The sequence below is a fragment of the Perissodus microlepis genome, chromosome 3 (assembly GCF_051167445.1).
Source record: "Perissodus microlepis isolate ML-2025 ecotype Zambia chromosome 3, ASM5116744v1, whole genome shotgun sequence".
Lineage (NCBI taxonomy): Eukaryota > Metazoa > Chordata > Actinopteri > Cichliformes > Cichlidae > Perissodus > Perissodus microlepis.
In genome coordinates this window covers 3,428,118-3,568,618 of record NC_140463.1, presented here as the reverse complement: position 1 = coordinate 3,568,618, position 140,501 = coordinate 3,428,118, and the positions used below count along the sequence as shown (strand labels likewise).

General features: G+C 40.8%; 6 protein-coding genes and 2 pseudogenes across 6 annotated transcripts; 6 read left to right on the top strand and 2 right to left on the bottom strand.

The window, feature by feature from the left end:
• Window positions 1-9,142: 9,142 nt before the first annotated feature.
• On the top strand, window positions 9,143-21,102 carry LOC146389475 (protein NLRC3-like). Its single transcript, XM_084912196.1, has 7 exons — window positions 9,143-9,233; window positions 15,816-15,937; window positions 16,022-16,123; window positions 16,639-16,740; window positions 18,010-18,088; window positions 18,827-19,031; window positions 19,301-21,102. The coding sequence occupies exons 2-7, from the start codon at window positions 15,849-15,851 to the stop codon at window positions 21,100-21,102; spliced, it is 2,379 nt and encodes a 792-aa protein (XP_084768322.1). The 5' UTR covers window positions 9,143-9,233; window positions 15,816-15,848.
• Window positions 21,103-28,744: 7,642 nt separating this feature from the next.
• Window positions 28,745-40,482, top strand: LOC146389474 (stonustoxin subunit alpha-like). The gene is made up of 3 exons (XM_084912057.1): window positions 28,745-28,931; window positions 36,132-36,178; window positions 36,353-40,482. The coding sequence occupies exons 1-3, from the start codon at window positions 28,876-28,878 to the stop codon at window positions 36,889-36,891; spliced, it is 642 nt and encodes a 213-aa protein (XP_084768183.1). The 5' UTR covers window positions 28,745-28,875; the 3' UTR covers window positions 36,892-40,482.
• Window positions 40,483-48,778: 8,296 nt separating this feature from the next.
• On the bottom strand, window positions 48,779-54,442 carry LOC146389473 (uncharacterized). Its single transcript, XM_084914598.1, has 6 exons — window positions 54,379-54,442; window positions 52,304-52,645; window positions 52,083-52,211; window positions 51,397-51,723; window positions 49,769-50,095; window positions 48,779-49,688 (listed from the first exon to the last, which is right to left on the bottom strand). The coding sequence occupies exons 1-6, from the start codon at window positions 54,440-54,442 to the stop codon at window positions 49,624-49,626; spliced, it is 1,254 nt and encodes a 417-aa protein (XP_084770724.1). The 3' UTR covers window positions 48,779-49,623.
• Window positions 54,443-59,356: 4,914 nt separating this feature from the next.
• Window positions 59,357-66,758, bottom strand: LOC146389472 (uncharacterized). Its single transcript, XM_084914587.1, has 7 exons — window positions 66,598-66,758; window positions 65,232-65,242; window positions 64,600-64,941; window positions 64,379-64,507; window positions 62,507-62,833; window positions 61,116-61,442; window positions 59,357-59,819 (listed from the first exon to the last, which is right to left on the bottom strand). The coding sequence occupies exons 1-7, from the start codon at window positions 66,756-66,758 to the stop codon at window positions 59,755-59,757; spliced, it is 1,362 nt and encodes a 453-aa protein (XP_084770713.1). The 3' UTR covers window positions 59,357-59,754.
• A 9,188-nt stretch (window positions 66,759-75,946) lies between these two features.
• Window positions 75,947-77,521, top strand: LOC146389471 (putative C-type lectin domain family 20 member A; annotated as a pseudogene).
• A 9,083-nt stretch (window positions 77,522-86,604) lies between these two features.
• On the top strand, window positions 86,605-91,505 carry LOC146389470 (putative C-type lectin domain family 20 member A). Its single transcript, XM_084911345.1, has 4 exons — window positions 86,605-86,743; window positions 86,932-87,309; window positions 90,338-90,694; window positions 90,988-91,505. Exons 1-4 carry the CDS (start codon window positions 86,674-86,676, stop codon window positions 91,332-91,334), a joined length of 1,152 nt encoding a protein of 383 aa, XP_084767471.1. The 5' UTR covers window positions 86,605-86,673; the 3' UTR covers window positions 91,335-91,505.
• An 18,832-nt stretch (window positions 91,506-110,337) lies between these two features.
• LOC146389469 (uncharacterized) lies at window positions 110,338-117,138 on the top strand. Its single transcript, XM_084911595.1, has 6 exons — window positions 110,338-110,438; window positions 114,424-114,465; window positions 114,554-114,826; window positions 114,915-115,154; window positions 116,198-116,439; window positions 116,546-117,138. The coding sequence occupies exons 1-5, from the start codon at window positions 110,402-110,404 to the stop codon at window positions 116,410-116,412; spliced, it is 807 nt and encodes a 268-aa protein (XP_084767721.1). The 5' UTR covers window positions 110,338-110,401; the 3' UTR covers window positions 116,413-116,439; window positions 116,546-117,138.
• Window positions 117,139-128,647: 11,509 nt separating this feature from the next.
• LOC146389468 (uncharacterized) lies at window positions 128,648-132,742 on the top strand (annotated as a pseudogene).
• Window positions 132,743-140,501: the final 7,759 nt, after the last annotated feature.

The following is a 140,501-nucleotide window of genomic DNA, read 5'->3' as shown; positions in this document are numbered from 1 at the left end:
ACACAAAAAAATATCTTTCTCTCACCACTCACACTATTTTCTATCTGAAATTGTTGTGTCACATTTTTGTATCAATATAGAGACTTTCTCAACTTTCCAGGAGTACCTCCAGTTCGATGGACATGTCAGTAGTAGCCACACAGTACTGATATGGACCTGGGCCCTGTCCTTCTCTTTTGTCTGTCGATACAGGACAAGTAATTATTTAGCCTTATAAGCGTTACTTTTTTCATCCACAAACAAGAAGAATATGTTAATCACGTTTTCCCACAATCACCTGGTCACAAATATGAAGACATTACATTATGTTATGTTATGTGTGTGTAACATTATATAATATATACAATATCATGACATATTGTCACCTACAGTAACACAGCATCTATTTACATTTCAAATCATACAATTCTAAATATTTAGTTAATCTCACATTTCTATTGCAGGTTGGCACCAACCAATGTTCCCTCTAATTTTTCATGTGTCTGAGTGAACACACAAACTCTCTGAGCGGTCCCTTGGACCACGGTGAGCAACAGCAGAGGTGTGCACTGTGGTCAGGCCAGCATCGAATCCATCCAAGTTACATGTTTATTAAAATAATCAAATTACAACATCTACATTTATGTTAGACTACTTTTAATTTAGTGCTTTAGCCCACTTACAATGAAAAAAAATATGTAAACACTATTGGAAGTAAAAATAATTTAAATTCCAATTTTGAAAACACAACTTTCTTTTTTTTTTTTTTTTTATTTATAAAGCTCTGACTTGTATTATGAGTCTGTGGTCTGGGAGAGAGTCCTGTAACTCTGTCTGCAAAATACAGTATATAATGACCAGTGTTGGGCAATTAATTATATAGTTACTTCTTCAGGGCAGCTGTGGCTACAACTGTAGCTTGCCTCCACCAGTGTGTGAATGTGAGAGTGAATGGGTGGATGACTGGGTGCGTAAAGCGCTTTGGGGTCCCTAGGGGGGACTAGTAAAAAGCGCTACACAAATACAGGCAGTGTACCATTTACCATTCTTCCACACAGACCTGGACCAGTACGTCTAATCTGTACTAGATTACATCCCCAAAACTACAGACAGTGTCACCACCCAGAAACGGATCACCATATACCCCAACCAGAAGCCTTGGATGAACCGGGATGTTCGTCTCCTCCTGAAGGCCCGCAACACGGCCTTTAGGTCAGGAGATGCACACGCCTACAGTACAGCCAGGGCTAAGCTAAAGAAGGGTATCAAAACGCATGTGGCAAGGACTCCAGACCATTACAGACTACAGGACCACCAAACCCTCCCCCGCATCCTCTGATGTCTCCTTCCTCAACGAGCTCAACAACTTTTCTGCTCGTTTTGAGCGAGGGAACCCCACAACCAAAACAGACATGACGCCAGACCACCAACCTCTGACTCTCTCCCCCACCGATGTAGGAGCGGTGCTGAGCAGGATTAATGTCCATAAGGCCGCAGGTCCTGACGGCATCCCCGGGCATGTTCTCAGAGCGCGTTCTGGGGGCTTGCAGGAGTGCTGACATACATATTTATCCTGTCCTTGGCCCACGCTGTGGTACCGGCCTGCTTCAAATCCACCTCCATCGTCCCAATACCCAAAAACTCCAACCCATCTAGCCTCAATGACTACTGCCCAGTAGCACTCACCCCCATCATCACAAAGTGCTTGGAGCAGCTGGTCCTAGCACACTTCAAATCCTGTCTCCCCCCCCACCCTGGACCCTGCCCTCTGGGAGGTGCTACCACCAAGACCACCAGGTACCGGAACAGCTTCTTCCCCACAGCTGTCAGACTCCTGAACTCTGCCTCCTGATATCTGACCCACGTTAAACACATGGACTGGACATACACACACCCACACACAATGGCCAACTATACCCTCATACACACAATAATAACATGGACTGAACCACCACTCAAACCACTAGCACTTTATATAGCCTCTGTAGAAATTATCCACATATCTCACTTATCTTAACTGCACTACTGTATAGTTCTGTGTAAATAATCATTCTGTACATACGATAATTTTTAATCCCACAACTGTTTATAACTTGCATAGTTCACGTTTCTGTATAACTGTATATCTCAGATTTCTCTATAGTTTTTTTAAATTCTTTTTATTTTTATATTTTTATATATTTATATCCTGTTCGTAGCCTGTACATAGCTTGTAGTCACTACAGCCTGTACATACTTATAGTTATAGCATATTCATAACATACCTTCATACCTTGTACATATTACATATCGTAATAGACTAGTGATGGGATTTCCGGCTCTTTTTAGAGAACCGGCTCTTTCGGCTCGGCTCACTAAAAAAGGGGCCGGGTCTTTAAGCTCCGAACCGGCTCTTCAGGTTGTTTTGTTGCTTTAATTAAGTTATTATTAACAATAATATAAAATTATGCACAAAAGGAATTACTAATGTAAAAAAAAGTGGTTTTATTTATATATGTTTATATATAAATATGCGGTCGCCCCTAGAGACAAAACACGTACAAACTCCAAAACATATTTCTAGCATGAACTGAACTTCCAAAACAGAGCTACTAGATCACTTAAATTACACAATTGAAAGCATGAAAGCATATCTGTATTGTTTGTGTATTTATACACAAGCATTCATATATAGTCAAATAATTAAAAAAAAAAAAGTTCATTTACCTGTTACTACCACACACCAAATCCGGTCGTTGGTACTTGTTGGCTTGTGTAGCCACTAGGTAACAAAGCTCAACACTGCGCCTAGCATCCTGGAGCACTTCTGTTGTCTTTTGTACGTGTTTTGAGTTTTTATGTGCTTCTGAGTTTTTACGTGTTTTGAAGTTTGTATGTGCTTTGTCTGTAGGGGCCACCGTAAATATACTTTTATTTATTCACTCCACATAAAATGTAATAAATAAATCATATAATACAAAAACCAACTATTCACATTTCAACTTTTAACTATTTAAATTTTCCGCTTTTTCCTTTTACAAATTTAAAGTGAAACAACACAAAACACTGCAAACCACAACGCAATTAAATATAAATTATAATATGAAAACAAAAAGAAGATGCACATCCTCTGTCATATGGACCTGCATGAATGAACTTTCTGAATCCTTTATCATCTGCAACTGAAAATAGTTGTGGATGATTACTATACCTTTCTAATGTGACGTTGTTGTCCCTGGCTGTCTTTCTCTCCCCCCCCCCTCCGCTCTGTTCCTGTGCTACTGACTGTAACTTCCGCCCCTCCCCCTGCTGCCCAGCGCAAAGCACAAGGCTTGCATGCTGAGTGAAGCGGGAAAAAAGTGCGAGAGAGGGTGAGAGAAAGAAAAAAAACAAAACAAAAAAAAAAACAACACGGCTCGCGATAAGGAGCCGTCTCGCGTCGTTCACGTCAAAGATCCGGCTCTAAGAGCCATTTCGTTCGCGACCGACACATCACTATAATAGACCCATTTCTGTAATATACTTACATATCTATATTATTGATTATATATTATATATTTGTAATATATCTATATAATGACTAAAGTACTTCTGGATGGATGCAAACTGCATTTCATTGCCTTGTACCTGTGACATGTGCAATGACAATAAAGTTGAATTCTATTCTATTTCTATTCTATTCTATTCAAAAAAAGTTACTGAGTAAACTAAACTTCTCCCCATTTCTTAACAACTAAATGCCATGTTGCCATATAATTTTTTGGTTGACATGGTACATTTTTCGACCAATAGGAAAGAGTGGGTCTTTTTTTCACAGACAGAGAGTGCTTTCAAGTGTTTTCCTTATAAAACACTGTTTTTACCATTTCTTCCCACAGTAAATAGAAACAAGAATAATATTCAGGAAGAAAACCAAACATTGCAGATATTTTTATCACAACTCTGGTTTTACGTGGCCTATCAAGACAATTTAAAAACTGGCATAGAGTCCACACTTTTCCCGTCAATTGTTGTGTCTGTCCTGCTCACATCTCCATAGTTGTACACGTTGTCATTAACGTAGCTTCACTCCACATCAGCCACACCGCTTTGCTAGCTAAAACAGCGGTGTCAGGACATAAGGACGCTGTCATAATGACGTTGATTATTAATCAATGTCGTTGACAGGGTATATACGAATGTGAATCACATTATTGGCTGGACTATGGGATAAGGTGACATCGTTCTAAGTGGCTTCTTTATACCTCGATCTTTGTGAATGATGTCATGTGCAGCTGTAAGAAGAGTGATTCAGCTTCACATGGGAGACCTTTATGTGGTCTTCCATGTGAAAGTGGTGAATAGCTGCCTCCCTCCACAGGGACACTGCCATGGTTTAATGATCCCGAAATCACAAACATGACAGAATGAAAGATATTTTCATCAAGTAAAGCCACTCAATACCAAAATAATGCCCAGAACCTAATGCAATCTGCACCTCTACCACCAAACTTTAAATATACAAATGAATTTTTACCACTTTCAGTATCCTACTACAGTTGCACCATTTCCTGCATTAGCTGCAGATTTCTTATGGAAACTTCTTGTTTCCTTGACATCCCCTTCCTGACTGCTGAACACCAAAAACTCCATTAAAATATAAGGGGATTGTATACATCTGTTACAGGTCTTTCTTTCTTCACTCTTTTTTATATTCTGTAGTTATTTTTTTATGTATAATATCTATATCAGAATCTAGAGCTTGTATCAAAAATCTTTGACCTAGGTCCTTCCATTTGAGAATTATCACAGGTTTACTCATATGCTCACTGATCTACTAGGTGTGGAAGGATATTGGCAGTAGCAATCTCTGTATGAGTAAACAAGACCTTCGACCCACACAACACAAAAGACCACAGATTTAAGAAACAGAAAATTTGCTTTATGTAAATATTTTGTTCAGTACCATTTCTTTCTTTGTTTAAGTTAGGAGTACCTTAAAGTAAAATCAATATCTCAAGTATACCACAAAAATAACTGAAACTACCAAAATGGATATAAACAACGAAAAACAAAATATTTCAACACCCCCAAAGAAAAGGAAAAATAAGGAAATGTGGTACGCCAGCAAAGAAGACTACGATGACCTGGATGACTGAGAACCTTCACAGACATAAACATCCACATGTTGATGTCCTGACATGCAGAAGGCATCCACAACAGCGATGGCATCCTGGCACACGATGAGGCAGTTCCTCACATGGTACAGACAGAATTGAACCTCAACACACCCCACCCTGGAAAAAAAACAAACAAACCAGTATAAAAAAACTCCCAGTCTGCACACAAGTATCGTGGCTCAAGAGTTGGGCGTTCGTCTTGTAATCGGAAGGTTGCCGGTTCAAGCCCCGGCTCCGACAGTCTCGGTCGTTGTGTCCTTGGGCAAGACACTTCACCCGTTGCCTACTGGTGGTGGTCAGAGGGCCCGGTGGCGCCAGTGTCCGGCAGCCTCGCCTCTGTCAGTGCGCCCCAGGGTGGCTGTGGCTACACTGTAGCTTGCTATCACCAGTGTGTGAATGGGTGGATGATTGTGTATAGTGTAAAACGCTTTGGGGTCCTTAGGACCAAGTAAAGCGCTATACAAATACAGACCATTTACCATTTACAAGTATGTAGAACATTAGACTTCCACACCTCTTAAATGTATTTTTTTCTTAATGCCCTTGTTTCTCTTTAAATAATATAAAGTAGTATAATATAAACTAGTTGGCCGCATCACTCGCAGTTGCAGTTACAGGAACAGCCACTTAGTTGCCCTTAGCCGAATTAGCAGGCCGGGAAGAAAGAACAAAGGGCTAAACACTCATAACAGCCAATATAAAATAGTGACATCATTACATTAGTATGAAAACAAATCACAAGCATTATCAACATTTTCAGACTATTCTGACTGGTTGTTTATTTTTCCAGTGCATCAAACTGCAGTGATAGTGCTAATTGAGCTAAGCTAACTCACTAAAATAGTTGGAAAAGTTCGAGGAACCACTCCGACTCCTTCGAGGAAGGTACTCTTTTCTGGTTCACCGTTAACGGTGCTAACGTCTCTCACAAATATTTGTGGGAAAACTAGTGATGTGACGTTCTGTATCGAGGCTTCAAAGCTTGTGTCGAGTAATTGAGGGAGCGTTTCCACGATGCGTGTATGGAGGCTTGCTTCATTTATGGGAGGAGCTGAAAATGATGACGTCCGAAGCCTTGCTGCCCGGCTGTACCACGTGACTGTATGAATAAACTTTCTGAATCCTTTATCATCCGTAACTGAAAATAGTTGTGGATGACTCAGGCCGTATTATTTACCCAGGGAATTCTCTCACGTCATCTTGGTGGCTGTTTATGTCCCTCCCTCTGCTAACCCCACAGCTGCATGTGACACTATCCACTCTGCCATAGCCCGGTTACAGACTCAGCACCCGAGTGCCTTTATTGTGATCTCGGGTGACTTCAACCATGTTTCACTGGACAATACACTACCAACATTCAGACAATATGTGGACTGTCCCACCAGGGGAGGGAAAACTTTAAACCTATTGTATGCTAATGTCAAGGATGCATACAGCTCCTTCTCTCTCCCCCACTTGGAAGACCAGATCATAACCTGATTCACCTCACCCCCCCGCTATGTGCCAATTGCGAGGAGGGAACCCGTGACCACGAGGAGCGTTAGGAGGTGGTCAGAGGAGGCCTTAGCGGAACTACAGGGCTGTTTCGAGGTGACCGACTGGGAACACTCTGTGAGCCTCACGCCGAGGACATCGATGGGCTTACTGAGTGTATCACAGACTACATAACTTTCTGCACCGACTCCATTGTTCCAACTCAGACTGTTCATTGTTACCCAAATAACAAGCCGTGGGTGATGTTGCAAAAGCAGTTTCACCCCGGTTCGTATATTCGTCAGGACTCCAGAAAGAACACCGGGACTCAGTAGTCAATTAACAACACTTTTATTAATACACACTTATTGATTACACCTTCTAGAAGGGAGATGTACAGGACCCCGGACTTTCTCTGCAGATCTCAACTCCTTTGTCTGTTACATGCAGTTTTGTGTAAGTGACCCCCCTTCTAAACCCTCTACAAGGTGTCATAAAACTAAGTGCTATGTTTACATACTTTTACTTGTGTGTGTGCGAGCACGTGAGTGCCTACATGTGCGCGTTCCCGCGTGTCTATGTGAGTGCTTGTGAGTGACTGTGTACGCATACCTGTGTGTATGTGTGTGCACGTGAGTGAGTGTGCATGTGGGTGTGGGTGCATAACAGTTAAAGCACTGTGGGTGTAGGTGACTCCCTAGAGGTCATAAGAACCCATCTCCCTTCCAGACCACAGTTATCCAGTTACAAATGTTCAGACCTCCACCCAGCTATCCTCTGGGGAATTTCCACTCAGCATTAACTCCTTTTTTTCTTAGTTTCACAGTCCAACTGGGGGAGGGTCTCCTAAAATCTACTCCTAAGTTCATGACACACTCAGGCCTTTATTACATTGAGGGCAGTGTCAGTGTCTTTACAATAGTTCTACATTCTATCTTAACACATTTCTAAACTCTAAAATAAGCTAAACATTCCTACAGTGACTTAGGAAATCAAAGCCCTCCTCAATGACAAGAAGAGGGCTTTCAGAGGGGACAATAAAGAGGAGGTGAGAAGTGTCCAGGTGTTGCTAAAGGACAAGATAAGAGAGGCTAAGGACAATTACAGGAGGAAGCTGGAGTGGAAACTCCAGCAGAACAGCATGAGAGAGGGGTGGAGGGGCATGAAGACCATCACTGGATTCAGGACAACCAACAGCAGGGGAGGTGAGGGAAGTGAGGATAGAGCTAATGAGTTTTTCAACAGATTTAACATGGCAGCGACTGCTTTGATTTGTGGCCACGCCCCCTCCCGCCATGACAATAGGCCAAACGAAGCACACGGAAGCATCAGCGATGATTCGTACGTACTGTGTTTTCGGTTGCAACGTTAGATCACACGATAGGGAAGGCAAGAAGCTGGAAATGGGCTCTCTTTTCATCGTTTCCCCTCCTGGAGGCAACGGAAGGGATCTCATATATCCGATATTACTAAACGAAGACGTCAGGCTTGGATTGCAGCAGTCAGACTCGGACTGGCACGCAAGGCGATTGCAACGAAAGCAAAAAAGAGCACCCATCGGAGGTAACCCCCGCCCCGAAAACATACAAAATTGCGCTCATTGTACGCTAATCTGCACATAACCTTCAGATGAATCACGCACCTGGAATACTGGTGTACATTTACCTTATGTGTATGCACTAATTTTATTTTACATGATTTCATTATGCAGCTGCAGAGTATGAAGGTGTGCCCTGTGCAGAAGTAATAGATGAAGATCTGACAGAAGACCAACAACAAAATCACCATGTCACGGAGGCTGTGGACAGGAGTTACTCATATCATGTGAGGGTGAAGACACAACACTGCTTGATAAAAATGTTAAGGTGTGCTGTGTTTTGGTGAATATGTGCCCCAGTGTGGTTGTCAAACCAGGGCCAAATGAAACTTGCTCTTGTTGAATATTCATAAAACTGCTGTGTTGCATGTACAGTTCATTGTAAATATTTGTACTTTCTGTAAGGTGGTTTCAATAAAACAGAAATGAAAAGTATGTTTATTATTATTTTTTTATTCACATGTACTTAGTGAGTACATGTGCAGATACACATGAAATGCAAACTATTTACATGGCAACGCACAGCTGGCATCAATTGTGAATTGTTCATCTAGAGCAGCTGCTGAGGAGAAGTCAATGTTATGTGCAACCTCTGGCTGTATCTTGGTCATATGGTCAATGTACTCACAACGTGGAGGCTTAAAAACGGACAAATCTTGTACCCAACCTTTTGTGAATTAGATGTGCGCCTCCAGGAATTTATAATTTATTTATTCGCCGTGAATGCGCTGACTCCATATATTGTTTAAGATTGTTTAGTCAGAGTGTAAGAAAAAAAAAATACAAAATTCATTTTCTACATGTCATTTTCAAGCGGGAAGCTCAGAAAGCCCAGTTTTACAGGTTTTAAACAGGTAAACAGGTTTTAAACTCAGTCTGAGCAGTCAGATGACATATTTGTAAACCAGCACATGAAGGTGTGACCCTCTCACACTCTTTAGGCATTAAGTCCCGCCTCCTTCCAGTAAGCAGCTCACCTGTGTGTCCGTGTTTAGTGTCCAGGTGTGGAGTAGAGCTTGTTGTTGGTGTGTGTACTTGAAGAAACTGTAAGTTTGCTTTGTTTCCTAGTTCAACAGGTTGACTGTTTGTTTGTGCTCTGTGATGTTTGGATCAGTTGTTCAGTTCCAATTCCAGGACAAACTTTGATCACTGTTTGTCTTCAAACTTGATTATCGGTTGTTGATTGACTGGAATCAAACGGTTTTATGAACATTCATTCAGACAGTTTCTGCTGCTGCTCACAAATCTGATAACAGGAGAAGTTGGTCCCATGCTGACGGGCACAGACAAGGAAGACACTTGGCATGGCCTGTTCTCCTTGTAAATCATATGACCACTATTATTTACGGTCAAACTCACATGAGCAGTTTAGCTGCAGGGCAGGTGTGACACAACCTCATTGTTCAGGTGTGAGTCACACAGTGTGAGAGAGACAATGATGTTTTTCTGTATTTGGGTTGAGCTTTGAGAAGCTATATTTAAAATAAAGATTGGTTTGTACACAGACAGTAAAAAAGCTGCTTTTCGATAAAGGAAAAGTTGTTAGTGGAGCTCTGCTTTGTTTCATCAAAGAGACATTTTTTTCTGCTTTAGCGAGAGACACTTTTTCTTAAAGTGTTTGGAGTATTTGTTGTTTCTGAAAAGTGAGTTGGAGTAAATATGATCAGGGATGCTTATATTCTATACTAGAAATGGCACGATACCACTTTTTTATGGCCGATACCAATACCGATATCATAAATTTGGATATCTGCCGATACCGATATGAATCCGATATAGTGTGTTTATTTAATCAATAAAATTTTTTTTAATATCTTGCTGCATTTTGTATAAGTTCATACTCAAGTTTAAATAAACAACAACGCTAAAGCTATTCTGTTATACCTGAATGTAAAAAATACACTGCGCCCAAAATATTTCATAGTTCAACAACACTGATCAATCTAATAAACTTAAACCTGCTCCATCCTCCCTATTCTGGTATTTTAAAGAGTACTTAGCAGAAATATTAAGCAACCTAACTAATAGGGTTGCAAAAAAAAAAAAAAAAAAATAGGGAACCACCCCCCACCCTCCACCTCATGATGCCTAATCGATGTAATTAACTTTAATTTGATGCAGGGTGAAAAAAAAAATGTACAGAAATAAATTATTTTTCAAGAATAATTAAATAGATTCAACATCGTTCTTCAACAGAATTGCAGAATTCACAGATGGTGCTTTCCAAAAGGAAAAAGTACTAGCTTACTAGGGTATATTACAGTTAACAGTTACTATATACAGTAATGGACTTCTATACATTTTACATCAGATTAAAACTTTGGGTGTAAGATTCAGATAATTATTTATTAACCCTCTGGGGTCGCCGGACGCGCCGGCGCATCAAAATCACATGACCAATTTAAGACGACACAGCTACAAGATGCAGCACGACAGAGTCGCCATTTCAACTTGGGTCGAAAGTGAAGACTTCAAACTATATACCAGTTTTTGAATTGTGTCAATGGGCCACGTAAAACCAGAGTTATGATAAAACATACACACAATGTTTTTTTCTGAACAAAACAGTGGTGTTTAGGAAGCGGGAAGGACGGTAAAAACGGGGTTTTCTACAGACAGCGCTAGCAAACACTCTCCGCTTGCGAGTGAAAAAAGAAAAAGAAAGGACACCCCTTCCCTATTGGTGTTAGAGTTTACCATGTCAGCCAATCAAAACAATGATAAGGCAACATGTGACATTTGGTTGTTTAGGGAGACGGGGAAGTTTTTAGGAGTGACACCCGTGAAGGAAAGCGGGCGAGCGAAAGAAAGAGAGAGAGCGAGTTTTCATATGTGAGACATTAGTGACGTTTAGTGTGTTTGGAGGCTGTAGTTAGTGTGTTGTGTAGTTATTGTCTTGTATTGTGTGTCAGTTATACTGCTGAATTTCATATTTGCTCTAAAAAAGCCGTCAAAGGCAGATTCCAGTGTAAACGCTGTTCCCACATGGAAAACTGGACTGATGCACCTCCTGCTGTCAGACCTGCAGGGTTTAGGCCTTTGGTGTTCTCCTCTGTCTTATACTGAACACAAACTACATTTTTTGGACTGGCACAAATAATTTGTGTGCCTTCTTATTTGATGCAGCACACCTGATTGTTCTGTAAATAGATATAAATGATTATATAAAAAACGCCTGAGGCCTTGGGTGCATTTTTAGGTAAATAGTACCATATAACGTTGTTGTTTGCAAAACTTGTGCATAATTTTTTAGAAACGTACAATTTCTATTTGCATTTCAAGTTATGAAAATGAGTCGTTAAACATGTTTGTGGGTTTTACAGTAAAAAATATAACTTTTTTCTACTCGGATTTTGAATTTTTTGTCTGAATTTAGATCAACTGTGCTAATATAGTATACCAAAATGAAAAAAAAATCAGATATTTGAGGTTGTGCTGAAAATAATGATACCAAACAAGGCAAGAAAAACACATTTTAAAGGTGAAATATAGAGGTAAAATCAAAAGTAGTCAAAAACGGCCAATTATACCCTGGACCCCAGAGGGTTAAAAGCTAGACATTTAAAATGAGAATAAGAAAGAAAAGTATGTCTTTGTGCCCCCTTTTCCCTGTTCATCCCCTATCGGCCCCCCTGGCTAAACTTTGCTAGATCCGCCCCTGCACAGTTACCAGCGTCAGCTACGTAGAAAAAGATCCTGGTGTAGAAAGTAATATTAAATAAATTCTAACAACAGCTTATCAAGCTTAAACGTGCTGCTGTTGTTCAGCCGCTGGTTTCCTGTTTCTGGTGCAAAGTGGGCAAAAAACAAACAAGAGAGACGGACTCGCGACAGAAAAGCCGATCAGCTGATCATTAAGCAGTTTCACGATTGAAGTATCAGCAGGACACGGAGAGAGGGGCAGTCGCTCCATATATCGGTTGTTAAGCTTAACATGGGAACGCTTTACAAACACTCAGAGATGAACTTACACACTTGCTTTACTTCTCTCTGGGATAACTTTCTCGGAGATGAAATACTGGTTTGGTAGCGAGGCTCCAAATACACGCAGGTGCTCTATCACGTGACCACACTGCTCCGACGTGCTATGGTTATGAGCTGCGTTACGCTGTGTTGCAAGTTTTGTGATTTTTTTTTTTTTTTTTTTTATATTTAATGGATCGGATTACATTTTTTATTTCTCACCGATATCGGATCCAGTAATCCGATACATATCGGATCGGTCCATCTCTATTCTATACTCTCTTTGTCAAAATCCCCCTCCTCTGCATCACCCATTTTTTCATCACCCCTTTTTCCATCAGAAGCAGAGCACTGACTCGTTCCAGATAGCAGCTTGTTTCTTTTCTAAATACAACATACAGAGTTTTATAATCAATGTCATGTTGGTAGAGGTTTGATCCTTATAGGCTGCAAAGACTTTGTGTGCATTCCAGAGTGCTCTGGCATTCACACCCACATCCAGGGAGCATGGGAGAGGCAGTACCTTGTTTTATTATTTTATGGCAGGATAAACATATCTATGTCAGTTTTAGTCTAAGTGCCTTTTGTTTAGATGGACCGCTAGACTCCTGGCACCAGCTTTGGGGAGTCTTCACGGGGTCACATCTTGACCCCCCCCCCGCACACACACACTCACACACACAGAGAGACAAGGTATTCTTTGTTCTCATGCCTACCTATGTAAGATGTTATATGTTAATGAACCTATGCATATTCATGTAACCACAACAAAAGGAGTGCTATGGGGAACCTGGCTGAGAGCCCAACGGAGGCCACGTGGGCGGAACAACATCTGGCTCCTGTCTCCCTCATGCATGAGTAACACAACAAACTTTGCCTACTTGGTGTTCAATGCTTTTGTGCAGTTAAATTGTCTCGTTCCAGCGGTGAGCCTGTGCTAGACAGACCCAACATTAATGTCTTCATTCCACCTACTTCACATACAAGGGTCAGTTCTAAAGGGCGCAGAAACATGGGTGTGCCATGGGCTCCCCAGTTTCACCCATCATGGCCAATTTGTACATGGAAGAAGTGAAAAAGAGGGCTTTGCTATCCTCCCCTGGAACACCACCAAGTCATTGGTTCAGATATGTGGATGACACCTGGGTGAAAATCAAATCTCAAGACGTACCACGTTTCAAGGATCACATTAACTCAGTGGACCGACACATCAAATTCACCAGGGAGGATATGAAAAGTGGCAGGTTAGCCTTCTTAGACTGTGATATTTCCATCAAAAATGGGGGACATCTAAAAGCTGACGTGTACCGTAAACCTACACATACGGATCAGTATCTAAGGTTTGACTCTCATCATCCAGTGGAGCACAAACTGGGTGTCATCAGGATGCTACAACACAGAGCGAACACCATCCCCACTGACACAGCAGCCAGGGAGGCAGGAGAACAGCACATCAAGAAGGCCCTGAGTAAATGTGGTTATCCCAGCTGGACTTTCGTCAAAGCAGGGAAGGCACCTAAAGAAAGCTCCAGGCGATCCAGGAGAGAAGGACGACCGCTGCCCAAGCGAAAACCTGTAGTGATCCCATATGTGTCAGGAGTATCGGAGCAGTTGAGATGCATTTTTCCTCTGTGGCTTTTAAACCCCAAAACACGCTGCGCAAAAAACTGCTCCACCCCAAGGATCGGGTCCCCCGACACAAACAGAGCAACATAGTGTACGCTGTTAAGTGCAGGAGGATTGCCAGGATTTATACATCGGGGAAACCAAACAACCTCTGGCAAAGCGGATGGCACAACACAGAAGAGCTACCTCGTCAGGCCAGGACTCTGCAGTCTATTCACAGCTACAGGCCAGTGGACACGCTTTCAAATGATGAGGATGTACACATCCTGGACAGGGAGGAACTCTGGTTTGAGGGCGGAGTCAAGGAGGCCTTTTACATGAAAAGGGAAAGACCATCTCTGAATCGAGGAGGGGGCCTAAGGGTACATCTGTCGCCATCTTACAATGCTGTGATTGCAGCCATTCCCCAACTCTCTGTGAACTCATGGCCATTGATCAGTGGTCGTTGATCAGTGGGTTTTGGTCAGTGGTTGTTGATCAATGGTCATGAGAATTTGCATAATTACGATTAAAGAACTGACCTCCCAGCCCATTGTTCCTTCAGTGGGCTGGTTTCAGTCATTATGCAAATGTACTGTTTATAAGATTGAAACCTGCAGTCAGCTGAGACTGAAGACGTCACCTGGATGAGTGACGAAATGTTTCTCCCACAAAATGCTACGTCCAGATGAACCGAATCAACTTTTGGAGACAGCAGCATAGCATCATGTTTAAGATCTACCTCATGGTACTTTATGTGGCAGTGATACCTGCAGTAAGCAGGGCTTAGTCTACGGGGGGCATGGGGTGTTCTCGATATATTTATTTCAAGTGTTTGGTTATATTATTTGGCTGGTTACATTCATGTGTAATATAAATAAAATATGATATTAATTAAACTGTATTCATGTATAAAGGATTTGGTGTACCCAAGTGCTTTGGGGTCCTTAGGGAGTAGTAAAGTGCTATACAAATACAGACCATTTACAATTTGTACCATTTGTACTCATTTTGTTCCACAGGCCATTAAAATATAAAACTAAAACTTAGGCTAAGAGACTTTTTTTTTTTTAAAAAAAAGGGAAGAAAAGAGGACTTTTAGCTTTAAAACATTTATTATGAATTAAACACTTTTTGTACATTTAAATTATTAAAATAGTTAATAGAAAGTATTAAGCAGTTCATTTTATTTCTTTAGAATATTTATTATTGCCCTATAATAAGACAACCATATTTCTTATGGTATTACTCAATCAGTGAATAGAATAATGAGTAAAATAATCAAGTAAGTCAAAAAGGTGGAACCATTTAGAGATTCATGCATGTCTGTTCCTTGTTCATTGTGTATTAAAGGCATAATGCAGAATAGTTTGTTTTTCTCTACATTTGATTTAAATAATGTATTGATTTTTCAAAATAATATTGGCTTGTAGCTGTAGTAAGTGTTGATGGCTACAGTGACTGTTTAGCTTTTATGGCATCAAATAGTTTTACTTATATTTTTATTATATTAATGCTATTATAATTGACATGTTTTATTTATTATTCTTTTTATTCAAAGAGGTTGAACACTTTGAAAGCCTGATTCTTTAGTTATTAAACTATTTAATAACTGATCAACATATTGATTACTCTGCCTTACAAATACTTGGGTACACCATTTGAAAGCTTGACTTTTTGCATTTTTCACCCTGACTATGTAACTCAACAAATAATTTTTTTTTTAATCTATTGTCCACCCGGCTGTTCCTCAGTTTTTAATCTGATTCAGTGCTGAGTTCAGATAAAATAATCATACTAGGTAATTTTATCATCAGTGTAGATGCTATAAATGAAAGTCTAAACTCTGCATTTAATTCATTAATGAAATATTATATATTCTGTCAAAATGAGCCCACCCACCACTTTAATTTAACTTTGAGTTTTACACCCAATGCCTTTCCTTACACTAAATCCCAAGGTAAGTTTTCAAACACATCAAATGAATGACTTACTGCACTTTGAAGTCACCTGATCTTAGTAGTTGATGTGCACATGAATGATTTGTGTTTTCTCTGCAGGTGAAGGAAGAAAGTGTGTGTGAGCTGAGCAGCATGGATCAGTGTGAGGACAGAGAGGAGGGAGTCCCTCCCTCTAAAACCACTCTGTGTGGAGAACATGAGAGCCAGACCAAAGCTCAGAGGTGAGATGACCATCTCTAACTGTCCATGACTCTTCTCCATGTCACAGCTCAGCACTCACATCACTGCTCCATCATTATTCACAGGAACCAGCCTGGACCTCCACCCAGCTGTGTGTCCTTACAGAGTGACTCATCTAATGATCGCTACATTCATTTTAAAGTCAAGCAGGCGTCTCCTGCAGAGAGGTGAGCTGTTATAAACATAAAGTCTTTGATGTCTGACTTAAATGAACTGCTTGATGTTGTTTCCTGGTCAAAGGAAGTCACTGAGCAAGGAATTCCTTTATTCTATAAAACATGTCCAACATTCAAACTCCTGCTGCTCACACAGTAGTCAATCAGTCGTCATGCACAGTCTTAATGACTGTGTTTACCTCTGAGTGGAGCTCTGTTCTTAATTTAGTTTGGAGTTTCCTTCTGCTCATGCTCAGCTGCAAAGCAGTTTCTCTTTGGGATGATGAAGGTATTCTAAGTCTTCGTGAGCTTCTGTGGCTGCAAATGAAAAACACATTCTTCTCTCACAGGATCGACAGGAGACCTACTGAACTTGAACCTGGACCCAGCTGTGTAAACACTATGTTGAATCATGTCATTAATAGATTTCAACAAAAATAGTCACCAAGAAAGATGCAAGTTAAAGTCAGTATTATAATGTCTAAAATGACAAGTCCTTGATTGAATATTTGAACTTTAATTATCAGGATCCAAACTGAACCTGGACGCAGCTGTGTGACCTTTAGGAGTGAACGGTCTATGAGTGAACTCATTAATTTTAAAGATCAGCCTTTGTCTGCTGCAGAGAGGTGAGCTGTTATAAACATGAAATCTTTGATTTAACTGCTTGATGTTGTTTGATATAAACTGCAGTGCAAACACGTCATTCCCTCAATCCCCTTCAAACTGTCTCTTTAAAACAAGCCTTTGGTTTCTAAACAACTGAAAATCCGCTTCAGCAAACAGGAACTGATGCTCGTGCGAATGTTTTCTTCCATCAGTCATGTTGTGCTGTATGTTGTTGGAAGTTAGAAGAGGGAACACTAACTTTGTGGCACAAATTTTCCTCATAAAACTCAGAGCATCAAAAATGACTCAAACACTGTCAGTCAGACAGGAAACTTTCCTTTCTACATTTTAACAGATTAGAGTTTTATTTTTTTTAATGAATTTTCTGAAAAGTGGAGAGTGACTTTAGTTTCTAGAAGTTAAATAGACCAGCATCACTCTGTTATTTTGTGTACTGACACTGGTTTGGCCTTTGGTCTGATGATGAAGTCCACTGCAGATAAACAAGTCAAAGTTAGCCAGACTTTTAAGGTGTACAGCAAACTGAGAAGTCCTAGAGTAAGATGGCCGACGTGTCAAACAGCTGTCAAAGGCAGCATGTGGTAGTCATGATGACCTCTGTAAAGCTGCTTTGTGTATGTGACCTTTAGATAAAAGAATTTGTGGATTTAGTGTTATGCATTCAGATCAGAGTCATGTTCACTTGTCATCTCTTGTAACTCTTAGTGAGGCTAGTCAACAGCCAATGTAGCTCATACTTACTGTTGTTGGTGTGAGTCTGTGAATGTGCAGCTCTGCTTCAGCAGCCTGCAGGTTGTGTAGCACTTGAAGGATACAGTTGTACTCATTGTGTTTTGGTTTGTGAGTAAGGCTTGAATTCTAGTTTTTGTTGTTTGGTGTAGTTGTTTTGAGGCCTACTCCTGCTACAACTGCAGCTCCACATTATTCAGCGTAACACAGTTTTGTACTGACTGTAGATAAGACACTGCTTTATCATTTAGGATCATATACAACCAGCTGCAATATGAATATGATTAAGAATGGTAGAACACTTCAGTATAATTTGTATATTTGATTTCCTATTCATCATTTTATTATCTGAAAGGAAAACTCAGGCCAATGAGGTCAGTAGCAAAAGTGACTATGCCTACATCTTTTAGCTGCTAAAATCACCTAAAATTTCAACAACCAACAGATGCTGTCATTCACGTCGAGATGTGTGTGTGTGTGTGTGTTTATGGCGAGTAAAAATGTCTCAGTGTGAACTACTTCCCACAATTCCTCCACAGAGTTGATCAGGAGAGCTCAGAGGTTCCCAGTGGTCAGTCTGCCGAGCAGCATCAAACACAGCTGGACTCCATATTTATGGTCTGTACATGTACAACAACTACTTTTACATCTATTGTGTTCACAGTCATCTCCATGCTGCTCTTTGTAGACCAGTGGATTGCCAGTGTGTCCAACATGGATCTGATGTTTGGCTGCATGATTTCTGTGTCTAAGTGGGGTAACGTCTACAGCAATCTGGATGAATTAAAAATGCTCCACGTCCACACTATCATTTTCATTTATTTACAAAAAGTTTTTTATCCATACTGAAATGACTGAAAACACTTACGTTCTGTACTGCGCATGCATTAAAAAATAAGGTCATTCGACCTGCGTCATTTCTGTCTGCTGTTTATTTACTTTCCGGCTCTTTGAAACATTGTGGCAAAATGTCGAAGAAAATCAACACGTTTTTTAAATGAACTGACAATGAGTTGAAGTTGTTGCTGTGAGTAGCACAAAAGTACAAAGATGCAAAAGTGAGCGCAAAAATAGACTACAATGCCTTCTGCCATCCTCGTTGAATTGGTCACATGAATGAATCATATGAGTAAAATGTGTCATCGTTTTTAAAAGCCTCTGTTTTTGCACACACTGCGACACAAAAAGGGCGTTTTCAAATGTATCCACTTTGGAGAGCGTTTTTAAAAAGCTCAGTTTTCCTTGACCAGAAACACCATCTCAGTGTAGACAGAAGGCCAAAACGGAGAGAAAAAGAAAATTAAAACGTATTAGTGTGATCATGGAATGGATCATTCATAACATATTCTGTTCCAGCTGCTGGAGGACAACATCATCACTTTTGTGAAGAATGAGCTGAAGAAGATCCAGAAGGTTCTGAGTCCAGATTACCCAGAATGCTTAGAGAGACAGAGAGAGGATGATAAGCAGGGGAGGAGCAGCAGAGAGGCATTTGTGAAGATCACACTGGACTTCCTGAGGAGAATAAAACAGGAGGAGCTGGCTGATCGGCTGCAGAACAGTAAGAGGATTTCTATCAAGATTTAAGCAGTTGGGTGAATAAGAATTTGCTAATATCTCAAGGAAGATTTAATTTAATTTAATTTAATTTAATTATTTCTTTATATGGTCAAATCTATCATGAGCACTTTGTAAAACATGACCATTTTAAAAAAATATATCATATTTCAGAACTTTCAGCTTCAGTTTGTTGGCAAGAACATAAAACTAAACTAAAAAGTAATATTGACTTTTTAAAAATGAACCAATATTATTTTTTTTTTAATTTAGAACTCTGTGGTGCAGTTTGTCATCGTAACCTTAAATCTGCACTGAAGAAGAAGTTCCAGTGTGTGTTTGAGGGGATCGCTAAAGCAGGAAACCCAACCCTTCTGAATCAGATCTACACAGAGCTCTACATCACAGAGGGAGGGACTGCAGAGGTCAATGATGAACATGAGGTCAGACAGATTGAAACAGCATCCTGGAACCTAGACAGATCAGAAACAACAGTCAGACAAGAAGACATCTTTAAAGCCTCACCTGGAAGAGATGAACCAATCAGAACAGTGCTTACAAAGGGAGTGGCTGGCATTGGGAAAACAGTCTTAACACAGAAATACACCCTGGACTGGGCTGAAGACAAAGCCAACCAGGACATCCAGTTCATATTTCCATTCACTTTCAGAGAGCTGAATGTGCTGAAAGAGGAAAAGTTCAGCTTGGTGGAACTTGTTCATCACTTTTTTACTGAAACCAAAGAAGCAGGAATCTCCAGGTTTGAAGACTTCCAGGTTGTGTTCATCTTTGATGGTCTGGATGAGTGTCGACTTCCTCTGGACTTCCACAAAACTACAATTATAACTGACCCTAGAAAGTACACCTCAGTGGATGTGCTGCTGATAAACCTCATCAGGGGGAAACTGCTTCCCTCTGCTCGCCTCTGGATAACCACACGACCTGCAGCAGCCAATCAGATCCCTCCTGATTGTGTTGGCATGGTGACAGAGGTCAGAGGGTTCACTGACCCACAAAAGGAGGAGTACTTCAGGAAGAGATTCAGAGATGAGGAGGAGGCCAGCAGGATCATCTCCCACATCAAGACATCACGAAGCCTCCACATCATGTGCCACATCCCAGTCTTCTGCTGGATCACTGCTACAGTTCTGGAGGATGTGCTGAAAACAAGAGAGGGAGGACAGCTGCCCAAGACCCTGACTGAGATGTACATCCACTTCCTCGTGGTACAGGCCAAGGTGAAGAAGGTCAAGTATGATGGAGGAGCTGAGACAGATCCACACTGGAGTCCAGAGAGCAGGGAGATGATTGAGTCTCTGGGAAAACTGGCCTTTGATCAGCTGCAGAAAGGAAACCTGATCTTCTATGAATCAGACCTGACAGAGTGTGGCATCGATATCAGAGCAGCCTCAGTGTACTCAGGAGTGTTCACACAGATCTTTAAAGAGGAGAGAGGACTGTACCAGGACAAGGTGTTCTGCTTCATCCATCTGAGTGTTCAGGAGTTTCTGGCTGCTCTTCATGTCCACCTGACCTTCATCAACTCTGGACTCAATCTGCTGGAAGAACAAAAAACAACCTTCCATAAATCTGAAAGAAGTGAATCTGTAGAGAAACACTTCTACCAGTGTGCTGTGGACAAGGCCTTACAGAGTCCAAATGGACACCTGGACTTGTTCCTCCGCTTCCTCCTGGGTCTTTCACTGCAGACCAGTCAGACTCTCCTACGAGGTCTGCTGACACAGATAGGAAGTAGCTCACAGACCAATCAGGAAACAGTTCAGTACATCAAGAAGAAGCTCAGTGAGAATTTATATGCAGAGAAAAGCATCAATCTGATCCACTGTCTGAATGAACTGAATAATCGTTCTCTAGTGGAGGAGATCCAACAGTCCCTGAGATCAGGACGTCTCTCCACAGATAAACTGTCTCCTGCTCAGTGGTCAGCTCTGGTCTTTATCTTACTGTCATCAGAAAAAGATCTGGATGTGTTTGACCTGAAGAAATACTCTGCTTCAGAGGAGGCTCTTCTGAGGCTGCTGCCAGTGGTCAAAGCCTCCAACAAAGCTCTGTAAGTACATATATATTCATACCTTAATTTCTAAAAGGATTTTTTCAAACTACAAAATGCAGATTACAATGCATTTTTTGCATTTTTTAATTTTTGGTTGTTTTTGTGGGTTTTCTCCCGGTTCTCCGGCTTCCTCCCGCAGGCCAAAGAGGTGGGGTTAGGTGAACTGTTAATTCTAAATTACCCATAGGTTTGAATGTCAGTGCAAATGGTTGGTGGTATCTCCATGTTAGCCCTGGGTAAGAGTTCCAAGAGCTTTAGCCTGCCTCTCTCCCTTCTGTAACTAGGGCAGGCTCCAACCACTCCGCAACCCTGAGAAAAAGGATAATTCTCAGGATCAGTGCCCTGCTTAGTTGAAGATATGACTTCACTTTTCAAATGTTACAGTCACTTATATACCCAGGTACTTCAGTTGCTGGTGAACTGAATCTTAGTCATTATGTTGCATTTGGTTTCCTGCTGTCAGCACTTATTAATCTTATTCACTGATTCCTAGAAATCAGTTTTTGTCCACTTATTCAGTGTAGATTGATTTCAGTTTGTCCCTGTGGGTAACAAAATTCATAATCAGTGTTCTGGAAGGAGTATTGTTAATTCTCTCAGATCTGATCTGGTCTTCTCTCTCCAAAATAATTTAGCTGTCACACTCTTTAAACAGGGACACTTTTTTATAAATTTCATATTTGAAAGACTAAATGCAGTAAGAAGTCCTCAGTAAGAAAGCAATGATTTTGTATTTGTCGACGTCCACTATCATATTCCAGAATCAGGCTCTGAAATGTACAAATGGATGCGAGAAGATTTTATTGGTAATTGTAAACCAGAAATTGTCTATAAAGGTTTTACCATTTGTTTCACAAAACCTATGCACATGTAGTGCACATGGTGGAGTTCAAAAGGACAGAGTGGTGCCTTTAGCAGGCATCCTTAAATTGGCTAATCAAAAGAAAGTAGGATTTTAGGAAGGGCTTATGAGGAAGAAGCTAAACGAGCAAGTATAAAGGATTAATTCAGACGCTAAAACAAGGTCAAGTATGTAATGAAAAGTATTGGTTTGATTGCCATTTAGCAACAGTAATTGTATATTTTACAATTAGAAATATGAACAGGGCCTGTACCCCTGCAGGTACTGAACTAGTTACTAAATGAACCAGCTCCTTACTGGTTTACATTTAATTATAGAGTTATGATTAGGTTTTTACTGGTACAATTCCAAATCTTTAAATGTTTTTCCAGATTAAAATGTATTTGTAAGTTAATAAAGACTTGTGCTCCACACTGATGTTTGATTTCTTCATCTAAAGTGATTTAATTTTAATACATGCCATTGTTTTTCCTAGATTGAATCACTGTAAACTCTCAGAGAGTAGTTGTGAAGCTCTCTCAGTGGTTCTCAGCTCCCAATCCTCTTGTCTGAGAGAGCTGGACCTAAGTAATAATAATCTGCAGGATTCGGGAGTGAAGCTTCTTTGCAGTGGACTAAAGACTCAACATTATACAGTGGAAAGTCTGAGGTCAGATCAAAAGAGCTTTTGTTTGTTTTTCAAAAAACAAGTAATAAAAGTCAGCTTCATCCATTTATTGTTGTTTTATTATTGCTAATTGTATCTAAAAACTCCCACACCTCTATTCTATTTATAATAAGACAATAAGAGTTCCAGCCAGTTCTAAAATAAGATTAGAACTGTCAAATCTACAAACTGCCACTATCAATACAATGTAAAGCTAGTGTTTTCTTTGTGTGTGTCCTTCAGATTGAGTGTGTGCAACCTCACGGATAGAAGCTGTGAAGTTCTGTCCTCAGTTCTCTGCTCCAAGTACTTTAGTCTGAGAGAGCTGGATCTTAGTAACAATGAGCTACGGGATTCAGGAGTGAAGTCTCTGTGCATTGGAGTGATGAGTTCATATTGCACACTGGAAATTCTAAGGTCAGGATTCTGATTGATACTGTTGATAATTAAAATGTTATTTACATAAACTGCTAACCTATATAGAAATTGCAGGTGCCATTTTAGTTGCTTCTTCAGTGGATTATTAAACTCTAAAATTTAAAAACTGTGACACTTAGTGTGACAATAGAAACATGTTTTATGCACTGGTCTTTTCAAAGATTTAGGTCTGTTTTGCATCCCTATTTTCATAATGGAAAATGTGAACATTGGCATCCTTGAAAGAGTGAGTTTTGTCCTTTAGAGGAACAGCTTAATCTTGTTCTGCCAAGGTGGCTCTTCCATTTCGCTCAACAAGGTCCACATCAGGTTTTGAGGAACCAGGGCACCCTGATGAGAAGTGGGCTATTGAAGCAAGAAAGCATCAGTGGGTAGAGCTGTTCGATATAACGATATATATCGGATGAGGGTATATAAACATCTATAGGTTCATTTTACGTTATCATTTGTTTCGTGGTGTCACAAAATAAATGTTTACGGCAATATTGTTTTGATGGTCACTGTAGTGGCTATATTAATTTCTTAAAGTGTTTCTCTTATATTTAATATAACCACACTACGGACGGACAAGTGCCTGTTTTTATGCGTTGTCGTTAGCAACAACAATGGTAAAAACATTGCAAGTCTGCTTGTTTATTTTCCACAAACCTTTCACAATAAAGCTCAAGATCCTGTTGAGACTTTTCAAAATAAACTGAATCATGTGAAAAAGTATGCAGAGTATTTATGGCTGAGAAGTAAAAAAGAGCCGCCAGGTGCTAAAAAATAAACCTTAGACTCAAACGTTGGAAAAGGCTTTTCCCTGCAGCACGCCGTGTAATAAATACTCAAATATGTCTAAAAATGTATTGTTTCATGCATCAGTTAAAACATTCGACTCCAGGTACATGAGCCCAGCTGGAAACACTCCAGCTACCTGAGATTCACAGAATTTACAGAAAATATTACATTTTTGTGATTTGTATCGTTATTGGAACAATAGATGTTTTATATCGGGATATGAAATTTTGGTCATATCGCACAGCTCTATCGGTGGGTAAGAAATGAAAATGTGGCCTCGTTGGAATGCTACTACGCAAGTAACCCTGGCGGAAGGGGTTACATGAAAAGGATGAGGGACCTATGGAATCTTCTATACTCATCATCCAAGTTGACGGTGAAATGTGTAGCTCATAGTGATGGGATTTCCGGCTCTTTTTAGAGAACTGGCTATTTCGGCTCGGCTCACTAAAAAGAGCCGGCTCTTTGGCTCCAAACCGGCTCTTCAGGTGGTTTTGTTGCTTTAATTGATTTATTATTAACAATAATATAAAATTATGCACAAAAGGAATTACTAATGTAAAAAAAGTGGTTTTATTTATATATGTTTATGTATAAATATGTGGTGGCCCCTAGAGACAATGCATGTACAAGCTGTCCCTGGCTCTCTTTCTCTCTTTCCCTCCCGCTCTGTTCCTGTGCTACTGCGAGTGTAACTACCGCACTTCCCGCCTCTTCCCAGCGTAAAGCACAAGGCTCGTGTGCGACAGAGAGGGTGAGAGAGAAAAAAAAAACACGGCTTGCGATAAGGAGCCGGCTCGCATCGTTTACGTCAAAGATCCGGCTCTAAGAGCCATTTCGTTCGCGACCGACACATCACTAGTAGCTCAGTGTTACAACATTCGAAAGAAGAGATTGCTCTTGCAGCTAGAGATTGACGAGGTACAACACAAATGCTATGGCAAGGAGGAGCCAGGACTACAGGTCAGTGGGGAGATATTATCACCCCCACCAGAGATTGGGTACCAAGCCTCAAGTGCAATGGCAGAAGGATCGTTGAGTGCAAGAGGAACTGACCTGAAAAATAGGATAATTGCGAAGCTTGAAACCTGGGTCCCCGTAGCTGGTTAGCAAGAATAAATGAAGTACCCTCAGCAGATCAGCTAGATGATGTAAATGCAGCGCTATGGACGATACCTACAGCCACGATTACTGAGACTAACAAGCTGATCTACACTACAGCAGGAGTGATCAGTGAGATGCTTGGCTACAAGTTGAACAGCCATAAGAAGCAATACCCCCTATGGAGAAGGAGTCTGGAGGCTAGTATCAAGGTAGCATGGAGAGAGGTTAGCCAACTGTCGGAGCTGCAAAAAGGTGCGACAAAGAAGGTGTCCAAGAACTATAGCAAGCTGTCCATACCCGAGGCCTGCCTGAGAAACTGCCAAGCAACTACTCACAGCCTTGGCCAGCTGATTGAAGAGGTACACTTGGGAGAGAGAAGGCAGAAGGATAAACCAGCTGTTCTCCAGAGAACCAGCCAAGGTGTACTCTCAGTGGCAAGGGAACAATATGAAAACCACACCCCCAAGGCTGGAGACAGAGCAATACTGGAAGACAATATTGGAGAAGGATGCAACCCATAACGGCAATGCTCAGTGGCTAGTGGACCCAAGGACAGACTACAACGACCTCCCTGAACAGGGTCCAGTAACCATCACAGTGGCAGACATCCAAGAACAGGTCTCCAGTATCAAGAGTTGGACAGCATCAGACCTGACATGGTTCACACCTGGCTGAAGAAGGTGACTGCACTCCATGAGCATCTGGCAGCACAAATGAACCAGCTGCTAGATGTGAGTGAAGTTTGTGCTGGTTTGTGCTGCAAAAATTTTCGTTTGTGCTACTATCATTTTAAAGATATTAATGAAAATGTAAAGGTCAAAAGGTCAACCAGCCCCCCCACATTACCCAAATCAAACAAAATTTATGTCAAACGTTTGTGCTACGTTTGTGCTAAGTTTGTGCTGGTTTGTGCTGCAAATATTTTCGTTTGTGCTGCTATCATTTTAAAGATATTAATAAAAAATTTCTAGAGGTCATCAGAGGTCAACCAGCCCCCCCACATTAATGGAATCAAATAAAATTGATGTCAATCAGTTGTGCTATGTTTGTGCTGGTTTGTGCTGCTAAAATTGTCATTTGTGCTGCTTCTGTTTTAAAGATATTAATGAAAATGTAAAGGTCAAAAGGTCAACCAGCCCCCCCACATTACCCAAATCAAACAAAATTTATGTTAAACGTTTGTGCTACGTTTGTGCTGGTTTGTGCTGCAAAACATTTTGTGTGTGCCGCGATCATTTTAAAAATATTAATAAAATAACGTCTGGATGCGTGCTTAATCATCCAGGTAAGTAAATTCCAAAAGGTTGATTCTGTTCATCTGGACATTTTCAGTGGGAGAAACGTTTTGTCACTCATCCAAGTGACTTCTTCAGTCTCAGCTGACTGCAGGTTTCCCCAACCTTATAAACAGTACATTTGCATAGTGAAGGAAACTAGCGCCACTGAATGAACAATGTGCTGGGGGGTTAGTTCCATGATTGTTAGTATGCAAATTCTTGTGACCATTGATCAATGACAACTAATCAAAGCCTACTGATCAATGGCCATGAGTACCATTCACAGAAAGTGGGGAATGGCTACAATCACAGCATTGTAAGATGGTGAAAGATGTACCCTTGGGCCCCCCTTCTCAATTCAGAGATGGTCAGCATCCTGACAGCCTGATGGACGAAGCTGTCTCTCAGTCTGTGGGTTCTGGCCCGCAGACTGATATCTTTAAAACGATAGCGGCACAAACGAAAATTTTTGGCGCACAAACCAGCACAAACGTAGCACAAACGTTTGATACCACTTTTGTTGGATTTGAAGAAGGTGGGGGGGGGGGCAATTTCACTTACATAGCTGCTAGTCGATGAGAGACATCCAGAATGGCTAACCAAAGGCCAGACAGTTCCGATCCTCAAGGACCCTAGAAGGGGCCGGTCCCATCCAACTACCAATCAATAACCTGCCGTAATACCACGTGGAAGCTCCTGTCAGACATCATAGCGACCAAGACGAACATGCACATGAGTCAATACATGAGTAGGGCACATAAAGGGATTGGCAAAAATACCAGAGGTGCAAAACACCAGCTACAGGTAGACCGAGCAATTAGCCAAGGCTGCAAGACCAGGCTGACCAACCTGTACTCTGTCTGTATGGATTACAGAAAGGCCTACGACTCAATGCCCCTGGAATGCCTAGACCTATACAAGAACAACAGGACCCTAAGAGCCTTCATCGGGAACTCAATGGGGATGTGGCGTACAACACTAGAGGCCAACTTCAAACCCATAGCACCAGTTGCCATCAAGTGCGGGATCCACCAAGGAGATGCTCTGTACCCACTGCTGTTCTGCATAGGCCTGAAGCCCCTCAGTGAGATCATTGGCAAGACTGGCTACGGATACCGACTACTACCTGCCACCTCATGTACATAGATGACATCAAGCTGTATACCATTGTATCACAGAAATGACATTGTAATGTCATTCGGACTAGAGGAGTGTAGTCAGATGGTAACAAAGAGAGGGAAAGTAGTGGGAACTAAGGGGATCAAACTACCACTAGGCGACATTGCAGACATAGACAACAGTTACAAGGCAAATGGGTACCATGAAGAGGCTGCTAGAAAAACAGTAACCAACAAGTACCTGCAGAGGGTCAGGCAAGTCCTGAGGAGTCAGCTGAACGGTAAGAACAAGATCCAGACTATCAACACCTACTTCCTGCTCGTTATCAGATACCCTGCTGGGATAATAAGATGGCCAAAGGAGGAGATAAAAGCCACTGACATCAAGACAAGAAAGCTCCTGACCATGCATGGAGGGTTTCACACCAAATGCAGCACCCTTAGGCTGTACATTAAGCAGAAGGAACAAGGCCAGGGACTGGTGAGTGTCAGCACCATGGTCCAGGATGAGGCAAAAAAAAATGAGTACATCGGGAGAATGGCCCAAACTGACAGCGTGCTCAGTGAATACCTCAGGCAACAGAAACCAAAGAAGAGGAGGAAAATCCTGTAAGGACAAGGCACTGCATGGTATGTACAATTGGCAGATCAAGGAGATGGCTGACATCCAGAAATCCTACCAGTGGCTGGACAAAGCTGGACTAAAGACAGCACAGAGGCACCAGTTATCGCCACACAGGAACAAGCTCTGAGCACAAGAGCCATAGAAGCTGGGGTATACCACACCAGGCAACACTAGGGATGGGTATTGATAAGATTTTCACAATTCCGATTCCATTTTCGATTCTGTTTAACGATTCGATTCTATATCGATTCTCTTATCGATTCTTTTTAAAAAAGGAGAACACTAAGGTCGATTAGATTAGAACTTTGTTTTTTATCTTCTCTTTGAACAAGATAGAAATTTAGGAGTAACATGGCCTTACAAACCCAACAGTGAGATCTTAAGAGATCCGCAGCCTACAGCATTTTGAATAGTTCTACACCACTGGTTTTGCTTGGTAGTGACAGTGCAAAAAAAATGTTGTCATGCACACATATATCTTGCACATACAAGTAGTATTAGCCGTCAATTTCAGTAGACTCATTAACCTGAATTATGTACCTCTTCAACAACTGTGTCTTAGTGTCCCCTGCTATATCTTCAATTTGCCTGGTGATGGTACGAGCCAAAGGTGGAACCTACATATTTTTTTTCCTTTTTTTTAACAGCAGTCTCTCCTAGAAAGTTGAATCATGACCTCTATTGTAGGGTGCTCCCTTACACTCTTAAGAAACATGAGCTGACTGATGGGAATCATCCCTTATATGCTGTTTAATTCAATTGAAAGGATCCAAATAGATTGAATTGTTGTTGTTTTTTGTATGTAGTCTGTCAGGCTGTCTGATCACAGAGGAAGGCTGTACTTGTTTGGCATCAGCTCTGAGTGCCAACCCTTCCCATCTGAGAGAGCTGGACTTGAGCTACAATCAACCAGGAGACTCAGGAATGGAGCATCTGTCAGCTGGTCTGAGGGATTTAGGCTGGAGACTGGACGCTCTCAGGTATGGATCCGTGCTCTTTTTCAGTCCAGTTTTATCCAACCACTGATAGGATTTCTGGATGTGCGAGGAAGTGTCTATCTGCCCGTGGTACATATCGTGCAGGGGCCTCTCCTTACATGATGGTTCCTCCTCTTGCTTCTCTTTCTTGGGTTTCTGCTGCATGAAATATTCACTGGGCATTGGGTTGTCATGGCCATCATTCTCTTGTATGTATTTACCATCTCTTGACTCAGTGGTTTTAGCTAATTATAGACCAAACTCCAGCCTACCTTTCATATCAAAAATTCTTGAAAGAGTAGTTGTCAAACAAGTCCTCTGGAGAGGAAGGTCTTATCTGAAGAGTTTTAGTCAGCTTTCATAGAAACAGCTTTAGTGAAGGTTAGAAATTATCTTTCTGAACTTGAATATAAAAGCCAAAGTGAAAAAGTGAGCGTTAAGATGTGATTTAAAAGACTGAATAGACTTTGAAGTCCTCTGGCAGATTATTCCAGAGTCTGAGTGATGCTACTGTGAATGCCAGATCTCCTCTATGCTTCAATTGAGACCTTGGTTGTACTAAGAACATCTGGTTAGACAATATCAGTACTTTTTTGGGGTCATCCATGTTGAGGAGTTGGCTTAAATAACTGGGTGCCATATTATTTGTAACTTTAAAAGTAAGTAAACTAATATTAAAATTAATATGATATTTGACATGGAGCCAGAACTGAAGTGATGTGTGCATTCTAACACCCGATAAAGACGTGCAGCAGCATTTTGGACTAACTGAGCAATGGAGAGAAATAGGGAGAATTTCAGTAATCCAGTCTAGAAGTGATGAAGGCATGAATTTGTGTTTCTTGATCTCTTCGAGAAAGATAAGGCTTTGATTGGCAATTTTGCGTAACCTGGTTTTCACTACTGTGGATGCTTGCTTCTCTAATTTACAATAGCTATCTAAAACACTCCGAGATTCCTGATAGTGTGAGAAAGATGAGAAGTAAGCAGACCGAGGGTATCAGTTAACTTATCCAAAGGGACTTGACTTCTAATAACCTTAACTTCAGGCCCCCAGGAGGCATCCTTCTCTAGATCATCTCAACTGGCTCCTTTCGATGCAGAGGAGCAGCGGCTCTACTCTTAGCATTTCTCGAATGGCTGAGCTTCTCACCCACTTGGCTAAGCCTAGAAGCCTAGAATTTCTGTCCATAAAAATTATGAGCAGAATTGATGACAAAGGGAAGCTCTGGCGAAGTCCATCACCCACCAGGAACAAGTCCAACTTATTGCTGGCTATGCAGACCAAGCTCTTACAATGGTGTATAAGGATTCTGGCCCGTAGTGATGGGCCAGACACCCCATATTCCCGGAGCACCTCCCACAGGACCCACCAAGGGACATGGTCGAATACCTTCTCCAAGTTCTCTAAACACATGTAGACTGGTTGGGCAAACTCCTATGCACCCTAAAGTATTCTTGAGATGATGAAGAGCTGATCCAGTGTTCCACGACCAGGACGAAAACTGCATTGTTCCTCCTGTATCCGAGGTTCAACTAACGGACGGACTCTCCTCATCAGCACCCTGGCATTGACCTTCCCAAAGAGTTTCATAACCAGCTTGTTTGGTTAGTTGTGACTTACAACTAACGTAAAATGAGGCGTGTCTAGAAAACTTTTGTTGGGGGGGCCAGGTAGGGGCACAGATTTGGAGAAGAGTGGCAGATGTAATTGGCAGATAATGTTAAAAACAATTCTACCAACCGTTAACCATAATTCAATAACCCTTTAAACCTAATAACCAAATGCGCTTTTAACTCTTAATAGAATGAGATTTTAACCACTATGGTGCAAAGTTTTTAGATACTGTGTTGATAAAGTACAAGAGATACAATCAGTCAGTATTTATTCAGCAGATAGGGACATCAATATTTGCATAGTATTTTTACTGACATACAGGGAGTGCAGAATTATTAGGCAAGTTGTATTTTTGAGGAATAATTTTATTATTGAACAACAACCATGTTCTCAATGAACCCACAAAACTCATTAATATCAAAGCTGAATGTTTTTGGAAGTAGTTTTTAGTTTTAGCTATTTTAGGGGGATATCTGTGTGTGCAGGTGACTATTACTGTGCATAATTATTAGGCAACTTAACAAAAAACAAATATATACCCATTTCAATTATTTATTTTTACCAGTGAAACCAATATAACATCTCCACATTCACAAATATACATTTCTGACATTCAAAAACAAAAGAAAAACAAATCAGCGACCAATATAGCCACCTTTCTTTGCAAGGACACTCAAAAGCCTGCCATCCATGGATTCTGTCAGTGTTTTGATCTGTTCACCATCAACATTGCGTGCAGCAGCAACCACAGCCTCCCAGACACTGTTCAGAGAGGTGTACTCCTTGTAAATCTCACATTTGATGATGGACCACAGGTTCTCAATGGGGTCCAGATCAGGTGAACAAGGAGGCCATGTCATTAGTTTTTCTTCTTTTATACCCTTTCTTGCCAGCCACGCTGTGGAGTACTTGGACGCGTGTGATGGAGCATTGTCCTGCATGAAAATCATGTTTTTCTTGAAGGATGCAGACTTTTTCCTGTACCACTGCTTGAAGAAGGTGTCTTCCAGAAACTGGCAGTAGGACTGGGAGTTGAGCTTGGCTCCATCCTCAACCCGAAAAGGCCCCACAAGCTCATCTTTGATGATACCAGCCCAAACCAGTACTCCACCTCCACCTTGCTGGCGTCTGAGTCGGACTGGAGCTCTCTGCCCTTTACCAATCCAGCCACGGGCCCATCCATCTGGCCCATCAAGACTCACTCTCATTTCATCAGTCCATAAAACCTTAGAAAAACCAGTCTTGAGATATTTCTTGGCCCAGTCTTGACGTTTCAGCTTGTGTGTCTTGTTCAGTGGTGGTCGTCTTTCAGCCTTTCTTACCTTGGCCATGTCTCTGAGTATTGCACACCTTGTGCTTTTGGGCACTCCAGTGATGTTGCAGCTCTGAAATATGGCCAAACTGGTGGCAAGTGGCATCTTGGCAGCTGCACGCTTGACTTTTCTCAGTTCATGGGCAGTTATTTTGCGCCTTGGTTTTTCCACACGCTTCTTGCGACCCTGTTGACTATTTTGAATGAAACGCTTGATTGTTCGATGATCACGCTTCAGAAGCTTTGCAATTTTGAGACTGCTGCATCCCTCTGCAAGATATCTCACTATTTTTGACTTTTCTGAGCCTGTCAAGTCCTTCTTTTGACCCATTTTGCCAAAGGAAAGGAAGTTGCCTAATAATTATGCACACCTGATATAGGGTGTTGATGTCATTAGACCACACCCCTTCTCATTACAGAGATGCACATCACCTAATATGCTTAATTGGTAGTAGGCTTTCGAGCCTATACAGCTTGGAGTAAGACAACATGCATGAAGAGGATGATGTGGACAAAATACTCATTTGCCTAATAATTCTGCACTCCCTGTATAGTGCACATATGTTTTGGGCAAAAACATTTTTGAATATTAAAATACAAACATTTTTAACATACAATTGGCAAATAAGCCAATGCCAATGCAAAACCAATGCCTATTAGAAAAAGAAGATAATCTTCTCACAAACTGGTGTTTGATTTTGAAACAGGAAAAAAGTGGGGAAACGAATGAAAAGACTAACATTTGAATGAAACCTGAAAGCAAGTAAATACTTTATATGCTGCCTTATGGTAAACTTTGGTAATATTGATGTATAAAGAACAACACTGGCTGATGATGAAATACAGTCAGCTGGCATGGTGACACTGCCAGTATTAACCTGCAGGGCTGGACTGGGACAAAAAATTGGGCATTTTGACTAGAGACCAGCCCACCAGGTATTAAAGCCTTTGAATGAAAACTATGGGCTCAAAATGTGGTCATAAATATTTTTGTACTTGTAAATCAGTTCTGTATGTGTAAAAAGAATGTGTGTATGTGTAAAAAAGATTTGTATGTGTAAAAAATATTTGTGTGTGGACTTAGCCAAAAAAACCCCTGCAAGTTACAAGTACGAATTTTGACCCTATTTTTCTTCTTCTCATCTGATTGGTCAATGTCATGTCAATCACAAATGTAACAATCCAATCAGAGCACAGATGGGTTTGGCTGTCGGAGGGGCACTTTTTTTGAACTGCAGGTCCTTGAAGGGAATAAATGCCCTTTTACATGTCAACCCAGCGTTTTCCTTCATCACCACGAAGGAAAACAGTCTGTGGTCATCCAAGTTTGGTGATTTTTGTGTCACAGGTCTACGTGTTTAATATAGGGACTTCCACAGCCTTTTCAACAGCACTGCGGACCGCGGGGGGCAGTGTTTTGGAAATGACAGTCTTCATTACAAAGCTTTCTTCGTTATGAATTAGCATACATGTTTTTATTGAACATTTGAAGAACTAGCAAGAAAAACAGAAACTCTTGTAGAGGACATAAAGTCAGAGATAGAAACGACAAGGAGCAGGTGCATCTAGTACAGGTAGAGCTGCTGCAAAAACCCACAGAGCCCAGCAGCCAGCACAACAAATTCTGGATCCTTTGCTTTTAGTTAGCATTAGCAGCACATCCTGCGTCTGATGTGAAAGGACTTTTATGCTGCGCACTGTGACTCACAGCAATGGTCCCGGGTCAGCCCTGACTTTGTGTTAAACTAATCCTAAAGTAATAATGGTATTTCTAACCACTGATATAGCACAACTTTATCCTTTCAACAGCTACTGAAAGTTAGCGGACCTAGCTGCTATCGAATATTTATATAGAGATCCTCCAGCTTCAAACTGTATTACCCTTCAAGGACCTGCAGTTCAAAAAAGCGCCCCTCCGACAGCCAAACCCATCTGTTCTCTGATTGGATTGTTACATGTGTGATTGACATGACATTGACCAATCAGATGAAAGGAAGAAAAATAGGGTCAAAATTCGTACTTTTAACTTGCAGGTTTTTTTTTTGGCTAAGTCCACACACAAATCTTTTTTACGCACACACAAATTCTTTTTACACATACGAAACTGATTTACAAGTACAAAATATTTATGACCACATTTTGAGCCCATAGAAAACAATCGCTGTTGTGACAGTGATGTACAGTCTTGTTGGTGTATGTATGATTTCTATCCATTTTTCATCAGATAAAAACTTTGTTCGCAAGATTCAGATAATTATTTAATAAAAGCTAGATATTTTAAATGAGAATAAGAAAGAAAAGTATTTCTTTGTGCCCCCCTCTCCCTGTTAATGTCCTACCTAGCCCCCTGGCAACACTTTGCTAGACCCGCCCCTGCACAGTTACCAGCTGTCAGCTACATAAAAAAAGGATCCTGGTGTTATTTGTCTCTCAGAAACAGTTCATAACTTCCCTTCAACTCATTCATGTCACCTAGAAGGTAAACCTGTTTCTCCATCACCTGTTCAGCTCTGATGATTCAGTAAGGACATCTCCTGGTTTCATCCTCATGTTTCCATCTCACCACATATCCAAACCGACATCATGACCAGCAGCTTTTACAGCTGTGGCTCCAGCAAACATCAGCTGATACTAGAAATTAATATTAAATAAATTCTAACAACAGCTGATCAAGCTTAAATGTTCTGCTGTTGTTTAGTGCGACAGCCGCTGGTTTCCTGTTTCTGGCGCAAAGTGGGCGATAAACAAGAGAGAAAAGCCGATTAACTGATCATTGATCAGTTTCATGATTGAAGTAGCAACAGAAGAGGGTGGGGGGTGAGAGAAGAGGCAGCTGTGCAGTGTAAAGACAGAATAAATCCAGCTTCGTGTCTTTTTCCATTCTAGCTAAAGTACGGGACAAACTGCGTCTCTTCTCAGCTCAATACGAAACTCATAATATTTTCTCTGAATGAGGGACCATTCCATTTTTTAAGGAGCCATTGGACACTCTACTAACTAACATTATGAATAAAATAAAGTTCACTATCAGTAACATCATAGCAACCGAACAGCTGTATAGAAACTCCGTCATGCTAGCTCACGCAGTACGAGTTATTGTAACTGACTGTAAAAAGTCAGCACAACGAAAATAAACTCCACCCAAACTTGGTTTATTTCTGACTCAGATAGACTGCAGGTCATAACTTACCTGAAGTTCAGTTCACCTGAACCTCGGACCGGCGGCCACCTTGGGTCTCTGCTCCTCCTGCCTCCCCTTTCCTCATCCACCTGTTGCCTCTGTGGAAGCTCCGCCATAGCCACCACCAAACAACTGAGTTATTTTTACAAATCGGCCAGCATCTGGCCAATCCACCACCTCTCATTGTTCATGCCGTTACAAAAAAAATAAATAAGTCATCAGCCCACCATGCAAATGTCCGATGGCTAGTCCAGCTATGTTAACTTGTTAATCTTTCGCCGAAAAAATGTTTTCTGCGGTGCCGTCTTTCGTGCTTGGCTCTCCTACCTTTGCTAACATGATGCTCATAGTGCGGAAGCCGGTGCTGCATTCACTTAAAATTTAGTTTTTCTCTTTAGGGCCTTTATGAGCCTATACTGGTGGTTTTTAAAGTCATTTTTGGCTTTTCTGTATAGTTTCTGGCATGCTTAGAACTCAAATTTCACTGTGGAAATAGTTTATGTTGATGCATAAGCTGTTTTTTGTTGTTGTTGTTTTTGTTGTTGTTGGGGGTTTTTTTTGTTTTGTTTTTTTTTTACAATATTGCATTGTAATTTCTACGTACAAATAAGTCAAATAATCAAAAACGATCAATTTTTTTGTAGTTTATTGCCCTGTTTTGCGATTTTTATAGTTAGTATGGACTTAATGCATTCATATTACCAAAATTTTGAATATAATGGTTGTATTAATTTAGAGCAACTTGAAATGCTACAAAAAGTGTCACTACAGCATGTAAAAATATAAAGATAAGCTCTGGTGGACAGCAAATGCAGGCCAGTTTCCTCCCCAGCTAAACAGAAGAGGAATATTAAGATAATGAAGGTCAGAGTTTGAATCATTCATATTTCATTCAATACAGCTGTGTACAGACAGATACAGGATCAGTCCAACTTATTAGCAGTTTGATCCACATATGGATTGAAGTGTAACTGTGAAAATGTTGGCCTGTTCCTTTATCAGTGTCTAATAGTATGTGTATGAGAGCCATGTAATGTCCATGTGTGCATGCTGAAAGAGACTGTGCTGCTCTGACCCCCCTCCTCCTTTCAGGGTGGAGCCTGCTGGAGTCCAATGGTTGAGACCAGGTCTGAGGAAGTGTAAGTGTGTTTTAATGTGATTCATGAAAACAAAGCAGCACACATTCAACCATCTTCAAACTGTCACATCACTCATTCACATCTCTGATGTCAGGAGTCATCATCAAAGTGTCAATCAATGAACAGATGATGGATCAATAACTGCAGCTGGATTGTGTTTGTTCTCTCCATCAGATTCCTGTCAACTCACAATCGACACAAACACAGTTCACACAAACCTCCAACTGTCTGATAACAACAGGATGGTGACACATGTGGAGGAGGTTCAGTCATATCCTGATCATCCAGACAGATTTGATGGCTGTTACCAGCTGCTGTGTAGAACTGGTCTGACTGGTCGCTGTTACTGGGAGGTCGAGTGGAGAGGAAGAGTTTTTATATCAGTGAGTTACAGAAGAATCGGATGGAAAGGAGACAGTGATTACTGTGCGTTTGGATGGAATGATCAGTCCTGGAGTCTTTCATGCTATGATGGTCGTCCTGGTTCCGTCTATCATAACCAGACATCAGAATCTGTCTCCTCCTCCTCCTCCTCCTCCTTCTCTGTCTCTAACAGAGTAGCAGTGTATGTGGACTGTCCTGCTGGCACTCTGTCCTTCTACAGAGTCTCCTCTGACACTCTGATCCACCTCCACACCTTCAACACCACATTCACTGAACCTGTTTATCCTGGGTTTGGACTGTGGTTTGGTTCCTCGGTGTCCCTGTGCTGAGTGGAGTGTAAAGAGTGTCCCCCTGTGAGAGAAACACTGACTGTCTAACAGATAGTTCAGTCTGTACATGTCTGTCTCTCTCCCTCAGAAACACATTTTCAGATTCATGCATTCAATCAGTTGATGTTTTACACTGTTTATAACCTGCATAGTTCACATTTCTGTATAACTGTATATCTCATATTTCTGTCTATTTTTTTAAATTTCATATTCTGTATAGTTTTTCATATTTATATCCTGTTCATAGCCTGTACAAAGCTTGTACTCACTACAGCCTGCACATACTTATAGTTATAGCATATTCATAACATACTTCATACCGTGTACATTATAACGTACCAGAGGGAGATGTGGAGGTGTTAAATTGCGTCTGAGGAGACAACAGATCAGTTGGTTTCCCCTGCCCTCTGTTATCCTTGGAAATGCTCAGTCTCTTAGGAACAAGCTGGATGAACTCCAGGGAAACGTCAGGTTCCAGAAAGACTTCAGGGACAGCTGTGTAATGGCTTTTTCCGAGACATGGCTGACGGAGCTGGATCAGGACGCCGATTTTTCAATTGACGGTTTTGGAGCTCCCTTTTGCCGGGATCGGGATGCACGGGTAACAGGGAAATCTCAAGGAGGGGGAGTATGCTTGTATGTGAACAAACGTTACTGTAGCGCTGTGACTGTTAGAGAGTGTATTTGTACACCAGATGTTGAACTGCCCTTTGCGCCCTTTTTATCTCCCTCGTGAGTTTCCACAACTTTTTACTACCGTAGTTTACATTCACCCGAGGGCTCACCCCGCCTCCACTTGCGGCATCATTTCAGACGTAGTGCAGAAGCTGCAGGCGCTCTCTCCTGACGCACCAAACTTCATAATGGGGGACTTTAACCATGTCTTTCTTAAATCAACTTTGGGCGATCTGTATAAATATGTATCCTGTCCTACCAGACGGGATAAAATGTTGGACCTTTGTTACGGATCGGTGAAGAATGCTTATAAATCCCTCCCGCTTCCTCCTCGGATCTTCTGACCATAGCTGTGTGCATCTTCTGCCCATCTATAAAACTGTCTTAAAACGAGAGAAGACAAAGACTAAGGATGTTGACATATGGTCAGAAGAATCTGTGCTTACCTTGCAGGAATGTTTTAAGTGTACAGATTGGGAAGTTTTCATTCAGTCTTGTGGAGATGATCTCGACGCTTTGGTGGATGTCACTAGCTCTTATGCAGTATTTTGTAAAGATATGATTATACCCCGTAAGCGCGTTAAAGTCTACGCTAACAATAAGCCGTGGGTCACTAAAAGCGTCAAATCCTGTTTAAGGAAAAAGAGACAGGCCTTTAAAGAGGGGGCTGTTACTGATTTTCAGACAGCCACCAAGGAACTGAAAATCGAGATCTTGAAAGCAAAACAGAGCTACAAAAACCTTCTTGAAAGCAAATTTGCTGCAAAAATTTTGGGTCTGCCTGGACTTGTATGAAACCATAGCAGGGTTTCAAAATCCCCAGAGCAGCAGTCAGATCATTTTAGATGGTTTTAATTCAGACAGAGATTTTGCAAACGCTTTAAATATGTTTTATGCTCGTTTTAGTTCTTCTGATTTTAGCGAGGATATTTTGGAACTGAAACAGAAACTGAGAGATACTCAGCACGTTATCATTGAACTCAGCGATGTCAAAAAGGCCTTTCATACAGTCAATGTGAACAAGAGCCAGGGTCCTGATAATATTAGTGGCCGCCTAATTAAATCTTGTGCTGATGAACTCAGTCCTATATTTCAGGTTATTTTTAATAAATCCTTGCAAACACAACATGTGCCCTCTCTTTGGAAAGAAGCAGTCGTGGTTCCTGTCCCTAAATCTAGTCATCCAACAATTCTAAACGACTTCAGGCCTGTTGCCTCACTTCAGTTGTAATGAAAGTCTTTGAAAACATCATCATCAGAAATGTGATTATGAAAGAGACTGAACATCAGCTGGATCCAATGCAGTTTGCATACAGGCCCAATAGAGGAGTGGAGGACGCACTTTTGACTTTATTAAATCTGATTCTTAAACATGTAGAGAGTAAAGGGACTTTTGCAAGACTTCTTTTCATTGATTTTTCTTCGGCTTGTAATACAATACAGCCCCATATTTTAATTAAAAGACTTTTAGAACAGTTTGAAATCAGGAAAAACCTGGTGGGCCGGATTTTAGATTTTTTAACTGACAGGTCACAAAGAGTTAGAATAAATGGGGTTCTGTCTGACCCAGTGTTCTCCTCCACAGGTTCTCCTCAAGGGTGCGTCTTATCTCCCTTATTATTCATTCTCTATACAAATATGTGTCAGAGCAGACATGAAAACAGGGCCATCATTAAATATTGCTGTTATTGTCAGCTTACTGAAAGAGGGTGAAACTAACCACGGTCCAGTCATTGATGACTTTGTTCAGTGGTGTGAGGAGTCTTATCTCCAGCTGAACATATCTAAAACAAAAGATATGGTGATTGATTTTAGGAAACAACAAAATGGGCACGCAGACACTTTAATTAAAGGTCAGAAAATAGAGCAAGTGCAATCATATAAATATCTTTGGACCATAATCAATGAAAAACTGAACTTTGATCAAAATTGCAAATCAGTTTGTAAAAAGTGTCACCAGCACCTTTATTGTCTTAGGAAACTTGCTCATTTCCACATTGACCAAAAAATTTTAACTTTGTTTTATCGTTCTTTTATTGAGTCTGTTTTATCCTTTTGTTTGGTGGCGTGGTTCGGTCAGACCTCTGTCACAGAGAAAAACTCTCTAAATCAGATAGTGAGATGGTCCAGTCGTCTGATAGGTGAGCCACAGTCTTGTTTAGCCTCCCTGTACTCTAAGCAGGTACAGAGGATGGCTTTATCAATCCTTAAAAGTGGTTCCCATCGTCTAAGGGGTGAATTTCAGCTTCTTCCCTCAGCACGGAGGTTTCTATTTCCGAGATGCAGGACAAAGCGTTATAAAAATAGCTTTGTCCCCGTTGCTGTCACTGAATTAAATAAGAACTGTTTTTGATTCGAAATATTAAAATTACTATATATGTGCCACAGTGAGGTTTATATCTTTACTAGGTATGTGTGTTTTTAAAGGGATGCCAAATGCTGTCATTTTTTTCTGTAAAGCAAATTTACCTTGCCTATGGGTATAAATAAAGTTACCTTGACCTTGACCATAATAGACCCATTTCTGTAATATACTTACATATCTATGTTATTGCTAATATATATTGTAATATATCTGTATCATGGCTAAAGCACTTCTGGATGGATGCAAACTGCATTTCGTTGCCTTGTACCTGTGACATGTGCAATGACAATAAAGTTGAATTCTATTCTATTCTATTCTAAACTGTTCTAAATTATCCATCTTGAAATGTTTTGTCTCTCAGTTAATAGCCAATTAAATTAAAAATCAGAGGTAGCTTAAATTAAAATAGTTGAAGTTTTTTCTAGTTTGATGTCTTTAGTGTGACGATGTTATTCTGACGTGAATAACTTTTTTATTTATGCTCTTTTATGAATAAATATTTTATGTGTATATTCATGTCTTGTTAGTTTCTTACTTCATGGCTTCAGGCTGCCCAGGCATCCACTGTACATCTTCCTGTTGCAGGTGTTTGGAGCCTGACAGGAAGGGCATGGTTTGGTTTTTGGCTTTCTCATTCCTGCAAATGAAGATGGAACATGTAGGGATTATTTCTGGTCTGTTTTGGTGAGAAGATTACAAAAATAATTTCTGACCATAGAAATAAATAATATTACGAGGCAGTTTTACACCATATTTAGAAAAAAAAAGTCAGTTACGAGATTAAAGTCATTAATATTGAGTTAATTACGAGAATAGGGTTAAAAATACTGAATTAATTATAGAAAAGATGCATTGCTAAAATAGAGCAGTACTAACGTTAGCTGGGTTGCCAAGCAAGTGTCTTACACATGAGAATAAATCACAAAAGGTTTATATCTGGGACTCTCCACCATTTGACCTTAGAACTGAAGAAGCTTCTCGGATGAGAGGTGAAACGTCTTCAAGTAACTTAAAGAAGTCCAGACGCTTTTCTTTGCAAGCTCCTTTGACTACGATGACCTGGATGACTGAGAACCTTCACAGACCTTTTGCAGAAGTAGTTCTCTTGGTACATATATTGTTCTGTGAAAACATTTCAAGTTTGATATCAGCTGATTAATATTTTGGTGAACATGCAAATTACCAACAGTTTATCACAACTTACTTAGCTAGGATCTGCCTCGTGTTAAAAAATCACATCAGGGCAGGACCTTAACTTGAAACATACATTTACTACAAATCCCAAGATGCATTGCAGTAAAAACCATCCAATTGGCTTGCTTAAGACCTGTTGACGTGTCGCTAAAGGCGCACTGTAGATAAATATTGTAATTTGTAAAAAATATTAATAATATTAATAATAATAAAACAAATAAAATTTGCAAGTTTGTAATTACATCATTAAACACCTGGCCAGTTTACTTTCGTATTAGGATGATAGTATTCAGTGATTATTATTTTAGAATAAATAAATAAATCTCCCCACCGCAGGGAAAAGGGTAACACTACCTGGGTCTGGGTGCAGTTTCCCCCTCCAGGGGCAAGGATACCTAGACCCGGGGCTTAGAGTACGCTTGGGGAGTGTGATTGTGTGTACAGTGTCTCTTTATGTCTGTCTCCACGTTGGGTGAGTGTTGAGTAATTGCATATGAGAGCATGAGGGTGGGAATGGATGTTTGTATCTGTGTGTGCCTGTATGTCTGTGTCTATATGTCAGGTCGGGTATCAGACGCCACCTCTCTGGGGACATCCCAGGTCCTCCAAGGTATGGAGGCCTATCTCCCCCCACCACTCCCCCTGCCAGTGGCAGACACCCTCAGACATCGGTGCGTTGGTGGTTCTTTGTGTCCGGGGGTGGGCGTCCAGGTACACACAGGCTCACTCCTTGGTGGCTGCTTATCGGGGCCTGGAGCCTGGGGCTCGCTCGGGCCCCTTTGGGGGTGGGGTGCCCTCAGCCTCTCAGCCTGGGGCTCGGTCACTCTGGCGCAGCTGGCTGCCGGCGGAGCTCACGGGCGCGTCACTGCAACCCCCCCCTGGCTTCTTCTCCGCGGCTGCTGAGTGACCCCTCATCTGGGACTCTCCTCAGCTCTTTCTGGGATAGTGGCACAGCTGCCCCTCTGTTGGTCTTCCTTGGTCTCTTGTGTTCTGAGGGCCTCTGGATGTCTGGAGTTTTGATCTCCTCCATACCTGCTTCATGCCCTGGAGGACGGGGCAGTGGCCCCCCCACACCCTCTAACAGATCATTACTAGGGGTGCAACGATACACAAAATTCACGGTTCGGTTCGTCATTTATTAAAATTATAAATATATATTTTAACTCAAAAGTACAGTTTTTAAATTTAACCCTAACCCTTGTGCGTGTTTTTTATTTTGACAGCGAATGCACACCTGCGGACCACTTATGTGCACCCCTGGTTATATAGCTCATCATATCGCAGCCACAGAAATTATTTTGTCCATGAAACCATAAAGCTGCACTTTCTTTTTGCCTTATAGTCTGATTTGTCATAACTTTTCCGTTTTGTGGTAAGCTTTTCTTTGGCTGTCACTTCTTCACCCTGACCTGTCTTATTTGGCTCAGCAGAACTAAAATATATATCCTGCTGCTTTTACACAGGCACTCACATAACGCTCAGCGATTCTCTGCGCGATCAACCTCTCACATGTTTAAGCTTGCTGCGGGAGATTTCACTTGTCATGTTTGCATAGTAAGCTAACGATTGATAAGACGATGTCAGAGGAATTGGTGCGCAAATTATCATCGCTCACCAATCAGTACTGTCGCTCTCTATACACAGTTCGTGCGATTGCAAAGTGAAAGCAAAAAACAAGCACAAATTCAAACGCGATTTCAATATGTCACATGTTGACAGTGGCTCACCGATGCCAATGACATAATTACCCAGCTACATTTCCGAAAGAATGCAAAAGCATTGACATATATTTTTCCTTCCTACAATAGCCCGACGGGCAGAGATAGATTTTGGTAGCCCGACTGGAAAAATCGCTAGCCCCGGGACGTCGGGCGAGCGATAATGCGAGCCCTGTATCTGATTGAGGAATCACTCATCTTTGGAAAAGAGAGTTTATTACAGAGAAATGTCTCTTTCCAAAATAAAAGCTATACTATACGCTTCTTCTGGGCTATATTCTCAGCAGCATATTAAACATATCAGGTCCCCATAAGGAGAATCCTGTGCTAACGGCTGTCTAAATGACTCGGGTAAAGTTTGTAGCATGCATGCTTGTTGTTTTTGTCTGCTTCCACTTGTCTTTGCACTAGGATGATGTCGGCGTAAATGTGCAGTCATATTCGTTGTGTTCCCACTAGTGCTTCCAGGTTAATCTCCTTGAAATGACGTTAACACCACAACACGGCAAATCTCCGTTAACGAGCTACCGCGGATCGCCCCGTGCATGGGGCTAGACGGCCAACACGTTAACGAGCTAACTGCGCTAACACACTAGCTCCCACCCATGTAATTGAGCATTGCGTGGCACATCCAACATACTGTTTTACTTTAGTCCATGACGCGCTTACCATCAGGGTCATACGTCACATGAAAACCAAAATAATTCCAAACGCCACATCTGAATGAGGGTGGGGGAGGTTCAATTTGCCATGTTGCAAGGAGAGCTTAACTTCTGTCTCGCTAGCTTGCCCTGCGCTCTTCCTTCTGACGATGCTGTCTGTGTTGAGCGCTCAGTGGATCTGCGCTCGACAGTGCAGCCTAGGCGGAGTAGTCGAACGCAGATTCACTGAGCGCTCAACACAGACAGCATCGTCAGAAGGAAAGTTGATAAAATAAATTACAAATTTTGTATTGTTCGATACATATGCGTACCGAACCGAAAGCACTGTATCGAACGGTTCAATATCGATACGAATATCATTGCACCCCTAATCATTACATGAAGGAACCTTTTAAAAACAAGCGCGCTCATGCTCACAGGTGTACACACGGGTGATCACACACACAAACTACACCCTTTTTGGCTCCTACCTCAAAGCACACTGTGCGCTGTCGATCTTACGTGCTGCACAATAATGTTTAATATTTCGTTTTTACTGTTACATTCCCATAGATCATGATGATGTTGTTTATTATGTTGCTCTTTTTTTTCTTCTGCTTGTTTTCTCTTTTTTTCTTTCTCAACAGGTGATCAGGTGATTGATATATGTATTTTTTGTCTGCTTATTTTGTTGGTTTTTGTTTTTTGCCCTTTATCACCGTTCCTCTTCCCCGCTGTTTTTCTTTCCCTCTTTCTTTTCCCCAGTCAAGTCTGTCCCGTATTTAACAAGTGAAAATAAAATAAAATAAAATAAACAATAAAAGGTGAATCAAATAGACTATTACGGCAACGCTGGGATGGTCCATTTGGTAAAGTAAATCTGTTGGGCATCTTTTTTCGCCTTTAGACAATAATTCTGATGGCGAAAGAGCCAAACAGGACAGGCAGGAAAAAAAAAAAAGAAGAAGCGTGTCTTATCGCCGCAAATGGGTTCATATTGGAATGAACTGACCACCCACAGCGATTCATAAAAAGGTGGAAGGGTACCTTTAGCGTCAGCATAAGAAGTTTAGGTATTCTACGCGTCGGGAGTGAGAACAGGTTGGTTTATGTGCAAGTACACCATGAACACTGACACAAATACAAGAAAACAGCCTTTGAATAGCTGTCCACTGTAGTGACCACTATGCATGAAAGCGTGGTTAGATGGACTGGTCCAGGGACTCAGCACTTTCTGTTAGGTCTGCGCTTCGCAGGCCCTGCTGGTTTAGACTTATTCCTATGAAGAAAGCAAGACAAAGCTCAATCCATTTTAACTTGCAAGGGGAGCTGATAGGACCAGGGTCTTGGAGCTGCAAGCTCCTCACCTGATCCCAGACAACTCCAAAGAGCTAGCCTCCCCCGCAGCCTTTCAATAACTCTCTGGTCGCACAAACATCGAATTATTCATGCAACAGATAAAACACTCACATGTGAACATGTGTCATGTGTGTCTGCAACAGAGAACATCTGATGTGTGTGTCTCTATGAGCATGTGATGTGATCAGTGATATGTGTCTGTGTGTCTGTGTAGGAAACCGAAGTCAGCATTCATCCTAAAGATGTAATCACTCTGCTAAAGATCTAAACATCTTGCACAATGACAATCATATTGATCCACAATTCTCTAACACTTTCTATTAAGACCATGCTGCGCTCCGCAGGCAGGAGAAGAGGACCCCATACGCTGGACTCATAGAGGCAAAATGTGAACTCAAAAGCAGCTTTATTGCTGACTAGGGAAAAGCCAAACAAACATAAGCTGGAGAGCTAGAACCAAAATACACATGAAAACACCAGGAGAGACACAGCATAAGGGAGAATCGACGTTAACAATGCAACAACAAGTACTGACTGACAGGGACTAAAATAAAATAAACTGGCAGGATGAGTAAACGTGGAACAGGTATACAGATAGTTGGGACTTATTAGGCAAGACAAGACAAGGAAGTAATACAGAATACAGTAACATGAGACAGACCTTCAAAATAAAACAGGAAATCCACAGACTGAATAAAGGGACACAACACTGACAGAGAATTGAGGGAACACAGAGTACAGAGACCAGAGTGAAATGAGGGGCAAAGGACTCCACAAGCAAAGGAATACAGAACAGAAACCAAAACACCAGTAACCATGAACCAAGAAGAAAACAGACAAATAAACAATAATACATAATCAAAACACTGGGCCACAGCCCCAGAACCATAACAATTAAAGAAAGTGCCATGTCAAGCACTTGCAAATAACTTTCTGTGTGTGCGTGTGTGTGTGTGTGTGTGTGCTTTTGTTCCCTAAATAAACATGTCAAATTTTAAGCTCCATGTCACTTGCAAAAATGTTTAAAAAGTATTTAAATTAATTAGGTTGTAATGAAGGAGGATGTATACTGATATGTTTCTTCTGTAGATTTCGCTGACTACAGTACACTGTATAAACATTTAATTAGAACAATACTGTAGGGTCAAAATTCCTCCACAGTAATTTGAAAGATTCATTTATTATAAAATGTCATTTTTTATAGTTTATTGAAAAACTGCATTTTGTATTTACTTGAATTGCCGGTGTCCAATATTGTAATTTGTTTGATGATCTGAAAGATTTAAAAGTGTGACAAATAGGGAAAAAACAAGAAATCAGGAAGAAGGAAAATATTTCCTGCAAATACTATGTGACTGCAGTGCAGGCAATTAATTTCACAATGTTTACTTACATGGCTTTGTTGGAGGCCTTGACCACAGGCAGCAGCCTCAGAAGAGAGTATTTCTTCAGGTCAAACACATCCAGATCTTTTTCTGATGACAGTAAGATGAAGACCAGAGCTGACCACTGAGCAGGAGAAAGTTCATCTGTGGAGAGACGTCCTGATCTCAGGGACTGTTGGATCTCCTCCACTAGAGAACGATCATTCAGTTCATTCAGACAGTGAAACAGATTGATGCTTTTCTCTACAGACAGATTCTCACTAAGCTTCTTCTTGATGTACTGGACTGTTTCCTGATTGGTGTCTGAGCTACTTGCTATCCTTGTCAGCAGGCCTCGTAGGAGAGTCTGATTGGTCTGCAGTGAAAGACCCACGAGGCAAGTTTATTTATATAGCACAATTCAACAACAAGGTGATTCAAAGTGCTTTACAGAGACATTAAAAAACAAAAACAAATAAGAAGCATGATTTAAAATTGATTTAAAAAAACAGTAGATAAAATCAGTAGTTAAAATGTAAGTTTTGAAATTTAAGCTTAAAAGTAAAACAGTGTGGATTTGGTGTTTTATTCAAATGCAGCTGAGAACAGGTGAGTCTTCAACCTGGATTTAAATAAACTGAGTGTTTCAGCTGATCTGAGGCTTTCTGGGAGTTTGTTCCAGATATTAGGAGCATAAAAGCTGAATGCAGCTTCTCCGTGTCTGGTTCTGACTCTGGGAACTGATAAAAGACCGGATCCAGATGACCTGAGGGACCTGGAAGGTTCATACTGGGTCAGGAGGTCACTGATGTATTTTGGTCCTAAACCATTCAGAGCTTTATAGACCAGCATCAGAACTTTAAAGTCTATCCTCTGACGGACAGGCAGCCAGTGTAAAGACCTCAGAGCTGGACTGATGTGGTCCACTTTTTTGGTCTTAGTGAGGACTCGAGCAGCAGAGCTCTGAATGAGCTGTAGCTGTCTGACTGATTTTTTAGGTAGACCTGTAAAGATGCTGTTACAGTAATCAAGCCTGCTAAAGATGAATGCATGGACTAGTTTTTCCACAGCCCCGTCCTCCAGGGCACGAAGTCCCAGATGAGGGGTCACTCAGCAGCCTCAGAGCATAAGCTTGGGGGGGTTGCAGTGACGTGCCCATGAGCTCCGCCGGCAGCCAGCTGTGCCAGAGTGACCAAGCCCCAGGCCAAGAGGCCGAGGGCACCCCACCCCCGAAGGGGCCCGAGCAAGCCCCAGGCTCCAGGCCTCGACACGCAGCCACCAGGAGTGAGCCTGTGCGTACCTGGATGCATACATACTCTTTTCTCTGTCATACTTTTAAACAATGTTCAGTTTCCAAATAAGGCATTGAGGTGCCAGATAACCTTCTATTCGTGCTAAATCTTATGGTGGCATGGAAATCACAGTGTCAAAATCAAAGCCATTTGTTTACTCATAAGCAGGTGTTACTTCCTGTAATATCCAATATGAATGGTTAAAATGCACCAAAAGCACAGTGTGACTGAGCTCCAGTCAGTCTAAACTCGAGTCGGGAGCTGAGTGTGTTTTCACAAGAGTTCAGTTTTTTGGAGGTGCTTATTTCAGCTTTTTCATGGACACGCTCTCTGTGTGGGGATTCAGGGAAAATTGCCAAGGTGGCCACAGTGCTGGGATTGTATATAATGTTCTTCATTGCCTCATTCATTCATTGGTAATGAATTCACTGTTCATCATAAGAGTCCTGTATTTGGGCCTGCTTTTTCCTGCAACTCACGGTCTGCCACCACAGACTGTGACAAGCTCTTTGGTTTAAAATAAAAGCCAAATTGGTTTGCAAAATCTAATGTCATGTAAGATGCATATAATGTGTACAAGTCTGTATAATCCCTTGACAAATAAAGAATGGATAAAAGGGAATTTTTCCTTCCCACTGTCGCCAAAGTGCTTGCTCATATGATTTTTGGGTTTTCTCAAAATATGTAACATTTTAGGGTCTACCTTAATATATAAAGTGCCTTGAGGTGACTGTTGTTGTGATGTGGTGCTGTATAAATAAAATTGAACTGAGTAACTGAGCGATATGTGCTATGAGAGGAACTTTAGACTGGCAGCGTGTCCAGGATGTGCTCCAACTTTTGCCCTCCTGAATCTGAATTGGGTAAGCAGAGGAAAATGGATGTATAAATGCTGTTTATTTAACCCTTTAGGACCTACCATAGAAGTCTGCCACAGCTTATCTTTATATTTTTACATGCTGTAGTGCCATTTTTAAGAGCAATTTAAGTTGCCATACATCAATACAACTGTTATAGACCAAATTGTAATAATGTGTATGCATTAAGTCCATAGTAACTACATAAATTGCAAAAAAGTGAAATAAACAACAAATTTTTTTTAAATTGTTCTTCATTTTTTTACATATATTTGTAGTTATAGAAATTTCAGATGTTTATCCCTCAAACCTGTAAATACAAAAAAGTTGCACAAAATAGTTTCCAACAACAAGAAATTTATTTTGAGTGTCGTCATAGTTTTATTTTTGAGATACACCAATTTTTATATACTGCAGGAAAAACGAAAATAAATATTGTAATCTAAATTTGCAAAAAAAAGCCCAGCATGTGCATCAAAATACACTATTCAAAGCAATTTGAGTTCTAAGCATCCCAGAAACTATACAGTAAAGCATAAAGTCAAATATGACTTTTATAAACACCAGTGTAGGCTTTAAAGGTGTCGAAGGTAAAAAAAAAAAAAAAAAAAACAACCTACAATTTCCGTGAAAATGACGTTACTTCCAGTTTTGAGCAGGTAACATAGACATGCCATCGTTCGCGCTGACGTCTATTTCAATGTAGGAAGTGTCATGAACAGCTGATCAGATCGGCAAAGCGTGTTTCTGGAATATTATGTTTTTTGTTGCTGCAAGTGCTTTTTATGCAATTTTTGCAAAGCTATATGTGGAAGGAAACCATGACCTAGGACAAGCTGATGGCATGAGATGTAAGTACAACTCCTCCAGTTTTATATGCAAAAAAAATTGATTGCGTTAGTTTATGTGGTTCTGGTTCTACCGCTCCTAACAGTTTTAAAGGGTTAATGAATACTTGTGTACATTAGTCTATATAAAATGTTCATTGAACAAATGTATAAATAGTGCTTCACATTCTTTCACATCACATGCAGATGATATTGATATATTTCTTACACCAGCCAACAGTAAAGTGACACTGTTGTTTGTCTAATCATACTGAGAACAGACAAATATGAGGACAGACTGTTGACCTCACTGAGACTAATAACAAACAAAGGGCTCAGTATCAGGTGAAATCATCTTCCACCCTTCATCCATTGTCTATTCATGATGTCCTTCACGGAGCTTTGCTCTTTGAAATCAGATTAATAATCAAACGAACACATCAAACTGATTGATCATTGGAGCTGATCCTGATGTTATCTGTTTGTTTCTTGGCCTGGTTATTCCCTGCAGAGGAAACAGAAGAGAGTCACACAAACAAATAAATAAACCAACATGAATAATCATGAACTAACTCACTAACTAACCTATGACTGTGAGCCACACCCTCTTGTATCTCCAGGTTTCCTTGTTGTTGACCTCACAGCCGTATCTCCCACTGTCACCCTCCGTGGGGTTTTTCAGGGTCAGACTGAGGTCTCCAGTGGTCAGCAGGTCTTTCTTCATCTCTGTTCGATCTTTGTAATGGTCGTCCTGTTTGTCAGGATGGTCAGAGCGGTTCTCATACACATAGACCTTCATGTACTTGGGTTCAAGGCATTTCCACACCACTTCAGTGTCTTCAGGCAGGTTTTCTGTGGTTTGAAAGGGCAGCAGGACAGACTCCGCCCCGTCCTTCACTTCTACATGACAGTCTGAGAGGACAACAAACACAACATGAGCTCTATAAAGACAAACATTTGACTTTTTTAATCCACCAGTTTTTTTCTGTTAAATCACTTGCAGATGCTTTCTAACATGCAGTACCATGAAGTAATTGATTTCTTTCTTCTTGTTTTTGCATATTTGTCACCCATAAATGTTTCAGATCATAAAATGTTCTTAATCTTAGACAGAATAGTCTAAGGAGCTTGGAAAGAAAAGCATCTGGTAAGTTGCTTGAAGACGTTTCACCTCTGATCCGAGAAGCTTCTTCAGTTCTAAAGGTCAAATGATGGGGAGTCCCAGATTTAAACCCAGTGGGAGTAACACCCTAAAGAGGGACAAATGACCCCCTGATGATCCTCTAATCACATGAGCCAAGATATGAAAACGGGTGTCACAATCAGCCAGGGTTTCAGGTGAGCTCATTGTGAACAAGAGAAACTCAGCTCACTGTCATCCATCAGCATTTAAAAACTGCATTTTGTATATACCGGGGTTATCTTATCTAACGTTAAAAACCATATTAAACATGGAAGTGTGACCCTACAACAAAGAAACACGTTTTTCATGACACTAAACAATTTGTCCTGTTTTTGGACCAATCCTGGTCTTTATACAAATTATAACTGCCTTTTTATCAGTGTATCTATTTGTTCAAGTGGACAGTTGTCAGCTTCTTTTATCTGACCATTCATATAAAATCCAAGCATGAGTGAAAGACAAAAAGCTGCCGCAATTCTTTCTATTAATGATCTCTCTTTCTTTCTCTGTGTGTTATTGTGGGAGAGTTTGACAAATGAAAAACTTGCACAAAGATAGATGAGATGGCAGGTATGTCTAACAATAGTCTACTTACATTCTTAGCTGTTGTAATGCACATCGGCTCTTGTTTACCTATTGGCTACTTTCTTCCCCTTTACCTTCCAGCTTGCTCCCATTCTCCTCTTTTCAGCCTCTCTCACACTCCTACCATCTATTTCCCCTCATTGCTAGATACTCTGACAGCTGAACTCATTCTATATGTTACATTAACTTTCAATCATAAATGTATAATTTTTTTTGCATATTTGTCACCCATAAATGTTTCAGATCATGAAACAATGTAAAATTTTAGACAGAATAACCGTAGCATCTGCTGTGTTCAAATTTATCTTTGAGCTTGGCCGCCTCATTAACTGCTAATATTTAACAGTTTCTCTTCCATCAGTTTCCCACAAATAACTTCATTGGTTCTTCCAAACCATCAAATTGTCACACACAATCTGTGATAAGGATCATCTGCAACACTGACCTCTGACTTTCAGCTCCACTTTTTTCTCCATCAGGACTTTTCCCTCCCCGCTGTAGGCGGTGCAGGTGTAGGTGTCTGTGTCAGTTTCTGTGGGGTATGTCAGGGTCAGACTGAGGTCTCCAGTCTTCAGAGCGTCTTCATTCATTTCTGTTCGGTTCCTGTAACGTCTGTGCTGTTTTTCAGGCTGCTCAGAGTGTTTCTGATACACGTGGACTATCCTGCCATCTCTGTCCTTCCACACAACTTTATTTCCCTTAGACAGGTGAACTGTGGCTTTGCAGGGCAGCTTGGCAGACTTCACACCTGAACACACCTCCACCTCACGAACTGAAAGAACAACCAAGCACAACATGAGCTGCACAGCATCAGCACACTTCCTTTGACAGATTCCTTTCTGAACCTAGCTGTTATGAGCAATGTGCAATGTCACCTGATGCTTTTAAGTTTCATTTTGAAGCAGGGATACAAATAACAGAGAGATCACAAAAGGGAACTAACATCAATCAAGAAACAGAACCAGAAACAGGGGTAATGAAACTCAGAAGTGCTGCGAAATATTACACTCAAGGAATGAAACACTATAGAACTAAGTAATGGATCAATGACACTAAGGACTATGAGGGATAGAAACATCCAGATTTTTCATAGAATTACTGAGTAACACACAGACATACACTCCTACATACCTTCTTTATTTTTCAGCCTTTTATATCCACAAAACATGCCGATACCACAGCAAATAGCCAGGACAACCACAGGAACCAAGACAGCTGAGAGAACTTTGGGCCAGACTGGAGGAGGTGGAGGAGGAGGTTCTGTAATTAGCACAAAAAACCTGAACATCATCCAGCAGATTTTGATAAATTTAGAGTTCACTTCTCCTCTAACCTCTGTCTACATCTCTGACCTGTGACCTTCAGTTGTAAGTAAGTCCAGCTCACATCTCGTCCAGCGATGCGGAGGATGCAGGTGTAGGTTCCACTGTCAGAGACTGTCGGGTTTCTCAGAGTGAGGCTGAGGTTTCCAGTTTGCAGAGCATCAGCACTCATTGATGTTCGGTTGGTGTAACGCTGGTTTTGGTCATCCAAATCATCACCACTCTTCACACGAACATGGACTGTTGGGATGTTGAGGTCCTTGCGGTCCCACACTGCTGCTGTGAACTCACTGGGAGCAGCTAGTAACTGACAGGGCAGCAGAACAGACTCTGCCCCCTCGTACACCTCCACTGCTGTGGCATGCTGGGAAACTGAGGAGAGAAAATATGAAGCAGATGAATGCAGTGATTTTGTAACATCAGGTGAGACAGAATGAGGACCAACATGCACAAGAGGTGAAAGTTTAACTCTAACTACAGATGCAAAGATGGGTTCTGTTTACAAGTGATCAATTCAGCATGAGAGATTTTCACGCCTATGTCATGGTCTGAGCTGGTGGACCGTGAGGAGTGGAGAGTGAAACCAAAAGCAGACACTTGCAAAAGAAAGTCATTTTTTAAAAAAAGGCAAGCTGTTTATTAAAACTGGATGACACTACAAAACAAAAGGCAAAACAACAACCGAGACACAAAAAAAAATAAACTGAGCAAACGAAACCTAAAACCAACATACAGAACACAGGGAAGATGGAGTCATGAGACGGTGGCTGGTAGCCAACCCACTAACTTTAGGAGAGTGAAACTAAAAGCCTGTCTAAGAGCATCAGTTTTGTACTGCCGCTGGCTGCAGCAATGGGTTTATGTCAAACACAAACCACGGACTGTCCACTTTAATTCTCTGTCTCTTAAGCTGCAAGTGATTAAAGAATTCATAAAACAGTCATTAGAGAAGAAAGCAAAATTCAAAACAGACTTGTGTATCTTGAAGTGTGTTCTTATAAGTCTGTGTGCATAGTTCAGTGATGACAACAATCGCATCAAAGCGTTTTTGGTTATCGAGATTTTCCTGTGAGGTTTGAAAACTTGGAATGTTTTCTTTATTTAAAAGTACTCCATTTGTTTTCCATCATTAGAACGTCAGTGGTGAGGAAGCTGAGAGAGAGTGCGCTTAGACCACCCTGCTTTACTTGATTTAAAAAAAAAACAACAGTGCTGATGACCAATGTTCCCTCTAATTTTTCATGTGAATGGATCATATATCGAGTGCGGAGAGAGTATGAGCGTGCAGCGTTTAAAGCTGGAAGTACTGACCTTACTTTGAGTTTGATTCTGTAGAAAGTGACAAAAACATTAGTGTCCGCTGTTCACTGCGTGGGAAGAAAACTTCTTTTTACAGCGAAAAACCCCATAACTTCAGAGCAAGCACCGGGTACACTACCACGTAATGGGAAATTCACAAACAAACTCGCGGATTCTTCCACTGACCGCCGCGGCTCACCTGCACCAGGGTAAACCTCCGCCTGCCCCACTCCTGCTTTACAGGTGAAAATGGAGCAACAGGACCACTAGTCTTTGATTTTTATTTATTTTCTGCTGTGTTTCACTTCCATCTATTTGAAAGACTGAGTGTAAACACAAAAACCTATTTTATTTTATGTGCTGGAATGTGCAGAAAATAGGTTTAAATGTTAAACAAATTTCTTCCAGTCAGAATGTTGCATATAATTTAGTTTTTGCTTGAAGCATAAAGTTAAAAGATTAAAACTAATACAAAAAAATTAAAAAGAGACTTTTTAAAAATTTGATTACATTTTGTATGATGGATTATGCAGACAGTAGAACTGGGCTGAAAGATCTATCACTTTATCAATTATCTATTTATCTAATTTATCTATTATCAAATCCGGTTCTTTTATATTCTTTTACTGACCGAGAAAAAACACAACTCAGTGTGGTCAAAGCTCAAAAATCATCTTTATTCTACATTTCTGGAAAAGGAGAGCTGCAGATGCTAGCAAGCAAGAATGGGTATAATATAATTCTGTTATACGTCACACATAGTCACACAGAGTTTCAATCAAAACAGCTCCTGCGCTGCACTCTACCTAGTTTCACTTCCTGTACTCTGCAAGCCTGCACAAAGCGTGCAGAGTTTCCTGTCTTAGACATTACTCTGCGACCTTTCACACACCTTATAACTCAAAGTGGCGTTTTTCTACACTGGCCTCTATAAAACAGTATAAACAGAAAATAAGCACTAAGAATATATATTTATTCCATAACACTATTCAGGTTGTAAATCATGTTTTTAAAAAGTAACTAAGTAACTAATTACTTTTGAAAATGAGTAATCAGTTGAGTAACAGGATTACTTTTTGGGGGAAGTAATCAGTAATGTTACTGATTACTTTTTTCATGTAACTTGACGAACACTGCTGATGAAGAGGATAAGCCAGATGATGTGATGTCGGGGTAGTGATAAAGAGTGTGGAACTGCAGGGCTCTAGAGTGCGACCAATTTGGTCGCATTTGCGACCAAATTTTTCAGTGGTGCGACTAAAAAAAAATATTTGGTTGCACCAGTGTGACCAACTGTTCGGGTAGCAAAAAAAAAAATCTGCAACCTTCCCTGTGGTCAACAACAGACACACGTTATGCCCCTATCGTGGACTAAACCAATCAGAGATAGTCAGGGGCGGGACCTCTCTGATTGGCCATGGTCCAGTTGAAAGTGGGAGGTGAGTAGCTTGAATAAAGCGATATCAATTCATTAAATCCTGAATCGACTTTTAAATATAACTGTGTTTTGCCAGAAACGCCAGATTCTCAGATTAAAGCTCACAAAACCATTTCAACAACAACCAAACAGCAGATGAGAGCAGGTACACGGATTCCACACTAAGACGTAAACACAGAGCGGACCCGACGCATCAGAATCAGCTTTGTCTTTCTCGGCTTTCTCACCCGACGGCCCGTAGACGGACACGCTGTCGGAGCTTAGCGATTCTGATGCGTCCGGTCCGCGCTGTGATTACGTCTTTTTGCGCTGATTCTGAGCTGCAGGTTTCGTCTCTCTCCAACCAAAATTCACCGAGCCAGCAGCAAAAGAAGCAGCAAACTGCCTTCACATTTGATCAATGTCGTCATGAATTTTGCTGTTTTGCTTCCACGACTATTAAAATCACACTCCATGCACAGCTAGCTCTCTCTCTATCTCTCTCTCTACTTCAAGAACAGTTTCCCGTCTCCAATCTCTGTTTTCTGTATTATTCATTCGCTTATTACCCACCAGTCTACGTTGTTTACAGCGCTGTCGGCTGCTGTCTTTTTCTTTTCTTTTTCTTTTTTTCACTTAAATGACCTCGGACAAGAAAGCCTATTTTTTCTGTTGTTCAATACTGAAGAAATTTAAACTTTATATGCAGAACATTGCAGAATATTTTTAAGGTTATCTGCTATAAAAAGCCAGACCAGGAAAATCTCCTTCATGTTTTTCTGTTTTATTCTCAGTTACTTTCACACAAAGGCATCTGCTGTGATGTTCACAATTCTGATGAAGTCAGTACTGATAAATGATCAGAATTATAATATTTCTGACTGTCTGAGGCTAAGTTGAAAACCGGAATCGAATGGATTATAGAAATCAGTGATGATACCCAGCCCTAGTGAGCAGCCTAGGCACGACAGAAGTGGATGTAGCTGTAATAGGAAAAGAACTATTGCTAACTTTTCTGTTAAGTTAAGGTCTGATCCTTCTGAAATTCATAGCCAGTGCTCTGACATGGTGTCATCAATCTTTGAAAGCTGAAAAAGCACAGTGTATCCAGAAAAACACATTATATTATATAAATTATTATAAAATTTGTGTGCGCCTAACTTTTGTGCCGGTACACCTAACTTTTTAAAGTTTGGCGTACCGGTACGCCCATGGCAAAAAGTTAGTCTAGAGCCCTGAACTGATAGGTGACCTAAGTGCTGATGAGCCTAAATGCCAACAAACTGTCTCAAAGATCCAAAGACTTAAAATGAAGATGCTTCAGTGATCTGACAGGTGCTGCACTGAACAATCAGCCTAATGGCCTTTTGGTCTGTTGACACAGGCATTTTGATGACTATTAGTTCATGTGGTTTTATATCTGAGGAGAAAGGACATGTCTGAATGAGAGAAAACAATGATGTTAGTCAATGTTTATAATGGTTATAATTTAACTGTTCTGACAGAGCTGATAAACACTTAATTTTTTTTCTTTAAGCATAATTGTACTGCAGAACAGTGCTAGTTGGTAAGATTCATGTATTTACTTTATTTCTTGCTCATTTACAACTACCCTGACCACCCTGAGTCTGGTCCATTTCTGCATTCCTATTGACTATTAGAAGGGTTAGTCAATAACTACCTAACCCTAACCTGGCTACTACCTGTAGTAGTAGCCAGGTTAGAACCTATAATTTAATAATGGAGTTTGCTGTCTGGACTGAATAAGGTTTTTTGGGGGATGTTATGTGTAGGGTTAGAGTAGCTTTATAGTGTGGCTACAGAAACAGCCGTGAAATGTATGTGCTTATAGGCACTTTATTATGATTTAGTGGTTTGGGCTTGGAATTAATCTCTTCCTGTGTTATATCTCTCGGCTGGCCTAGGAATGCCATGGTTTTCCCCCGGACAAGCTGGAGGAGGTGGCCGGGGAGGGGGAGGTCTGGACTTCCCTGTGTAGGCTGCTCCCCTTACGACCCAGCCCCGGATAAGCAGAAGGAGATGGATGGATGGTTTATAGATCAATATATTAAATAAACACCTTAAGAAAATCTAGCTAAATAATTTAATTCATTCACAGTGACAGAGTAATCAGAAAAACAATGAAAAACGTTTTTCATTGTACTTACTTAACACAATTACATAAAAGTTTACATATAATTAAATACATAAAGTCACCATTTAGGCATAAGTATTTTGTGTGTGTGGTGCTCCAAACAGCTATCAAATATGAGAAAGTAATTTGAAATTAATTTAAGTCCTGATTGATTTGATCCCCCCTGCGTGAAAGCTGCAGAGAGAGGGTCTTCATTCAGGAGAATACACACAGCAGTCATCAGTGTCGTTGTTACAATATGACCTCAAGTTACAGACGTGTGTGTGTGCGTGTGTGTGTGTGTTTGTGTGTGTGTGTATGCATGCATGCAGAGGATCAGAGTGCCTTTCTTACCGAGTAAGAGGAGCAGCAGAATCTTCATCCTGCAGTAAAAATCCCATTAAGTCTAATCCTCAGTCAGACTGCGGACACATAACGCAGCACACTGCAAACACTCCCAGAGACTGAAGCACAAACACCAGTTTACTTTCAGGTTCACTGTTCAGTCATGGGGGGTGACCGGGGAATCCCGGGCAGAGAGTATATAGTGTTACAGTGTTATAGTCCTATTTTTATCTGGGAGAAAATAGAACTACACTGTAAAAGATGGCAGTGAAATTGACATAAAAACCATGTAAAATCCCTACAGAAATGTATAGTAAACCCCAAAACACAATTTTTCTGTTTCAATCACAGTGAACTTTTGTAAACTATTAAACAGAATGTTTTTGTCATATTTACAACATCAATGTGTGATTATAATCAAATTTATTTGTTAAAACTACAAATATTGGAAACAAAAACAGTGAAATACTTTAATACTCATAACAAAACAATTATGTTAATTTGACATGCAAATATTGTAAAAACTATAGTTTTAGTCAGTTGTTTTTAAAAATACATGGCCGCGTACTCAAAGACCGCTAAGGCCGGAAGTGCGAGGCTTGTGAAATGGGCGGTCTAGCTTCCATCGCGCTGCCCAGGTTGCCTAGCAACCATGATACTAACAGCTGGAAACGTGTCATACAGCTTTGTTTGACAGAAATGAAGGAGAAAATCTTTTGTTCATTTGTTTGTTTGTTTCTACATGAGCTTTGATCATTCTCTGTAAGATTAAGCTCAGCTATTGAACGGCGTATATTTTAAAGTAAAGGCTTTAAAACCAAGTTAGTACAAACGTCACTAATGTCACATAACTTTGCCGACATGTGGCCAACAGTAATGTTTTAATGTTCTTCGTTATTAAACATTTGCACATAAATAAGTGACATAATATTCAGTACTTAAAGTTTACTCTTCGGGCGCCCCTCATCCGCCGTTTTTTTCAGCAAAATTATCCACACCCACCGCCGCGCTATGCATTCTGGGATATGTTGGGCCACGAAGTCTACACCGCCACATCCTTAAAATTCAGGGAAATGAAGGACGCATTTCAGGGCCGCATTTCGAGCAGCCTTTGAATTGGGACAGCCTTCGTCGCGTCGCTGTGACGTAATCAGCCTTAAAATGCCGCCTTTAAGGCTGCAGACCCTGAATTGGGATACAGCCATTCACTCACCCCCTCCCTCCTGGCTCACAGCTTCTTCTTCTTCTTGGTTGGCAACCAATGTTAAGGCGCATTACCGCCCCCTGGCTCACAGCTCAGTGGACATTTAGATGAGAAAATATATATTTGACAAATTTAAGGAAAATACTAATAACATAAAAAAATAAACAAAATAAATGTTCCCTTTAGAATTTTTTTTGCTCTTTTTTGCGCTATAAAATAGTTGTTTTCTTTTAGAATCACTCATCTTAGCAGTAGCATTTACATGAAAAGAGAAACAAATTACGTTTAAGTGAAAATGTACATTTTTGCACTCTCTGGTCAACTGACTCAGTGAATCAAATGACTCAAAAAAACCAGATTCACTTTGGTGAGTGACTCATTAAAACTCGATTCAGTAAAAAGAATCAAATTTACCATCACTATAGGCGACTGAGGAAAATAGCATGCAACTACATGAAGTGACTTCGTGGGAAGTCAAAGGTCACACAAACAAAATAAAAGCTCCCAAAATATATAAAATATAAATACGGAAAATAAACATATATAAATAAACACATACACATAACCAACACTGACAAAGCAAAATAACACTTCAGGATGGATCTTTGGTGAAATATAAATTATTTTTTTAATAAACCCATTACAGTAGCAAATTACAAATCATTGCATTCATTGTTCTTTTTAATCCAGCATCCTAACTTTTTTGAAATTCGATTTGTGGCATCATATCATAAGATGACGTCTGCAAGGAGATTCCCTAAAAGGAGAGAGATACCTTCCTATACCTTCAGCCCCATCCTTAAAACCTTCCTCCTCACAGAGAGAGAATTATGACCTTGTCTCCCATCAACTTACAATGGCCCCACTGTGTGTGTGTGTGATATACCATAAGGCTAAGGCTAACTAAGTGAGAAAGTGATATCACAATTTCTAAAGTGATCAATACATAAAAAAAAAATCTGACACGACAGCCTCCTGAATCTGAGTTGGGTAAGCAGAGAAAAATGGATCTATAAATGCAGTTTATTTAATGAATTCTTGTATACATTAGTACAGATCAGATCAATAATCGAACAAACATATCAAACTAAATGATCAGTGGAGCTGATCCTGGTGTCTTCTGTGTGTTTCTTGGCCTGATTATTCCCTGCAAAGGAAATAGAATAGAGTCACACAAACAAAGAAATAACATTTCAAATCTGCAGGAAGCAGATCGTCTTAAACAAAGAGGACCCAAAGCAGGCACGTGGAACAGGGAAAGCAAAACTGGACACAATGCACATGAGACAGGGACTATCAAAATAAACCAGGAAACATGGCAAACGTGGAAACCAAGATCCAGACTCAATGTCTGTGAAGGTTCTCAGTCATCCAGGTCATCGTAGTCAAAGGAGCTTGCAAAGAAAAGCGTCTGGACTTCTTTAAGTTACTTGAAGACGTTTCACCTCTCATCCGAGAAGCTTCTTCAGTTCTAAGGTCAAATGGTGGAGAGTCCCAGATATAAACCTAGTGGGAGTTTCCCCCCACAGAGGGACAAAAGGACCCCCTGATGATCCTCTAATCGCCTGAGCCAAGGTGTGAAACTGGGTGTGGGTCCCAATCAGCCAGAGTTTCGGGTGAGCTCATTGTGAAACCTGGCCCCACCTTATCATGCGAATTCCTGAGGTCAGATGGCCCAGGATGTGAGTGGGCATTAAGGCGTCTGGGAAGGGATCTCAAAACTGGATTATAGATGGCAGAGAGTTGGTGTCGTAAGCCCCGCCTCTGTTCAAAGATGGTCGCTCACAGTGGACATAGATGGCTTCTTTCACTCCTCTTTCAAACCATCTGTCCTCTCTGTCCAAAATGTGAACATTGGCATCCTCGAAAGAGTGACCTTTATCCTTAAGATGCAGATGGACTGCTGAGTCTGAGACTCAGCAGTCCATCTGCATCTTAAGGATACAGGAAACGTCTTCAAGTAAACTTAAAGAAGTCCAGACGCTTTTCTTTGCAAGCTCCTTTGATCCAGACTCAATACACATAAACCTGATGTGGGAAGAGAACAAACACATGGCATTACATGGCCGAGAGATACAGAGAGTGAGACAGAGCGATTGATACATGAAGAGACATGATGGGCTGAGAGACTGAGGTGATGCTGAAGTCAGAACACAGAGACAAAGAGGCGAGATACTAAAACAAAGAGAGGACTGAGGGACAAAAGGAGATCACTTAAGGAAATTAAACCATCTACAGGCATCACACACACAAAAAAGACAGAAAATTCATAAGCACAAGGTAACTAAATTGTACCAATAGGGACTAGAAACATTAATGACTTAGTAACATCACAACATTGATAAGTAGACAAGACTCAAAGATTAAAAAAAACAACAACACTGGGTCAAAGACCGAGAACCATGACATTAACTAACAAACATGAACTAATTCACTAACTAACCTGTGACTGTGAGCCACAACCTCTTATATCTCCAGGCCTCCTTGCTGTTGACCTGACAGCCGTATTTCCCGCTGTCTCCCACTTTGGGGTCTTTCAGGGTCAGACTGAGGTCTCCGGTGGTCAGCAGGTCTTTCTTCATCTTAGTGCGACCTCTGTAATGGTCGTCCTGTTTGTCAGGCTGGTCATTGCCGTTCTCATACACGTGGACCTTCATGTATTCGGGTTCATGGCGTTTCCACACGACTTCAGTGTCTTCAGGCTGGTTTTCTGTGGTTTGAAAGGGCAGACAAACAGACTCCACCCCCTCCTCCACCTCCAGCTTACACTCTGAGAGGACAATAAACACATCATGAGCTGTATAGTGACAACCGTGCATGTAAACAAATTACTTGTTATTGATGACACATCACTCATATGCCCACTAACATAAAACACACCATATATGCATAGTATATCAGAGTATTCGAGCCCATATGGAAAAGAAATAGAAAAAAACTTGCATAAGATGTGGCCTACTTCATATAAAGCTCATATGATTTACTCATGAAAGTGGCCACTTTCTCATGACTTTCATATATTGTGTTAGTAAGTATCCAAAATATACAAGTTTCATTTATATAATTTTTCAAGAGATCTTATATCTGTTTTCACTCTTTTATGCTTTTCATACAAGTTTCACACAAGACAGATACAAACTTTATACGATTTATATAGATCTTTTCCATATGGGAGGAGACAGGGCAGTGCATGTGTCAAACTCAACTTTGCTGGCTAATCACAAGCATAGGCTTGGCGAGGTTGTGCTCACTCACAGTTGCTGTAATCAGAGTTCACAACAATGTCAGACTCTGTAGTTCCCCCTTCTCAATCTGACTAGTAATTACATACATAGCTCACTGTTATGCTTTAACCACTGGATTTCTAAGTGGCTTTTAGTAATTAGGTTTTAGATTCTTGGGAAAACTGGTCTGATGAGGAGAGATAACATCTATCCAACTTTGAATGAAGCAGGTCTCATTTAGAGAAACCTGGCCAATTAGAAACACTGAGGCTAGGAAGCAGATTTCCAGGCTTACACTCCTCTGCAGATTCACTGCTCGTGTTGTAAAGTTTTTCATCGCACTGAAGAAATGGGGAACAACCACAGGTTTCTTTTCTAGACTAGCCAGGCTCACAAAGACAGAGCTCTCAAGCCTTATACTGAATTCCCTTACACTCATCTTACTTTCCCACAAACTTATCTTTGAACATGGCCGTTTCATTAACTGCTGATATTTATTGAGACAGTTTCTCTTCCATCGATCTCCCACAAAGAACTTCAGTCATTACTTCCTCCAAACCATCAACTTGTCACAGAGAACCTGTGAATAAGGATCCACTGCAGCACTGACCTTTGACTTTCAGCTCCACTTTTTTCTCCATCAGAACTTTTCCCTCCCTGCCGTAGACGGTGCAGGTGTAGGTGTCTCTGGCTGTGTGTGTGGGGTATTTCAGTGTCAGACTGAGGTCTCCAGTCTTCAGCGGGTCTTTATTCATTTCTGTTCGGTGTCTGTAATGTCGATCCTGTTTTTCTGGATGGTCAGAGCCGTTCTCGTACACATGGACGTTCCTGTTATTTCTGTTCTTCCACACAACCTTATTGATTTGAGACAGGTGAACTGTGGCTTTGCAGGGCAGCTTGGCAGACCTCACACCTGTATCCACCTCCACTTCTTGAACTAAAGGAACAACAAAGCACAACATGAGCTGTACAGCATCAGCAGCACACTTCCTTTGACAGATTGAAGTGAAATATTTACAGTAAAAGATGGTGTACTGGTTCCAGTCTGAAACGTGTTCCTTTGCTCCTTGAACAGAGATTGTGCTGTGTTTGGTGTCCAATCAGCAGCAGAGCTGAACTGAATGTGCCTTTCAGATACAACCAGAGTCAAAGCTTTATTTGCATCAGTGTCACATGGTTTCACTCGAGTCAAAGCTGTCACTTTATCATTTGGTGACCGTAGGAAGGAAAAACTCCCTTTTAAAAATAAGAAACCTCCAGGAGAAACAAGATCAGGGAGTGGCAGCCATCTGCCGTGACTAGTTGGGGTGAGGGGAGGAAGACATGACAAAAGACATGCTGTGGAAGAGAGCTAGAGATTAATAATAGACATTAAATGCAGAGAGGTCTATTAACACATAGTGAGTGAAGGAGAAACACTCAGTGCATCATGGAAACCCCCAGCTGCCTACATCTTTTGCAGATGAACTAAAATTATTTGGTCCTTAAAAATGTATTACATTTAGATAAACACATCCTCAGATGAACAGCTAAATGTAACATTTTACAACAGTGTTATGATTTATTTAACATAAAACCTAGCTCCTGCTGATCAACTGTAGTCAATTAATTGAACAACATCAGTGTGAGGACCTCAATAAACACAGAGGTTTTGGCAGGGAGAAGGTCTGGAGCATTGACAAAATGTTAAGGACAAAAGAAATCAGCAATGATCTTCAAGAAGCAACTGTTGCTGCCCATCAGTCAATATAGGGTTAAAATGTAATCTCCAGACAATGGGATGATCAGCATTCTGCAGTGAGAAACATTATTCACAGTGGACAAAACTATATAAAGTTTATTTATATAGCCGGATATGAACCACAACCTGAACTTTTGGGAATAAACATGCTTTGTATAGATGAGAACAAAGTGGACATGTTTGTCCTTAATGAAGAGCTCCAGGTTTGTAGAAAACCAAATGTAAGCATGATGGTGAAGAGATGATGTTTTAGGCACTATCCGGTCCCCTCTACACCGAAGTATTCTAGAGTCAAAAGTGAGGCCATCTGTCCCACAGCTGACCCTAATGCTGAGCAAGGGTAGAGGGACCAAGAGACAGAAGAGACTTGAAGAACAAACTACAGAGACGCAACCTTGACACGCAGACAGGAAAGGAAACAAACACAGAAACAAGACTGAATACACAAAACGGGACATGGAACACAAAGGAGGCATGATTCCAGAAATCTGAAGATTAGATAACAAACTAAGACAGGATACAAATAACAGAGAGATCACAAAAGGGAACTAACATCAATCAAGAAACAGAACCAGAAACAGGGGTAATGAAACTCAGAAGTGCTGCGAAATATTACACTCAAAGAATGAAACACTGTAGAACTAAGTAATGGATCAATGACACTAAGGACTATGAGGGATAGAAACATCCAGATTTTTCATAGAATTACTGAGTAACACACAGACATACACTCCTACATACCTTCTTTATTTTTCAGCCTTTTATATCCACAAAACATGCCGATACCACAGCAAATAGCCAGGACAACCACAGGAACCAAGACAGCTGAGAGAACTTTGGGCCAGACTGGAGGAGGTGGAGGAGGAGGTTCTGTAATTAGCACAAAAAACCTGAACATCATCCAGCAGATTTTGATAAATTTAGAGTTCACTTCTCCTCTAACCTCTGTCTACATCTCTGACCTGTGACCTTCAGTTGTAAGTAAGTCCAGCTCACATCTCGTCCAGCGATGCGGAGGATGCAGGTGTAGGTTCCACTGTCAGAGACTGTCGGGTTTCTCAGAGTGAGGCTGAGGTTTCCAGTTTGCAGAGCATCAGCACTCATTGATGTTCGGTTGGTGTAACGCTGGTTTTGGTCATCCAAATCATCACCACTCTTCACACGAACATGGACTGTTGGGATGTTGAGGTCCTTGCGGTCCCACACTGCTGCTGTGAACTCACTGGGAGCAGCTAGTAACTGACAGGGCAGCAGAACAGACTCTGCCCCCTCGTACACCTCCACTGCTGTGGCATGCTGGGAAACTGAGGAGAGAAAATATGAAGCAGATGAATGCAGTGATTTTGTAACATCAGGTGAGACAGAATGAGGACCAACATGCACAAAGATAAAAGGTTAAAGTCTCAAGTCTAGCTACAGATGCAAAGATTGTTTGTATTTACACACTTACAATATGTTTACTTTGGTCTGAATCTGTTGATGAGTTTATAAATTTGGTCTTTTTTTGTGGCTTGGCTTCTTTTCACACAGAGAAAACTTCCAGTGAACCAGAATCTCTCAGTAAAAATCACGTGAGAAGATTCAGTCCTCTTACTGGTCAACGTCCTTATGACAGGGGCGACAAAAGTAAGACAGGACAAAGGTTCTTGACTCATGGATCCCATGGAGGACTTACTCACAATTGGTAAAAAAAAAAATCTATGGTTGTTATAGTTTGTGTACTCTGCACATTTGTGCTACACAAAAGCACCATAAAACACAAAGTATACCTGGCAACAGAAGCTGTTTAGCTCAGACTTGGAGTGTACACTTGGCAGTTGTTTGGTTTTCCTCAGGTACTTTCCCCATAAACAAATACACTGGTTTTTATTTGGAACTGGACAAAAAGTACCTCTTCCAAAGACTCTCTGTGCAGTTGGTCTGCAAAGACCACTATAACTGCACCAAAGGGTGATCGTCAAGTTTACATATGCACAAATGAAGCAGCACATATTGAACATCATAGAGGGTGATTATTGGAAAAAGTATTGGATTGAGCTGCATAGGGAGGGCCTTCATTCACGATAATACACACAGCACTCATCAGTGCAGTGGTTTTACATTATGATCTCAAGTTACAGACGTGTGTGTGTGTGTGTGTGTGTGTGTGTGTGTGCATGCATGTAGAGGATCAGAGTGTCTTTCTTACCGAGTAAGAGGAGCAGCAGAATCTTCATCCTGCAGTCAAAGTCCCGTTAAATCTAATCCTCAGTCAGACTGCAGACACATAAAGCAGCACACTGCAAACACTCCCAGAGACTGAAGCACAAACACCAGTTTACTTTCAGGTTCACTGTTGAGTCATGCGGGGGTGACCGGGGGATCCCGGGCAGAGAGTATATAAGGTTACAGTGCTATAGTCCTATTTTTATCTGGGAGAAAATAGAACTAACTAAGAATGCACCAACACAGCAACAACAAACACATGTACCAAACTATTATGTCTTGTTTTTAAAGAGTGAGTGAGCTACAGAGAGCTCAGACTTTCATAATAATATGTAACCAGTGTCACCTGGCAGTCAGCGACCTGCTCTCTGGGACTGGAAGAGTAGGAGTGAAAAAGAAGTGGTGGGTGGGTAAGGAGTGGTAAGCTTCCAGAATTTCAGGAGAAGATGATCTCAGTAGTACAGCACAGAGTGAAACAAGACCCTGATGCTACATACGACATATAAAACTAGAATTACTGAGCCTTTTTTTCCCTGGTGCAAGTCCCTACTACTAGATTTACTAACCCTGCGCAAATTTGCGTAAATTCCCCTGAACCTAACACCTCCTAGCACCCCGCTGAGAGGCCTTCAGCTCCATTGTTCTCTGCTTTTGTCGTGCAAACACACCCTCCCCCAACCCCCAACCAGGAGAGATTCAGAAAGTCAAAAACAGCTCCATCAGTTTCATGACCACGTTCTCTGCCAGCCTCTCACCCGAGGGGGCCCTTTCCCAAGTAAGATGCATTGGAGACATATTTGGTGTCCAAGTCCGTGGCCATCCAGAACTTGATCCCAAATTTGTCTGGATTGGTTGCGATATACTGTGTGAATGGACAACGAACCTTGGTAGGGAACAGCTGTTCATCTATGGTCATGTGCTCTCCTGGAGTGAAACTCTTAGCACAGTTCTAGTTGAAGCGTGTCCAGATGTCGGATATCGCCGCAAATTTGTCTGTTTTCACCCGTTCTGCCTGCGTGTCCTTGTCATCAAATCGAAGGTGTTGCATAATTGAAATGAATCTATCTCGGGGCATTGTCTCTTTGATTACTGGCACCAGAAATCCTTCTGACCAGCAATCCACAATGGCACCAACAGGACACATGATTGCTTTTAAAAACAGAATTGAAATGAATGCCATCAGTTAATATACTGCAACAACATGGGAAGAGAGCAGCTGTGAGAGAATTCGGTATTAATGAACCAATGGTACAGAAGTGAAGGAAGCAAGAAGAATGAGTTGAATAAAGTTATTATCTGTTTTGTTTCGCTTAATGCGCCTTATCATCAGGTGTGCCTTATGGTTCGAAAAATATGGTAGTTAAAAAACTAAAGAAAAAAAATTTATCAAAATATTAACATTTCCTGATGCTGCTGAAGTGTATGCTGCTCGGTATGATGTAGGAGTCAGGGATCAGGCCTGTGGTGTTAATATCTGTGTTTTCACCACTGGAGGGCACTGCTGATGGTTGATCTATGGGAACAGTGACCACTCAGTGCTGTTTTAATAGTTCTTTGGTCATGTGACCATTTGATCGCTGATCAGTTTGTTCTTCAGACCCACATCAGCAGGTTCTCACTGAAAGCAAGTTGAGGTCTGCAAAACCACAAAGTTAACAATTAAAAAAACAAAAGAAATGCAACTCACAATTAAAAAACCTGCCATTTTATTTAACACTGTAAATGAACTGCAAATCTAAAAACACCAACACCACAAACAACATCACTAAAAATAGATGAGTTTCTTCATACAGAGTAAATCTAAGCCTTAATAAGTTCCACCATAAAAACTTGTGTCCACCTAAAATGCTAAATAATATGAAAAATAAAAACAAAATGTGTCACACAAATCAAACCCACACCAGAGTGAGATAATTTCCTTTTTTTTTTTCATTTTATTTGGAATGATTGGACTTTTTATCAGCCTGGCTGCAGTGCTGAAGAGGAACCTAGGAAGCCAACTGAGTCTATTAACAAATTATTCTATGTAGAAGATGTCATTCTTAGCATCTGCATGGATGTTAAAATCATCCACAATAATTATTTTATCTGAGCTGAGTACTAAACATGTAGTCCTGCATTTGTCCTTTATCACTAGATTTACTGACCCTGCGCAAATTTGCGTGAATCCCCTGGACCTAAAACCACCTAGAATTACTGACTTTTTTTATTTTCTGACACAAGTCCCAAGGTGTTATTCACCCCTGCTGAGATTTTCACAGGTCGTCAGCTTGATTCTCCTCCTGCTTTTGTTGTGCAAACCACCCATTATCTTTGAGGCCTGGCACATTTGCATTTGTTCACTCAGAGTAGCTCAGATCCAAGGCAGGAGAAAAATCTGTGTTACAACCCTCAAAAATGCCTGCCGTATATCCCACACATTGACTGACCTGCAAATAGATAGACACACATTCACAATATATGGAAATGCAAATCTGTTTAATTTATAAACAAAATCTGTGAAAACAGATTGAATAGTTGCTAATACAATGACATGAGTGATGTGTGATCTCTCCAGCTTTGCATGTTCTCTCCTCTGCCTGTTCATGTAAAAATAGCAAAAATTAAAAAACAAAAAATAAATTCTGTCCCTCAGTTCTGTTCTTTTGCCACACGTCAAAGGTGGCACTGTATGGGTGGAGGAGGATATTGGAATACTCAGTGCAGTAGCAAATCGCTCGTGCTTCACTGCGCAAGCTGGACCCACTGAGTCTGCTAATGTTTTTAATTGCCATAGTACATATGATATTTATATAAACCTATTTAGAGTGAGTTTTATGTTAATTTACCATTCTCTATTTATTTATTTACTCCCCATCAGGGAGTGTACGGTCCATCAAGCCCGCAGAACAGAGCAGGACTGGAATTTGTCAATTAATTAATTTCTGGATTAGCAGTTGGATTAACAAGTTCATTTTAAAAATCCTGCAGCTATTCAAATTAGCCACACTGTGGGATGTAAGGAGCTCTCTCATTGGTTAGAGAGCTGCCCGCTTAATCACTGTTACGCGCACACTTTAGGCGCCACAGTGGAGAAGAAGACAGGTAGTGTGTAATCAGATATGACGGAAGAAACCAGTTTAAAGCTAGAAATGTGTTTTGGAGTTTGTACGTGTTTTGGAATTTGTAGGTTCTTTGTCTCTAGGGGCCACCGCATATATTTATATATAAACATTAGGGGTGCAACGATACACAAAATTCACGGTTCGGTTCGATACTTTGGTGTCACGGTTCGATATTTTTTCGCTACAAAAAAATGTTCATGCTTTTTTAATTTGTCATTTATTAAAATTATAAATATATATTTTAACTCAAAAGTACAGTTTTTAAATTTAATGTTGCTGAAACAACAAAGTAATAAAAAAAAATCTATCTGATCGAGAAATCCCTCATCTTTGGAAAAGAGAGTTTATTACAGAGAAATGGCTCTTTCCAAAAGAAAAGCTATACTATACGCTTCTTCTGGGCTATATTCTCAGCAGCATATTAAACATATCAGGTCCCCATAAGGAGAATCCTGTGCTAACGGCTGTCTAAATGACTCGGGTAAAGTTTGTAGCATGCGTGCTTGTTTTTGTCTGCTTCCACTTGTCTTTGCACTAGGATGATGTCAGAGTAAATGTGCAGTCATATTCATTTTGTTCACACTAGTGCTGTAATCTGAAATGACGTTAACGCCACAACACGGCAAATCTCCGTTAACGAGCTACCGCGGATCGCCCCGTGCGTGGGGCTGGACGGCGTCAACACGTTAACGAGCTAACTGCGCTAACGCAGTAGTTCCCACCCATGTAATTGAGCATTGCGTGGCACATCCAACATACTGTTTTACTTTTGTCCATGACGCGCTTACCTTCAGGGTCATACTTCACATGAAGACCTAAATAGTTCCAAAGGCCACATCTGAATGAGGGTGGGGGAGGTTCAATTTGCCATGTTGCAAGGAGAGCTTAACTTCTGTCTTGCTAGCTTGCGCTGCGCTCAGTGGATCTGCGCTCGACAGTGCAGCCTAGGCGGAGTAGTCGAACACAAATCCACTGAGCTCTCAACACAGACAACATTGTCAGAAGAAAAGTTGATAAAATAAATTACAAATTTTGTATTGTTCGATACATATGCGTACTGAACCGAAAGCACTGTATCGAACGTTTTTTTACATTAGTAATTCCTTTTGTGCATAATTTTATATTATTGTTAATAATAAATAAATTAAAGCAACATAACAACCTGAAGAGCCGGTTCGGAGCCGAAAGAGCCGGTTCTTTTTAGTGAGCCGAACCGAAAGAGCCGGTTCTCTAAAAAGAGCCGGAAATCCCATCACTACCATACACACATACCTGCAAGCAGGGGGAACGAGGGACAGTAACACCAAAAACACATAATATAATAGGGACCCTGGGTCGCTCAGACAAAAAATTGTATGTGTAAAAAGAATTTGTGTGTGTAAAAAAGATTTGTGTGAGGACTTAGCCAAAAAATACGTGTTAAACTCTGCACTCAAGTTTCAAGTTACAAGTATGAATTTTGACCCCCTATTTTTCTTCCTTTCATCTGATTGGCCAATGTCATGTCAATCACAAATTTAACTATCCAATCAGAGCCGATACAAAACAGATGTAAGCACAAAGCGCAGACCCCCGAAACATCAGAATCAGCGAGCTGTCGGCTTTCAGCCCCGACCGTGTCCGTGCCGTAGGGTGAGAAAGGAGACATTTCGCTGATTCTGATACGTCGGCAGGTCCGCGCTTTGTGTTTACGTCTTTGTGCAGAATCGGTGTTCCTGCTCTCATTTACTGTTTTAGCTGTTTGGTGGTTTAAAAAAATTTGTGAGGTTTAACCTGAAATTCTGGCATTTTGGGCAAAATAAATTTATATTTAAAAATCAATTCAGGATTTTAATGAATCGATATCACGTTATCCAAGCTGGAATCGATTTTAATAATAAATTGATTATCAAAACCCAACCCTACTTTACAGAGACACAACGAGCTGGCAGAAATCTGGCATTTACTATCACGGATTCTAGACTGTATTAAATTTTGCGGGGTACATAAGCTAGCTTTGCGGGGATCAGACAAATCTCTGACTTCCCTTCCGTGAGGTGTTTGTGGACCTCCGCTTTGCTGGGGGATGCACACTTTCTTTTCTTCTTTTATCATTCTGCCCTCAAGCTGTTGATATTTTATATAACATTCTTCAAAAACAGACCATGAATCCTCTCAGAACCAGAAAGGAGAAGTTTTACTGCTCCATCAGTGAACTGAAGAACAAGCTGAACACAGATATCACACCATCACAACCAAAGGCAGCTGAAGCAGCAGCTGAAGCAGTAGCAAGGCAGTGCAGGATGCGGCGGACTGACAGTGTGTCAGTAGCAGCACAGTGCTGTTACATAATGATGGAGCAGTTTGCAGCATGTTTGCATATCTCGACATTGTGATCTTCTCTTTAAATAAGGTACGCCAGACCAGCCCTCCCCTCCCAATAAAATACATAGTATGCTTTTTTCCTGTTACTTTTCTTTGGAGATCAATATTTTCCTTTTATCTTTTTGCTGTGGATACCAACTCCTTTTATTGTTTGAGTCAGTATGTTGTCAAATAGTTGTGATATTGCAATTGTAGTCTATTGGCAGATTTTACATTTTTAAGTACATCCCTGGCTAGGGCTGCTTGATTATGGCAAAAATGATAATCACGATTATTTTCACTGAAATTGAGATCTCGATTATTTGACGATATTTATTTAACAATAACAATGTTTTGAATAATGACTTTAAAGATTGTCAAAAAATAATATAAAATAGTGCAAATACTGATAACAGTGCAAATGTTTGCAATATAAGAAATAAATGAAAAATGTAAACATCTATGTTTAGTGAACTTTGCAGTGTTGCTCTGTGGTGCAGCTACGACACCGTAGCAAAGTTTACACACTATGTCTACTTGATCCACGTCTGACTCCACGAACCCATAATGTTTCCACACCACTGAAGTTTTTTTTACCTCTCCTTTCAACCAACAGCAGTCACTCTCCTCTCCAAATAACTTCTGCTTAGCTTTCCGAACTTCCCTCGGGTCCTCTTAATCAGCGGTCCCCAACCCCCGGGCCTCGGACCGGTACCGGTCCGTGAGTCGTTTGGTACCGGGCCGCGAGAGTTGAGGCTCAGGTGTGAAATGTATAGTTTTCAGGGTTTTTAATCGGTTTTCAGCGTTATTTTGTTATCGTTTTTATCGTTTACTCGGTTTTCCTGGGTCTTTTCATGTGTGTTAGGAATAAATCTTCTTTTTTTCGGTACCGGCACTAGTTTTATTTTGTTGTATTTATCCGCGACACCTTAAAGGCCGGTCCATGAAAATATTGTCGGGCATAAACCGGTCCGTGGCGCAAAAATTAATTGCTCTTAATTGTTGTGCCGCGTGTTCGAAATGCAGAGAGGTGCGCTCGATTTGCCACACGGAGCAGCGCGAGAGTAAAGCACGAGGGAGGGGCTAATAATCGGCTCAGTCATTTTTAATGATCGTTGAAAGCCCAGATCGTAATCGAGATTAAAATTCGATTAATTGAGCAGCCCTATCCCTGGCTGCAGAAGTTGAATCAGCCATCATTCCTACATAATTTGTTTTTGGTTAAAAAAAGGCATGTGCTAATGTTTACAGAAACAGCTAGTAAAAAGGTGTGTGAGAGTGTGTGTGACTGCCATTCTGGATATTCCTCTATATAGTTTTGTTAGAGTTGCTATGACAAGGTCTAGCTGCCACTGCTCGTGTCACCTGTGAAGAGCCACGTGCAGATATGCAGAGGCTGACTGAGCTGATAAAAAAAACTAGCTTTTAAGTCACTGACTGCAAAGATACAGACATGAAACATAAAAAGGATGGGAAACCTAAAACTCAAACCATACGAGGAATAAAAGACACTCTAAGAAGATGAGCTCACACTCTAACATAAAGCAAGAGGAGACAATGACTACATACACAGAGAAGGGTGATAAGGGGAAGTGGACACAGCTGGGGAGAATGAGACACAGGTGGACATTCAGCATAGCAGACAAGACAAAAAATGGACTACATACAGAGGACTTGACGTGAGAGGGCTGAACACTAAGAGAGGAAGACGACAGAATAGGAAGCAAAACTAAACACCCCAAAGAATACATAACATAAAACATTAAACAAACCACAGGTCACAAATATGAATGAAATAAAGAGAAAAACAAAATCCAGAACTCAGACTGGATTAAATAACCTAGAACCAGGTGGCATATGTTGTTGTTTTTCCTGTAAAGCACTTTGAGCTGCAATGTGTTATAAAAGTAAAAATCTATTTGAAGGATTTTTTTATATGGAACATATTTGCTCTATTTGAATATTAAAATGCTGAACTTTCAGGCATCTGACAGAATCAGAGACTCAGACTGCAGACATACGTATATTTGGACACTGACACAAGTTTAGTTTTTTTTTTTACCTGTTTACTGAAACATATTCCAATTAATGTTCCAATTATTCCAATTATAGTTATATAATTGAAATGGACGTAATGTGTAAAATGTCACCTGTCATTTTTGGGTATCCACATTCAAATTGGATGAAGTGTTTCGGAGTTTCAGCTCCTCAAGATGGGCCACTCTATGTGTAAAGTAAAATAAAGTAAATGGACAAATTCATATTCAGTTCAATTTTATTTATAAAGCGCCAAATCACAACAACAGTCGCCTCAAGGCGCTTTATATTGTACAGTAGATCCTATAATAATAGATACAGAGAAAAACCCAACAATCATATGATCCCCTATGATCAAGCACTTTGGCAACAGTGGGAAGGAAAAACTCCCTTTTAACAGGAAGAAACCTCCAGCAGAACCAGGCTCAGGGAGGGGCGGCCATCTGCTGCGACCGGTTGGGGTGAGAGAAGGAAGACAGGATAAAGACATGCTGTGGAAGAGAGACAGAGGTTAATAACAGATATGATTCAATGCAGAGAGGCAGCTTACACATATAGCAGCATAACTAAGGGAGGATTCAGGGTCACCTGGTCCAGCACTAACTATATGCTTTAGCAAAAAGGAAAGTTTTAAGCCTAATCTTAAAAGTAGAGATAGTGTCTGTCTCCTGAATCCAAACTGGAAGCTGGTTCCACAGAAGAGGGGCCTGAAAACTGAAGGCTCTGCCTCCCATTCTACTTTTAAATACTCTAGGAACAACAAGTAGGCCTGCAGAGCGAGAGCAAAGTGCTCTAATGGGGTGATATGGTACTGCAAGGTCATTAAGATAAGATGGGGCCTGATTATTTAAGACCTTATATTTGAGGAGCAGGATTTTGAATTCAATTCTGGATTTAAAATTTACTCAAAAACTATTTCATGGGCAGGAGAAAAAATCACTGCCCACTGTGGCATAGAGGTACAAGAATGAACCCATTTACACATTTTATGCTTATGAGTACAGTTTTATTAACCAACATGCTGAAGAAAGAAAGAAAGAAAGAACCTAAACATTTTTGTGTTTCTTTTTTTTTTTTGTTAACGGTCATTTTTGATTTCCTCTGCCTTTAGGATTGCAAGTATCCAGGCTCAGGAAAGAGTGTGAGTGGGAAGCTCACTGCTTCGACTTGGCTCTGGTTTGCCCTCATGGATGAGGTGATAGAACAGAAACCTTCCATTAGGCTTCCTGTCCTAATTTCCTCTCTCCCTGAGGACACTCCAGGGCCAAGCGCAGCAGTGGGTGACCAAAACGACAGCGATAAGGAAGTGAGAAAGAGGAAAAGAGACAGCTGCTAGTCCTCATCAGAGAGGACGTGAGGCAGCAAAGAGAGGTTGAGGAGAGGAGAGCAGGGAGAGGATGGACAGACTGTTCTCTGTTCTTGAAAGTTTAGTTCAAAAATGAGTTATGCATTAAAAATGTATTCATTTAATATATTTGGTACATTGTTATGTGTTGTTAGTTTAAAAGTTTTGTTTTGAAAAATTTGATTACAACAAACAATAATTGCCATTGAACTCATTTCATTTGCAGGTATTTGTAACATGTATGAACATAACACTAAGTTTGAACAAGTTTACATGGATGTTTATTAAACGACAAGAAAGTAAATGACAATAACAATAAAACAAGAATATTTCTAAAACATCAAAAATAATTAAAGAAGGAGAAACATATGTGCAGCAGTACATATGTTGTATACATATATATATATATATATACAGTTGTTCACACAGGATTAACCTGAGTCACCTGATCCTGGACCTTTTTTTTTTTTCCTTAAGGAAGTCTGTGATAGTATTGCTGGATCTGCTGAAGCCAGTTTACAGACGTGGATGGGGTGCTGCAGCTGAGACCCGCGGCTTGTGTGTTCTGGTCAAATTCAAATTCAAATTCAAATTCAAATTTTATTTTAGCATCACACAAGCTTGCTGTGCCAAAGCTTCAGGTCATGTGAGTACATAGTCCCTCCCTTCAGAGCTGGTTTCCAAGTTGACTTTGAAACAGTTGTAAATCAATGATATGATCTGGCAGAACTGATTGTAACTGTATATTACACATCAGATGGCAGACAACTAAATTAGTACAGGGCCACATATCCACTCATATCTATCAGTACACCCAGGAGAATAAAACAAAAATAGAATTGATTTGATTTCTCAGGTAAGTAGAATCATATTTATTTAAGCAGAGTTACTAAAAGCTCAGAGAAAACCCATATTTAGGTGTTTCTTCAGAAAAAAAAGAAAACACTATCCGTAAAGGGAGTTTGTTTCTGTCACACAGGTGTATAGGCGTAACCTTTGCTGTCAAAGCCACTGCACCAGATCAAGAAATGTTAAACAAGGAAGTCATTCAAATATTAGAAGGAAACTTCCTGTTTCTGCTTGTTTGTCAGTCCAGTGTTCCTTTTTTAGCTTAATGTAAATGAGTCCCTATATAACTCATACGTACACTGTATCTTTGAGTCAGGGGGAAAAGGTATATATGTTCATATATATATGTTCATATTCAAATGCTGAGTACAAAGAGCGTGTGTGTTAGTACAGATGATTATTTACTGCACAGCTGTCTGCATGAACACCAGAGAAGAACCAGATGTAAGTTTCAAACCTGCAGGCTCATTTCATGTTTGTGTACAGAGGTGCTGTGTGGACCACATTTGAACTATTGCTTCTTTCTTCATGGACAATTTTAAACAGATGATCATTTATTAAGAATAATCATATATTTCTTACAGCAGTGTGTGATAAACTAGATATCTGTGTTTAATATAAAGTGCTGCGTGTCCATCAAACACTGAAGAGCTGCTGGATTCATTGTTTCCTCCAAATGAAAGAAAAGTCATTTTCATGTGACAGAGCGACGATGCAGTGGAGTCTGTTTCTGCTTCTTCTGATGGGTGAGTGATCATTTTACCAGGGCTCCTGCTTGTATCAGCAGATATTCAACAGTATTTCTTCTGTTTTAGGTCAGTGTGTCTTCATCACATGTCAGCTGTATGAGTACCACTTTATTAAAGAAGAGATGAGCTGGGATGAAGCACGGGCATACTGCAGAGAGAACTACACAGACCTGGCCAAAGTGTTTGACCTGACAGACATGAGAAGACTTCAAGACTCTGCACAGAGTCAAACACAAGCCTGGATTGGACTGTACAGCGAGCCAGGAAGAGACAACAGGACGTGGCACTGGTCTCTGCCGGGGGAGGAATACACTGAAAATAAGAGCTGCTGGGGAGAAAGAGAGCCAAATGATGTAAAATACCCTGAGAACTGTGTGAGGACAGGAGACAAGTGGGCAGATGTTACATGTACTAACATGCATCAGTTCATCTGCTATGACGGTGAGAATATGTGGACAGTAATATGATGAAACAATATTTAATAATGTTATAATCTAGTTTATAATCTGTGTTATATCACATGTTCCTGAAAAAGAGTTTTAAGAATGAGACGAATTAGCTGATAAAGATGTTTTTGTGTTTTTCTGTTGACTCGACAGAAACGATAAAAGACAACAAAACCTTTCATTTGATTATGGAGAAGAAGACCTGGACTCAGGCTCAGAGCTACTACAGACAGCATCACACTGACCTGGCCAGTGGACTCGATCAGATATACAGTGAAGAGTTTAAGAAGCTGCAGAAGTCTACAGCCTCGTGGATCGGCCTGTTCAGAGACAGCTGGAGGTGGTCAGATGGGAGTAACTTCTCTTTCAGATACTGGGACATGGACTCATTTAATGATGGACTAAACAACAGGACATGTGCTACGACTCTGTTAGAGAGATCAGGAAGATGGAGCTCTGCTGGATGTGACCAAAGAAAGCCTTTCTTCTGCTATGATGGTGAGTTTACACAGATTTATCTCAGCTGTTTGTCCAATAGATGAACTGCTGTGGTGTGGCTCCAGGAACAAGCAAAAAACGCCTCCACTCCTTTTGTCTGGCTGGGGCTGCGCTACACCTGCACTCTGGGCTTCTGGTTCTGGGTCACTGATGAGGTCATTGGATATAATAACTGGGACTCTAACAGCAAAGTTCATGTCTGTGACATGTCTGGAGCCATAAATAGAGCAGGAGAGCAGAAGTGGGTCAGTAAGCCTGATGATAATAAGTTTAATTTCTTCTGTTCTAAACATTAAAAGCACTGTAAACAGCACCAACAGCTTCTTGTCTCCTCAGCAGGTTTATGGTTGTGCATTGTGAAAGGGCTCTTTAGAGGGATTGTGGGAAATTGATTTTTTCATAGTGAGGTTTTATTTAACATAATTTTTATTTTCCTACATCAACAGAAAGTGAATTTCTCTGTAGAAAAAGCACGTATACACAGAAAATATAATGTGTAAGTTTTATTATATTGATGTTGTGGTTAAAATGTGGTGATGGATATATAAAGTAATAATACAGAGAAGTCATGTTGTTAATGGAATTCACTGTTGTTGAATAAACTGTTAAACCACAGAGCTGTTTTTAATAAATATAAATATATATATATAAATGTAACATAATTACAGATGGGACATACATGACTGGGAGATAGGAAGAAAGGGAGGGAAAGAAAAAGAGAGAGGAAGAGGGACTGTGAGAGAAGACTAAAAAAATCTGCTGGATCACCTGTTGAGAGAGAACAAAAAAAGAAAAGAAGAAATAAGAGAGCAACACGATACACATAACATCATTGCACAACCTAAATAAACGTTAGTAGCAGTAAATACTAAAATTGAATGACGTTGTGCAGCACGCAGGACTGACAGCGCACAATGTGCTTTGAAGTAGCAGCCAAGAAAGGTGTAGTTTGTGTCTATGAACAGTGAACACCCGTGTGCACACCTGTGTGGATCAGCGCGCTTGTTTTCAAAGGTCTCTCCATGCAACTATCTGATAGAGGGTGTGGGGAGCTATAGCCCCGTCCCCCAGGTCATGAAGCAGGCATGGAGGAGATCCAGGCCCCAGAGTGCAAGAGTCCAAGGAGGACCATCGGAGGGGCAACCATGACACCCTCCTGGGAAGAGCTGAGGAGAGCCCCAGACATGGGATCACCCAGAAACTGTGGTGCAGAAGCCACAGGGGGCTGTAGTGACACAGGCTCTGCCAGCAGCCAGCCACACCACAGTGGACCGATCCCCAGGACCAGGGGCCCGAGGGCTCTACAGCCCCCGGATGGGGCCCAAATGAGCCATGGGTGCCAGGCCTCGTCAAGCAGCCTCAGGGTGTACATACCTGAGCGCCCAGCCCTGGACAGTGAGAACCACCAATACACCAAGGTCCAAAAGCATCAGCCACTGGCAGTGAGTGTGGTGGGCTGAGATGCTCCCAGACGTGGAGTCTAAGACTCGACATGACATGTGGACACAGACACAAACATACATCCCCACCCTCATTAACACTTATACAAATACTCAGCACTTGCCCAGTGTGGAGACAAACATAAATGGACACTGTACACACAATCACACTCCCCAAACAAACTCTATACCCCAGGTCCAGGCACAACCACCCCCAGAAGGGTGATGGTACCCAGACCTAGGAGATGTTCCCGTTTCCCTGGGGTGGAGACAGACTGCCCCCGGTCCTGTAGCTGCTTTTTTTAAATAATAAAAGCACCGCATTAAAAAAATGTGACTAATATCCCTTTATAAAATACCCTCCCGCATCCCTCTTTTAATCTCTGTATAAATCTCAGTTAGTTTAATCTCAGAATAAATGGATTCTTCTCTGTTTATCTCAGTTATTCACTTGCAGGTGCAGCTCTCATGCCCTATGACCTCTGTATGACCTCTGTTCCTGAAGTTTTACTATGTCAGTGTGTTACGTCCCCAGGCTAGTCTAGGGGTTACAAGGAACTACCATAAAGGTAAATACTGAAGGAGGAACAGAGATGGTAAGTTAAAAGGTTTATTTCGTGCTAGAAATTCTGGTTGAGTTCTAGTTCAGACTCAGGATTAACTTTAGGGAGAGCCAAGGCCAACATAACAAACCAAACATCCCTGATATGAAAATAAAAGGAACTTACCTAACACTAAGAAAACAAAATATACAACCTATAACCATAACCTACCTAACAAGGAATTAGTTCAAAGAAGAAAACCAACATCCTCCTGGGGGATGTAACACAGTGTTTCAGCAGGTGTCTGTCTCTGAGTAAACCTGTGGTGGGAACAAAGCTAGCTCCTGTGACAGAATCCAGTGATTCTGCCGCAGATGCCTGAAAGCTCACCATTTCAATATTCAAATACAGCAAAAATATACTGCATGCAAAAACCACTCAAACAGAACTTTATTTATATAACACATTGCAGCTCAAAGTGCTTTACAGGAAAAACAACAACATATGCCACATGGTTCTAGGTCCAGTCTGAGTTCTGGATTTTGTTTTTCTCTTTATTTCATTCATATTTGTGACCCAAGGTTTGTTTAATGTTTTATGTTATGTATTCTTTGGAGTGTTTAGTTTTGCTTCCTGTTCTCAGTTGTGTTACAGTTAATTCATTCCTTAGTGATCGATCCTCTCATGTCAAGTCCTCCGTTTGTAGTCCATTCATATTTTCCTTCTTTTGTCTTGTCTGCCATCATTTTGCCCACCTGTGTCTCATTCTCCCCTCCAGCTGTCTCCACTTCCCCTAATTGCCCTTCTCTGTGTATGTAGTTGTTGTCTCCTCGTGCTTTGTGTTAGAGTGTGAGCAGACAATCCACCAGGGTCTTTTATTCCTCGTATGGTTCAAGTTTGAGGTTTTCCATCCTTTTTATGTTGCATGTCTGTATCTTTGCAGTCAGCAACTAAAAAGCTATCTTTTTTTTTGTCCCCTCAGTCAGCCTCTGCATATCTGCATGTGGCTATTCACATGTGACACAACCATAGTCTCTCTCTCGCAATCACTCAAACACACACACACCACTAATGAGCTCACCATATGAAACATTAAATCGGTTTTTAACTGAAGAAACACTATCAGAGATAACAAAGCAAATTATATAAATAAAACACTAAATAACTCAAAGAGGGTGTGTAAACAGAGCAGGTGCTGAGGAGAGAGTTTTGGTTAACCTCTTAAGCCCCAAGCCTAACTGATCTCCTGCCTTTTCCCCTGTATCAGGGGGCGTTGGGTTAAGAGGTTAATAATCCAGTGGCAGGTCTGAGTAATGCTCCCAAATTAGCCAAAACAGCACAACGTCAGGAACATTCGTAGATGTCAAAGAGACCTTTTAGGGGAGCAGTTACAGTACTGTGCAGTTCCCAAAAATCAGACTGGAAGGGAGATATCTGGATGAAAATATTATTTTAAGTTATTTATTTATCAGCCTTCAGTTTTGGACCTTAGCAAAGACACAGAGTTTGGAAGTTGACCTGTAATTATTAACTGTTGAACAATCACCACCTTTCAGTAGTAGGAGTACAAAGGCGCACTTCCACATCCCCTGTGTGAATGTTCTGTTGTATAGAAAGATTAAGAATATACGACACAGGTTCAACCAGTGTTGGGTAAGTTACTTTTAAAAAGTAATTAATTACTAATTACTAATTACTTAGTCAATATTGTATTTAAAATACTTATCTAATTACTATGTCACAAAAGTAACTTAATAACTAAATAAGTAATTTAACTAAATACTTCTTAAAATCCCTATAAACCTTGAGTGGACAAACAATAGAAATGAAACTCTTTAAATAATAAATACATTTTTTTAAAGACGGAGACTCTACAGTACGCAGTGGTAGCATCTCTTCCACAATGTAGCCTGCAATCATTTTTTTAAGCTCACCTTCAGACGCTTTCTGTGCTGCTGAAGTAAAATCACGTTTTGCCTGCTTAGCAGGAGTTGCCGCGGTGTTATCCATGGGTGATGAACAAGGATCACTCAGAAGTGTTCGTCTATGCTCTCGCGTCTAATTATTTTACAATGTAACGGAAGTACATTGTAAGTAACTGTAATTAAAATACCTAAAAATGAACAGTAATTAGTTACTCTACTTTTTCAGTGGAAAAGTAATTTAATTACAGTAACGCGTTACTTAGTAACGCATTACACCCAACACTGGGCTCAGCTATGATATTTGCAGCCATGTACAGGAACAAGGAGAAAGATTGTCAGGACTGGTTGACTCTTCAGAGCCTTACATACCTCTTCTACTGTGAAAGGTGTAGAAGAAAAGGTATTAGTAACCAGGGAACTACTAGCAGAGCTTTATGCAATCCGTTTACTATCAGATACTGTGAGAAACAAGGAACAAGAAACAACAAAGTGTTTGTTAAAACAATGAAGGATTTCAGTTTTGTCTGACACAGGAGTGGAGTCAATAATTAAGTGAGGAGGTAGCTCTGAGGACTGAGAGCTGGCAGAGAGACTTTATAGTTTCCCCAAAACTCCTAAGTTCATTTAGACTGTCAGTGGTTAAAGGGAAGGAAAACAATTAGTCACATTTGGCTTTCCTGATGGAGGCAGTAAACCAATTACAGAGCTGATGAAAACATAGCCAGATCAGATCCAGACTTCCTCGCTGCTGCTCAGGCCTGGTTTCTCTCATGTAAAACTGAACCAGTGGTTGTCACGACCTTTCACTCTGACCTGGCAAAAATAGGCATTCTTGTCCACAAAGTAGATAAAACTCTCCTATAAATGTTCCCATTGTAAATTGACATTGTCAGCCATGTTTAATACGACCCCAGCTAAAACTGTATAAGTTTTGAAGAAAAGTTTGCTCATTGAAAAGCTTTAAATTTCTTTTTGTGATGATGCCAGGCTTGGAGCATGAGATTTCTGTGTTTCTCGCATTAATTGCGCAGTGATCACTCAGGTTGTTAGTTAGGAAAAAAAGGGCCAGTAAGAGAACATTTATCTGGTGATTTGGGATTAAAGCTTGTAGGGCTTGGTGTTTTTTTAAACACCAGACAAAGAAGAAAGCCAGTCCCTGTTAAAATCACCTACCAGGATGATTTCATTAAGATGCAGTTCAGATAAATGTTTACCCAGAGAAGGTAACTTGCTGGGGGGAAGCAGACAACCACAGTCAAAGACTGATTTCCAAGCAGATTAATAGTTAAGGCCTAGATTTGGACAGCCAAGTTTCAGAAACAACAATTACATCAGCACCTGTGGAGTGGGCCCACCTTCCAGTCATATCCATGTTAGGAAGCACACTTAAGGATGTGTAACCTATGAAATACCAGCTATGTGTTAATAATTTCATAAATTAAGCATCTGCATTTTAATAGAGCAGAAATGAGAAATAAGGAAAGTTTTTCCTGTTGAAATGGCTGCTGTGACACGTTGGTGCTCGGATGTAGTCATTAAAATGAGCCGGCTCTCGGTGCGTGGTTGTCTCTGCTGTTGATCATATCTAATGTTTGTTTCCTCAAAACAGCACAGATATGCGATTGATTCAATCTACTTTGCATCAACAAACAAATTATCAAGGTGCTGAAAGCAGAAACACTGAAATCTGCATGACTCACTGACTTCTCACGCTCGCCTTCCATTCATTACATACTTGCAAAGGTCAAATCTTTATTAGTGTTACATGAGCTTTGTTCACATAAAATGGAAACTTTTTACAGTGTAAACAGGAACACTGTGACTGACTCAGACACTGAGTGTGAGCAGCGTCACTGATTCATACGGTGAGACAGTAAAGTGGTCTGAATAAAGTTTTATTTTAGGTTTGTGGGAACAGCAGGGTGATGTGTAGAATGTATTCACAGTTTTTCTTCTTTTTTTGAAGGATTTTGGCTGGAGGGGAAACCTGAACTAAGCATTGCTCACAAACTAAATTAAATGATCTTAAAATGATAACTTATGTGAGCGATGTTTGAAACATCACCTTTAATACAGAAACATTTAATACAGAAAAAAAGCTGTTTGCGAGCTGAACTGGTGGTCGGCGGTGCTGACGGTCCGGGCCGACTCCCACAGAGAAGGCTGATGCACCTGCGCGACATATGCAATTACGCCCGCCGACTTAAATAAGGGGAATTAGGGTTGTGAGGAGTTGTTGTGGTGTGAAGTATGTGTGGCTGGTAGCTGGTTAGCTGCCACCGCGTCAAATAAAATGTTTCTGAAATCCGACATGTGGACCAGCCATGCCTCATTCATGCCACACTGACTTTTTTTTAATTACCTCCTTATATGGTTACATTGAATAGTATTTTAAATGTTCTGGACATGCTATATACCTCAACGTGTTCAGTGAAAAAGTGTTTATACCCTTTAAACTTGTACATATTGATTATGTTACCACCACAACCTTAATTGTGTTTAAATGTGTGATAGACCATCATAAATTATCTCAGGATTGTGAAGTGGAAGGAAAATTATCCATTGTGTTCAAAAGTTTTTACAAATAAAAGTCTGAAATGTTTGGCATGCATTTGCAGTCACCCTCCTTTACTCTGCAGAAGATGGTCTGGTCAAACCATAACTGAACTTCATGGCCTATATGCAAAACACTACGAGTGGTGGAAACCTAACACTCCACAGGATCCTGACCTCACTATCCCCACAGTGGAGCATGGTGTTGGCAGCATTTCTTCAGCAGGGACAGGGCTGGTGCTCAGAGCTGATGGGAGGAAGGATGGAGATAAATATACTGAAAACAAACCTGTAGAGGCTGCAAAAGACTGGAGACTGTGGTAGAGGTTCACCTTCAAACAGGAAAATGACCCTAATAGAACTAGAACTCCAATGGAGTGCTTTCAGATCAGAGTATATTCTTGTGTTCGAACAGCCCAGTCAAAGTCCAGATTATAATACTGCTGAAAAACTGTGGGAAGACCAACACTCTCCATCCGAACTGACTGAACTGGAGAGATTATGTAAAGAAAAATGGCCAGAAACTTCAGTCTGTAGCTCTGAAAAGCTGGAAAACAAATCACAAAGACCTGCTGTTACGGCCCTGGGTCAGTTAGCCAGGTTTATGTTTTGGACTGTCTGTTAATGATATTCTCAGTTGGGTTAGATTCTTTGAGAGGTTTATGTCTGGTTTTAGTGTACATAGGACGTCTTATGGGATCGTTTAGTTTCCAGCTCTGAGGTTCTTAGTTCTTTCATGAAGTTTAATACCCTTCAGTTCTGAGTGATCGTGGTTTGTCCCTACCTCGGTGTCTAATCTTCTCCTGTGTTTACTCTACCGTGATCATAATCTTTTTTTTAGTTAACTAAAACTAAATGTAAGATGATGGCAGAGCAATCAACCGCAGCCCAAACTGTGAACCTGCAAATTGATTTTGTATTTTTGGCTTTTTCTCTGCTCATTGTTGCCATACTAGACGATTAATTCAGGAGGATTTGGGGGTTACATCACTCTTGCTTTCCTGTTGGGTGACTATCATCAACTAGTCAAATATCATCAACACAGAGATAAGAACATCCTTGGATCCTGTTGTGCTTTATCTTCTTCTGCCTTTCTCCTCCATAAATAAGAACAAAATCAACATCAGCTCAAAGTAGATTAAGTCGATTAGTGTAATTCAGGTGATTTATTAAACTGTGACTTTTATTTATTCGCTTTTTCTTTTGCTTTGCTCGTGCTAAACGGCTTGAATAAAATATCCTGCAGCTAAAGTCTAAATCGTCATCACTTTTAACCCTTTGAGAAACAGTAAAGGTAAAAACCCGAGTATTAATCCATTATAGTGTAAATAACAGACGTCCAGTCTCAGGGTCCTGGGACCTGACAATCAAACCTGTGTTCCTGCAAGGCTTTACTGTGAACCATCAGAAATAAATTTACCTGAAAGGTTGCAGGGTCCGGAGAAACGTCATCTGATGAGAGGTGAAACATCTTCAAGAAACTCAAAGAGGTCCTTTCCAAGCTTCTTTAAGTTTGTATGAGTGGGTTTTAAACCGAAAGCATGCTGTGCCAAAAACTGGTCCACCCCAAGGATGGCACAACACAGAAGAGCTAACGCCAGGACTCTGCAGTCTAGTTACACCTACAGGTGTAAGAGTGGAGACTCTTTCAATGATGTAATATAAAGTTAGAAGGAAAGGTTGATAATTTAATTATTTCTTCAGAATTTACTGAAAACCAAATGTGATATTGACATGTACTTTCATACATGCTTAATTTTCAAATGTAGGGACTGGTATTTAAAACCTGAGATGTAAAATCGAGTCATAGGCTGCTGTCACAGCTTTCCCCTCCACCAGCATCACATATAAAAATGTTGAACGAACAGTAAAAAGTTATATTTAGACATTATAATCACACTTCCTGTTTCTGCTTGTTAGGCAGTCCAAAGTTCATTGTTTTCCTTTGTTTTCCATTGTTTTCCTTTTCCATGGTGAAATATAAACAAGTCCTTTCATAACCCCATATCTACACTGTGTCTTTGTGTCATGGGGGGGAAGTCTGTATCTTAATATTGAAATACTGTGATAATAATAATAATAATAATGTGGAAAAGTTCAAGGGGGCCGAATACTTTTGCAAGCCACTGTATTAAAAACAATTGCATATCCAGAGGAGATATTTTTGACAATGAATGAGTCACGTTTTAAACACAGTTTGAATAATCAGCACTGACAGACATTTATTGAGCTCTACAAACTCAACGATGGACGACAACCTGATGATGGGTGAATTTGGAGGGCGAGCTTGAACAGGATTGACTGCTGCGTCAGTACATGCAAAAAGTCTTTGATAGGTTTATAAGATCATGTCAGCATCAGAGCGATCCAGCGATATTGATCAGTACAGGCAGCGTTATGTTTATATTTTCAAAAATCAACAGACTCATATTCATGTCTCTGTCACAGAGTGGAGACTTGTCCATGCGTACCTCTGCTGTCACAGCACTCCCCTGCACCTGCACCACCAAACAAACAAGGAAGTCATATTTAGATATTAGAATGAAACTTCCTCTTTCTGCTTCTTAGACAGTCCAGTGTTTCTTCTTTCTTCTTTCCATAGCAATATGTAAATGAGTCTGTATATAACTCATATTAACAGTGTGTCTTTGAGTCAGGGGTAAAAACTGTTTGTTCATATTCAAATGCTGAGTACACAGAGCGTGTGTGTTAGTACAGATAATTATTTACTGCAGAGCTGTCTGCATGAACACCAGAGAAGAACCAGATGTAAGTTTCAAACCTGCAGGCCCATTTCATGTTTGTGTACAGAGGTGCTGTGTGGACCACATTTGAACTATTGCTTCTTTCTTCATGGACAATTTTAAACAGATGATCATTTATTAAGAATAATCATATATTTCTTACAGCAGTGTGTGACAAACTAGATATCTGTGTTTAATATAAAGTGCTGCGTGTCCATCAAACACTGAAGAGCTGCTGGATTCATTGTTTCCTCCAAATGACAGAAAAGTCATTTTCATGTGACAGAGCGACGATGCAGTGGAGTCTGTTTCTGCTTCTTCTGATGGGTGAGTGATCATTTTACCAGGGCTCCTGATTGTTTCCACCTAAAATCCTTTAGTTTGATCAGGACTCATTAAACAAATGAACTCTTACTGAGAAAATCAAGGATCCACCTGTAAACTGGACAGTTTGATGGGAACATGAGTTTCCTGCTTGTATCAGCAGATATTCAACAGTATTTCTTCTGTTTTAGGTCAGTGTGTCTTCATCACATGTCAGCTGTATGAGTACCACTTTATTAAAGAAGAGATGAGCTGGGATGAAGCACGGGCATACTGCAGAGAGAGCTACACAGACCTGGCCAAAGTGTTTGACCTGACAGACATGAGAAGACTTCAAGACTCTGCACAGAGTCAAACACAAGCCTGGATTGGACTGTACAGCGAGCCAGGAAGAGACAACAGGAGGTGGCACTGGTCTCTGCCGGGGGAGGAATACACTGAAAATAAGAGCTGTTGGGGAGCTGGAGAGCCAAATGATTATGGTGGCACCCCTGAGAACTGTGTGATAATAGAAGACAAATGGGCTGATTACCCATGTACTCACACATCTCAGTTCATCTGCTATGACGGTGAGGATATGTGGACAGTGATATAATAAAATATTTAATAATGTTATAATTTAGTTTATAATCTGTGTTGTATCATATGTTCCTGAAAGACACAGTTTGAAGAATGAGACAAATTAGCTGTCCACAAACTTCCAGAAGCTTGTGTTATAACTAAGGATGTACAATCATCAGTGTTTCCACTGCAAAGAGCTACGAGGCAGGGCTGTCCTCTGTCCTCTCTCCTCTTTGCATTAGCACTTGAACCTCTAGCTGAGGCCATTCACCAGCACCAAGATGTGCACAGTACAACAGTGGGTGAAACAAATCATAAGATAGCATTGCTGATGATATTCTGTTGTTCTTTTCAAAACCAGAACTACCAATACCAGCCATTATGCCCATTATATATGAGTTCAGCTCATTCTCTGGTTACAGAATTAATTTTGGGAAATCAGAAGTCTTGCCGCTGGGTGATCAGATTAACTCTTTGCCAGATATTTCTAATCCCTTTCAATGTTCCCCTAGTGGCTTCACATACCTTGGGCTGAACATTACACCAGTTCTTAAAGACTTATGGAAACTGAACTTATCACCAGTTTTAAAAAATTAAAATCTATTAAGATTTAGATAGATGCCTCTTTCTCTTATGGGGCGTTTGAGCCTAATAAAAATGAATATTGTCCCACGTTTATTATATCCCCTACAAATGTTACCTCTATGGATAACCCAGAAAGTTTCTTGTGATATAGAAGAAGTCTTTTTAAAATGTATCTGGCATGGCAAGAAACCTAGATTAGGAATTAGAATTTTACAACTGCCTACAGATAGGGGAGGCTTAGGGTTACCAAATTAAAGTTTTTATAACTGGGCATGTCATGGCTGTGTTTTATGGGAGTGGCTACATGCTTATCTAAATTCTCATTCCCACCTAGACTCTTGGTCTACTTCACCTTCTTCCCTTTGGAGCTTAGCTGTCTGTGACAAAAAAAAATACAAACTGAGATTAAGAATATTCCCAATTATTTATAATACAATAAGGGTTTGGATGGAAATGCGTAAGAGGTTGGGTAGAGAAGACTGCACTTCATTCGTGACTCCTTTATTGAGAAACAAAGACTTTGTTCCAGGAATGTCTCGCAGTATGTTCGATGCGTGGTGTAGAATATATATACTGGAAGTTCTGGGTATACAAGTCTGGCCTAAGTCTTCGGTCTGAAAGACTGCAGCAGTGCAGGACTTTAATTAAGCTCCATGGAGGAATTGGTTACATCAGAGCTTAACATGTTTAAACCAAATGTGATGCAGCCAGATGTGAACTTATAGTTGTAGCAGATGCAGTATATATATGAGAAACAGGTAATACTATAATTAGTAGGGCCAAAGATAACTAAGAAACAATCATAACACATCATCTACTCAGACACAGCAATATTTTACAATGTCCACAAGGGGTCAGTGTAAAACCATAAGTTGGCTAAATAGCTTTAACGGGCACAATCTGTGGCACAAACAACTATAGCTATTATCATACCAGTTAACTTGTCAAAGATAATAACACTTACAGGTTCATTAACGCTCACGTAATCACAACTAAAAATGATAATGGACTGCATTTATATAGCGCTTTTCGAGATCCTCAAAGCGCTGTACAATTCCACTATTCACTCACTCACTGGTGGAGGTAGCTACAGTTGTAGCCACAGCTGCCCTGGGGCAGACTGACAGAAGCGAGGCTGCCATATTGCGCCATCGGCCCCTCTGGCCGCCACCAGTAGGCGGTAGGTGAAGTGTTTTGCCCAAGGACACAACGACCGAGACTGTCCGAGCCGGGGCTCGAACCGGCAACCTTCCGATTACAAGACAAACTGCCAACTCTTGAGCCACGACCGCCTGCCATGCTCTGCCGCCTTTTGCCTCTCACTCTGCCTCTGCGTGATGCGCACATGACCACTGATGCGCTTCATTCTTGCCTTTGGACATCCTGAGGCTGAGTCAGCAGGGAATTTGCATATGTGGCATAAAAACGGATGAAGGGTAACTGGCGACTTGTTTCAAAACAACACACTGATGAACTTTGAGCAATTACAGTCAGATTTTAATATTCCTAGAGACCATTTTTTGGCTTTCTCCAGGTTCGTAATTTTGTTCATTCCAAAACTCCACAGTGTTCAGAAATCATTTTATATGATGATAAGGAGACATTTCTCATTAAGCGAAAAGACAGAACCCATTTCATTTCCGCTTTTTATTCTCTTCTATATACTCTCAGTAGCAGCACACTGAGCGCTATTCATAAATGGGAGAGAGATCTTAATATTCAAGATACCGAAGAGGAGTGGAAAGGATCCATTAACATAGTTAGATCCACTTTTACTTGCAACTGCTTGCGAGAAACCCAATACAAAATCCTATTCTGCCTATACATAGCTCCTAATGTTTTGCATAAGATCACACCTCATATTTCCCCCTTCTGTAGTCAATGTCAGAAAGAAACTTTTTTTCATTACTTTTGGGAATGCAAACTCATCAAAAGATTTTTGAGATCCACATCTCAAGAACTAACTAATATTTTTAAGAATCGGATCCAAGGGGACCCCGGCTATTTTCTTCTCGGCCTACCCTCTTGCTTTTAAGATGTCCTCAATAGGACAATAGGTAAATAGGAAGTGAGCGTGAAGGACAACAGTTCACTCTTTTTTCTAAATCTGTGGGTAAATGGATGAAAAACATATTTTTTATTTTTTTCTTCTTTTTTTTTATTTATTTTTTTATTTTCTCCCCCCCTATTTAGGTAGTCCTGTGGAGATCAATATTTGAACCCTTAACAGTAGGTAATGACTTTAATGTATGTGATTTCCTTTGGGTGTTTTTTCATTTCTTGTTTGTCTGTTTTGTTATGTTTTTCTGCTTTTCCTAATAATGAATAAAAACTGTTACAAGATAAGAAAGTTTGAATAGATATAGAGACAATAAAATGTTTGTTTTTGCTGAGAAAGAAAAAGACAAATTAGTTGATAAAGATGATGTTTTTTTGTTTTTCTGTTGACAGAAACAATGAAAGACAACAAAACCTTTCATTTGATTATGGCGAAGAAGACCTGGACTCAGGCTCAGAGCTACTGCAGACAGCATCACAGCGACCTGGCCAGTGGACTCGATCAGATATACAGTGAAGAGTTTAAGAAGCTGCTGAACTCTAAAGCCCCTAAGGTGAACTTGTGGATCGGCCTGTTCAGAGACAGCTGGAGGTGGTCAGATGGGAGTAACTTCTCTTTCAGATACTGGGACATGGACTCATTTAATGATGGACTAAACAACAGGACATGTGCTACGACTCTGTTAGAGAGATCAGGAAGATGGAGCTCTGCTGGATGTGACCAAAGAAAGCCTTTCTTCTGCTATGATGGTGAGTTTACACAGATTTATCTCAGCTGTTTGTCCAATAGATGAACTGCTGGAATCACTGATTTGGGTCAGTATGTTTCTTCAGCCACTTATTTCTGCATGTATGTTGAACTTCTGTCAGAGGTGAAGATGTTTAGCTGATGGTTGGAACAGAGATTTCTCTGTAGAGCGACTGATTCATCTGAAGAATCACTGAAATGTTTTATTTTGTTCTTCCAGTGAAACTGGACCAAACATCCAGAGACTTGAAGTCCAGATTTAACTGATTTCATGTTTTCTCTGATTTTATGGCAGATAATCTGATTCTGATCAGGGAAAACAAAACCTGGGAGGAAGCCTTGAATTACTGCAGACAGAAACACCATGACCTGGTTTCAATCAGCAACCCTGAGGAGCAGCGATGGGTCCAGGAAAGAGCCAAAAACGCCTCGACTCCTTTCGTGTGGCTGGGACTGCAGTACAGCTGTGCTGCACGTTTGTGGCTTTGGGTCACTGATTATGTAGTGTGCTTTGAGAGGTGGGCTTCAGGGGGAAGGACTGAAGACTGTGGTATGTCTGCAGCCATGACCACAGGAGGGCAGCACGAGTGGGTCAGTCAGAGGAAAAATGAGACATTTAATTTTATTTGTATAAAACACTAAAGTTTAAACCTAAAGTCACTTCTTAGCTGCACATGTAGATTTTCTGGGGTGAACTCTGTGTTTCTGCTCAGTGTTTACAGTCTCGGGTTTGAAAATGACCAACAGATTGTTACCTGCAGGTTAGATATTTGCAGAGAGCAGTCTGTGTTTCATTTCCTCTCCTTTACCAGAGTCAGGAACATCTTGGTTTCTTCCTTCATTGGTTCATTATTAAACTGTAGCAGGATATTTGTTTTGATTTAGTTCAGATATGGTGATGGTTTTAATGTTTCTGCTTCATGTGCTGTAAATCTTTGTATCACACCATTGTATCCTCAGCTTGAATTACAAAGCCTGTCACTAAAAGCAGGTAAAACCATGTTTGTGTCATGACTCCATATGAGCTCTATAATCTGATCATGTTTGTTGATGTAGCCAAATAAACCTTCTGTGGTGGAGGTGTGGTCCCGGGCTCGGCTGCAGGGGAGGAGTGGTGCAGTGAGCTCAACGGGAGGGTGCTGGAGAGGCAGGTGAGAACACAGCTGATGGCGTTTGGCCTGATGACGGTTTCCTTTTTTAGTGAGACAGGAGAGGAGCGGAGGGGAAGCTGGGAACAGCTGAGACCGGAGCTGTCCAGACTGTGGACTGTCACAACAAATGAAAACTCAAAATAAACGTGGCATCTGGCTATAAAGAACTCTGTGTGTGTGCGTGTGAAGTGAATTTCACACCTTCATCTAACCAAGTCTGTCACTGTTACAGCTTTCACAGGAACAAATACAAACAGCACCACCTAATGATAAAATAAGTTAACATCAAACTAACATGTATTTCCACAGATGATACCGAGCCAGTCCCTGACTGTCCACAGCAAACCATACACTACATGTCACACTAAAACCACTTTACAGGTACACACAACACATACCACAAATATATGGAATTATCGCCAGTTCGTGTAATGACAGTATTAATTAGAATCAGAATTCTGATTCTGATGAGAAAACTGTGCTGCACTGCAATCTGCACACTGGAGTGTTTCTCCAACACACTAACCACTATTTGATATAAAGCTGGAACATCTGCTTAGCAGACATATTAAAATACATCCAAGCACTTAGATTTGAAATTATTTTTGATGAATTATCTAAACGTCAAAAGTCAACAGGACAAAAAAAAATATCGATGTTCAGAGTATTCACCCAAATCTCCGCTAAGAACGTGACTTTAAAAGCTTTTCCCCTGATAGTTCAACCTCCACCACGACCTTTATGTCTAAAAAAAAAAAAAGTGCCATCTCTGTCTCCTACAATGCTTCTGCTGCTACACAGGAACGTACCCCGTTTAGCCTGCACTTACTGCCCAGTGTTAACTTTGAATAATATACAATTATTATCATTTTGGTTTTGTCCTCGATGCGTCAGAGCTCTGTCTACATTTCCAAGGCATGAGTATAACCTCTATGAAGAGTTAAGATGTGTTGCCCAAATAGCCTGTGTGGGTTCATGAAGGTGTGTCCAGAACAAAAGGAGTCTCTCGTGTGCTTCTGGGTGGGTGAGTGCGATGAAGGCACACACAAAAAAAATCTATAAGCCAGCCATATGTGGAGCAGCTTCTGTATGTTAGCATTTAGCAGCTGGCTACTGACAAAAAGGCAGTTCTACCCAACTGAAGAGCAAACTTAAGAGTTCAGCTGCCTGAAAATCTGTGACTGTAGGATCTTTTGGCCCTATGGTAGTGTCGGGTCTTTACCTTACAATATAAAGCACGCTGAAAAAAACTGTGGTTGTGATTTGGTTCTCTAACAATGAACTGAATTAAGTAAATGGGGAATAATGATGCAGCTACAAAGTTTTGCAGCTGCTTCTGTTGCACTAACATACATTTGAAGATTGTTTATGGAGTTTTCTCAGAAGTCTGAAGAGATTTTTCCAATTTATTGTGATTCAGTGTTTTATTATGAAGGGAAGTCCTTTGAAATCTATATGAGTGACAAACAGGACGTGTGCTCTGTGAATGGTGTGATAGAGTCAGAGGTTTTCTCAGGCTGCACTCATTCATATAAAAACAAATCTGAAAGCACAAACCTCCAACAGTTGATTCTGTTCATCTGGACGTAGCGTTTTGTGGGAGAAACATTTCGTCACTCAGCCAAGTGACTTCTTCAGTCTCAGCTAGAGATGGACCGATCCGATATTACGTATCGGTATCGGTCCGATACTGACGTAAATTACTGGATTGGATATCGGAGAAAAATAAAAAAAATGTAATCCGATCCATTAAATATCAAAAAAGCACCTCGCAAAACTTGCGACATGGCGTAACTCGGCTCATAACCGTAGCACATCACAGCAGTGCGGGTCACGTGATAGAGCGGCTGTGTGTATTTGTAGCCTCGCTAGCAATCCGGCATTTCATCTCCGAGGAAGTTATCCCAGAGAGAAGTAAAGCAAGTGTGTAAGTTCATCTCTGAATGTTTGTAAAGCATTCCCGCGTTAAGCTTTTTTTTTTTTTTTTTTTTTTTCTAAAAATGCACAAAACAAAAAAACAAAAATTGCCTGAAAAAGGAGTGGGACGAAGAAAACTTATTAAATCCCACCCCTATACTCACTCATCAACAAAAAAAAACCAATAAACTTCCCGCAGCTACGCCCATCATTGCATACAGACCCATCAACAGCCCCGGGCACAAACAAGCATCTAAACGGCAGCTCGCAAACAACAACTAGAGCCTTCATAACTGAATACAGAATATATAAATTATAAATTGCATTACCACAGGTAACAGGCAGTAATAATTACAAGTAACAAACACACATACATATACATACATACATATATATCTACACACACATGCACGTATATATACATACATACGCACACTCTTTTTTTTTTTTTTTTCCTCTCTTGGAATCCATACCAGCAATGGTAAGAGAACAAACATTACAGAGCACACTAAAACCCATCATTGAGTATACTGTGACCAGACCAACTGTTTGTAGAGAAATTTAAATCTATGAATATTATTGCATTGTTTCAATTGTAAACTCAGACTGTTCCAGATTTTCACACCACATAGAGACACACAAAAACCTTTACGGGTTGTTCGAGTTCTGGGTAATTTGAATTCTCCAAATCCTCTCACATTATAAACCTTTTCTCGAATTTCAAATCTAGTTTGTAAATTTGCCGGTAGAAGTTTAGTAAAAGCTTTATACAAAATTATGGATGTATTGTAATTAACCAGATCCTGGAATTTAAGTAACTTTGCCTGAAGAAAGAGTTTGTGAGTATGATCTAAATAACCAGCCTTGTGAATAATACGCAGTGCTCGTTTCTGTACTGTGACTAATGGATTAGTTGTATTTTTATATGTATTTCCCCACACTTCCACACAATATGTAAGATATGGAAGAACCAGGGTACAGTACAGAGTACGAAGTGCATCTTTATCAAGGAATTGTTTCACTTTATTCAAAACTGCGAGGCTTCTGGAAATTTTGGTTTTTATGTGTCTGACGTGGGGTTTCCATGAAATTTTATTATCAATTACGACTCCCAAAAATTTGTTTTCACTCACATTATCAATTGGTACACCTTCAATGATAATTAGTAATTCTATATTATATTTTAAATTACCAAAAAACATTGCTTTAGTTTTATTTATATTTAATGATAATTTATTTATGTCCATCCATTTTTTTTTATTAATTTTAGCTCCCTGTTTACGGTCATTACAAGATCAGTATAATCATCGCTACTGAAAAATATGTTGGTGTCATCTGCGAACAGTATGAGTTTAAGTACTTGAGAAACATCAAAAATATTATTTATGTATATATTGAAAAGTTTTGGTCCCAACACTGACCCTTGGGGAACACCACATGTAATACCAAGTTTTTCTGAATGGTAATGCCCTATGCTAACATATTGTTCCCGACCCGTTAGGTAACTTTTTAACCAGTTACCAGCTTTCCCTCGAATACCATATCTTTCCAATTTATCCAATAAAATTGAGTGATTGATTGTGTCGAAGGCCTTTTGAGATCAACAAAAATACCAACTGCATATTTATTTTTATCCAGTGTATCAGTAATTTCTTCTACTGCCTCAATTATCGCCATTGAAGTGGTTCTTTGCGTTCTGAAGCCATACTGACCAACATTTATTATTTGATGTTTTTCAAGGAATTTTTCTAATCTTGAACTAAAAAGTTTTTCTAGAATTTTTGAGAATTGAGGCAGTAGAGAAATAGGCCTATAATTGGTAAAACTGTGTTTGTCATTACTTTTATATAGTGGTATTACTTTCGCAATTTTCATTTTTTTTGGAAAACAACCGGACTGAAATGATAAATTACTGACATATGTTAAGGGACTAGCAATATTCAGAATAACCTGTATAACTACAGACATATTTATGTCATGATAATCCATTGAAGACTTACTTTTACATTTTAATGTGATATTTATTACTTCTTGCTCATTTTGTAGCTGAGAGGAACAGTGAAAAGGGATTTGATTTTATATTACTGATATTTTCATTTTTATGACACGGGATGTCCGCTGCTAGTTCAGGGCCAACATTTATGAAGAATTTATTGAACCCATCGACAATGTTACTCATGTTGTGATTTTCACCATTTGCATGAGTAAAATATTCAGGATATGATGTTCCAGAAGATCCTTGTTTAATTAAGTTGTTTAACACATCCCAAGTTCCTTTTATATTGTTTTTATTTTCATGTAATCTTCTTCTATAATAAAGTTGTTTGCTCGTTCTTATAATATCAGTCAATTTATTTCTATATGCTTTATATCTTTGTTCCACTTCTTTTGTTTTTACTTTGATGAACTGTTTATACAGATTGTTTTTCTTTTTGCAAGCATTAATAATTCCTTTTGTGAGCCAAGGACTTTTTATCTTTTTTTCTTTGTCATGTGTTCGTTTACAGGGCAATGTTTATTGTACCACATAGTAAAAATATCTAGAAAATTATCATAAGCCTTGTCCACATCTGACTCTTCATACACCGAACTCCAATCTTGTTGTACTAAATCGAAATTGAAAGCATGAATTGCTTCTTCATTTATTATTCGCTTTGCTATCATGATCTTGGTATCTATTTTTTTAAAATCACAGTCACACAAAGTAAAAACTGGTAAGTGGTCAGTTATATCACAGACAAGCAGGCCAAGCTTAACAACAGATATATGGAGCGACTGCCTCTCTCTCTCCCTCTCCTGCTGCTACTTCAATCATGAAACTGCTTAATGATCAGCTGATCTGCTTTTCTGTTGTGAGTCCGCCTCTCTTGTTTGTTTATTGCTCACTTCGCGCCAGAAAGAGGAAACCAGCGGCTGAACAACAGCAGCACGTTTAAATTTGATAAGCTGTTGTTAGAATTTGTTTAATATTACTTTCTACACCAGGATATTTTTCTACGTAGCTGACGGCTGGTAACTGTGCAGGGGCGGATCTAGGAAAGTTTTGCCAGGGGGGCCGATAGGGGATGAACAGGGAAAAGGGGGGCACAAAGACATACTTATTCTAATTTAAAATGTCTAGCTTTTAATAAATAATTATCTGAATCTTACACCCAAAGTTTTAATCTGATGTAAAATGCATAGAAGTCCATTACTGTATATAGTAACTATTAAGTCTAATATACCCTAGTAAGCTATAGTACTTTTTCCTTTGGGAAGGTACCATCTGTGCAGTCTGCAATTTTGTTGAAGAAAGATGTTGAATCTATTTGATTATTCTTGAAAAATAACTGATTTCTGTGTATTTTTTTTTCACACTGCATCAAATTTTTTTTTAAATTTTATTTAACCTTTATTTAACCAGGAATGTCCCGTTGAGATCAAAAACCTCTTTTTCAAGGGAGTCCTGGCCAAGAGGCAGCACATTTCCAAACAAATACATACGAACAAACAAAGTTAAAAAATTACACAAAACAATTACACATTATTGAGGCAGTCTGTAGGCCTTTGAGTTTAGTTTTAAAAACATTTAAAGACAACAGTTCAGTCAGTTTCCAGTCTTTCTGTAACAGGTTCCACGAAAAAGGCGCAGAGTGGACAAAGGCTTTCTTACCCAACTCTGTGCGGACAAGGGGAACAGACAGCAACAGCTGATCATTTGAACGCAAGGAGTAAGAACCACTATTTGTCCTTGTGACCAAAGTACAAATATAAGGAGGCAGCAATCCAAGCATAGCTTTGTAAATAAAAGTGTACCAATGCCCCTGTCTTCTAATGGCCAAAGAAGGCCATTTTACTCTTAAGTACAAGTCACAGTGATGGGTCAGATATCTACATTGGTAATAAACCTCAAGGAAGCATGATACATCGTGTCCAACATTAGAAGACATGAAGAAGAAGCGTTCATATACAGAATGTCACCATAATCTAACACAGATAAAAAGGTTGCAGTGACAAGACGTTTTTTTACTGCAAAAGAAAAGCACTGTTTATTACGGAAGAAAAAACAAAGTTTAAGTCTCAGTTTCTTTACAAGTCTCTCTATATGTGGTTTAAAGGTGAAGGAGTCATCAATCCAGACACCAAGGTATTTATATTCATGAACTATCTCTATGACATTTCCTTCAAGGGTGGACACCACTGGAATAGGCTCCGGGACCTTCTTTGACTTAGAAAACAACATTAGCTTAGTCTTGTCAGCATTGAGAACTAATTTTAGCTGGATAAGTGAATGCTGGAAAGCAACAAAGGCTTTCTGTAAGGTTTCAATGGCCTGAGCAAGAGATGATCCATAACAGTAAATAACTGTGTCGTCAGCATAAAAATGCAAATTTGTGTCTGTGACATTTTGACCCAAGTCATTGATATATAAAAGGAACAGAAGGGGACCCAAAACTGAGCCCTGTGGCACCCCCTTGTGGACAGCAACAAATTTAGAACAAAGACCTTCAAGTTTAATGCACTGGGTTCTATTATTCAGATAATTTGAGAACCACGCTATTGCATGTTCTGACAATCCAAGGCTGAGCAGTCTGTTTTTTAGGACAGCATGATCAACAGTGTCAAAAGCTTTTGAGAGGTCAATAAAGAGTGACGCACAGTACAATTTCTTATCAAGTGCCACAATAATATCATTTATCACTTTCATAGTGGCAGTGTTAGTACTGTGTTTTTTCCTGAAGCCTGACTGAAATTTGGAGACAATATCATTAGAGTACAAAAACTCTTTCAGCTGGTCACAAACTAGAGATTCCAGGATTTTGGATAAAACACACAAATTTGATATTGGCCTATAATTAGTCAACACCGATGGATCACCTCCTTTCAATAAAGGCAAAACAAAAGCTGATTTCCAAACCGATGGAATTTCTTTGGTTTTAATTGAAAAATTAAATAGAATTGAGAGTGGTTCTGCAATAAAATCCGCTGCCAGCTTCAAAAAATAAGGTTCCATCAAGTCTGGACCAGGAGGTTTTCTGTGATCCAAAGCCTTTAAAGCTTTATGCACTTCATAAACACTAAAGGGTACAAAGTTAAAACGGTCTCCAGAAAACATAGAGAATTCTGGGCAAGAATTTGTTAAAAAAGTTTCTGCAGAATCAAACAGGGAACCCACTGATAAAAAGTGCTCATTAAAGCAATTCAAAATTTCAGTTTTATCATTAATTGAGACTGAGTCTTTTACAACAAATTTAGGAAAGGTTTGAGTCATTTTATTGGCAGAAAAAGACTTGATTACTTTCCAAAATTTCTGTGGATCGTTGAGGTTCTCAGTGGTGACAGACAAAAAGTATTCAGATTTGGCCTTTTTAATAAGAGAAGTGCATTTATTTCTAAGCTGTTTGAAAACAGACCAATCAGTGGAAATATCTGTTTGTCTCGCCTTGTCCCATGCTCTATTGTTTATGCTATCTGCGAGTGTCTGCGAAAACCAGGGATTTTCTCGACCTTTAATTCTAACTTTCCGTAAGGGGGCATGTTTATTAACAATTTCCATAAAGCTTTCCTTAAAATATGTCCAAGCTAGCTCTACATCTGGTAATAGTCCAATTTTTTCCCAATCAACTACTGACAAATCATGATGAAAAGCCTGTTCATTAAATTGTTTAAGATTCCTTTTACACACTATGCGTGGCTTACATTTTGGAATTTTAGCATTTCTACAAACAGCAACAACACAGTGATCACTTAGGTCATTACAGAAGACACCAAGCGAAGAGAATTTATGAGGTACATTTGTTAAAACCAAATCAATTAATGTGGACTTTTCAGGGCATTTAAGATTTGGCCTGGTAGGAAGATAGACTAGCTGGATAAGATTAATTGAATCGCAAAATTCTTTAAATTCACCAGAAGTTGCATTTAGCCAGTCCCAGTTCAAATCTCCAGCCATTAGTAATTCAGTGTAATTTAATTTAGCCAAAAGATGCTTTAATGAAGATAATGCCTCTTTTGAAGCAGATGGGGGCCTGTAACACCCAGCAATGGTTATCGAAAGAGTATTAGCAATATCTACATTCAAGGCCAAAAACTCCATTTGTTTGCATATCGATTGGGACAGAACAATCGAAGCATTAAATCTTGATTTAACATAAATAGCTACACCGCCTCCTTTTTTTGGCCTATCAGTGCGATATACATTGTACCCATATATGTTAATGTCTTCATTAGTAATAGATTTAGTTAACCAAGTTTCAGAAATTATAACAACATCTGCATCTGTAGATTTAACCCAAATTTTGACCATGTCCATCTTCAGTAGTAGGCTGCGCACATTAAGATGAATATATTTGACACCAGACATTATTTTAAAATCAGAAGGAGTCTGGGAATATTGCAGTTCAGGGCCAGGATTTGGTTGCACATTTCCTGACAAAAGTAAAAGCAAGACAATCAACAACCTCTGTTTCACCTTTGATTTGGGTTGGGTATAGTTGATTACGTCAATTAAGCATCATGAGGTGGAGGGTGGGAGGTGGTTCCCTATTTTTTTTTATTTATTTTTTTTTTTGCTGGGAGTTTTAGAACCCTATTAGTTAGGTTGCTTAATATTTCTGCTAAGTACTCTTTAAAATACCAGAATAGGGAGGATGGAGTAGGTTTAAGTTTATTAGATTGATCAGTGTTGCTGAACTATGAAATATTTTGGGTGCAGTGTATTTTTTACATACAGGTATAACAGAATAGCTTTAGTGTTTGTTTTTTTTTAACTTGAGTATGAACTTATACAAAAAGCAGCAAGATATTAAAAAAACTGTTTTATTGATTAAAAAAACACTATATCGGATTCATATCGGTATCGGCAGATATCCAAATTTATGATATCGGTATCGGACATAAAAGAAGTTGTATCGTGCCATCTCTAGTCTCAGCTGACTGCAGGTTTCCCCAATCTTATAAACAGTACATTTGCATTATGACCTCCCAGCCCACTGATGGAACAATGGGCTGGGAGGTCAGTTCCTTAATCTTAATTATGCAAATTCTCATGACCATTGATCAACAACCACCGACCAAAACCCACTGGTCAATAACCACTGATCAAAGCCCACTGATCAATGGCCATGAGTACCATTCACAGAGAGTTGGGCAATCACAGCATTGTAAGATGGCGAAAGATGTACCCTTAGGCCCCCTCCTCGATTCAGAGATGGTCTTTCCCTTTTCATGTAAACCAGCGGACAGGGAGGAATGCTGGTTTGAGCGCGGAGTCAAAGAGGCCACTGTCATCGGTGTAACAAATGACAATTTGACAGGCGCAAGCCAACAGAAGAAAAATAAAGGCTAAAGACTTAAATGGAGCTAATGACTTAAATAACCTACAGGACTGAACTTCTGATAAGTTGACAGATCAGCTCTCCACGACTAAAGGCTGCTGTTGTTCTTCTTCTCTTGGATTCATTCATTAACCTGCGTCACGGCCAGACATTCCACTGATTAGCTCCCCCTGCTGGTTCAAATATCTGTCCTTTCATAAAGGACGCTCCAGTTTCTCCTCAGCTAAAGGAGACATTAAAGGGCGCACTGAAGCTACTTTCCTACATGTTGGGAGATTGCACTGGCCCTGATTTTGGCTGCAGACACTCAGACACTTCCTGTCACATCTGTCACTGTGGAGCTCTTCTAAGCAACACCATCCAACCTCCACCTGCAGCAGCTTGCACTGTAAGCAGGAGAAGCTGGACAAAGTGTTACAGAGGGGCTGTAAACGCAGCAGCAGCTCTTCATTCTGCCTGCACATGTATCTGCTCCTGCTGGTTTCCTCTTGATTTGATGATTAACATATATTTCTGAAATATTTCCTCATATCCTAACATGCTGCAGCTCGTCCTCTGTGAGCGGTTGGTGTCTTGGCTCAGGTGATCAGTTTCTGTTTCAGGTCACTTTCTACATGCTGATCATAACATGCAGGTGACCTCAGTCAGAAGGATGATCCAAGTGTTCTGTTTACCTGTCTGCTGTGGTTTCTTACAGATACCAGACTGTATCAGCTTGGAGCCTCTGTCCAGAACTGTTGGCTGGTCACACAGATGAATAAGAAAAGTTCAAGGTCAAATGAGGAGAGAACTATCCCTGCAGTAGACAGCTCTGTGGCGATGTGTTTCAGTACAGTAGTTACTTTGTAGGTGATAACAGTCTTCCCTGGGTTAATGCACAGTTTTCACTATTCAACATCTGAGTAAAAATAGTTGATGTTGTGCTTTGATGATGAAGGTCCAAGAAAAGGAACATCAATATGTCCTGTACAGCGTAACACCCGCCTGTACTCACGGCATCAAAAACAATAATGTGTTTGTGTTTTTTTTTTAAGCCAAATAACTGTTTAAAGTGCAAGCAAGAATACACATGACTTACAAGAACCAGTAAACTAAGGATTCACATCTTTCCTCTGACAATGACAAAAAAGCACTAGCAAAACAAAAACAAGTACGAGCAGGCAACCAGGATGTTAACATTCTCTGACATAGGACCATGGAAACCAAACAGACCAAGACCAACGAGAGAGAGATTTCAAAAGGGGAGTTTATAACCTTATAGTACAGCATTCCAGGATTCTGTTTCAGTCACTGGGGTATCTGGTCACACAGCTCCACCTCTGTGGGAAGATGTCCAGTTTCAGTTGCAAACTTGCTGTCACTCTCCTCCTATTGTTTTTTTAGCTATCAATAGGAGTATTGTTAGAATAGTTTCTGTCGGGACTATAGGTCTATCTAGGTATAGATCCTAAAAGAGATGTGATTGGATTTAGTGGAGAAATAAGTTGGAGGATTTTGTCTGTTTCTTTTTTGATTCTTATCCAGAATCCTTGGATTAATGGACAATCCCAAAATGTATGTGAATAATCTCCTGTTTTCCCACATTTTCACCAACATAGTTCTATATCAGGTTCTTTATAATATGAGTAGATAACAAGAGCTGTATTAAAAATCTGAATGAAAATTTCCAGTCAAATTCTCTCCACAGTTGACTGTTTATTCCTTTGCGACAGCTTTTGCAGAGCTCTTCCCACACATACATCATCAGTAATTTTAACATTTAAGTTTAGTTCCCATTTCTCCTTAATACATCCCTATTTTAGCAGCATTTATTTATGAGCCTTTTGCATACATATCCATCTAAATCTTTAGAGGGGAGTTGGAACTGTTTCTGAAGCTGGTTAAATGACTCGAGCTCTGTTCCATTAAATACTTGATATATTGTATGAAGGCCTGGATTGGCCCACGTCTTAAAGCCACTGTCCCACACAGAAGGCTGGAATTCTAGATTGCCTCTCACTGGTACGGCCTTTGAAACAGATAAATGACTACAGATGCTTGTTTTCCACATCTTCAGAGTATGTTTTATCCAATCATGAATGCAAAGTTGGGTTTTTGACCAACTTTGCATTCATGAGAGGTAGTGTTAATAAGACATGTTCTTAGCTGTACTTTGTTCTATCTGGATCAAGATTTCTGGTCATTTCTAAGTTCGGCAGCCCCAGGCAGAGTGCCAAGTCTTATTCTGCGTCTCTTTTTCTGCCAAATGAATGTGGAGATTTGTGTATTTAGTATATCAAAGGTGGACAGAGGGACTCTTACAGGTAACGTTTGGAATAGAAACAAAAGACAAAGAAGGTTCATCCTCACCACTTTGGCTGCTCCAAGTAATGAAAGGACCAGAATATCCCATTGTGTTATGTCTTTCTTTATTTGTCAAATGAGCTTATTATAACTGGCTTTAAAAAATCACTGGGATGTTGCTGTGGGCCCACTCTTCTTTGAAAAATAGCTTTAATTCAAACACATCAGAGGGTTTTTCAGCATGAATGGCCTGTTTAAGGTCATGTCAAAGCAGCTCGGTCCAGACTTTGACTGACCAAACCTTCATTTTGCTTATTTGAGCCAGAGGTGGACTTGCTGCTGTGTTTCACATTGGTCTTTCACACAGGGCAGCTAGGTTTGGATAACTTTTCCCCCCTTAATTAATCATGATATCAAAACTTCTGTATTTACTCACATTATCTTTGTCTAATATTAAAATGACAATCTGTATGCTCGAGCTAGCACCACTCCCGTGCCAGAGGCAGTTCCCAGCATTTGGTCTCTGGCACAGGCTCAGGTGCCTGACAGGTGTACCCATCTGTCAGTAGAGAATGGCGGGGGAGGGGCAGCAGCACATTCCATTATTGGTTACTCTGTTGGCCCTCTGCCTCCATCCTTCAAGTATTGACTTTCCTTTGATATGAATCTAATGTCAACAGGTTTTGTCTGAGGGAACATTTGGAATGAACACTCACTGAATTAAGACATGAAACCAGCTCTCCTCTCAGAGTCCCTGAATACTAGCAGATCTTGGGAAGCCAAACCTCTCTGATGTATGTAGTATTATATAGACATATTCATTGTCCTTGTTTCAAATAATATGAACCAATAAAAAACAATTAACCAGTTTGATTGATGCTGAGTCTTCCCTCGGACTGGGGCTGTTGAACTTCAGGACACACATGGACACAATAAGCAGGAGGGAAGCTAGACAGGAAGTTGAAACTTATTTTCCATAATAAATCAGAAAGATGAAGGTTAAAAAAAAACACACGTATAAGATAGAGGGAAACATGATGCATGAGAAAAACGACATGGATTTACAGTAAAGTCAAAACACAGTGAGGACCCAGAGCAACAACACAAGCTGGCATCTGTCTCACTCCATAGATGAAAAGCACTGTCATGCCGCTTCACATCACTTCTGAATTCATCAACAAAGAAGAAAGCATTTGCAGACACTGAGAATAAAAATGCTAACACCACCATCATCCAGGGAGTGATGAGCTATAATCATGTTCTGCTTTGAAGCTCGAGCTGTCTGTCTGAGGAGACTGTAGGCAGAGCTGTGCTCTCTGGGCTGAAAACATTTTTCATTGACAAGGGAAATAAAACCCTGCAACAGATTTCAGACTTGTCCAGGGTGTACCCCCCTTTCACACTGTGGTAACTGGCATGGGTTCCAACCCCCCTGAATTGGATAAGTATAAGAACATGGATGGATGGATAGAATTCAAAGAAAAAAACAGAAATAGTTTTATTAACAGGTCATGAGAGGAGTTTTGTAAACTGGCTCATTTCTGACTAAAGACTGTGCAAAGAGCAGAGGCTCCATTTAACCCTAGAACACTATTGCCGGGTGATTTTCACCCGAGCAAATGTATTTGCATAATTTTCAATATGTTGCGTTTGTCTGAGTGTGGTGAGTCCCTGGTTAGCTTCAGCATTGTCTTTGACGTCTTTGAAGGCGTGGGTGTTTCCCTACCCCAATCCCGCTTTTTCCTACAGGCATGTGTTCGGGTAAATTTCACCCGGCAAAAGTGATAGAGGGTAAAGTAGGTTTTGGGTGGATTTCCCCCGGTTATAGTGTTAGTGTATAAAATCAGGCGATCTTGCCGCATTTCAAGGGTGACAACATTCAGGCTCACCATATTTACTGTCCCTCTTCAACTACAGCTGTCACCCTGTTGCAGGTTTAGTGTCTTTGGCATCCCAGCTAGTGAGTAACACATAGGCAAGGTTTGTTTAACTTGGCAATTGTTAGCTGATTAGATTTCTTTTTCTTTTCTTTTTTTTAAATCTAAAAGCTATGTTATGTAGCTAGCTGTGGCATGACCTTAGTGGGAACAATAAAAGCAAACAAAAGGGAGATCCCACAAGTGATGAAAGTTAAAGAAAATCACGTGCCAGGCTCCAGTGCATTTCTCTTTACCAAAGAACTAACCTTGGTGTCCTTCCTCCCTGACAAAGCTTCAAAAAAGAAGGTTGTACTGCTCCTGTCATCCATGCATACACAACCAAGCATAGGACCCACTCGTAAGCCTGAAGTGATTGAATTTTACAACAAAACAAAGGGAGGTTTTGATACTTTTGACCAAATGTGCGCTCACTATGGTTGTGGAAGAAAAACCAAGAGATGGCCCCTTTGCGTGTTCTATGGCATGATCAATGCTGATGTGATAAACTCATGGATCATTCACAATGAGAATGCAATGAAGAGAGGTGAAAACCAAATGCAGAGGAGGCTTTATATGCAGGCTTTGGCATTGGCACTCATCAAACCATGGGCAGAGCAGAGGCTCCCCTCTTCAAATCTGTCACGTCAACTCAGAGTCCTGATCTGTAGCGTGCTCGACGTCCCTACCCCTGGCACTCTTGAAGGTGAAGCAGGACCAGTGGCAGCAGAAAGCAGTGGTCCCTTAGTGAGGTGTGCTGACTGCCCCACAGGCTTGGACAGGAAGACGCGATACAGGTGCCATGTCTGCCGTCGACTGGTGTGTCCACGCCATTACTACCCTGTGTGTACTGACTGCATATAAGGAATAGGTAAGTAAGAGTGGTCCTGGAATTTGCATGTTATCCTTATTTAGTGCAGTAGTTATGAATAAATATCAACAAGTGGTGATTTCCAAGGGAATTCATATGGTAAAAAAATATTTTAGTCAACTGGTCATTTTTACCCACTCAAAAAATGCCATTTTTTGTTTCTCTCTCCTGCAGCTGTTGAACCTTCTCCCTGTATCATTAGCTGTCATCCATAGTGATGTTGTTGGTAATGGCAGTTTTACTGATGTTCAACCCAAGACAACTCTGAGTCTGCATGTTTGTGTTAAAGTGTGAACATCAAACTATATGCCAGTTTTTAAATTGTGTTAATAGGCCATGTAAAACCAGAGTTAAGATTAAAAACTATGTGCAATTTTTTTCCTGAATTGTTCCTATTGGTGGAAAAATATACCATGCCCACCAATCAAAACATTGCCATTGTTGTTCATCAAGAGACTTGTCAAAGCACATATGAAGACCAACCCCCCCTGCTCATTGGATCTGCTGCAGTTTGCATACCTGCTGAACAAGTCGACCAAGGATGCGATTTCCACTGCTCTTCACTCTTCCTCTCCCACCTGGAGAATAAAGATGCTTATGTCAATGCTGTCCATGCCGTTCATAGACAGCAGCTCAGCATTAAACACCATTATCCCCCCCAAAGCTGTTTGACAAACTCAAGGAGATAGGGGTTGCCTCCGTCCTGCCACCCTCATCACGTTCTACAGGAGCACCACAGAAAGCTTCAATGGTCAATGGTAACTTTATTGTCCCTAATGGGGAATTGGTTTGCAGTATGTCCATAAAAAACAAACAGACAACCAAACACATCACATACACACACACGAATAATATAAGCCTGAGAAAACAACCTAGATTTTATCATCAAAAAAGTGCAATGTGCAACGGCAACAACACTCATGGTTTAGTGTTATTAGCTATGATAATAGCAGTAGGTACAAAAGACAGTCTATGTCTCTTTGTCTTCACTGCAGGCACTTTATAATGATGATCAAGCAGTTGAAAATCATTAAAGAGACGATGATCTGAACACAACAAGACAGAGGTTGCCTTCCTCAGCACCTGCCTATTATAAAAGTCCACAAGCTGGACCTGAGACCTCCCTGGAACCTGACCAGCCACATTAACCAGGTTGCTAAGTCTGGTCTTATTATTCAGGGACATATTACCGTACCAGGCAATGATACAGAAGGTTAAAACAGATTCAATAAAACTTTTATAAAAAAGAGACATCATTTTAGATGAAACATTAAAACCTCTCAACCTCCTTAAAAAGTACAGTCTTTGTTGAACCTTTTTCACTGTAGCAGCAAGATGTGACTCAAAGGACAGAGTCTTATCAAGAACAACCCTCAAATACTTATAACTGTCCACCAGTTCAATGCCTGCACCATTTACCACTGTTAGCACAGGTTGGGGGGATGTCGTCCTGAAGTCAATAACCATGTCCTTGGTTTTCAAGGTGTTGATCTTTAAGAAGGACTGATCACACCACGAAACAAACTCATCCACAACAGGCCCATGGGAATCCTCTTCACCATGAAGGAGGCTTACAATGACTGTGTCATCTGCGTATTTAATGGAATGCCTGTAGGCCTGTTGGCCTGTGTACTGCGACAGTCATTAGTGTACAAAATATACAGTAGAGGAGAGAGACAACAACCAGTAGAAGAGTGCAGCTGTTTGGAGAAACAGCCGTTTACTCTCACACACTGAGATCTGTCAGTTAAAAAGTCTAAAATCCAACCAACGAGATTAAAATCAAGTTTAAACTGGTTAAGAAGTTTATCAACTAAAAGATGTGGCTGGATAGAATTAAAAGCTAAAGAAAAATCAATAAATAAGAGCCGAGCATGAGCTTTGGCGCCATCAAGATGGCGATAGAGGAAGTTCAACAGAGTGACCACTGCATCATCAACACCTCTACGAGGCCTGTATGCAAATTGTAGTGGGTCTATAAACTTCTCTACTTGCTGCAGGATCTCCTTCCTCACAAGTTTTTCAAAGGACTTCATCACTAAGGATGTTAGAGCGACAGGCCTAAAATCATTTAATGATGTAGGTTTTGTGGTCTTAGCAACTGGAGAAATAATTGATTTTTTCCATGCCTCTGGAACCTTCTTTTGCTGAAGAGATAAAAGAAAGATGTAATAAAAAAACACTGCATAATTGCTCAGCACATGTTCTAAGCACCTGGCCACATATATTATCCGGACCTGAACTTTTATTAGTCTTAGTCTTATTTGGGCTTTTTTTCATTTCTGATCTGATCTCCTTCCTAATTTCTCTAACTTTCAAGATATTCCCTTCAATAAAAGCTTTTTTCCTTTCATGAATCAGCCTCATAAGAGCTTTGGAAGACCATGGTTTGTTATTAGGGAAAAAATGCACAACCTTTGAAGGGATAATCATGTCTTTGCAAAAGGAGATGTAGCTGCAGACAACGTCAGTGAGTTCATTAATGTCTCTACATGATTCTATCATCGGAACATCTCTCCCTCTGCTCGAGGACATCTTCCACAAGCACTGCATCAGCAAGGCCTCCTGCATCGTGCTTGACCCCTTGCATGGACTTTTTTCTCTCGTTCCATGTGGCAGACGCTATCACAGCATCGGGGCCCAATCCTTCAGACTGCAGATAGCTTTTCCAACAAGCCATCAGACTCTTGAACTCCTTACCTGCTCTCCCACTCCCCCTCACCACACATACCCACACAGACTGTTAACTGACTGTATTACACTCAATACTACTGCATTTATAATGTAAATACTGCTCTATTGACATTCTAAAGAATTCTGCTCATGTTTACTAGCTGCTTGGTTTATTGGTCACTTTAAATCATTAAACTGTAAATTGTAGATTTCAAATTCTAATTTCTTTTGGTCCTTTAATCCTTAGTCTCAAGTGTATATTTATTTTCTTATTCCTTTTATATCTGTTTGTTTGGTTTTTTGTACTGATGTAACTGGAGGTTTGTCATCTCATGTCTCTATATACTGCACTGTATATAACTGAGCTCACAATAAAGTTTACTTTGACTTGACTTGTTTAGGAACAGGAGCAAGTTTTAGGAGTGAGCGCAGTGTAAACGCTGTCTCCAGGTGGAAAACAGGAGGAGTGATACACCTCCTGCTTTCAGGCCTGCAGGTAACAGGCTGTGATGTTCCCCTTTATCTGATAGAAAGAAACTATTTTTTTGTATTGGCACAAATAATTTGTGTGAAATCCTATTTGATGCAGAACACCTGATTGTTCTGTAAACAGTTTTAAATGGTTATCAAAAAATACTTTAGCTGCATTTTTAGGTAAATAGCTGAAAATAACTTTGTTATTCACAAAACTTGTGCATAGGTTTTTAAACTGTACGATTTATATTTGAAGTTGAAAATAAAATATAATTAATTAAACATGTTTGTGGTTGTTACAGTAAAAAAACAACTTTTTTTCTATTCAGAGTTTATGGGGTTTTTTTTTGTCTGATTTTAGATCAGTTGTGTTAATACAGTATGTCAAAATGAAAAAAATGACAGTAAATTCTGACATGTGAGGTTGTGCTGAAAAGAATGATACCAAACAAGGCAAAGTAAATAGTTTTTAAAGGTGAAATGTAGAGGAAACATCAAAAGCAGTCAAAAACGGCTGATTATACCCTGGACCCCAGAGGGTTACCCACTGTTTTCTAAGTAACGCAATAGTTACTTTTTCTAGTAATTAGTTACTTTTAAAATATTGTAACTCAGTTAAAAACTCAGCTACTTTGTTGAAGAAGTACCTACTAAGTATAACTAATTACTTTTTGAAAGTAACTTGGCCAACACTGCTGATGTTGACCTCTCCCAGTTTGAGTTCTGACTCACTGTCCAATCAAAGCTCTTTGTTTCTCTCCTCACTTTCTTCCAGCAAAGTTTAATCACGGCTCATGTTGAACCATCTTGATCACATCACTGTAAACTTGTCCAGTCATTTTCACTCCATTTTATTTATATTGTGCCAAATCAAAACCTCAAGGTACAGAAAGAAAACCTGAAGACTAATCCACTGTGAGCTGTGGTTGGGAGGCCTGTGCAGTCTGAGCATGATGCTGGATACTGGTTAACTTGTACCTGTGTGTATCTAGGACAGCTTTTATTGTGGAGGTGCCTCCTGTCAGAGTGGTACAGCTTCCTGTTGAGAGTCTCCTGAGAGGAGGGTGAGGTCCGAGGCAGTGAGGAGCTCTGTAACGGGACTGTGAGGATGAAAATGAGGCTGCTGTCTGTGATCCTGCTGCACGGTAAGAAGAGCTTCCCACCTCTGATCCATCACACACTCTGAAGGAGCTGCTTTTTCAGTGTGTGTGTCTCCTTTACACAAACACACAGAGATGTTTGCAGGGTTTATGTTCAGCCTCCGTGTGCTTGGACTTTCTGAAAGTTTCTAAAATACCACAGGTGTGGTGGACAGCGGGTTTGTTCCTTTGGGTTTCTAACCTGGATCAGAGTGTGTGTGCATGAACTTCAGTTGACTCTGAACTCTGTTAGAGAGTCTGCAAACTTTGAGCTCATCCACATGTAAATGCTCGTTTAGAGCAGTGAGCACAGAGTTTGGAAAAACTTCTTCCAGAGAGAAGGTTGTCATAAACTCTGCTTCTGTGCACACAAGTCTTTATGCATCAGAGCTGTGTGCCTTTATTTGGCTTCATGCTACATGTGCTTTGTTATTGTTTACAGGCTTTATTGATCAGCACCTTCATCTGACAGTGCTGGAGATCGATTTTGTGCATTTTATGTAAAAAGACTCTGTTTTTTTTTTTTTTTCAAAGGGGAAAGTCTGCACGTTCATGTGGACACAAGCCTGTTCATGTCAGGGTGATGCGGGGGCGGGATTGACGGTTTCTAATGAAAAGGACAGAAAGAGAAAGAGAAGGATGAGACCGTTACACTGATAATCCAGACGAGTCTCCACTAGTCTGTACTTGTCAAAACTGGCATCTTACATCATGAAACTGTTCTTACACTGTTGTTTTATAACCCGTTCAAAACACTGACATGAGTCCACTATCAGATAAGATCATTAGTAATCTTCACTAAAGCTGTTTCTGTGCTGTGAAGAAACCTGACTGAAACTCTTCAAATAAGCCATTCCTCTGCAGATGATCTGTTAGCTGTTTGACAACTACTCTTTGATATAAAGGGAAGGTTGGATACTGGCGTATAATTGGCTAAGGCTCTAGAGCAGCGGTCCCCAACCCCTGGGCCACAGACTGATACCAGCTTCGAGAGTTGAGGCTCAGGTGTGAAATTTATGGTTTTCAGGGTTTTTATCTTTATATTTGTATCATTTTTATCAGTAACTCGGTTTCCATGGGTCTTTTCCTGTGTGTTATGACCAAATCTTCTATTTTAGGTACTGGTACTGGTTTTATTTTGTTGCATTTATCCGCAACACCTTAAAGGGCGGCCCGTAAAAACATTGTCGGACAGAAACTGCTCCGTGGCTCAAAAAAGGTTGGGGACCGCTGGTCTAGAGAGTAAAGGTTTAACTACAGCCATGTTGAAGGCCTGTGGTGCTTAGCCGATCATTAGAGATAGGTTAATGGCTACCCTGGGTAACGAAATTCTTATAATCGAACTGGAAAAATGTGGGTTTAGGGGTGTAGTACTGGATTGGATAAAAAGCTATGTGATGGATTGACAGCAATATGTACAAATAAATGAGTTTAAATCTAAACTGGTGAATATTGAATGTGGAGTACCTCAAGGATCAGTATTGGGTCCAAAAATATTTACTGTGTATATAAATGATATTTGTAAAGTATCGAAGTTACTAAAATATTTGCAGATGATACCAATATACTTTGTTGAGGTGTGGAATTGCAAGAGGTTTTGGACGTGATCGCACAGGAGTTAAAGATATTAAAGAAGGGGTTAGATAAAAAGAAAATGTCATTAAATTTAAATAAAACTAAATGTATGTTATTTGGAAATTATAAGAAAACATTGATAATGTATATCTAGAAAGGGTTAATGCCATAACATTTCTTGGTGTGATCATTGATCATAAGGCCTGTTGGAAATCACACATCACTTATGTGAGGGTAAAGTTAGCTCGGGGCATTGCTGTCTCGGGGAAAGCAAAACAGTTTCTGGATAGGAAAACATTGTACATGCTATATTATGCTTTACTAATACCATATATGAGTTATTGTGTAGAGATTTGGGGAAATACATATAAAAGTAATATTCAGACTATAATAATAATGCAGAAAAGGGCTATTAGATTAATAAATCAGGAGGGGTATAGGGCTCACACAAACACACTCTTTATTAAGACGCAAGCTATAAAATTCCAGGATCTGGTGAAGTTTAAAACAGTGCAAATAATATATAAGGCAAGGAAAGGGATGCTCCCAATGGAAATAAGTAAATGGTTCTTAGAGAGAGAAGGGAGGTATAATTTTAGAGGGAAGTGGAATTTAGAAATACAAAGAGTAAGAACAACATTGAAAAGATTCAATTTTCAATAGCGGGAGTTAAATTCTGGAATGAGTTAAAAGAAGAAATAAAGGTCAGTAGGGATATAAACAAGTTTAAAATAAAACTCAAAAAAAGAAATTTTAAATAAGTATAAGAATGAAGAAAATGCAATTAACCCAACACAGCAGTCAAAGTGATGTTTATTTTCATTTGCAAATCAGTAAATCTAAATATAGTTTTACTTGAATATGAGAAAAAAAATGTGTGTGTGTGTTCTAAGTTGAAACCATTGTATGAGTTTTTGTTGTTCAAATTTAGATAGAATGATGAAGAAATGATTAAGATGTCAACCTAAGGGTCAGAGCTAAATAAGTATATACTTCTGCCTACTCCCTTTCAAACAACTGCATGGGATGATATTATGAAATGTTGGTGAATGTATGTGTTTGAAATAAAAATGAACTGAACTGAACTAAAATATTATCACTTCTGTAGTTGGGTAAATATCTGGTGTATCACCAATAATGATTGAAATTATAAACTAACACCCTTTTCAAATGCTATCTGCTCTACATCATCATCATGTTGCCCAAGAGGAATCTAATCCGTCACCATGCCTGTTCACTAAGAGATGAGCAGCTTTATGATGGCGCTGTCTGTGATGACATGAGATTATGATGGTCCATTTTATGTCTAATGTCTTTTCAGATTTAATAATAATAATAATAATAATGGATTGCATTTATATGGCGCTTTTCTAGGCACCCAAGGCACTTTACAATTCCACTATTCATTCACTGGTGGAGGCAAGCTACAGTTGTAGCCACAGCTGCCCTGGGGCAGACTGACAGAGGCGAGGCTGCCGTATCACGCCATCGGCCCCTCTGGCCAACAGGCGGTAGGCAGTAGGCGAAGTGTCTTCCCCAAGGACACAACGACCAGGACAGAGAGAGGGGGATCAAACCGGCAACCTTCCAGTTACAGATGAGCTTCCCAACCCCCTGAGTCACGGTCGTCCCATATTTAGATTAAAGCACTGCTTGCCTTACTCGTCCAGACAGAGCACCACACTCCATGGATGGAGTGTGGAGCAGAAGTCCTTCCCTTTAAATCTAAGCTCTCTACGTCCTCTCATGTGCTTCTCTCTTATCTTTCTCCATCTCTGAGTGAAGTTAGCTCTCTTTCTTTCCTCTCTTTGAAATACAGCAGCTGGATCGTTAACTGTAACACACTGTGCGACAAACTGCACACAAACAGTTTGTGTGTTTGCTGATGTTTGTTGTGCTCATAGAAACGCTGCATTTGAAATGACCTGACATATAATAAACCGTTACTCCCTTTATGCTCGCTCCTCTTCAGCAGGGCTAGCTAGATGCTGAAGTACTGTGACTTACTGCCCCGCCCACTTTTACCCGAGTGTGCACTTAATTACAGTAACGAAGTATTTTTACTTTGCTAATGCCCACCTCTGTTGATGAATCATGCAGGATTTAAGAGAATGAAGCTCGTACACCAGGGGTGTCAAACTCCAGCCCACGAGAGCTGGTGTCCTGCAGGTTTTAGATCTCACCCTGGGTCAACACACCTGAATCCAATGATTATTTCATTACCAGGCCTCTGGAGAACTTCAAGACATGTTGAGGAGGTGTTTTAGCTATTTAAATCAGCTGTGTTAGATCAAGGACACATCTGAAACCTGCAGAACACAAGGCTTGGAGTTCCCCACCCCTGTAGTACACAGTCACACTTTCTCTGAACCTCAGTGACCTCTGACCTTCAGTGACCTCTGTCCTCCTGTTGCAGGTGTGTGTGTGCTGCATCTCTCTGCACTGACTGTTTCTGCAGGTGAGTCGATGGAAGTGAAAACCATCAGTGAGACTCCAACAAGAACACAAATACATTTAGTCTGTCTGTGTATCTGTCTGCCCTTCAGTCTCTCTGAGTGTAACTCCAGATCACAAGCAGTTCTTCAGTCATGGTGCTCTAGCGATTCTGTCTTGTGATGATGATGATGATGAACAAAGAGTTGATGGATGGACAGTGAAGAGGACCAGAGGAGGAGTCACTGAGAGGTGTGGAGCAGCTGAAGGCCTTGTTCTTAAAAATTCTCTGTGTCAACTCAAGTTGCGTAACCCCTCTGATGGAGCTTACTTCTGTGAAAGCCCATCTGGACAGCGTAGTGATGAAGTCAGCATCATTGTTTCAGGTACAGATGTTCCAGCTGTGTCTGTATGACTCTGTGTGTTGGTGGAAGTCTGTCTCTGTATCACTCTGTTTGTGTCTCTGTTGGTCAGCTGGTTCCCTGATGTTGGACATCCCTTCATCTCCTGTGTGGACAGGAAGTAATGTGACTCTGCTCTGTCAAACCAGAGATGGTGAACCAGGGAACTCTTATTTCTATAAAGATGGGGATATGATTGGATCTGATCTTGAAGGAACGTTGACTCTCACTAATGTTCAGAAGTCTGATGAAGGTCCCTACTCATGCTCAGCTGGTGTTGATCAGTCTCCTAAAAGCAGACTGACAGTCAGAGGTCAGTGCAATGATCTTTCTTATTCAACCTCTTTTCCTGGACTTTAGTAGAAATGTCAAACAGATCAATGAAAGGTGGTAGGTTATATCTTACTTTATCGATACATGTTCTCTTAATGTATTCAGGTCACATAAACTAGCAGAGCCAGAGAAAATTATCCCATCATTACAAAGGTTTTGAACAAAGAAGTCCATCTTCACTGTGGTGGCACAAAACCTCTATTTGACTTTAAAACACTGCTGGATTTACTAAAGAGACTCAGTGTCAGGTTGTGACTGACAGATGTGAACATTAGTTTCTTTTCAGGCCCATGTTTCTCTTTCAAGAGGAGAATATTTGAATGAATCACACAAATGTGAGTCACTAAGGTTTTAAGTGTACACCTTACTGTAAATTGCACTGAAGCAACCACAGAGAAAAGCACATCTTATAGCTGCTGTGAAAGATACAGGGAGTCTGTTTGGAATGAGACCATCTCCTCTGCTGATCGAGCCCACCACAGTTGACATACCTGTCCTTTGGTATTTTAGGCAGGCTTGCAGTCATGTGTGTGAGGGGAGTACAGGAGAGGAATCAGAACGCAGCCATGTGGAGCTGCTGTCCTGAGAGACTCAGAGAATAGTGGATATTGTATTCGAGCAATTTTGCAGTGAATATGCAAAAGTTTAATCAGGTAGAATCACTCGTTCCAAGCGTCTGCAGTTGATCCTGATCTAAATCATTTATTCTATAATGCTGATTTCTGTCAGCGGTCTTGAGATGAATATGAGGGAAGAAGATGGGTACGCCCAGACCGTCACTGCACTCCTCTCCTCTCCATCCTGTGCCTGATAAAGTCCATAAATAAAGACTTTCATGACAGATAGTCTCAGTTTATCCTCTTCTACAGGAGGCGACACAGGAAAACCTGAAGCTCATTTCTTTAGTCTTTCAAGAATTCAGACAGCTCTGTCTATCAGTGAGGAAGCTTCCACAGACTACTGGAACTGATGAACTGACCAGATAATAAACTGACTGAACCATCTTTGTCATTGTTCCTGCAGATCCTCCCACAGATCCTCCTCCTAATGTAAAAGCTCCTCCTCCTACTACCCCTAAAACACCCACTCATGCTCCCAGTACATCAAGCCCCCAAACTACCAAGAAAAAAATCCCTCCTGCTAACAGTAAATCAAAAGAGGAAGATGAGGAGGTCGAGTTCGACTACACCTGGTCCCTAACCTATGGCGATTTTGTCCGTGCCTGGTTCTGGTATTAGTTCTGCTCCTTTGGAGGAAGCTAAAAGGTAAGACGTGTGTCAGTTGTTCGACAGAGCACAAACATGTGTGTGTCAGGAAAGGTCAAAGGTCACCAGATCTGAGCGGAAATCACTGATGTTTGTCTCTGAACAGGAAAGTGAGGACGCACTCTGCCTTATGGAGGACCTTCATCCTACTGTCTCTGATTGGCTGCTGTTCTGTGACATCATTGGCCCCTCCTGAAGCTCCAGTAACCAGTATAATAGCAGGGGGTGTGTCTTCAGAGTGTCAGCTTTGCTGTTGTATCTTTACTGTCGGCCTGGGATTTTTCATGTTTGGTCTTATTATGCAGCACTTTGTGGTTGTTTTTAAAACTGATTTTAAGTAAAATATTTTGGGATGTTTAAAGGTTTTCCTGCAGCTCTGCAATGACTTGTATTTTCAGACATGACAACTGTGACTGTGTGTGTATTACACAGGTTTTGCGCTGTAATAATAAACTATTAAAGTTTCTCACCACAAACACATTAATGTCCAAGTCTTTGTTCAAGACTGCTGGAGAACAGCTGGTCTCCAAGCACAGCACCATGACAGGGTGGCAGTCAGTAGAAAAAACAGAAGATGTTCCTGCTCATCAGTGGGATGATATGTGATTAAGACTGTTAAATGAATGTTAATCCAGCCACTGGCCACGCCCACACTGCCTCAGCTCACCATCATCCATCCATCTTCATCCGCTTTATCCGAGGCCGGGTCGCGGGGGCAGCAGCCTAAGCAAAGAGGCCCAGACCTCCCTCTGCCCAGCCACCTCCTCCAGCTTATCCGGGGGAACACCAAGGCGTTCCCAGGCCAGCCGAGAGATATAATCCCTCCACCGTGTCCTGGGTCTGCCCCGGGGCCTCCTCCCGGTGGGACATGCCCGGAACACCTCACCCAGGAGGCGCCCAGGGGGCATCCTTGTCAGATGCCCGAACCACCTCAGCTGGCTCCTTTCGATGTGGAGCAGCAGCGGCTCTACTCTGAGCCCCTCCCGGATGGCCGAACTTCTCACCCTATCTCTAAGGGAGAGGCCAGCCACCCTTCGGAGGAAGCTCATTTCTGCCGCTTGTATCCGCGATCTCGTTCTTTCGGTCACTACCCACAGCTCGTGGCCATAGGTGAGGGTAGGGACGTAGATCGACCGGTAAATTGAGAGCTTCGCTTTTACACTCAGCTCCCTCTTCACCACGACGGACCTGTGCAGCGTCCGCATTACTGCAGCTGCAGCCCCAATCCGTCTGTCGATCTCCGGCTCCCTTCTCCCATCACTTGCGAACAAGACCCTGAGATACTTGAACTCCTCCACTTGGGGCAGGAACTCATCCCCGACCCGGAGTGGGCACTCCACCCTTTTCCGGCTGAGAACCATGGCCTCAGATTTGGAGGTGCTGATCTTCATTCCCGCTGCTTCACACTCGGCTGCGAACCGTTCCAGTGCGAGCTGGAGGCCCTCACCCGATGAAGCCAACAGAACCACATCATCCGCAAAAATCAGAGATGAGATTCTGAGGCCACCAAAGCGAAAGCCCTCCGCCACTTGGCTGCACCATCATGTTTGCTGTAAAATGTTTTAAAGGTAAAATATGATTTCTTCAATTAAGAAATTTTTATCTAAACCACACAAGGTAACAGCTTAGAAATCCCCACCTACTCCTCTCTAGAGAACACAGTTATAAAGCATCTAAATGGGAGAGGCCAAGTTTCTGCATTGTATAAATTATTTATGAAAAATTCCAAAGAATCAACACAGTCTATTTTAGAGGCTTGGAGGAATGATTTGCAAATGGATATATCTGATGATGAGTGGTATAAATCATGCTCCTTGGCCCAGAGTCAGACAATTAATGTGCAATCTCGACTACTTCAATATAAATGGTTAACAAGACAATATCTTACACCGTCAAAAATGCATCATTTTAATTCAAACATCCCAGACACCTGTATTAAGTGTGGAGTGGACAGGGGCACTTTATTTCACTGCATATGGGAGTGTCCACATGTGAAAATCTTTTGGGAAAAGGTAATAAATCTGTTGAGTCAAATTATTGGTGATGTGATTCCACTTCATCCTTCATCCTATGTACCCGAATAATTTTGTACCTGCTGCAAATAATAGAGCTCTGTTAACGATTGGACTTTTGGAAGCCAAGCACTGTATTGGTATGTGTTGGAAAAATCCAAAAATATGTGGAGTATCTCAATGGCTTAATGGACTGACATCTATACTATCTATGGAGAAAATAACTTATACATTAAGAAATAAACTGGACAAGTTTTGGGCTATATGGTCAAAATTCTACAACTTTCTGGAGAACTGCAGCGTACACACTGTGGACTTAACAGCCTGAAACTCTAACTTGATTTGTATATCTGTCCTTCCCTTCTGTTATGGTTTGCTTTGTTTTTGTTTCTATTACTATGTTGTTTCTGTTGTTGTTGTGGTATTTTTTTTTATTTTTTTATTATTTTTTTAATGTTCACGGTGCACCATGTAAAACCGGTTAAAACCAATAAATAAATGTTTAAAAAAAAAAAAAAAAAAAGGTAAAATATGACGTCTTTCGATCTGGTTTACTTCCTGGAGGGTGCTAACTTTCTTCAGTGTCTCTGAGTCATGTTGATGATGGGCAGTGAGGAGGACCGAATAAAACACATAACACATTGTAAATGTGATACCCGCTAAGATCATTTCCTTTAACTTTGATGATGTTTTCATTTTAAAATCCCTAAATTCACTAGTTTAAACTAGAGGCCTGGTATCATAACTGTAGTGTGAGCGGTGTCTGCCTGTACTGTACGTGAGCTTAAAGCCCCATCTTTCTTCTTCTACTGGAATGTCTGTGAAGGTTCTCAGTCATCCAGGTCATCGTAGTCAAAGGAGCTTGCAAAGAAAAGCGTCTGGACTTCTTTAAGTTTACCTGAAGACGTTTCACCTCTCATCCGAGAAGCTTCTTCAGTTCTAAGGTCAAATGGTGGAGAGTCCCAGATATAAACCTAGTGGGAGTATCCCCCCACAGAGGGACAAAAGGACCCCCTGATGATCTTCTAATCGCCTGAGCCAAGGTGTGAAACTGGGTGTGGGTCCCAATCAGCCAGAGTTTCGGGTGTGTTCATTGTGAAACCTGGCCCCACCTTATCATGCGAATTCCTGAGGTCAGATGGCCCAGGATGTGAGTGGGCGTTAAGGCGTCTGGGAAGGGATCTCAAAACTGGATTATAGATGGCAGAGAGTTGGTGTCGTAAACCCCCGCCTCTGTTCAAAGATGGTCGCTCACAGTGGACATAGATGGCTTCTTTCACTCCTCTTTCAAACCATCTGTCCTCTCTGTCCAAAATGTGAACATTGGCATCCTCGAAAGAGTGTCCTTTATCCTTAAGATGCAGATGGACTGCTGAGTCTTGTCCTGTGGAGGTGGCTCTTCTGTGTTGTGCCATGCGCTTGTGAAGTGGCTGTTTGGTCTCTCCAATGTAGAGGTCTGGGCATTCCTCGCTGCACTGTACAGCATACACCACATTGTTAAGTCTGTGTTTTGGCGTTTTGTCTTTCGGGTGAACCAGTTTTTGTCTGAGCGTGTTGCTGGGTCTGAAATGCACCGGGATGTCATGCTTGGAGAAAACTCTCCTAAGTTTTTCTGATACACCGGCTACATAGGGGATGACAATGTTGTTGCGTCTGTCCTTCTTATCCTCCCTCGTTGGTGTCTGGTCTTCTTTTCTGTGCCTCTTTGCTGACTTTAAGAACGCCCATTTAGGATGGCCGCACGTTTTGAGTGCTTCCTTTACATGTGTGTGTTCCTTCTTTTTTCCTTCAGGCTTAGAGGGAACATGTTCTGCCCGGTGGTGTAGGGTCCTAATTACTCCAAGTTTGTGTTCCAAAGGGTGATGGGAGTCAAAGAGGAGGTACTGGTCCGTGTGTGTGGGCTTCCGGTAAACTTCGATGTTGAGTTTGCCATTCTCTTCAATGTGCACAGCGCAGTCCAGGAAAGGCAAACAGTTGTCCTTTGTGTCTTCCCTGGTGAACTTGATGTTTTTATCCACAGCGTTAATGTGCGCAGTGAAGGAGTCCACTTCTTGTGTCTTGATTTTGACCCAGGTGTCGTCCACATATCTGTACCAGTGGCTGGGTACTCTTCCTTTGAAAGAGCCAAGAGCCTTCCTTTCCACTTCCTCCATGTAAAGGTTGGCTACAATAGGTGACACGGGGGAGCCCATGGCACAGCCATGTTTTTGTCTGTAAAAGCCTTCGTTGTATTTGAAATATGTAGTGGTGAGGCAGAGGTCTAACAGTGTGCAAATCTGATCGGGTGTGAAGTTGGTCCTGTCCTCCAAGGAGCTGTCTTCTTGTAGTCGTTTTCGGACAGTCTCCACGGCCTCCGTGGTGGGTATGCAAGTGAAGAGAGAGACTACATCAAAGGACACCATGGTTTCATCTGGATCCAGGGTAAGTTTCTGGACCTTGTCGGTGAAGTCGGTGGAGTTCTTGATGTGGTGTGGGGTGTTCCCCACAAGAGGAGCAAGGATGGTAGCAAGGTGTTTAGCAATGTTATAAGTGGCTGAGTTTATGCTACTGACTATGGGTCTGAGTGGGACAGCTTCCTTGTGGATTTTAGGAAGTCCGTAGATGCAGGGTATGGCATCCCCTGGGTAAAGGCGGTGATATGTAAGGCGGTCAATGATTTTGTCCTTTTCAAAGTCTTGAAGGCAAGCTATAACTTTCTTTTTGTAGCTGCTTGTGGGGTCTCGCTTTAAGGCTTCGTAGGTATTGTTGTCACTGAGGAGAGTAGTGATCTTTGTATGGTAATCTGTAGTGTTTAGGACCACGGTGCATCTTCCCTTATCAGCTGGTAAAACAGTGATGTTGTGGTCTTTGCTCAGGGAAGCGACGGCCTTCTTTTCCTGTATTGTGAGGTTGGATGGAGGGACTTTGGCACTGGAGAGCGTGGCTGAGACTTTCATCCTGATTTGCTCTGCTTCTGTCTGTGATAATTTATTAATCCGTATGGCAGATTCTGTGGCTGTGATGAGGTCCACTATGGGCAACTGTTGTGGAGAAATGGCAAAATTGAGTCCTTTGGCTAATACTCTCTTTTCAGGTTCAGTGAGAATCCTGTCTGAAAAGTTCTTAACCCATTTCTCCTGACTGACTTCAGGTGTGTTTTCTTCTCTGGGTTGTGTAGGTTCAGGATGAGGAGTGTGTGTTTTTGAAAGCAAGGTGTGAAATTTCCTGCGTTGTCTTTCTTTTCCTTTAGAGTGTTGGGCCCGCTGAGCCTTGTCCACAAACTTGTAAACCTCTTCTAAGATTGGAGAGGGTAGAAGGATTTCCAGTTCCTGCAGGGTCTGGCTGATCTTGATCTGGAGGGCATCTATGGTGAAATGGACCTGTCTTATCCTTTCACTTAAAAGGTGATTTTGTGCTCTCTGTAGAATCAAGTCTGCTCTGTATCCCCTGACAGTGGATCCAAGGCGCAGGCTCTTAGGAACAACTCTGCTTTGTCTACATCTTAGGTTGAAACGGAGATGGTTCCTATAATCCGCTAGTTTCCTTGATTCCCTTTCATACTCCCGCACCAGTTGAAGGGTGTTCCTCCCAAAATGTACGGCAATATGTCTGTGAAGGTTCTCAGTCATCCAGGTCATCGTAGTCAAAGGAGCTTGCAAAGAAAAGCGTCTGGACTTCTTTAAGTTTACTTGAAGACGTTTCACCTCTCATCCGAGAAGCTTCTTCAGTTCTAAGGTCAATCCTAAATGGGCGTTCTTAAAGTCAGCAAAGAGGCACAGAAAAGAAGACCAGACACCAACGAGGGAGGATAAGAAGGACAGACGCAACAACATTGTCATCCCCTATGTAGCCGGTGTATCAGAAAAACTTAGGAGAGTTTTCTCCAAGCATGACATCCCGGTGCATTTCAGACCCAGCAACACGCTCAGACAAAAACTGGTTCACCCGAAAGACAAAACGCCAAAACACAGACTTAACAATGTGGTGTATGCTGTACAGTGCAGCGAGGAATGCCCAGACCTCTACATTGGAGAGACCAAACAGCCACTTCACAAGCGCATGGCACAACACAGAAGAGCCACCTCCACAGGACAAGACTCAGCAGTCCATCTGCATCTTAAGGATAAAGGACACTCTTTCGAGGATGCCAATGTTCACATTTTGGACAGAGAGGACAGATGGTTTGAAAGAGGAGTGAAAGAAGCCATCTATGTCCACTGTGAGCGACCATCTTTGAACAGAGGCGGGGGTTTACGACACCAACTCTCTGCCATCTATAATCCAGTTTTGAGATCCCTTCCCAGATGCCTTAACGCCCACTCACATCCTGGGCCATCTGACCTCAGGAATTCGCATGATAAGGTGGGGCCAGGTTTCACAATGAACACACCCGAAACTCTGGCTGATTGGGACCCACACCCAGTTTCACACCTTGGCTCAGGCGATTAGAAGATCATCAGGGGGTCCTTTTGTCCCTCTGTGGGGGGATACTCCCACTAGGTTTATATCTGGGACTCTCCACCATTTGACCTTAGAACTGAAGAAGCTTCTCGGATGAGAGGTGAAACGTCTTCAAGTAAACTTAAAGAAGTCCAGACGCTTTTCTTTGCAAGCTCCTTTGACTTCTACTGGAATATTGTGAAATCTACTGCAGCATCATGCTTCCATCTGCAGATGATCAAGCTTGATTTGAACTTTTTTTTTAAAGAGGTTCCTGTTTGGGCATTCTGTGAGGAGCTTGCATGTCCTCCCACAGTCCACAGATATGCATCTGAGGTCAACTGCTGAGCTGCGTGGATAACTGTGGCTCTGAGTGGGAAAGTTTCACCTATTGTTCTGTGAGCCAGACTCTTTGGGTCACATCAGAGAGGACAGTGCTGATGAATGTCACGAGACCTTTGCACATGCAGTAAGGAAGCATTTTCCTGTGTATGCAGATATCCTTCATTCATCCTTTTCATATAGTCAATGAGATTCTGAGAATTGTGATTTATTTTCAGTATATACGTTTTTATTTCAGTTTTTAATGACTTTGTTGAACTTGTTAGTGCTCCAGGATATGGTCTTTGTACACTGTAAAATCTAGTTAGTTCACGGAACTCAGAAAAACTATGCAAACTCATTGCCTCAAAAAATTGAGTACAGTTTGCTTAAGGTAATTAAGTTAGGGCAACTTACTCATTTTGAGTACACTGTACAACCTTGTTAGTTCCCAGAACTAAAAAAAAAAAAAAACCTATGCAAACTCTTTGCCTAAAAAGCTTACTTAAGATGACTGTTAGGACAACTTATTCTATGCTAGTGTTCAGTATTAAGAATAACTTGATATTTCTGACTGTACAATACTAATTGTTTACCTACTGACAAACATTTCAAGTTCAACTAAATGAAAAAAAAAAATTGTGGTAACCTGAATGTGATTAAAAATAATTAACGACACTTTTTGTAATGATGTTCAAATATGCCCAACTTTTATTTTCAAATGCAAAAAAGTATAACAGCCAACATACTGGACACTGTTCTGCTGAACAACAAACAATTATATTGCCATCACTGTTATAATCTTACAATGAAACAAAGTCTCAGATGTAATTATTCTGAAAATAAGTTTAGGCCTACCACAAGTTTGTTTTGTACTTACATTACTTATGTAATCAAAATAAAATATATTTATTGTTCTGTCACAAGTGCAGTCTCTGATTTAAACAACACATTTGTTTTTCATTCCAACACAGGAGCTGGAATGTTGTATTATTTTAAGGATGCTTGTTTCCAGTCCAGGCATTAGTGCCTGAATGACTGTCATGGATCGAGGTGATCCAAATGTAGGTGCAGAAGAAAGTCTTTAACTTCCCTTAAGTACAGTGGCAGTGGATGTGGGTTGGAGATGCAATGATAAGTACATCCTTGGTTCCTGTTGTGCTTTATCTTCTTCAGCCTTGCTCCTCCAAAAATGAGAACAAAATCAACATCAGCTCAAAGTAGATTAAGAAGATTAGTGTAATTCAGGTGATTTATTACCAGTGTAGGGACTAATGCGTTATTAAGTAACGCGTTACAGTAACTACGTTATTATTGTGGTAACGAGCACGGTAACTAGTTATTATGCCAAAATCAGGAATGCGTTAGTTGTTGCTGGGATTTAGATAGGCTCGTTATTCGTTACTTCGTGTGGTGGCTATGGTGGAGCTTCCACAGATTCAGTAACATTAGCAAGTGGTGGAGGCCAGCAGGTGGATGAAGGAAAGGGGAGGCAGGAGGAGCAGAGCCCCGAGGCGGCCGCCGGTCCGAGCGTCAGATGAACTGAACTTCAGGTAAGAAGTTATGACCTGCAGTCTATCTGGGTCAGATATATATATATATATATATAAACTAAGTTTAGGTGGAGTTTATTTTCGTTGTGCTGACTTTTTCCGCACTGCGTGCTAGCTAGCATGACTGAGTTTCTATACAGCTGGGTGGGTGCTATGATGTTACTGATGCTGAACTTTATTTTGTTCATAAGGTTAATTATTAGAGTTTCCAACCGTCCTGTAAAAAACTGAATCGTCTCGTATTCAGAGAAAATATTACGCGTTTCGTATTGAGGTGAAAAGGAACAGTTTGTCTCGGACTTCAGCTACAATGAAAAAGACACAAAGCTGGAGTTATTCTGTGTCTTTGCTGCACAGCTGCCTCTTCTTCTCTCATCCTCTCACCCTCCCTCTCCTGTTGCTACTTCAATCATGAAACTGATCAATGATCAGCTGATCGGCTTTTCTCTCTTGTTTGTTTATCGCCCACTTCGCGCCAGAAAGAAGAAACCAGCAGATGTCACGTTAAACAACAGCAGCACGTTTAAGCTTGATCAGCTGTTGTTAGAACTTATTTAATATTAATTTCTAGTATCAGCTGATGTTTGCTGGAGCCACAGCTGTAAAGCTGCTGGTCATGATATCGGTTTGGATATGTGGTGAGAGGGAAACATGAAGATGAAACCAGGAGATGTCCTTACTGAATCATCAGAGCTGAACAGGTGATGGAGAAACAGGTTTACCTTTTAGTTAACATGAATGGGTTGAAGGGAAGTTATGAACTGTTTTTGAGAGACAAATAACACCAGGATCCTTTTTTATGCTGACAGCTGGTAACTGTGCAGGGGCGGGTCTAGCAAAGTTTTGCCAGGGGGGCAGGTAGGGCATTAACAGGGAAAGTTAGAAATATTTGCTTAAAAATATACTGGTGGCAGGGGTGGGGGCCAAAGTTTAAAGACCCTACCCCCAACACCCCCAACCCTGCAAACCCATTGATCACAAATAATGTGGTAATAGAATATGGAATTTATTATTAAGACTTTTATGCATATGGTGAGTTAACAAACAGTAGACACAATACACACATTCAAATACAGTGTGTGTGTGTGTGCGTGTGTGTGTGTGTGGGGGGTCTTTAGGCTTTGGCCCCCACCCCTGCCACCAGTATATTTTTAAGCAAGTATTTCTAACTTTTATTTGAACATTCAGTTTCCTACCATCTGCTCTTAAAGGGTAATTGCTAGGCAACCTGTCCTCCCCCTTCGCACACACACACACACAGTATAATTCACACCCTCATTATAGTGAATAAATATTTATGCCATTTTACACCATCAAACTTAGATAGCTAAGGATGAAGAACCTTTTGTTCTATTTGTAATAGCTAAAGAACCATCTACAAAATAAAAAGGTTCTTTGACGTATGATGGTTCTTTAAAGAACCATGAAGACATCTGAAGAACCATTTAAGAACCATAATTTTTCTGAGAGTACTGTTACAGCAACAGACATGGACTACTGGTGTCCCACACAACAACTCAATGTACACTGTGTGAAGGAGCCAAACACATGCCTTCTGCTCTCGTTAATCTATAGCACCAAATCATCAGTCAGTCACCTGTGACTTTGCCTCTTCACCTCTGTCCGAGCTACAAGATGGCAGAGCTGCCTCTGTAACCTGATAAATAACAGTGAGACATTCCAAATACATGCAGTCAAATACAGTAATGAACCACCAAGTCATCATCCAATTCCACCTGTGATCTTGTATCACCATTGCTCTCTGAGCTTTGTGTTGGTTCTTCTGTCACCTGATAAATAGGACATACATGACAATAAGAATAAAATGTGTAGCTGCTTCAGTGCTTCTGTCAATTTGTGCAGATCTTGACTCATCAGTAATGTTTGTAGGGTGAGTGCATTTTAAAACAATTTGTGCAAACTGCACTACAAGGTGGAATATTTGCAAAATCATGACTACCTCATGACATTTTGTCTCTAAAATTTACCCTATGAATATGTCAGTACTATTAGGATGAAATTATTGTGTCACCAACATTTTAACATTAGACATATCACTTTAACAGCCTCTGTAAACTAATATCTTGGCTTACTCGAGGCTGCCATTTTCTCTGACAGTTTCAATCAAAATTAGAAAAATGCTACTCTGTGACTGAGAGAACTAATACACAGTAAATTTCCCAATGTTAAATCAGCAGTGTTAAAGTGTATTTACTCTAATAGAGTCATTATAACAACAGCTGGAGCAAAACGCCCCCCAGTGTTGGTGATAATTCGCAGAGTTAAAAGACGAAGTGTCAATGTTACTCTAGAAAGCTCCTCCCACCACAGACTCATTTTCAAACCGAGAGGATTTTTCACAACGCCATTTTCTTCACCTCAGTTACATGGTAAATTGCTCATATTCACTTATTAAACTAACAATTTGACATTTTAAACACAGGTAGCACGTTAAAATAAGGTTACCTTCCTTTTGTCCATGTTTATTATATATTTAATTTTGTACCAGAAGCAATTGTGACACTGTCTGTATGCCTACGTAAGGTTGTTAATTAGCTAAAAAAGTTGACTGATATCAGTGTTGGACTGTAAGGCTTGTTATCAAAATTTATTTCAGTGTGTAGTGGTGATTGTGTTGTGTTCTAGCATGTTCGAAATTCCATTAAATTAAACCCTCCATGTGTTGGGAGCTACATATTAACGTTAGCTAGCTAACTAGCATTTTGGCTAACCTTGGCGGGCAGTTCGCTCATTGGTTTGTATTTGTAGTGAGTTAACTTGATGTTAACTAATGATGGTATTGACACAAGTTACCCCGCTACTTTTTCCATTTTGGTTACCTGACTGTTCAGTATTTTAAACTAAAGATGAAAAAAATACTGACTCCCTAGTGATAAGTTAGATCAGACAAACGATAAAAAGTACTAGTAATTATTTTCGTTTTGTATTGTGGATTATCTCTCATGTAAATGAAATACTCATTCAGCATAGGCTAAAAACTACAAAGAGCTGAAACACCTTGTTACACTGAAATAAAAGTAACATACAGTGTAAGAAATATCACTACAAGGCTGTTTTGCTGGTATTTATGGGACTGTTTTAATATTCACATTTTCTGTTTACTGTAGTTCAGTGAAGAGCACTGACTATAAGAAATTACTGTCCACAGGAAGCATGTTGCTTAAAGCAAAATTGGGAGGTGTGCAGAAATTTGTTAGAGTATCTGAGCCAAGCCTTAAGGAGTTTTTGATTGCATTTTAGGATTAATTGAAAATGATCTGCGTTTGGAATCATCTTGAATGTATATTTAGTGGAAAAACTGTATAATGTGAGTGTCACTCCTTTTAATCTACCACTTATCAAGCATGTTAGCGGCACTTAATAATTTAGTTTTTATTTATCTGAGTCACTTTTGAAAAAGTATCTTGACATGATCTTCATTTTAGGCTACAAAACATTAAATGTCATGTAATCTTTTACACAAAGTTGTGTGCTTGTTTCCAGCATTTGCAATCTTTGGTGTGCCAGCCGTAACAGAAGGTGTGAAAGTTTTTGATAGTTCAGGGACTGAGTTGGATGATGATGTATTTGAGGATATAGTAACAGATCCCTCAACTAGGGTACTAACCATCAAATATGAAACAGGTTTGTTTGAGTGATGTGTGTTTCATTGGATGTCTTTTTTTTTGTATCATTACTACATTGTTTATTAAAAAGAGTGTATAAAATGTGTCTATGGACGGACCGTGTAAACTCATTTGTTTTGCTCCTGTTTTTGAGGTCTGGAAACAGCTTCTGCAGAAGTGTCTCTTGAGCAGTCCCAGTTATCATCGTCACATTCATCAGATTCACAGGATACGGTCATCCTTTCAGACAGCCCTTTGAGCAAACGTCAGCAGCTGGATGCAGAAGCTAAGCAAGTAAGAGTTAACAGATTTCCACATTCTTCTAATAGTGTCATTTTTGTTTGTAGTTTAAGTGTTCTGAACTGCAGTTGTTATATCAACATGTAGAATGCTTTTATATTGTGTCTTCCAGTTGGTGGAATCCATTCTCACCAGCAAACCTGGTGGAGAATGGATTCCTCTCCAAGGAACATTATTATCATGTCGAGGGTGGCACTGGGTACTTGGCCTGGAGGATTAAAACCATACAGAGATGCACTGCTAAAGAGAGGCGATTAACTTCTGGAGGTAACATTTATAATTCAGTGGAAATACATAATATAGTTCCAAATTGTGGTTCTGTATTAATAATGGTTATCAAATGTTGTTATTAGTTTTGATAAAGCTGTATTTCATATTGTCTAGCACCAGGAGATGGATCATTGGGTGAAGACCAGTGTGGTGGACCAACTGTCAGACGAGAGTTGCAGTTTGTTACAGAGAGGTTACTGAGTGAGGATGAGTGCAAGGATGCAATCTCTCTGATGAAACATTCAGCTGATGAAGACACACTCAAGAAGAAGATGAAGTTGACATTTGTTTAGCGGCACAACATGGTCCTCGACCCCCTGCTGTCAAGCAACATAATATCTGTTTTTCCACGTTTCAAAGATATCAAAGGCTTGGTGAATATTTTTCATTATTTTGACAATGTAAACACACTTTAATATTTTGTAGAAAGCAGATATAATTCTCTATCCCTGTTACAGATCGAACAGGATTGTATACTGATGTTTGGTGAGGATGTATCAGGCAGGTTGCTGGAGAGGTGGCCAACAACATTCAAAAGAAAGATTATCCAACAAGGCAGAAAGCTTCCTTCTACCACTGACCTGAAAGAACTCTTGCTGGCGGCTGACTCTCCTGAGGATGCCACTGAAGTAAATGCTGACATTGGTATATATAATGTTTGTCACAGAACAGCTGTCTTTTTTGTATTTTGGGTCTACTCATACATTTTGTCAATCCAGATGCATTGAAATTTGTTGTTGATGATGATTCAACTTTATTGAAAACAAATATTTTTTTCAGGCTGGGACAGCAATTCTATTGCTATTACATCTGATTCCACCATCTGGTCAGGGTCAGGGTCAGGTTGTGTTTCATCTGTGGAGACACAGCTCGTGTCACTACACTTGTTGCTAATCTACACTTTTTGGTTCATAGGCCAACATAAGGATATCTTTAACCTCACAGAACAGCAAATCAACAGCTTTTTACCAGCTTATATTATCTGAAACAATGATGATCATGCAGCAGTCTTTTTTTAAATCTACGTAGATTCACAGAGTTAACAAGATTCAGCTCTTTGCGTCACACTAAGATTTACTGATCTTATTAACATTATTTGCCTTCATTATATTAGTCAGCACAGCTCTGTGAAGAGCATCTGTGCCCAGCTGTGATCAGCTGATCGTGGAAACAGGAGGTGATGAAGGCGTCTCTGCTGCTTGGACTGATGTTCAGCGAGTCACACACACATCCTACACTCATTCATTCACTGAGTGATTCCAGCTCCCACAGGGACCAGACTGAGTCCAAGTCCAGGTGAATGAATGCTGAGTTTCCTAACATACAGAAGCTCCAAGGGCGTAGATTTGGCATGGACGGAAGATAACAACAAATAATGATTAGCTCCCCCAGCTTGTTCAAATATCTGTTCGTGTTTTTTCTCTGCTGAACGTGTCCTTTCATAAAGGACGTTCCAGTTTCTCCTCAGCTAAAGGAGACATTAAAGGGAGCACTGAAGCTACTTTCCTACATGTTGGGAGATTGCACTGGCCCTGATTTTGGCTGCAGACACTCAGACACTTCCTGTCACATCTGTCACTGTGGAGCTCTCCTAAGCAACACCATCCAACCTCCACCCGCAGCAGCTTGCACTGTAAGCAGGAGAAGCTGGACAAAGTGTTACAGAGGGGCTGTGAACGCAGCAGCAGCTCTTCATTCTGCCTGCACATGTATCTGCTCCTGCTGGTTTCCTCTTGATTTTATGATAAACATATATTTCTGAAATATTTCCTCATATCCTAACATGCTGCAGCTCGTCCTCTGTGAGCAGTTGGTGTCTTGGCTCAGGTGATCAGTTTCTGTTTCAGGTCACTTTCTACATGCTGATCATAATGTGCAGGTGACCTCATTCAGGAGGATGATCCAGGTGTTCTGTTTACCTGTCTGCTGTGTTCTACAGATACCAGACTGTATCAGCTTGGAGCCTCTGTCCAGAGCTGTTGGCTGGACACTCAGATAAACACTAACTCAAAACTACACTCAGATGTTATGTTTGACCTTTGTAGAAAAGCCCCAGAGCTCTCTTGCTCTTCCTCACTTTGCAGAAGACCAATTAGTGATCAGAGTGCATCACACCTGTAGTCTTCACATGCCTGAAGCAGAGGAAGGGCCATGATGAGGGGAAATCACTGTTTCTGGATCCTTTATTCCTTTTCATTAGGACTGGATCTGTGTGTGCAGATGAAACATGTAGTTCCTGCTTTTCCTTATTTGTCATGGATTTGCTGTGTTAGTGAGTGATGGTTGTACTTGTAAGCTCAGGTCTGTAGGTTTCTGCAGGTGTTAGCATGTCTGGTGCTGGCAGTCACGCTTTGCTTCATAAGCTGAGGCTAAGTTGTTGTTTCTTGCTGTTTGTTATGATCTACTTTATTTATCACTTTTCCAGAACCACAAGCAACTCCATGTCCTTGTGTGACCTCAGTCAACACTCCTGCCATTAGAATCAGACATCTTCTTATGTTCTGGTCAGTCATCCTGCTCCTGCTGGTTTCTTCTTGATATTAAAATAAACATACACTACAAAAAAAGAGGGGAACACTTGAACAACACAATGTAACTCCAAGACGAACACACCTCTGTGAAATCAAACTGTCCACTTAGGAAGCAACACTGATGTTGTGTAATGGAATAGACAACAGGTGGAAATTATAGGCAATTAGCAAGACATCCCCAATAAAGGAGAAGTTCTGCAGGTGGTGACCACAGACCACTTCTCAGTACCTTTGCTTTCAGGCTGATGTGTTGGTCACAACTGTAGCTGCCTTCACCAGTGTATGAATGTGAGAATGAATGAATAGTGGTATTGTAAAGCGCTTTGAGGGGTCCCGAAAAGCGCTATATAAATGCAATCCATTATTATTATTATTTGATCAGTGATTTCACTCTAGTGGTGGCATGAGACGGAGTCTACACAAGTGGCTCAGGTAGTGCAGCTCATCCAGGATGGCACATCAATGTGAGCTGTGTCAAGAAGGTTTGCTGTGTCTGTCAGTATAGTGTCCAGAGCATGGATGCACTACCAGGAGACAGACCAGTACATCAGGAGACATGGAGGGGGCCGTAGGCGAGGAACAACCCAGCAGCTAGACCGCCACCTCCACCTTTGTGCAGGAGGAGCACTGCCAGAGCCCTGCAAAATGACCTCCAGCAGGCCACAAATGAGCAGGTGTCTTCTCAAACAGTCAGAAACAGACTCCATGAGGTTGGCATGAGAGCCTGACATCCACAGGTGGGGCTGTGCTTACAGCCCAACAATGTGCAGGACACAAGATTGGCAACTTCGCCACTGGTGCCTTGTGCTCTTCATAGATGAAAGTAGGTTCACGTTGAGTAGATGTGAAAGACGTGACAGTCTGGAGGTGCCATGGAGAACGTTCTGCTGCCTGTCTGCATCCTCCAGCATGGCCAGTTAGGCAGTGGGTCAGTAATGGTGTGGGTTGGCATTTCTTTGGGGGGGCGCACAGCCCTCCATGTGCTTGCCAGAGGTAGCCTGATTCCCATTAGGTACCAAGAGCATGTGGAGTCCCGCTTCCACCAGGGCGACACACGGAGTATGTGGCACGGACTACGCACCATTACGGACTACAAAGCCAGGGACACTGCGCCGATCAACGCCGACTCTGCATTCACCAACGAGCTGAATCAGTTCTACGCCCGTTTCGAGGTTAGCCAGGCGGCTAATGCTATCTACCGCCTGAATACCGAGAACAGTGACGTCATCAGCGAGAGACCGGTGACCAGCATCGCGGAGCATGACGTCTGAGCAGCATTGAGGAGAGTGAACACAAGGAAAGCGGCGGGGCCAGACGGCATCACCGGCCGTCTGCTGCGCTGCTGTGCTGACCAGCTAGCAGGTGTGTTCACTTACATCTTCAACGAGTCCCTGGCGAAGTCTGTGGTCCCCACATGCTTCAAAAGATCCACCATTATCCCTGTGCCCAAGAACAGCAAACCCTCATCCCTGAACGATTACCGGCCAGTTGCACTGACCTCGGTAGTAATGAAGGTGTTTGAGAGGCTGCTGAAGAACATCATCTCCTCCTCCATCCCAGACACCACAGATCCGCTGCAGTTCGCCTACCGATGCAACAGATCCACAGAGGATGCCATCGCCCACGTCCTGCACACCACCCTCAGCCACGTGGACAAGAAACAGGGTAACTATGTGCGAATGCTGTTTGTTGATTACAGTTCAGTGTTTAACACAATAGTGCCCTGCAGACTGTTCACAAAGCTCAGGGATCTGGGACTTAACAGCCGTCTATGTGCATGGGTGTTGGACTTCCTCACTGGCAGAACTCAGGTGGTGAGGGTGGGTAGATGCGTCTCTAACAGCATCACCATCAACACAGGAGCACCTCAGGGATGTGTCCTCTCGCCACTGCTCTACTCCCTCTACACTTCAGACTGTGTGGCCACCCATGGCTCCAACACCATTGTGAAGTTTGCTGACGACACAGTGGTGTTGGGTGCCATCTCCAACAACGATGAGGCGGCCTACATGGATGAAGTGAAGAATCTGGCATCATGGTGCCAGGACAACCACCTCCAGCTGAACGTCGGCAAGACCAAGGAGCTGGTGGTGGACTTCAGAAGGGGTCAGCACAGAGACTACAAGCCCATTATCATCAATGGAGCTCCAGTGGAGAGGGTGCAGTCCTTCAAATATCTTGGTGTCCACATCTCCTCAGACCTGACATGGGCTGCCCACATTCAGGTCCAGACCAAAAAGGCTAGGCAGCGCCTGTATCACCTACGACAACTGAGGAAGTTCAGGGTCTCTCCAAAGATCCTCAGGATTTTCTATACAGGCGCTGTGGAGAGCATCCTCACACAGAACATCACATCGTGGTTTGGGAACAGCTGTGTGAAGGACCAAAAAGCTCTCCAGAGAGTGATCCGTACAGCAGAACGCTGCTGCAGGATTGCTCTCCCCCCGCTTCAGGACACCTACACCAGGAGATGCCGGACTAGAGCAGCGCAGATACTGAAGGACCCGTCCCATCCTGGCAACAAACTGTTCCAACGTCTGCAATCTGGTAGAAGGTTCCGCATCATCCGGGCAAGGACAGAGAGACTCAAGAGGAGCTTCTATCCCCAAGCCATCCGGGCCCTAAACACACACACACCCGCCCTCTCACATCATCTATAATTGACTGAGACAGGACTCTCTTCCAGACACTCTAAACCAAGGCACAATGTACATTCCAAATTCCTTTAATTTTAAATATGTTTATATTGTCTATTCTGTAAAATAGTCTATTCATATTAATGTACAGAATTCACCTGCTTGCTGCTACTACTGCACATTCACCCAATGTATATACTATTTATATATATATATATATATATATATATATATATATATATATAATGTTCTTCCTCTACCCCCCCCCATTTTTGCACATGTCGAGGAGCGTGTCAGGCTACATTTCACTGTGTGTTATACCAGTATAACTATGCATGTGACAAATAAAGAACCTTAAACCTTGAAGATGAGATCCTCAGACCCCCAGTGAGACCGTGTGTTGGTACAGTTGGCCCTGGGTTCCTCCTAATGCAAGACTGCACCTCATGTGGCTGGAGTGTGTCAGCAGCTCCTGCAAGACCAAGGCATTACCGCTGTGGACTGGCCCGCCCATTCCCCAGACCTGAATCCAATTGAGCACATCTGGGACATCTTGTCTTGTTCCATCCACCTACAACACGTTGCACCACAGACTGCTGAGGAGTTGGTGAATGCTTTAGTCTAGGTCTGGGAGGACATCACTCAGGAGACTATCTGCCACCTCATCAGGAGCATGCCCAGGCGTTGTAGGGAGGTCATACAGGCACATGGAGGCCACACACACTGAGCCTAATTTTGACTGGACATCGGACATTACATCAAAGTTGGATCAGCCTGTGTTTTTTTTTACTTTAATTTTGAGTGTGTCTCCAAATCCATATCTTCATGTGTTGCTACATTTGATTTCTGTCGATAATTCTTGTGTGTTGTTTTTTGGTTTTTGTCAGCACATTCAACTATGTACGAACAAAGTATTAAGATTATTTCATTCATTCAGATCTGGGATGTCTTATTTTTGTGTTCCCTTTATTTTTTTTGAGCAGTGTATGTTTCTGACATATGCTGACTTATTTCCTCAGATACTAACGTGCTGAAGCTCGTCCTCTGTGAGCGGTTGGTGTCTTGGCTCAGGTGATCAGTTTCTGTTTCAGGTCACTTTCTACATGCTGATCATAACATGCAGGTGACCTCAGTCAGAAGGATGATCCAAGTGTTCTGTTTACCTGTCTGCTGTGGTTTCTTACAGATACCAGACTGTATCAGCTTGGAGCCTCTGTCCAGAACTGTTGGCTGGTCACACAGATAAATAAGAAAAGTTCAAGGTCAAATGAGGAGAGAACTATCCCTGCAGTAGACAGCTCTGTGGCGATGTGTTTCAGTACAGTAGTTACTTTATAGGTGATAACAGTCTTCCCTGGGTTAATGCACAGTTTTCACTATTCAACATCTGAGTAAAAATAGTTGATGTTGTGCTTTGATGATGAAGGTCCAAGAAAAGGAACATCAACATGTCCTGTACAGTGTAACACCCGCCGGTACTCACGGCATCAAAAACGATAATCTGTTTGTGTGGTTTTTTTTTTAAACCAAATAACTGTTTAAAGTGTAAGCAAGAATACACATGACTTACAAGAACCAGTAAACTAAACACGTGGCCCCTCTACAGCAAACGTACATCACACACTATATATGTCACAATAAATGGAAAGAACTGCAGTTCATAGTGCTGTGACAAAGGATTCACATCTTTCCTCTTTTCTTATTTTTTCATGTTTCAGATCATCAAAAACAAATGTTAATATTAGACAACGATCACCCAAAATAAATATGGAATTCACTTTTTAAATGATCATTGAATTCTTGGGGGAAAGTTTTTCAAACCTACCAGCCAAATGTGAAAAAGTGATTGGTAACAAGAACTGCAATCAAGCACTTTTGTTAACTAGCAATGAGGAACTTTGGCCCACTCTTCTTCTTCTTCTGCTTTTTTACAACCTTGTATTTTGTCATTTTCATGACAAGCACTAGCAAAACAAAAACAAGTACGAGCAGGCAACCAGGATGTTAACATTCTCTGACATAGGACCATGGAAACCAAACAGACCAAGACCAACGAGAGAGAGAGATTTCATAAGGGGAGTTTATAACCTTATAGTACAGCGTTCCAGGATTCTGTTTCAGTCACTGGGGTATCTGGTCACACAGCTCCACCTCTGTGGGAAGATGTCCAGTTTCAGTTGCAAACTTGCTGTCACTCTCCTCCTATTGTTTTTTTTAGCTATCAATAGGAGTATTGTTGGAATAGTTTCTGTCGGGACTATAGGTCTATCTAGGTATAGATCCTAAAAGAGAAGTGATTGGATTTAGTGGAGAAATAAGTTGGAGGATTTTGTGTGTTACTTTTTTGATTCTTATCCAGAATCCTTGGATTAATGGACAATCCCAAAATGTATGTGAATAATCTCCTGTTTTCCCACATTTTCACCAACATAGTTCTATATCAGGTTCTTTATAATATGAGTAGATAACAAGAGCTGTATTAAAAATCTGAATGAAAATTTCCAGTCAAATTCTCTCAACAGTTGACTGTTTATTCCTTTGCGACAGCTTTTGCAGAGCTCTTCGCACACACACATCATCAGTAATTTTAACATTTAAGTTTAGTTCCCATTTCTCCTTAATACATCCCTATTTTAGCAGCATTTATTTATGAGCCTTTTGCATACATATCCATCTAAGTCTTTAGAGGGGAGTTGGAACTGTTTCTGAAGCTGGTTAAATGACTCGAGCTCTGTTCCATTAAATACTTGATATATTGTATGAAGGCCTGGATTGGCCCACGTCTTAAAGCCACTGTCCCACACAGAAGGCTGGAATTCTAGATTGCCTCTCACTGGTACGGCCTTTGAAACAGATAAATGACTACAGATGCTTGTTTTCCACATCTTCAGAGTATGTTTTATCCAATCATGAATGCAAAGTTGGGTTTTTGACCAACTTTGCATTCATGAGAGGTAGTGTTAATAAGACATGTTCTTAGCTGTACTTTGTTCTATCTGGATCAAGATTTCTGGTCATTTCTAAGTTCGGCAGCCCCAGGCAGAGTGCCAAGTCTTATTCTGCGTCTCTTTTTCTGCCAAATGAATGTGGAGATTTGTGTATTTAGTATATCAAAGGTGGACAGAGGGACTCTTACAGGTAACGTTTGGAATAGAAACAAAAGACAAAGAAGGTTCATCCTCACCACTTTGGCTGCTCCAAGTAATGAAAGGACCAGAATATCCCATTGTGTTATGTCTTTCTTTATTTGTCAAATGAGCTTATTATAACTGGCTTTAAAAAATCACTGGGATGTTGCTGTGGGCCCACTCTTCTTTGAAAAATAGCTTTAATTCAAACACATCAGAGGGTTTTTCAGCATGAATGGCCTGTTTAAGGTCACGTCAAAGCAGCTCGGTCCAGACTTTGACTGACCAAACCTTCATTTTGCTTATTTGAGCCAGAGGACCCTTAATTAATCATGATTTCAAAACTTCTGTATTTACTCGCATTATCTTTGTCTAATATTAAAATGACAATCTGTATGCTCGAGCTAGCACCACTCCCGTGCCAGAGGCAGTTCCCAGCATTTGGTCTCTGGCACAGGCTCAGGTGCCTGACAGGTGTACCCATCTGTCAGTAGAGAATGGCGGGGGAGGGGCAGCAGCACATTCCATTATTGGTTACTCTGTTGGCCCTCTGCCTCCATCCTTCAAGTATTGACTTTCCTTTGATATGAATCTAATGTCAACAGGTTTTGTCTGAGGGAACATTTGTTTAAAAGTTATGTTTGACTTTATGCTTTTCTGTATCGCTTCTGGAATCCCTAGAACTCAAATTGCTCTGCTGGACAAAAGGCATGTTTTCTGGGTATATGTGCTGTTCAGTTGTGCATTATCGCAGTTGTGATCAATGACGTTTCACACCACAGATTTTCCTCAGATAGTTCAGGTTTATTCCCACAGTTGTTAAGTTTTACTGGGAACTTATCTGACCAGCATCATTTTAAACATACAGAATCTTTTTTGACAGCATCAGAGCTCACACTTGCGTCAGATGTCAACAATCAAATTGCCCCAAAATTTTACAATACTTTTATAAAAAAAGGTAAATATGAACCTTCTCCCTGTATCATTAGCTGTCATCCATAGTGATGTTGTTGGTAATGGCAGTTTTACTGATGTTCAACCCAAGACAACTCTGAGTCTGCATGTTTGTGTTAAAGTGTGAACATCAAACTATATGCCAGTTTTTAAATTGTGTTAATAGGCCATGTAAAACCAGAGTTAAGATTAAAAACTATGTGCAATTTTTTTCCTGAATTGTTCCTATTGGTGGAAAAATATACCATGCCCACCAATCAAAACATTGCCATTGTTGTTCATCAAGAGACTTGTCAAAGCACATATGAAGACCAACCCCCCCTGCTCATTGGATCTGCTGCAGTTTGCATACCTGCTGAACAAGTCGACCAAGGATGCAATTTCCACTGCTCTTCACTCTTCCTCTCCCACCTGGAGAATAAAGATGCTTATGTCAATGCTGTCCATGCCGTTCATAGACAGCAGCTCAGCATTAAACACCATTATCCCCCCCAAAGCTGTTTGACAAACTCAAGGAGATAGGGGTTGCCTCCGTCCTGCCACCCTCATCACGTTCTACAGGAGCACCACAGAGAGCTTCAATGGTCAATGGTAACTTTATTGTCCCTAATGGGGAATTGGTTTGCAGTATGTCCATAAAAAACAAACAGACAACCAAACACATCACATACACACACACGAATAATATAAGCCTGAGAAAACAACCTAGATTTTATCATCAAAAAAGTGCAATGTGCAACGGCAACAACACTCATGGCTTAGTGTTATTAGCTATGATAATAGCAGTAGGTACAAAAGACAGTCTATGTCTCTTTGTCTTCACTGCAGGCACTTTATAACGACGACCTGATGGAAGCAGTTGAAAATCATTAAAGAGACGATGATCTGAACACAACAAGACAGAGGTTGCCTTCCTCAGCACCTGCCTGTTATAAAAGTCCACAAGCTGGACCTGAGACCTCCCTGAAATCTGACCAGCCACATTAACCAGGTTGCTAAGTCTGGTCTTATTATTCAAGGACATATTACTGTACCAGGCAATGATACAGAAGGTTAAAACAGATTCAATAAAACTTTTATAAAAAAGAGTCATCATTTCAGATGAAACATTAAAACCTCTCAACCTCCTTAAAAAATACAGTCTTTGTTGAACCTTTTTCACTGTAGCAGCAAGATGTGACTCAAAGGACAGAGCTTACCATGACTGTGTCATCTGCGTATTTAATGGAATGCCTGTAGGCCTGTTGGCCTGTGTACTGCGACAGTCATTAGTGTACAAAATATACAGTAGAGGAGAGAGACAACAACCAGTAGAAGAGTGCAGCTGTTTGGAGAAACAGCCGTTTACTCTCACACACTGAGATCTGTCAGTTAAAAAGTCTAAAATCCAACCAACGAGATTAAAATCAAGTTTAAACTGGTTAAGAAGTTTATCAACTAAAAGATGTGGCTGGATAGTATTAAAAGCTAAAGAAAAATCAATAAATAAGAGCCGAGCATGAGCTTTGGCGCCATCAAGATGGCGATAGAGGAAGTTCAACAGAGTGACCACTGCATCATCAACACCTCTACGAGGCCTGTATGCAAATTGTAGTGGGTCTATAAACTTCTCTACTTGCTGCAGGATCTCCTTCCTCACAAGTTTTTCAAAGGACTTCATCACTAAGGATGTTAGAGCGACAGGCCTAAAATCATTTAATGATGTAGGTTTTGTGGTCTTAGCAACTGGAGAAATAATTGATTTTTTCCATGCCTCTGGAACCTTCTTTTGCTGAAGTGATAAAAGAAAGATGTAATAAAAAAACACTGCATAATTGCTCAGCACATGTTCTAAGCACCTGGCCACATATATTATCCGGACCTGAACTTTTATTAGTCTTAGTCTTATTTGGGCTTTTTTTCATTTCTGATCTGATCTCCTTCCTAATTTCTCTAACTTTCAAGATATTCCCTTCAATAAAAGCTTTTTTCCTTTCATGAATCAGCCTCATAAGAGCTTTGGAAGACCATGGTTTGTTATTAGGGAAAAAATGCACAACCTTTGAAGGGATAATCATGTCTTTGCAAAAGGAGATGTAGCTGCAGACAACGTCAGTGAGTTCATTAATGTCTCTACATGATTCTATTAACACCGACCACTCTATACAGTCAAGGCAGCCCTGCAGGGCTAAAGAGGCGTTCTGACCAGCTGCATCTGAGTGTGGTTCAGAAACTGCAATGTTGGCCATCTCAGCCAGTTATAACGGATTAAAGTGGCTGCCTAAATCATCGGAACATCTCTCCCTCTGCTCTAGGACATCTTCAACAAGCAC

Coding starts and splice junctions, on each gene's coding strand:
- LOC146389475 (XM_084912196.1), top strand. CDS start 15,849: ATGGATCAGTGTGAGGACAGAGAGGAGGGAGTCCCTCCCTCTAAAACC. Junction 15,938..16,021: donor AGCCAGACCAAAGCTCAGAG/GTGAGATGACCA, acceptor CATTATTCACAG/GAACCAGCCTGGACCTCCAC. Junction 19,032..19,300: donor GGCTGATCGGCTGCAGAACA/GTAAGAGGATTT, acceptor TTTTTAATTTAG/AACTCTGTGGTGCAGTTTGT.
- LOC146389474 (XM_084912057.1), top strand. CDS start 28,876: ATGGAGCATCTGTCAGCTGGTCTGAGGGATTTAGGCTGGAGACTGGAC. Junction 28,932..36,131: donor TGGAGACTGGACGCTCTCAG/GTATGGATCCGT, acceptor TCCTCCTTTCAG/GGTGGAGCCTGCTGGAGTCC. Junction 36,179..36,352: donor GAGACCAGGTCTGAGGAAGT/GTAAGTGTGTTT, acceptor TCTCTCCATCAG/ATTCCTGTCAACTCACAATC.
- LOC146389472 (XM_084914587.1), bottom strand. CDS start 66,758: ATGACCATAGATGAACAGCTGTTCCCTACCAAGGTTCGTTGTCCATTC. Junction 61,443..62,506: donor AGTGGAGCTGAAAGTCAAAG/GTCAGTGCTGCA, acceptor TTGTCCTCTCAG/AGTGTAAGCTGGAGGTGGAG. Junction 59,820..61,115: donor GTTGTGGCTCACAGTCACAG/GTTAGTTAGTGA, acceptor TTTCCTTTGCAG/GGAATAATCAGGCCAAGAAA.
- LOC146389469 (XM_084911595.1), top strand. CDS start 110,402: ATGAAAATGAGGCTGCTGTCTGTGATCCTGCTGCACG. Junction 114,466..114,553: donor TGCACTGACTGTTTCTGCAG/GTGAGTCGATGG, acceptor TCTGCCCTTCAG/TCTCTCTGAGTGTAACTCCA. Junction 115,155..116,197: donor AAGCAGACTGACAGTCAGAG/GTCAGTGCAATG, acceptor TTGTTCCTGCAG/ATCCTCCCACAGATCCTCCT.
- LOC146389473 (XM_084914598.1), bottom strand. CDS start 54,442: ATGTCTAAGACAGGAAACTCTGCACGCTTTGTGCAGGCTTGCAGAGTA. Junction 51,724..52,082: donor AAGGCTGAAAAATAAAGAAG/GTATGTAGGAGT, acceptor TTGTTCTTTCAG/TTCGTGAGGTGGAGGTGTGT. Junction 49,689..49,768: donor GGTGTGGCTCACAGTCATAG/GTTAGTTAGTGA, acceptor TTTCCTCTGCAG/GGAATAACCAGGCCAAGAAA.
- LOC146389470 (XM_084911345.1), top strand. CDS start 86,674: ATGACAGAAAAGTCATTTTCATGTGACAGAGCGACGATGCAGTGGAGT. Junction 87,310..90,337: donor TCAGTTCATCTGCTATGACG/GTGAGGATATGT, acceptor TTCTGTTGACAG/AAACAATGAAAGACAACAAA. Junction 90,695..90,987: donor GCCTTTCTTCTGCTATGATG/GTGAGTTTACAC, acceptor ATTTTATGGCAG/ATAATCTGATTCTGATCAGG.